At 33.0% G+C, this 144179-nt stretch overlaps 12 protein-coding genes and 1 pseudogene across 15 annotated transcripts; 5 read left to right on the plus strand and 8 right to left on the minus strand.

Moving 5' to 3' along the window:
• The first annotated feature begins 301 nt into the window (after positions 1-301).
• On the plus strand, positions 302-2306 carry LOC122610126 (benzoate carboxyl methyltransferase-like). The gene is made up of 4 exons (XM_043783121.1): positions 302-461; positions 619-1032; positions 1136-1393; positions 1865-2306. The coding sequence occupies exons 1-4, from the start codon at positions 393-395 to the stop codon at positions 2231-2233; spliced, it is 1110 nt and encodes a 369-aa protein (XP_043639056.1). The 5' UTR covers positions 302-392; the 3' UTR covers positions 2234-2306.
• Positions 2307-3812: 1506 nt separating this feature from the next.
• On the plus strand, positions 3813-9561 carry LOC122578303 (mitochondrial outer membrane protein porin 2-like). Of its 2 annotated transcripts, none has more exons than XM_043750235.1 (6): positions 3813-3927; positions 4214-4281; positions 8357-8467; positions 8551-8640; positions 8720-8928; positions 9008-9561. In XM_043750235.1, the coding sequence occupies exons 1-6, from the start codon at positions 3879-3881 to the stop codon at positions 9312-9314; spliced, it is 834 nt and encodes a 277-aa protein (XP_043606170.1). In that variant the 5' UTR covers positions 3813-3878; the 3' UTR covers positions 9315-9561. The 2 variants fall into 2 exon arrangements, with proteins under 2 accessions (XP_043606170.1, XP_043606171.1); XM_043750236.1 differs by having other exon boundaries at positions 3814-3927; positions 8554-8640.
• A 1789-nt stretch (positions 9562-11350) lies between these two features.
• On the minus strand, positions 11351-20777 carry LOC122611306 (methionine aminopeptidase 2B-like). 2 transcript variants are annotated; one of them, XM_043784315.1, is made up of 11 exons: positions 20559-20777; positions 19938-19989; positions 19728-19832; positions 19526-19625; positions 19057-19202; positions 18828-18919; positions 18613-18707; positions 17945-18041; positions 17118-17261; positions 16808-17025; positions 11351-11755 (listed from the first exon to the last, which is right to left on the minus strand). In XM_043784315.1, exons 1-11 carry the CDS (start codon positions 20677-20679, stop codon positions 11645-11647), a joined length of 1281 nt encoding a protein of 426 aa, XP_043640250.1. In that variant the 5' UTR covers positions 20680-20777; the 3' UTR covers positions 11351-11644. The 2 variants fall into 2 exon arrangements, with proteins under 2 accessions (XP_043640250.1, XP_043640249.1); XM_043784314.1 differs by having other exon boundaries at positions 19938-19992.
• Positions 20778-27303: 6526 nt separating this feature from the next.
• Positions 27304-30050, minus strand: LOC122610127 (F-box/FBD/LRR-repeat protein At1g80470-like). The gene is made up of 3 exons (XM_043783122.1): positions 29054-30050; positions 28247-28426; positions 27304-27914 (listed from the first exon to the last, which is right to left on the minus strand). Exons 1-3 carry the CDS (start codon positions 30026-30028, stop codon positions 27516-27518), a joined length of 1554 nt encoding a protein of 517 aa, XP_043639057.1. The 5' UTR covers positions 30029-30050; the 3' UTR covers positions 27304-27515.
• A 12118-nt stretch (positions 30051-42168) lies between these two features.
• On the minus strand, positions 42169-47052 carry LOC122610128 (putative F-box/FBD/LRR-repeat protein At4g00315). The gene is made up of 4 exons (XM_043783123.1): positions 46767-47052; positions 45472-46484; positions 44371-44550; positions 42169-42801 (listed from the first exon to the last, which is right to left on the minus strand). Exons 2-4 carry the CDS (start codon positions 46444-46446, stop codon positions 42169-42171), a joined length of 1788 nt encoding a protein of 595 aa, XP_043639058.1. The 5' UTR covers positions 46447-46484; positions 46767-47052.
• A 2946-nt stretch (positions 47053-49998) lies between these two features.
• On the minus strand, positions 49999-54558 carry LOC122579343 (F-box/FBD/LRR-repeat protein At1g80470-like). Of its 2 annotated transcripts, none has more exons than XM_043751502.1 (6): positions 54373-54558; positions 52696-53717; positions 51564-51743; positions 50609-51217; positions 50453-50516; positions 49999-50199 (listed from the first exon to the last, which is right to left on the minus strand). In XM_043751502.1, the coding sequence occupies exons 2-5, from the start codon at positions 53668-53670 to the stop codon at positions 50466-50468; spliced, it is 1815 nt and encodes a 604-aa protein (XP_043607437.1). In that variant the 5' UTR covers positions 53671-53717; positions 54373-54558; the 3' UTR covers positions 49999-50199; positions 50453-50465. The 2 variants fall into 2 exon arrangements, with proteins under 2 accessions (XP_043607437.1, XP_043607436.1); XM_043751501.1 differs by having other exon boundaries at positions 49999-50242.
• Positions 54559-60210: 5652 nt separating this feature from the next.
• LOC122610129 lies at positions 60211-62286 on the plus strand. Its single transcript, XM_043783124.1, has one exon. The coding sequence runs from the start codon at positions 60211-60213 to the stop codon at positions 62284-62286; it is 2076 nt and encodes a 691-aa protein (XP_043639059.1).
• Positions 62287-68332: 6046 nt separating this feature from the next.
• LOC122610130 lies at positions 68333-70607 on the minus strand. Its single transcript, XM_043783125.1, has 4 exons — positions 70292-70607; positions 69609-69769; positions 68891-69122; positions 68333-68799 (listed from the first exon to the last, which is right to left on the minus strand). The coding sequence occupies exons 1-4, from the start codon at positions 70605-70607 to the stop codon at positions 68333-68335; spliced, it is 1176 nt and encodes a 391-aa protein (XP_043639060.1).
• Positions 70608-81480: 10873 nt separating this feature from the next.
• On the minus strand, positions 81481-86228 carry LOC122610132 (annotated as a pseudogene).
• A 5576-nt stretch (positions 86229-91804) lies between these two features.
• LOC122578661 (adenylyl-sulfate kinase 3) lies at positions 91805-94975 on the plus strand. Its single transcript, XM_043750674.1, has 7 exons — positions 91805-92341; positions 92454-92573; positions 93448-93597; positions 93692-93810; positions 93892-93976; positions 94198-94244; positions 94612-94975. The coding sequence occupies exons 1-7, from the start codon at positions 92143-92145 to the stop codon at positions 94708-94710; spliced, it is 819 nt and encodes a 272-aa protein (XP_043606609.1). The 5' UTR covers positions 91805-92142; the 3' UTR covers positions 94711-94975.
• Positions 94976-95098: 123 nt separating this feature from the next.
• On the minus strand, positions 95099-96755 carry LOC122579888. The gene is made up of 4 exons (XM_043752147.1): positions 96511-96755; positions 96200-96350; positions 95613-95683; positions 95099-95525 (listed from the first exon to the last, which is right to left on the minus strand). The coding sequence occupies exons 1-4, from the start codon at positions 96691-96693 to the stop codon at positions 95313-95315; spliced, it is 618 nt and encodes a 205-aa protein (XP_043608082.1). The 5' UTR covers positions 96694-96755; the 3' UTR covers positions 95099-95312.
• A 1230-nt stretch (positions 96756-97985) lies between these two features.
• On the plus strand, positions 97986-102850 carry LOC122579216 (peptidyl-prolyl cis-trans isomerase CYP65). The gene is made up of 11 exons (XM_043751335.1): positions 97986-98296; positions 98383-98445; positions 98690-98793; positions 99308-99399; positions 99497-99586; positions 99662-99737; positions 99816-100183; positions 100273-100529; positions 100609-100897; positions 102146-102259; positions 102356-102850. Exons 1-11 carry the CDS (start codon positions 98169-98171, stop codon positions 102548-102550), a joined length of 1776 nt encoding a protein of 591 aa, XP_043607270.1. The 5' UTR covers positions 97986-98168; the 3' UTR covers positions 102551-102850.
• A 7374-nt stretch (positions 102851-110224) lies between these two features.
• LOC122580285 (protein SHORT-ROOT) lies at positions 110225-112322 on the minus strand. The gene has a single exon (XM_043752562.1). The coding sequence runs from the start codon at positions 112143-112145 to the stop codon at positions 110526-110528; it is 1620 nt and encodes a 539-aa protein (XP_043608497.1). The 5' UTR covers positions 112146-112322; the 3' UTR covers positions 110225-110525.
• Between the last annotated feature and the right edge of the window lie 31857 nt (positions 112323-144179).

Below are 144179 nucleotides of genomic sequence, written 5' to 3' on the forward strand. Positions count from 1 at the left end.
TAATTCTTAAATAGTAAATTTCTAATCCTACAAGGGTTATTGGTATAAATTTTATTATAAGTGATATATATTTTCGAACTTTTCTAGCCGAGCTCGAGTTATGCTTATAGACACAAGCCAAACATGAGGCTTTTTCAAGCTTTTCGAGCCGAGCTCAAGCCATATGTAGGTACAAGTGTACAACGAGTCAAGCTCGAGCCTATACACTGAAAGCTCGTCGAGCTCGAGCGAATATTTGTTCGAGTCATGCTAAGCTCGAGTTCGTCTCGACTTGTAACACCCCTAATAAAGCCCACTTAATACCTGAAGGCCTATTTAAAGTAACTAAAAGGCCATGCTATATATGCAATAATAGAAGGGCAAAAGAAAATACTTCAATTAGAGCCAACGTGATGGAAAAGATCTTATACATGAATATTGGTGATGGAGAATCAAGTTATGGCAACAACTCATTTCTTCAGGTTTCTCATTCCCTCCTTTATGTTAGTACATGCATGTGTTCTACTATATTAAACTCAGCTCGATTACACCTTTTTACGTAGGAATCAGCTACCAGCTAACTTTGTCAAGCACACCATTATGGTGTCTCTCAAGTGCCTTATTTTTACTTATGTGCAGGAAATCGTGATACAAAAAACACTACCGATTCTAAAACATACGACGATTAAGGCTATCTCTAATAATGATACCATCTTGGGTCAGTGTTTTAAGATCGCAGACATGGGATGCTCTTCTAGCAAAAATACTCTATTGGTAGTATCTAATATTATTGATATAGTCCAAGAGGGATGTAAAGAAAATAACCATAAAGCACCACAGTTTCAAGTCTTCTTAAATGACCTTTTTGGAAATGATTTTGGTAACATTTTCAAAATGCTACCGGATTTTTATGCAACGATTAACAATGAGAAGGGAACACGTTATGGCCGTTGTTTTGTTTCAGTTGCTCCTGGTTCGTTTTATGATAGAGTTTTTCCGGACCAAAGTTTGCACCTAATTCACTCCTCTTATTCAAATCATTGGCTTTCTCGGGTAACTATTGACCAATTAATATATATAACACTCTATATATATGTAGTCATTTAAATATTAATTCAAACGATTTTTAATAACTATAGTTCCCGCAATATTATAGGTACCTGAAGGTCTTGAAAACAATGCACTGAATATATACATGGCGAAAACAAGTCCTCCAAATGTGTTTTACACATATGCAAAGCAATTTCATTTTGACTTCACAAAGTTTCTGCAAATGCGATCTGAGGAATTAGTATCTCGTGGATGTATGGTTTTAGTATTTATCGGTCGAAGTAGTCCCGATCCTACTAGCGATGATTGTTGCAGTTTACTTGGGCTATTAGCGCAATCACTTGTCGACATGGTCAAAGAGGTATAAGGTGCTTTCATATCAAAATTCAAATTATCTTTTTTTTAGTATATCGTTCAGAGATTTAGCGTACTTTTCGTTGCTGAAAACTTTTTTAATTTTCAGAAAATGTGAAGAGTTTATAATCCTTGAATATCCTTGAGAAAATTCAAAAACACTCTTACACCGTTTGAAGACGGTATTTGAGACCCAAAACCAGTGAAAGGCGGCATTGGGAGTTACTTTTCTACTCTTAGTTACAAGTTTGGAAAACACAAAATTTCCATTTCTGAAGTAGTTATAAAAAAAACTATAAAAAAAAGTTTTCAATATGTAAAACAAGTTGGAAAACAAGGTTTTCTGTTTTCAAAAAAATGATTTTAGAAATATATCTTCTGAGTTCTATGTTTCCATTGAAATATTTTCTAGGAAAAAAAACCCTGATTTGTTTCAACGAGTAACCATATATTTAGCTAATTTTACATATCCCACGTACAGGGGCTGGTTCGAGAATCAGATGTTAACTCATTCAATATGCCGGTATATTTTCCATGCGAGGATGAAGTTAGAAATGTTATTCAAGATGAGGGCTCCTTTTCTGTTGATAAATTGACTGATTTCCATGTCAATTGGGATCCACATGACACAAATTATACAAATAATGATCAGCCAATTATCACCCAATATAGCCACGGGACAAACACAGCCAAAGTGTTGAGAGCTGTTTTAGAACCGTTGTTGACTTCTCATTTCGGAAGTTTTAACATTGACGATTTATTTACAAGGTATGGGAAGCATGTGGCCAAACATCTATCTACCAAGAAAACAAGATACTTTAATTTAGCCATTTCATTGATCAAACGGTGAACAGAACAAATACATGATATCTGTTGCCTAGTTTTAGGTTTTTAACCTTGATATATGCAATGGATGTACTCTTCTCGCTATAAATTAATTTCAATTATATATTCATCATGAACCTTTATTATGGAAGTATAATAGTATTTTTTTTGGTTAATGTGAACATCAAGCCAATATGAGGCTAAGACATTTGGCATTTGGTATAGGCTTTTGTTTCTTGAGAAAAAATCATGGTTCAGTGAACCCTAATACTAGTTGATTCTTGGTATTTGTTAGTACATAACTTTTGCCGTTAAAAAGTGATATCTAGTGATACTTGTCATTTTAAACCATAGAGCTTACTAACATATATAATTAGTTTTTTGGATAATCATCTGCCCATTTTTAACATAAAACCAATACCTTTAGCACTCTGAAATTTATAAAATGCACACCATAAATCCTTCACACGTGAGAGCAACAATATCCATAATGGATACAGATACTAAGCCCTGTGTGACGGCATTATTCTAGTACAGATACTAAGCCCTTTCTGTGTGACAATATTCTATTGAACCATATATATAAGGGCTTATATTCCCTGTTGTTAACTGCAGCTGACAGCAGCAGCATGAAAACCAAAGGGATTTTGTATCATTTATAAATTGAGAAGGTTAATATGTAAAAATTTGTTCTTTCTATAGCCTATAGCTTGTTGCAGATTTGATGTTCCCTATATATAATTCCATATTAAAAACATATAACAATTATGTAATAGTTACCGTACATATATATAATCCCTTTCCGTTTAGGCAATATTCTAGCCAATTCTGTGTAGCTATATCTTTACTACATAGTAAACCATATATATAAGTCTAAATTAAAACATCAATAAAATTGAAATAAAGTCAGAAAGAAAATAAATAAATCCAAACTATTAAAGGTAATTTATTCATTGAACGTGTAAAATAAACTGAAGAAGAAATATGAATTGAAAGCTAATATATATAAAAAAAAATGGATGAAAATTGAATTCATTTCTAATTGATTAGTCACGAAATAAGCTAGAACTTATTTATTTAAGACAATTTGTTTATCTACCAATAATCCAATATACACTAAAATAAAATTGAAACATTCTTTGGTGGACGCATCACATCCCCAACTTCTAATTCATGGAGGGCTAATCTCTATCACCTTCAATGGACTACTCTATTTTTCCATCACTATCACATGTTAGATACGTGTTGGTTCCGTGTTTAAAATCTCACCAAAGATGATATCAAGTGGTGATGGTCGAGGCAATGGGGTTAGTAGCTTATTGATAAGATTTTTAACCTTCAAGCATTACGACCAGCGAGAGATCACTGATACGAAAATGTAAAAGGTTGAACCGTGGGCTGCAAATACTGAAAAACCACATGGACCATTTATACAATTTTGAAAAGAAAGCAAAAGGGAGGGGTTGGTGTGAGGTTGGGTGGGAATCATAAAACGTGCTGCTGCTTTCGAATCGCGGACCATATGTTTAACCCTTGACCCGAACCCATCTGTTTCTGTAATCGCAATAGAAGATATCACTATATATACCCCCACGGCCCACCCCACCCCACCCCACCCCCATTCTCTCTCCCTCTCTCTCTACAATCTCTCTAATTCATCGTCAACGACAATGAACAGTGGACCAGGACTCTTTTCCGATATCGGCAAGAAAGCCAAAGGTTCCTCTCTCTCTCTCTCTCTCTCTCTATATATATATATATATACACACACTCATCAATTTTGATATATATATATACACACACTCACACACATAGAAGCTTAGATTCTGTATGAAATTTCACAAGTTCTGTTGATTAATTGTAATATATATAATTATGTATATATATATACGCGCACACACAATTGATATATACACACAGCTAGGAGCTAGATTTTGTATGAAATATTTCAAGTGCTTTTGATTAATCGATATATATATGTATGTATATGTATATATATATACAGATCTGCTTACCAGAGACTACATATCGGATCAGAAGTTCTCGCTTTCGACCAGCACCGCTAACGGACTAGTACCTATCTTATCCTATCTTCTTCAATTTCATTTTCTACTCTCGTGTTTATGATATTATTAGCTGCATAGTGATATATATAGTTTATATGTTATATAGGTTTGTAATGTAACGTAATCAGATCGATTTTCTAGATAGATTCGTAGAAAATGTTTTTGGATTATTGATTATAGATATGTTCGTTTTGATGTATCCATGTGGTTGATGGTAGACATTTAGTTTAGGTTAGAATGAGTAGAGAAAAGTGAGTTCTAGTTACTTGCTACTTTTTAGTATACGCGTAGGTTCGTTGCCAAGTGTGATTGGAACTCGATTTGTTTCTGTTGTGAAGTTATAATAATATGTACTTATACTCCACTCTTCTTTTTTATCGGTTTTTCCGTTTTTCATTTTTGTGATGGTAATGGATATGCTTATTGTTGTTATCTAACTAAACACTCGTTGGTTGAGATTATTTCTTTGGTAAAGGACACTTGTAGTTTAGATAGTTGTGAAATATGGAGTTAGTTTTGAAAGTATTGCGATGGAGTCACGGAGTGTGGAACTGGATAGAGATGGTATATTTTTATTATATTGACTAATAGATGGAACTTTATCTTACGGGGGAAATATTTTCATTTTGTTTAGTACTGATAATAGATCATATAATGTTAACCAATCTATCTAGGAAAAGGTTACAACACATTGCTAATCTCGCTAGAAGAAACTGCAGTTTAGCTCTCATTATGTTTTCTTTTGTGCTACTAGTAAAATAAGAGAGGCACTCTTTTATGGACTTCCCATAGCTGTTTTATTAGATCAATGATTGAATGAAATGCAAACGTGCGGATGATCACATTACCTTGAGATGCCGACATTAGTTTGGGCAGAGGTGTGTGATACCGTCATCTGGAAGTAGGAAATAGTAAATCGTTATTTAACTTGGTCAACACCAATATATGTATAGTAGCACTCCTTTTTTACCTGGACTTTTATTCTAATCACCCTACTGAGAGTATAAACTCTTCAAACTAGGTGGCATACAAACCTTTTGTGGATACATCTACTACTTGATTCTCCACGTCAACATCATGATTCAACTCAAATTCATTATGTGTTTTTCTGGCTAGATTGATAATGCACCACTACATTTTTTGTTCTTGCTTGAATAGTTGGTGTTTTTTCTGCTTACAGTTGTTTAATTGGTAATTGCTTAGAAATTTAGTAAATTAATCATTTATGCATGTTCTTCAGTTATCTAGCCAACTGTTCTTGTCACCATAGTTGTGGTTTTGTACTAGCTTCTGTTGTTGCAAAAGACGCTCTTTGCTGTCGCTTTCAACATCAAGAGATTGCTACTATTCCAAGCTTATAAACGGACGTGGTAGTAGATACATAAGTTCTGTCATTTTCTCATGCATGGCCATCATCACAATAATTAATTGATTTGAATCTTTATCTTTTTTATTCAGATCGCTATAGTTTGATCATAGTCTTCATATATCTCAGTTTATCGTTTAATTTCTTACTAGTTGTTCTGTTGCATATACTATCACACTGGTTGCATGAGAAATAGCAGATTTAGCTTAATTTAGGTCAATGAGGTTAGCCATCACTTTTAAGTACATTGTGGCAGCTTTTGTATCCTTATGTTCATGAACCACTTATAAGCATTGGGTCATATTGACATTGAAACTGGCTTTGCATTTATGCAATATGCAATCCAAGTTTGTTCAGTATATCTTAGGAATACTTATATGGATGGAGAAATATTTATCTTTAGGCATTATTGATTTGTAGGCCAAAAAATAAATTGTTTGAGTTCTTTCATCCAAAAGTGAATTCCAAAGTTCTTTTATGGCTTAATAGATTTGTCATTTTCTGCGTAGTACAACAGATAAGAGTAATGATAAACAAACTAGAATTCACATGTACCATTAAAAAATCACTTTGAGTCGGAATTCTTCAATTTTACCATTAATCTAAGAGTTCCTTTCATCACTTACTCCTTATTAAGACGGTCTGGGTATTTGGTTCTGAATGAGTTTTGTTGAAATCTTGATCCAACTTACTATATAGAGATATATGTTCATTACCTTTATACATCGAGGTACTGATAGTTTCTAGGTGTAAGTGAGATTGATTCACAGTGTTCTTTACTTTGTCATTGGACTAAATGTCTCATCATGGTTTAGACCGTATACTTTAACTAGCATCTGAGATGTGTGCCTTCTAGTGGATCTATCTGGATGGATATGCAAGAGACTGGTTTTACTTCTTTTTTGTTTTGGCATGAGCTCCCCAGCCTGATTTCTTTTTAATGCAGCGATTTCCTTCATCTGCTATCTTAGCACACTTTAGATCCTAAGTTGCCTCCTCATTTCCTCAAACATTGTACATTATTTTGTTTTAGCAAAATGTATATACTTTGGTATTTGCCTTTGGATTCTCGCTAACTTTTCATGTTAAGATTTACTGAAACTTTACTGCGACATTTCTCCTAAAACCTGAGTAGTTAGATTCTTTTTATAAAGCATATGTACTTTGTGGGCAAACTTCTTTATTATATATGTTTTTTTTCTTTGTTATGGCTATTTTGTTGCTTTTTTGGCACATCTAAAGGAATGCAATATTAGCCATTCTTGAAGAGTCATAGGTACCAATCGACCTTATATGACTATGTGAGCTATATTCTCACTGATTGTCAATGTTAACTGATAAGTTCACATATGGAGTGTCACTCCAATCATTTCTTGTAACTTTCAGAGTTGAAATGGAAACTTTGATTTTCTAGATAGAAACTTGTATGTATATTTGCATTGACGCCATGTAAGCTATATTTCCACTGATTGTCAATGTTTAAGCAATAATTTCATATGTGGATTTTGGTTCCAATCATTTCTTGTAACTTTTAGAGTTGAAATGGAAGCTTTGATTTTTCTTGATACAAACTTGTGTGTATATTTGCATTGGCACTGTGTAAAAATGTGTGAGGTCTCACTTCAAGTTAGAAACTCAATTGCATATTGAACTTCTTCATCTTTATATTTAGCTTGGAATTGTTAAATTTGAGTATTTGAATCAAATTTGCCTGCCACAAATCACTGAATTAGCCATTTCTGTTTATACCTAGTTTTGTCTGCATATGCAGACTACTGACATCATATAGCCAGACTATATTTAGGCGACCATATTCCTATGCATGCATTAGGAAGCAATCGATAAGTAAAATCTTGAATAGTTTCTTATGATTCTTATCTTTCTCGTCATTGGATTTTAGTTTAGCTTTGTTTGAATTTTAGACTAGCTTCTCGACATCACATGAATTACATTAATCAGCCATTTTTATTTATATAATGTATTAGTGTGTTATTTTTTTATTGGATCTTAGAGTGGATTTTTTTTTTAACTTTATCGTCTAACTAATGTGAAATGACCGCAGTAGTTACTGTTGTCTATTGATATGAATATTTTTATAATGTTAGACTGTCACAATGCTTTGTTGTGGACTTGTGGCTATATCACCTAAATGTTTCTTTCTTAATATCTGAAAGTATAAATTGGTCTGGAGATTGATATGATCAACTACTTTTATTTCTGCAAGGAATTGAGATCACAAATAAGTCACTGTTCTCTGATGTGAAAGCTTTTCCGTGGGTTTTTTTTTTTTTTTTCCGAAATGGCAGAAACCAAATAGGGTTAATGAAGTATCTGGTGTTTTTCTCCACCTTATCGATAAAAATAACATAAATTATAAGGGTTTCTTCTTCTGGTATATATGAAAGTGTTATTGATTGAGGTTATAAATTTCGTATTCAAAATTTGAAGCATAAAACTTATCATGAAATGCATCCTATAATTCTGGGTAACTGAAAACTATACAAATAAATACGAGATAAAAAACAATGCCTTTTTTCTGTTGAAAAGTTTGAATTACTATATACAATGACTCTACTCTAAGGTTGACCTGATCCATAGTCTTGTCTTGTTTATACATGGAAGCTATTTAACCACTAAGGGGTTAGTGATTGTATTGGTACATGGGTTGACTTGTCATCTCTATGTTATATTAATCTTGTGTTTCCTTATATTGCAGGCCCTTACATCGAGTGCAACAAAGAAAGGTGGTCTGTCATCTGGAGATGTGGGAGCAGTGTACAAATATAAGAACACTTTAGTTGACGTCAAACTAGACACAGATTCAAATGTCTGCTTCTTGCTATCTTCATTTTTTAATCACTTGAGTAGTTTGTTTTCATGTATATCCCTCCTGATACCACTGTCTTATAGCAGATCGCTACCACATTCACAGTCACTGATATTGTGCCTTCAACAAAAACTATTGCCTCGATCAAGTTCCCGGATCTCAAATCTGGAAAGGTACATATCATTACTTTCATTTACATTAGTTGTATATTCTATTTCTTTTGGGTAAGTCATAGATTGTGTTGTTTTGCAGCTTGAAGTTCAATACTCTCATTACCATGCTTCTCTGACATCAGCAGTAGCCTTGAGCCAGACCCCAACAGTCGATGTTTCAGCTACCATTGGTACGCCAACATTTGTTATTGGTGCAGAGGCAGGTTATGAGACCTCGTCCGGCAATTTAACCAAATACACTGCCGGCATCAGTGTCAATAAACCAGATTCTAGTGCTTCTATAGTCTTGTAAGTAGTTTCGCATAATTACATTTTTAGATAATGTTTAGTAAATATCATTATGTGAAATTGACAGTAACTTTTATAGGGGTGACAAAGGAGATACGATAAGGGCATCATATATACACCATCTGGATGCATCAAAAAAGAGTGGTGTTGTTGGTGAGATCACCAGAAGGTTCTCAACGAATGAGAACACTTTCACAGTTGGAGGATCATATGCAGTTGACAGTCTCACTATGGTCAAAGCTAAGCTCAACAACCACGGGAAGCTTGCTGCAGTGTTGCAACATGAGATCATTCCCAAGTCACTTGTGACCATGTCTAGTGAGTTTGACACCAGAACCTTGGACAGAACCCCCAAATTCGGTTTGGCTCTTGCACTCAAACCTTGAGCACTTGTGGGATAATATGGCTTGTTGATTCTTTTGAAGGTTTTTCACGAATAGATAGTCCTATGAAGGGAGCATTTAATCAATAAGTAGTCCCTCAGGATACATTACTGGGTCTTCCCGGTGAACTACTTTAACACTGAGGTCTTTCTATCATCTATTCTTTAAGACATTCTTCTGATTTCCGTTCAGAAATGTGTAAAATCATATTTCGTTGTCTGGAGCGCGAGCATGGCTTCGTTTTTGCTAAGTTGATTTTGTCCTGGTATTATCTTTAATTGTCTACTACCAAATGTTATTTTTGAATGATTTGAAGTTGGAAGAACCAACATAATACACAATTAAGAAACAAAATCAACTTGAACTTCTTATCTGATTGATTGGAAAGTATAATTTAGTACGCTTCATCAAATTTCATCCAAATTAATTTTATAACTATGTAGGTATTATCTGATTTATGTTGATTTATTTTGTCTATTGTCTAGACATATTAGTCGGAGCAACAGTTTACTACTATTAGTAGAATTAAGTATTGAATATTGAATATTCTTATATCCGGGGATAAGTGGACAACATTTCCAAAATTGTTTTTAGTAGTTTTCACTTGTATTATTGCATTATACTGGACTTGAGTATGTTATATTTATACTGGTACTGGTCATGTATGCAATATTAATAATAGTAAAACCGCCCAGTTGATGTTTTTATGTTTGCATTTTTGATCCGATACATAGGGTCGCTCTAACCCATTTCATTCTTTTTCCTGCCTTAACTTGATTTGCCAAAGTCAAAGACGTAGGTAAGTGGGAATCTTAGATTTGCCTTGATATGCATTTGAAAGATAAATGTTTGCTAAGTTTCGATCTTTGTTCAATGTCATTTTGACCGAAGCTGCTTCAATGAGAACATGTGCATAGTTGCCTCTAGCTGAGTACATCATACTTGTATGCATGTCTAATTGAAATGGGGTTTGCATCATGACCGGACCGGTTTCAAACCGATCAAACTGGTTGACTTTTTACTTTAAGTTTTAAAACTCTTGGGGTATCTAACAAAAGTTACCTAACTGATTGATCATGAAGCATATAGTAACTGCATAACATCATTTGTTTACTCAACAACCTAAACTTGATAAACTGGCAAAACACTATAGAAAACAGTAAAAAGAAAGGAAAAAAAAAAACTTGAAAATCGAAAGGTAAAATGAAGGTGAAGTTAAAGGTTTCGATACAATGTAGAATATCTTCAAAAATTGTATAAACAAAAAAGAGAACACACACCATATTTACATATCAAAAACACGTACAATATAGTTCATCAAGTAAAAACCCACCTATTTATGAAAATCTAAAAAAGGAAATATATTAAAACACGACTAACACATATCTGAAAGTCGAACCATCTTAATTTCATACTCAAACATGACCTATTAGTTAAATTACTATTCTATTGTTATTGTTTCTTTTACAACTACTCAGGAACAAAGGCGTAGATGTTTTCAGATGACACTTCGGTTTCTAATCAGGAACAAAGGCATAGATGTTTTCAGATGACACTTCGGTTTCTAATCAGGAACAAAGGCATAGATGTTTTCAGATGACACTTAGGTATTTAACTGGGGGAGTTTAAACCAAACTCAAACCAAAGTGACTACGATTTAGGGATTAATTTCCTGAAATGTAACTATCTTTGACCGAATGTCTATAAAAAAAAGTTAAAGTTATGTGTATTGTATGTAAGCAACTTGAAAAAATATTTATTGTATGTAAGAAAACATACGTGGCAATCATATACAGGTGTCACTTGTCAGATTGTAATTGGTTGAAACGAAATTCTTACATACAATAAACATTATTTCAAAGTTGTTTACATACAATACACACAGCTTTAGTTATTTCCTACTATAGACATTCGTTCAAGGTTTCTTATATTCGGGGGAACTAATCCCTTTAACAATAGTCTCTTTGTTAAGAAACCATACCAACATGGTTTTTAATTTCCTTGAACAGATATATTTTTCAATGTCAAAACATCCATACTTGCAATTTTCAAAGTGGAAAAGCATTTGTGGTTATATTGTGACATCTGGAGATCCATAGAGTCTGCAGTTACTGTATTCTGAGGGGATCACTATGATCATTCGTCCATACATTCCGATCATCTAGCAATATAATTATGGTACTTGATCTCACATCACTATAGAAAATACATATGTCATCAACCCACAAAAATATATAGAAAAATCAAAGAGAATATGGAATGAAACAAAATGCTTATATTTTTAGAGGGGCATTCCGAGAATCTGAGAGTAATTGTTACATTCCCAATAGTAACTAATAGTCACTGCCTCGTGATACAACCTCTTTGCATGTCGGACGAAGCAATATAGTGTGCTCGAACTGAGAAACGTAACTACCCTTTGTGTCACACAAGGGGGGGTAAGGCTGCAGAATGGGAGCATGTTAGCATTGGCAACCAAAGGAAAAATTAGTGAGTACAATATACTGCTGCAATGTAGATGTGAAAATTACAACATTTTATCATATAAATGGGTCAACGTCAATCATTATGCAATTTAGCCACGAACAGCGAAGATTAATCTAAAAAATCTAGCTAAAATGTAAACATCAGCCAGGCATTGGTTAGAAAGCTGAGAGCCAGATCATTTACTTATGGGATGATTATCCTTAGATTTGCAAATGCAATCCCATCCGTCAACATTAGACTAAAAAATATGGTGAGTTTAAGAAATGCTAAGCTGTTGGATCCTCTAGAAAATTTCTAACAGACCCATCAAACTTTGTAAATCATGCAGTCAAGTAAAAAAGTACAAATTCCAATTATGTTCCAACCGCAACATGAAAGATTAAATTGGAAAAGAGCTCTTGCACCAGTAATAATTCAAGCAATGATAACGACAAATGACAATGAGGTAACATATAAATCCAAGTACGTCTTTTTGGCATTCAATATTATGGCAGTAAAATGAAGTGGCCTTACTGTATTCCATGGTTGTACAGCTCCTTAGTGCAAGTCTAGGCCCTTATAAGGCCGGTTAGGGTATGTTATGGGCTTTTTGTGTGTAGACTATTTGACTTGATAGAACACCTCTGATTTTAACTAACCTCGTAATACTAGTCATCAAAATACAATTTAAAGCAAAAATCCTATAACCATACATTAAATCTGAACTATGGATACTCAGTCAACCTTCGACATCTTCATCAAGACTTGTTAGTCAAGTTTTAAAGCTTAACTTTATCTGGATAGCTTATCCTATTCTACTTGATTATTCATGGACTAAATTGATAATTGTAAACTGTGAAATCTACAAAGTAAAATTTATACCTGGAAGATCAAGTCTTACGCTTTAAGCTGACGTCTAAAGTAAAGAATATAACTCTTTTTGATAATATTTTAAAGTACTATAACGTGATCCGAGTTTCATATAATTGATATTGATAGTATAACATATTGATAAATTTAACTTTTACTATTATATATGATGTGCCTTGCATTCACGAGTCCCGAGCATTTAGCCTTTCACAGCTTGGTGTGTTCATGGATTTATGAGTCCCAAGCGCCAAGCCTCTCACACCTTTGGTATGTTCAGCTTAGTATACTTGTTTCTCATCTTATCCGATCTGTTGGCGTTATGTTGTCTTAGGCCCACTAAACGCTATTAAGTTCTAGACTTCCAGAATAATCTAAAGGCAGCAGGGCTTACTTAATTAAGGCAGCAGGTCCGGTTCTGTTTTGAGCAGACTTGGGGAGCAAGTTTAGCAACCCTAGCCTATATATATCTCTTATCTCTTGTTCATGTATTTGTGTGGAAAATCAATAAGAAAATCTCTTTCCCCCCGTAGATTAGTTCACACATAGTTTAGTGTGAGATACCACGTTAAATCTCTCGTGTCCTTCTTTCTTTGTTATTTTCTGGTTCTTGTGTTTGTGTGTGTGTGCAGTTTATTCCTAACAAGTGGTATCAGAGCTAGGTTGCATAGAGATCACAGTCACCCAGCTGTCACCCAGATTAGGGTTGCAGCCAAGTCCAGCCGTCACCCAGTTTAGGGTTCCGGCCAAAACCAGCCATCACCGTCACCCAGAACAGCCTCAATTAGGTCTGATTTAGGCAGAATTAGGTCTAATCAGGTCTGATTTTGGCAGATTAGGGTTCAATTGGGCGAATTAGGGCTTGATTTGGCAGATTGGGGTTTTTTGGGGGTTCGTGAATTAGCAGAGGAAGAACTAGGTTCCAGGACAGCAAGGGCTGTTTCGGGAGTGTGTTTACAGCAGAAAACCGGAGACTTTGAGGGTGTTCAAGTCTGTTTGTGGCTGTTTTTGCGGGACTGTTTTCATCAGGTATCTTCAAACCAAGTTTTGTTCTTTCTTTTGTGCCTAGGATAAGAACGGAAAAGCAAGACTTGTTCTTAAGGCATAAGTTATTCCAACCAGAGCTGAATAAGCAGACAGAAAAAAATCATCAAGCAAGAGGCTTTAAACTAGGTCACGCTTAGCTAGAACAAAAAGGGACAGAAGCAGAAGGCTCAGTTGCTGTTTCTTTCTTATTTGGTTGGTGGTTGTTGAGAAAAAAATTTGGGTAGTGAAGATCAGATCAAAAATTTCAGCACACCGTCCTGATGTTGAGTTCTTTGCGGACCTTGATTGGCTTGTTCATGATAAGAAGAAACCGCCGTGTTGCATGAAAAACAGGTTGTAAGGATCCGTCAAAGCAGGTAGCTTTGGATTCGTCTTGTTTAGCAAGGGGAAAGAAAACATGTGGCTTGTTTTCTTGGTCGGTGGAGATGTTTGCTTGAACAAGCATGATCAGAAGAGGTTGGACATTTTAGGAATCAATGTCCCGAAAAATAACAAAGAACTAAAAACTACAAAAGACTAGCGCTCAGAAGAGGCGCTAATTGCAGAGTAGAGAGTAGTGTGGATTCCTAGGACGTGGATTTCAGTAAAGCAATACGGAATCTAAAAGTTGGATTTTGGAATGGTAAGACTGGCGAACGATGAAGTTCTTGATATGACGAGTAGGGTGACAGGTTTGAAGACTCCAGTTCATGGACTTTGAAGGATGTCCAGGTAATTCCATGTCAGAAAAAGCAGTCGGTTTTCTCGGGCAGTTGGATGTAGCAGGGGCATGAGGTCAAGTTTGGGAACGGGTAATGGAAGGTTCTCAAGGGAAATCTAGTCATGGCTCGAGGTAAGCAAGGTTCGATTAATATGGCCAGTTTATCGTCTAAGGGAGTGACCATCCCAGTTCAGAAGAAAAACAAAATCCGTTTCATAGAATCTCGTGGGCAGAAGAAGGTTTGTTTTGCAGATGGCAAACCCAGAGCTACAGGTCAAATTCAGGTTGAACGTGCTAGGAAAGGTTCAGAGAAACCAATCAGGGATTCTTTTGACAGTGGGAGCATGGGTGTTGTGCTTTAGTCAGAGCTTCCATACAGTTGGTTAAGTGAGCCAGTATTCCAGCTGTTAAAGTCTCTCCAGTTTATTATCTGCTTTAAAGGAGAGTGTTTGTTCTCGGGATTTCTCACGCTCCGGCAGTGCGTTTCAGTGGGAGCCGATAGAGATAGAGAACGAGTAGGGGCAGATTTAGCCATGACTGAGGAGCTGAAACTAGTTTCAGCAGGCCTAGGCCTTCACGTGTACTGATAAGAAGGCCCGGGGGCAAATAGGGCGCATTGAAGAACAAGATTTGACTCTTGTACAGATGTATAGAAGAGATAGATATGGTGCAGTTCGAGGTCCGAAGACACCAAGTGGAAGATTGTTGGCGTTATGTTGTCTTAGGCCCACTAAAGGCTATTAAGTTCTCGACTTCCAGAATAATCTAAAGGCAGCAGGCCTTACTTAATTAGGGCAGCAGGTCCGGTTCTGATTTGAGAAGACTTAGGGAGCAAGTTTAGCAACCCTAGCCTATATATATCTCTTACGTCTTGTTCATGTATTTGTGTGGAAAATCAATAAGAAAACCTCTTTCCCTCCGTGGATTAGTTCACACAGTTTAGTGTGAGATACCACGTTAAATCTCTCGTGCCATTTCTTTGTTATTTTCTGGTTCTTGTGTTTGTGTGTGTGCAGTTTATTCCTAACACGATCAAGTTCACAATATGAAAGAAATTTCTAAAATCTACGCTATGTATCTTTCATCTGTGGTTTAGAACCAGAAATTAGGGAACTTTTTGCTGAATGGCATCAATATAGTTGCTCTAAGGTGAAAGATATGATTGCATTAGCTTTAAAATTTGATTTTCATGGCTTGCAAGATTCTCTCTCATGTTGATTCTATTTCTCTTTATAACTAAAGATTTGGAGTTTGATATGAAAAAAGAGAACAAGTTGTTTTAATGTTGGTGTTATAGACATAGATGTCATTAAAGGTACATAATCAAATAGTCAAGAAATCGGTAAGGAGCTCAAGGAAGAAACAGTGGTTGTTAAACCAGCGGTGATCGATGAGGATCAGTTTAATGTTGATCCTATCAAACCTACGGCTATCAGGGTGATGTTAAAAGAATTAGGTAATCAGTTCACTGAAAACAGTGAGGCTACTTGGGTGCTAGGTGAGAGTACCTTGTGAAAGTTTTTACCTAATCAATATGCTATCGGGAAAATATTTGCTCAGCAAGACAGACCTGATATGAAACTGACGTGGCAGTTTAATGATTTTATTGAGCAGTCTTCAAGACTCTACATGTTATGGGCTTAAGGTATGGTTGGAAGACAAATCCATGATCGAGTCTGCGTTACATCAATACAATCAACAAGCTTTGAAATTTCAAGTCATTCTATGGGATCCAGTAATCACCTGAAGCAATTTTTTGAAGCCACAACTTGAGGACAAGGTGTTTTGGGGGATGTGGGAGTAATATTATGGATCAGAAGTTACAACAGAAAGAAAGTTAGGGGGTCAATTGTCATTTTTAGTAATTAGTTAATTAATTATATAAATGTCTTGGTGGATAAGTTAGTTCTTGTCTGGTAGTCCTTTAAATAAGGCTGACAGCCAATTGTTTAGGTCGTGGAAGTCTTGATCATTGCTCTAAGGAACTAGGGCTACTGGGCTTTAATCGAGAATAGGGAGCAACTGGAGCTATATCCAGCACTATCTTTTATCATACAACTTCTTTTCTTTGTGTTATCACTGTTTTATCATTCTTTTCTGTTATAGTCGGCTTAATACATATCAACCTCAGACTTCAACCTCTTCCCAAGCTTGTTCCGAGTACATTTGATATACCTAGAACCTGCTAGAAAGTTAGGTCTACTGATTTCTTTGGACCTCACCAGTGTTGCAGCTAAAAGCCAATTTTTTTTTCTTTTATCCTAGAAAAGGTATCACCAAATGCAAGTACTAAGTAGTTACATAGAATATTCGATCTACAAGGGTATCTAATAGTGTTGACTGAGTCATCAAATCCATAATATATATTCAGATGATAGTTAACAAAATTTAGATTTGAAAATAGGGTTGGCCATACCTGAATAACACCGGCATCACACAAATTCTTGAGAGCCATTAGATACTTGCTCTCCCCTAGTCGATCTAAATAACGTCGACAGAAGGCTAGTGTAGAAAAATTCCTATCAATCGTGGCAAGAAGTTGTTTTGCTCTTGGCAACCGTAATGGAACATGACCAACGTCAAAGTTTTTCATGTAATGGCTGCACTCCAGATCTTCTCTCACATAACCCTTGCCTAAAGATGATAAATGGTTTAAAAAATGCAGCCATCAATCTTCTTTCCCAATTTAAAAATCAATATATAACAAGTACAAGCGGGTTATTTACCAGTGGATCCAAAAGTTTCAATTGCATAAAATTCTCCCTCTTCCATCTTTGTCTGTTCTCCTCCTTTCACAATTGGAACTGATTTCCCAGCATGAATTTGGTAAGGTCCGATGCTGTGTCCATTCAAGTTCCGGATACTTTTCACTGCAAACGTTTAAACTAAAATTATTCAGATTCCAGTATGAATATCCTGTCTTCCAAACATAGGTTCTGATAACACGCAGCCTGTAAAGTTAGAAGTGTGACCCTCTTTTCCAAACTTTCTTTTGACCACTAGCAAAGTCACCAAGTTCACAATAATATAGAAGTGAACCCATTTATTAAGAGCTGATTAGGCTATGCTGGGCATCAAATAATTGATGCATAAGAAATGAGTCGAACTATTGAAAGTCGCCAAAAATGTATTTTAACTGGAAACAACCCCAAACTCACATAGTGACCGTAAAATTAAAGTTATACGACGTAGCTTTTTAAATCATATTTAACATACACATATCTCTATGAAAAATAAAAAAGCTGATTATATAGTCATAAAATTGGTTTTTTTTTGTCTAGATAGGTATAGTTTGCGCTTAAAACCGGCTTAGTGGTTTGTTGCACTTTATGCGCGTGTGAGGGATAGCCTATTTGCCACCTCTGAAGAAGACTTATGGAAAACTTCAAAATACTACTAAACAATAGCAAAATCTCTCGAAGGTAATGATTACATATTGTCATATCCTATGGTATAACAGAACTTTGTATCAATACACCACTATCGGTGTTGAAAACAGGAAATTAAAGAACTCGCAAAGCAAGTTTTGGTCTTTGTAAAGTCAATATTATACCTTGGAATACCTTCCCATTGATCTCTACTTCATACGATTCCATGACCTCTTGGATTGCAGCACCTACATCACATAGACGTACATCTATCCCTGCTTCCTACATTCCACAAAATTAAAACTTCATGATATATAAGAATGCCAACATACTTAATATTGGCATTCAGCACAAGAGTTTATAATCAAATATCATTTTTTCGATAAGATTAATTTATTTCATGTTTATTGTTACTCTTTCAGAACAATAGATGCTATGTTTGATCCAAACCATAGTTACACAGAGGGTTTACTGATAGTTTGACATCTAAAACTCCCTTCTAGAAAGACAAAAGACCATCACCAAAAGGACCGATTATTGCCGGCATTAAATAGCTTTATGGACGCGTTTGGAGTTGGAGATAGTCTAACGAAACTTGGTAAAGAACCAATGTTATAAGAACCTTATAATAGCTACTAGTGGACAAAAAGTAAACTTGTATCAGAAATTAGTCGGGAACGGAATGTTGCAATTATTCTAAAACCAAATAGGGTGACGGATGAACTTAAAGAAGGGAGTAATAAAGCTGCTTTTTTTTCCAGATGAAACTATAACTTGTTACTTATTAAGTAATACTTTTAGCGTGTTTAATTTGGATGATGTGCATAATTACTCCTCATTTCACAATTCTTACCTTGATACCAGTGTTTGTGGCTTCACGGGAAGCCTCCAGTAAGGGATCAAACATTGGATTGAATGCAACTGTGAATGCACAGTCAATTATGTGTCCTGAAACATGATAAACTATTTAAATAATAATAATTGAAACTAAGTAAATAACTGCACAAAATTAAAGAAATGACTACTGATAAGTATGACAAATTAGCCAAAAGCAATCTGATTTCTGACCATTTATATGAGTTCCAAAATCCAATTTCATCACATCATCATATTGAAGCACAGTTTTATCTCCAGAGTTAGGAGTCCAATGGGCTGCGACCCTGCATGGTAAAACTGTCAAGAATCATTTTCTTTTATACAATGTAGAGCAAACGTAATACGAGAAAACAACAAAGGACCAAAAGAAAAAATTATACAGATGATAAGGCTGATTGCCATAATATTGCAAAACAATTACCAGTTTAACGAGCATCCTGTAGGAAATGCAATGCCAGCTTGTAGACCATTCTCTGATATTAACTTCCGAACATTGTTCTCCAAGGTTTCACACAAGTCAACCATCAGCATCCCAGGCTTTATGACACTCCTCATATATTTGCGAACCTGGCATATCAACATGTCAGGACACAAACACTAATAAATATACTATGTGTCGTTTTCTAAAGAAATGCAGTAGCATGGGGGGTGAACAGGTTAGATTGAGCTGAATCATTTTTAATCCCAATATTATAAGTTTTTAACAAAGACAGCTTACTTAGGTAACTTTCTACTAACCCATTTGTCTCGTTTCCATTTAAAGCTAATTTTTGATTTTATAATTTGACCCAATTAATGGTAAAGCATTTATAATATTGGCCAGATGCGTCAAAACCTTTACTCAAACACCAAATATTAGTTCTAAAGAATATGAATAAATGTAAATAAACCTGGCGATGAACTTCTGCAGCCTGTCGTATTGAGTCATACATGGGCTTCTCTAAGCGTTCTAAATCTCTCTTTTCCTCGGATGTAGTCCTCCAGAGGTTGCTACGTAAACGAAGTTGGAAATATAAATTTATGTCGAATATACTAAATGCATATAGCGTAGATCATTACAAACATTTAAAATATAAACATATATGAACATACTCATCCTTATATTGCTGAATTTCACCCTCGGGGAAGTTTCCTTGAGGGAAAAGTTCTGCAACGGGAATAGTCGGAGGATCGGTTTGCTCCTTTTCCTTCTTCCTCCTGTAAATAACAATGTAGTGTATTACTTAACAACGCTCGAGATATTACGATCAAGCTCTCGATTTCGCAGATTATTATTATTATAATTCTACAAAAAAATCTTACTTGCTTTTGTTCTTCTTCTTTTTCTTTTTTGCAGCTTCCTGATTCCCCCCAGCTTCTAAATAACGATAGAAGTTCAATTGTCACATATATATCTTTCCTCTATATATATATATATGAAAAAGTGAATATAAGGTTGTCCGACACCTAAGCTTAGGTGTGGAATTAGGTGTGGAACCCCTCCCATACAAATTTTTTAATATTCCTTGATTAATGAATAAATGCTTGGGCCCCATGAATTTTATGGATTAAAAAAAAAACAGTGAGTGCTCCACACCTAAAGCTTAGGTACCCTTATATTCACATCCCATATATATTATCAAGAAACAAAAAATAAAAATCAAATACATGCTACAAATTTATTTATTTTTTTACTCCAAATATATATATATATATTTCGTTTCCAATATACATACTTTTTACAGACCGACCAGTCAATTCATTATATATTCTACAAAAAAATAAAAATAAAAATAAAACCTTTTCATGATTAACTTAAATAGTACTAACTGTTTCTTTCTGTAAGAATATAGAGATAACAAATACGAAAAATTAATTAATTAAAATCCAAATAAAATAAACAAGAAAAAAATTTGATTAAAAAAAGAAAAGAAAGAAAGAAACCTGATGAATCTAAAGCCAAGTCATCAATTTGTTGTTCAAGCGATAAATCAGCTTCTTTTCCATTGGATGGTGATGGTGTTGTTTCTTCTGCAACGCCGCCATGGCCATTCATGTCTTCCATCTCTTTTTTTTTTCTTTTTTTTTTTTTTTAATAATTAGTATTAACACAGGAGGTTATAATTTAGGGAGGGAGGGTTTCTATTCTAACTTGTCAGTCTTGATACACTCCTCCTTAGTTTGTTTATATAACTTTTGTTTTGTACTTTACAAGTCCTTGCACTTACAACTTCTCTTAATTTTATCCCCGTTTTCCATTTCTAACTCAAACTCGACTTGAAAATTTTATGTCATGTGACTCATGTTCAAACTCCGTACCTTACTACTCCCCTAGCTCGACAAACATCATTATACAAGATCGAACTAGCAATGAAAATGAGGAGGATATTATGTGTATTTTAATTCTCATTCTCATATCGAGTTAAATTATATTCTCATACTCATCAGAAAATAAATATTAATTCATCATGGTAGAATATAAGCAAGAGAATGTGTAAAGATATTAAATAAAAGGGAAAAAATCCATAAAAAGGGTAATGTTTTTACACAAATTTTCTAATAAAAAAAATCTATTTAGTTTTCGTCTATTTAAAGGAGTTCATTTCTAAAACTTTCGCAATAAAAGGAATATCGTTAGTTTTTAACGTCAGCTCTCCATTAAATATCATGTCATCGTGCCATATCATCAAAAATTTCTGACGTAGACTAATTGACTGATAATGAAAATACTTGGTGAGATTCTATACTTATTCATATACACCATATTTGCATTGTAATGCCACTCGAGTCGCAACACTACTCTCACACCTACCCTGTTTCTTAACAAGAATGAATTTAATTCTTTATTGACCTTTAAGATCGAATAAAGTCCACAACAACAACTGGTGAAATTCTTTTCATTTGGACAATAGATGATATTTGTTCAAGTACATGTGTGCATGCGCCACTTGAGGCCCAATAAGAAAAACTAATGGCGAAAATTAAATTACATGGGTTTTGTAAAATATACAATGTAAAATATGTCGTTAGTTAATAAAGGATTTCATTTAATTCTTTTCATTGTACAAAACACATCGTAGTGGTGGTGGTGGATATTACAACAACAAAAACGATTTTCCCCCTCCTAATTTTTCTTCAATGTTTTTGTAAAATACACAAACCCCGATTAGGTTGTGGAACATTGACCCCATAATAGATTTATTATGATTTACTTGAAAAAGAAGTTGGAACACATGTCCACGTAAGCTTGTCTGATGACGTGGCACGTTAACGAAACACTTTACAGGTAATTAACGACGAAAACTAAAGGCATTACCTTTATTGAGAATTTTTTTAAAAATGAAATCCTTTTAATAGACGAAACCTAAATAGGTTTCCCTTATTAGCAATTTTGTGTAAAAAGATTATTTTCTTATGTATTTTCCCTATATAAAAAGCTCTAAACTTGAATGATTCTATTAGATAGAAAAACTTAAAAAATGATTTTAATAAATATATATAGTATTTTCGGGTTTCGTTATAGGGATCGAGAATTTATAATTTCTTATCCCCGTCTCAATGAACAAAATGAATCCATTTAAGTTCAAAAGTGATAGACCACCAACTTCAATGGTTTTCCTGTTTTAAATAACTCTCTTCATATATTATTTTACTATTTTCATATATATATTTTTGTTTTTATAATTATTGCCCTAGGTTACATTTATTATTGCAATACATTATGTTAGTAATGTCATTGTTTATTTTATTATTATTATTACATGTGTTCAACTTGTAAAATATTTTATTTGGTTATTTGTTTTATAACTTATTGTCATTTTTATTGTTGTCACACATTATCATTATTATTGATACATGTTATACTCGATTTTATTATTATTATTGTCACTATTATATCATTGTTAACGATATAATGGTTCTCGAAACACATTATAATATTACAATACAAATTATTATATACAATAAATATAATGCCTTGTGGACAACATCGACGAAACTCGATAATTATTAGCATACTTTCACATATATATATTTTGTTTAAGTTTCAAATAAACTAACTAATATTCATTTGATAAATAATTACTAGCATACTTTCACATATAATATATTTCCCATCATAGAGAAAGGTTAATTTAAAAACCCTTAAAAAAGCAGAAACTTTTAAGAACCTTTTTATAAAAGGTATAAAAGTAAATTATTTAAGTTTCGCTCATTTGACTAAAACCGATTGTTTTTTTGCATTTCCATGTTTTTAGCAGTTACGTTTAATTTGTTTTTTTTAAACTAAAATCTTATAGTCTATAATAGTTCTTTATTCGTAGCAAATTTTTTAAATTGATTAATAACATTCCACAACATTAACCAGATATCAATTTGGTAACACTAAACTACTTGAATTTTTAAATTTTGTACCAACGTTGTTTGTGCGATTTCTATAATTGAAATTAAGTTTACATCTTTATTATATATATATATATATTTTTATCCTTGCTTATATATCTTCATACCATTAAATACATATGATCATAACATTACATACATATGATCATAGTGTTGCACACGAATGCTCATACCATTGCATACATATGATTATAGTATTATACACATATGCTCATACCATTGCATACATATGATCATAGTATCGCATACATATGCACATACTTTGTACACATATATGTACATATAAAAAAACACAAAGAATTATAATTGTGTTGTTCACATATCACAATATAATCAATAATTTAAGATGTAGAGGCATTGAAAACAATTATTTGAAAGAAAAAAAAAACACGCCCATAAATATGTTACTGGAATTCAAGAAACACAAATCCAAATGGAAGTGTAAATTACCTACCCACTATATTTTCGATCAAATTAAAAAGATTAATCTCAAAGAAATGTTATGGCCACAAAGACAAATCGTATAAAACTCTTGTCGCACGTCACTAATCAAAAGCTTAAACCAAAAATATCAAACGTAAAACATATGGATGTAAATTGTAAAGATTGGTTGAATTAAAAAATAGATATGAAAGATGGGAAGAGAGAAAGTAGGAAGGAGATGGTTTTGTTTTGATTTTTAAACAAACTTCCTATAATACCCTTTTTTATTTATTTTAAATTAATAGTATTTTATTTAATTAGAATAATGCCATGAAAAATATTAGTAATTGATCAAATAATCTAAGGGTTAAGATTGAAACTAAAAGGTTTTTAAAGGTTCTTATCTTTTTTAAGGTTCTCAAAATAACTTTTCACCCCAATTATATATATATATATATATATATATAGGTTAGAGATCCAGAGAGAAGGTTTTTAAGTAGAGATGGTTCGTTATTATTTTTTTTTAAGCTTGTTGTTTTGATTTTTTTTTTCACCTTTTTCTTTTTTTAAAAAAAATTAATTCAATGTATAAAAAAATTTACAAAAATAAATAAAATTAAAAAAATTCTAATCCGAGTTAGTAAGTCATAAATGTAAGGGAACGGTACGGGCTTCGTCCTTAAGGATATTAATAAGGGGTAGCTGGTGGGAGTGATAGGTCATAGATGGTGATAGGTTATAGGGGATGATCGGTGATGGGGTGATCTACCTAACGGGCTTCGCGTTTAGCTATTATGGCTCCGCCATAAACCGAGAGGCTTCACCTATAGCTTACGGGCTACGCCCATTGAAAAAAATATATTTTTAAATTTTTTATATGGAATAAGTTAATTAAAGAGAGAATGAAAAAAGTTCAAAAGAGAAAAAAGTTCAAAAAACAAGTTAAAAAAATAAAAAATGATCCTTCTCACCCATCTCCTTAAGGTGTCTTCTCATTTGATCTTTATCATATATATATATATATATATATAGGTTTTAGGTAAAATAAAACAAGTATTAAGGTAAAACAAATAAAACAATATCTTCGTGCATCAATTTAACCATTATCTAAGGGTCAAGATCTTGTCTTATTTGTTTTATGTTAATACTCGTTTTACAATACACACACACACACACACACATATATATATATATATCATAAAGGCATGAGAATATGTTACTGTAGATATCTAAGCTTATGTATAAACCACTAACATTTTACAGCAATATTTTAAGAAGCATGAAGGTCCCAATCATTTATCCACTATACAACAAATATAAAAAAAATTAGTATGTGGGAAATCTCATATCCAAGTTTAGGTGTATAACAACCACATTATCATTCTTCATATATGTTGATGATTTCTTATTTCGAGATTTTTTTTTGTAAAAACCTATAAAAATAATTTATTATTTTTTTAAAATTATATTAAATTTTTTTTTTTAATCACTAAAATTTATTCACGTGTCACATGTAAGTTATAAATGTATACTGTAAATTTTAATTTCTTCTTTCTTGGTCAACAACTATTGGCAAATTTTAAACTCACCAAAAGTGTTCTATATGTTGGAATCTTACTCAAACATGGTAGGAATGTAGTGGTTTTGGACTTTTGGTGCGTGTTGTGGCGGTGACAAAGAAAGTATATCCACTTTCTCATCTCAGATCGAGAACATGAGTATCCCCAGTTTTTCTAATACTATGAACACTACTAAACGATTTATGGTCTTCATGCTTGGGCTCAATATTAAAAGCACTAGGGGAAAACGAAATCAAGTTTTGCACAAACATAAGTCCAAATGCCACCTTTGTTAGCCAAGGAACATATACTCCATTATAATCGTAACGCAGATCCAAATCACCCAACTAGAAATAGCTAATAGCAAAATACATAACTGAAAGAACTATATTTTCGTTTCGCCATTGAGCTTTTATAATTAAACAGCTAACTTAAGTTGATACAAATTAAACATAGAGTACAATGCCTGGAGATATTTCCAATGAATTATGATTCTTAAAGAAATCTGCCAATCCACGAGACTACCCAAAAAGCATGGAAGACATCCTACAAATTGAATAAAACTCGTTAGATACAAATCACATATGTTGTTCCTTTTTAAAACAAACATGACCTAAACTAAAAGTTCTAGTGACAATAACAAAAAAGTGCAGAAATGCTACTCTAACTGTGTTTTGGCAAGCTACAAGCTTTTTATTTACAATATGGTATCTCGTAAACACTTCTTTGTCAATAACAATCAACAAGTAAGTTCACTGGATGGGCTTGACTCATGTCAATTCTAGTAAAACAATACAAAGATATAACACGGGAAGTTTTCAATGCGTAATATATATATAGAGTAAGAACTTGACAAATACAATAATTGATAGAACACAATATAATTTTCAAACGTATTTTATATATTAACTTTAAACAAAATGCAATGTTGTAAATAAGCTACCTATGAAATACAAGTGATCTATACTTAGAAATAATTCTAAGATCTATACTCGGGACAAATCTCAACCACACATTTTCCTTTTTTCTTCTTGTACTCTTCTAGCCATCCGCTGTTGCGGCACCACCATTCGCTACCACCATCATCCGTCGCCACCCCTACTATACGTTGGTCAATTCATGGCGGAGCCATGAGCCCATGACCACTAAGGGCAGAGCTCGCAAGTCCATCACTCATAACCCCTTATGACCTATCACCCCCACAAGCTATACCCTTTACCCTTAATGGTTGAGCCCGCTTTGAATCACAATTTCTGACGGTGATGGTGGCGGGCGATAGGAAAGAAAACCGGTGGACGGTGGTGATACTGGTAGTGGTACTGGTGGCAATTGAACAGTAGTAGCAGTGGTGGCGGAGGAAGAAGAGATGGAGATATGTGGCTTAGATTTGTCCCGTAAATTTTATATGTTTTTTCTAGTTTTCATTTGATTACAACATGTTTGCCTATCATGAGTTATTGAGTACCCACAACTAAAGAATTAACGAATCACCCGACAAACTGGCTATTGATTATTTCTACTTCTCTAAGACGTGATTTCTGATTAATATATTAAATAAAGCTGCAAAAAACTGATACAATAAGATTACAAGGCTTAAATTCGTATTAAACTTTGAGTTAGATAAGAAGATGGTGAACATACTAGATATTAAGATACTTCAAGTTTCATAAAGAAAGGATTACCTTGGACCAAAAAGTGCTTAAAAGTTATAACCATCGAAGTAAAGGCATATAGTAATCAACATTTAAGAGAAACCAACAAAAGTATAATCAAGAGAAGGTCCAAGAAAGCCCAATTCCAAATTTCCAACTTGAACCTTTGAATTAGAATTTTATTACACAAACCTCTTTATGCTGGCATAGTCTTTGGCAGTGACAAAAGTTTGTCATCTTTCAAACAAGGTCTCCCGATCAAATATTTAAACCCAAAAAAACAATTTCACAAAAGCTACACAATTGGGTAAAACTAAGAAAATGGATTGACCAGTTAGGTTTCACACAAACAAAGCAACGAATACACAAAATTGAATAGTGAGACTGGAATTCAGTACCCATTATATTGGAAGACCATGTAGGAAAGTATCACATCATTCGTTTTGTGTTGCACATGTTAAAAACTGAAGTTTGTAAATCAACTAACATAAGTTAAAAGCAACGAATGATTACCTGGGCAGGTGGTTCATGGCAGAGGGTTTATACTCGAGGAGGACGAAGCAGGAATCTGACATAAAAAATGTTAGGAAGGCATAAGCACACAAAGATATAAGCTTTATAGTCAAATATAAAATCACAAACTTACAGTGGCTGAAGAAGAAGATAGTTGTGATGTCAAAGGAAGTTTGCTACTGGATACATCTTGACGTGTTGAATTGCCATCAGATATAGATTCAGTAACACCATCAATCATTTCATTCAGATATTTATATATATCTTCAAATGTTGAGTGCAGACGAACAGATAGACTTTCTGCTTCTTCGAGTTGACTAGCATAGCGTGTTTCCATCTCCATCCTCTGTCTCTTAGGCACCTTTTTTATTAATAATAGAACCCATCTCTTCTTTGAACGAATGATCTTGAGATCTGTAACAATTCGGCTTAGCCAGATCCTGCAAATCTGTCAGACGGGCCCGAAACTGTGTCATCAGTCCAGCCCCTACCTCCCGACTCTCGGCAGATTCCTTTGGTTGCTCAGGTTCACTTCGCATTATCTTTTTCTTTGCCCATACCTTTACTTCTGAAATAATGTTCTCAAGAGCTACCTTTTTCTTTACCTCTGCTTCCTTTCTCTTCACAAGCGTCGTATTTTCCTGTTCTAGTAATGCTTGCAATTCTGTCATACATCTTTCAATATCTGCAATTAGATTGGCTCTTTTCATCTCCCTAGCCTGTTTTGCAATCATAGCTTTTGAAGGCGGTTCCTGAAAAATGAAGGAAAACGGTTTCAAAGTAAAAACACAACATCAATCTCATATCCTTTGTGACTATCAAGATATTCTTTCACAGTAACAAATAAATAATTTAGACCATTCCTGCTATTGTTCATAAGTTGTGAAGTCAGATTAGCATCATTTGTGACAAGATAAGAGCCAAACCAGAAGTTCCAAATTTCCATAAAAAACCATATGCAATCAATATTGACCTCATATGAACTTTGTCGGTAAACCTACTTACCAAGATCATTACGTAGGTTATGAATTATGATCCACTGAACCAATAACGGGATTGCATGAAAAGTACTTCATGAAAATACCTCTGGTATATCCATGATGAACGTGGCACTTGGAGAGTTCTCAAGCAAGAAATTTCTAGCTTCAGTAGACACGTTTATTTTATATGCATCCTTCCTCCTGTTGGGGTCTATATCTAAGCAAATCAAGTTACTAAAAGGTGAAGGAAGATGTGACAGCAAATCTGGATATGCGGAAAGGCACTGCACAGGAATCACAAGAAAAAATATATAGATCAAACATACATATAAATACATAACCCGTGTATACCTTCTCAAATAAGAAATTTTGATTAACACAATAGAAATATGTGTTAGCCCCTCACTAAATCAAGTAATTAACCCTGGCATCTGCATACAATTTTGTATCATATCAGCTGGCTTCTTTTCTGATTAATATCAACCATCATGTATAACCTTTTCTGATTAATAGATATGAACAAGTTTGAAGAAGATCTTCGACGTCTTGAAAAACTTAATTTTCAGCCAATCACTCCCAGGGAAATAAACACTAGCGCCTTTGAATACTATACTTCATCAAATAAGCATTATCCTAATCAACACTTGTCCCCAGGTTTTCCCCCACCTTACCACATATAAGAGCATAACTGTGTATATGGGATGAATGGTGCATGCGTGATTAGATATGCTAAGAATAATTTATTTCCTTATGTGATGTCATATATAGATTCCAAATATTCACCGCTACAAGTTTTTTTCTTTGTTTTTTGACAGGGAACGACGATACTGATTTTCTGAAGACCAATGGCATGTTTAAGTCCCTAATTTCTCCAAAACATGTCATAAACGACAGATAAGATATCAACATACCTCAACAATGTCAAAGTTAAGCGTAAGAATTTTGGCACTCTTGAGTTCTTGAAGCATGCTGATAGTCTCACGAGCATCTTCCTCGTCATAAAGCATGTTTGAGCGACGGAAGGACAAACAGACACTCACCTTGTTTAAAGAATGGAAACGACCTTTAAGCCACTTAGGAGGACCGTAACCTGTGTAAGCAAAAGATGAAAGCCCAGGTGCCGCATCCAAGTGATTGATTTCGCAACCACATATAGTGAGATTTTCTAGTTGAGGTGCAATCACATTGATAACAGGTGAACGCAAGTCTTTGATAAGCACAAGACTGGAAAGTCGAGGGGTAATGATGTCAAATACCTTAGCCTCGACAATGACAGTATTCAAAGAAAGGTTCTTCAAGTTCACACACTTGGAGAAAAGATCAAGGTACTCACGGTTATCCTCACACAATGTGATTTCACTGAGATTCAAAGAAGTTAAGGCAGGAAAGTTCCAAGGTGTCTTAGGTATTTTAGGTGTTAAGTCGGATCTAAGTAGCTCACTGCTAAAAGTGAAATGTTTAAGAGAGGTTGAGTTAAAAAGGCAAGGAGGGTATTCATAGTGGTTTTTGGGCCTACTGATAACGATTAATTCCTGGACATTGTGAGAAAACGCATACTTTGCGATCTTTTTAACAAACGCTTGACTGGCTGCTCCACTGTAATTTAGCTTAACAGTAGACACTTCCACGTGATTGTTGCGGCGAGAAAGAACATTTGTCACAAACTTGGAGAATTTATGTACAGTAGGGAAACCACGACGAGAAAAGCTGAGACAAGGCACCGACTTCCAGAGAACCTTCCATCTTGGAGACAGCAGCAAACATGTTTGAACAACAAACTCGGTGTCATCAATACAAGAGAGAATTTTATGAATAAGTTCATCAGGCAAACTGCTCAATCTATCTTCACTCACAACTAATCTAACATTCTCATGATCAAAGTCCATTTTCTCTGATACACCTTTTCGTCTTTCAGCTTCATAAACTACAATTAAAAAATTGGTATATCAGTTAAATAAAAAATTACAGAAACGAAAAATGTTATTTTAGATAATTAACCTCATTACCAATTTGATTATGCTAAACACAGTCCACAAACACATAAAAACTACTTCTTTATAGGAAGTAAGCAACGCAAGATCCATTTTAATTGAGTTGATTTAAAAGGTGATTGAATAAATAACAGCAACAACAATGATAATAATTAACAAATAATTAAATAACTAATAAAGTGATTAATAAGAGTATCAGTTTAAAGCGCATACCTGAAAGGAATAGGGGTTTGTGTGAACCCTAAATCTGATATGTGCATCTCGATATTAATATAAAACTCTATAGAATAAACTAGGTGGTTCTTTGCCGCTCCTCTGTTAGTGCGAGTTTATGCAGTAATGGCTACGTCGTTTTGTAATTCCTAGCTGTGCTTCCAAGTTTCTGAGTTTCAGGCCTGTTTAAAAATATTATATAATTAGTGCTTGTAAAGCTTGTGATAAAAGTAAAAAGATGAGTATAAAGCACATGATAATTCTGTAGATACATCCTCAAAAATTTCATAAAGGAGCACTGATACGAACAACTTCTGTAGAGTGATGCACTAATGCCCAAATCTTTACAAACCATGCATAGACTTATTAATATACATGCAAAACATGTAGAATACGTTACACTTAATACTGTTCTCGGCCAAATCAAAGTGCAATGCATCCTGCTATAAAGAAAATACAAATCTAAATGTGATTTCTCACACATCTTTCTCTGAAGTGTAACTAAGTACATTATATGGATAAGGAAACTTCTTGTTGGGCAGAAGTTAAAAAGTGTCAGGAGTAAAAGCTAACTGCCTCCTAGTGCATATTTGATCTATCCGTTGAAGGGAAAGTTAGTTGCTAATATATACGTTTTGTTTGGATCGCTCACTCGTTGAAACATGGCTACATTGACATTATGCACTTTGGAAATAATTGCAGGTGTTTGTTGACTGTATCCGCAAAAAAACTGAATCTTTTCTCACTCCTTTTCCTTTTTGCCGATAAAATTAGCCGACTACACCCTTGTCCCTAAAAAGCATGGTTTCCGCCACTTTTACCCAAGCCAATTTTGTTTTGATTTGTACCATTGAGACCTACATCTATATCTACTTCTTTCAAAAATGAACTTCACAAACTCAAATTATCCCTCCTAGCCTCCTAGGTGTTTTATACCGCCCAATGAACGGTTTATGCGTTGATGGGTCGGCTAAAAAAACCACAAACTTTTTAAAAGAAACGAGCCGCGCAATGCGACGGTGGTAACGGGAACAGCGGTATAGTGGTGATGTTGACGTGTGGTGATAACATCGACAATTAGTGTCGAGTGGTGTAAATTGATGTTATGATAATAAAAATATTTTATAAGATAGGGACTTAAAATGTAAATTAGCAAGATAAGGTTTAAGATGTAAATTAATTCATTAAAAGCAAATTTGGTAATTTATAAGAACCCTTCCATAGTGAGGTTTTTATTAAGGGCAGTTCAGTAATTTTGCATGTAACTTTTTTGCAACATTTTTCATTTTGACGGGGTGGATAATTTATAATAAAAAAAGTATAGATATGTAGCTTTCAATTGGTTCAATATAAAACAATTTTAAAACATGAGAAAGTGAAATGTAAAACCAAGGAAAATGATTAATCAACGTAACTTATATGTCTAAATTTCAACTTAAAATTCTAAGAATTTGACATGTTGATTTCACTAATTCTCTTTTTTAATCTTGGCCCCTGATTTTTCCACATGTTATCATCATACTATTAGGCATATCTTTAGTCACACCAATTAAATTGATTTATCATTATCAAACCTCCCTAAACAATGAAATAAAAAAATGACAAAGGAAAAAAAAAGCATGTTTCAAACTACCGACCCTTTTCATTAAAAGTAGCAAACAAACCACTCCATTGATCCATTCAAAATATCTTTTTTTTAATTAATTTTACTAAAACAAATATATATTTAAAAATTTCAAATAAAGAAAAAAGTTGTTGTTCAAATCAAATTGCTAAAAGAAAATAAACTTATAATTTTTTCAACAAATCATTTACAATATACATACTCCGACCATTAAAATAATTACATTATCCCTTTAGATTAAGGATGGGCATGGGACCAGTCCCGGTGCAATGGTACCGAGTCTCGAATTTTCCAAAAACTTGGTATTGGTACCGGTTTCATTTCTCATTCGGTACCATTTCCAGGTACTGTGGTACCAAGTCCCACGAACTAAGAAAACTGGGTACCTGATGTGTAAAATCTAGTCTTAAATTTATAAACAAGAAAATACTAATAGTTAGACTTCTACACACAGGCAGTGTACCTCATCATGTATAATAAAGCTATCAGTAAGTCCAAGATCGAACACAGGGACTGATTTAGAGTAAGCGAGTTTAATGCAGTTTAAAAAGAGTTTTGGATTTAAGGACTCCCGTCACCTTGGATTTTGAAAAGTTAGTTTAAAATTAAAAAGAGCTAGAAATTCCGTAGAATTTATTGAAAAGAGAATTTGTATATCAAGATTAATTAAAAGATCATCTACTTCGACTCCATGACACTACAAATTCAAGTTGCACTTAAATGAAGAACCAATTCAAATATGTTAATTAATAACCGAGAACTAAACAAAGACTCACCCCGTACCCGTCAAGTTCGTTACTTTATTCAATTCCCTTAATTAACTAGTTCCATTACTAAGACCGGTACCCCGAGACGCCTTACATAACTTTCCTAATCAACTAATTGTTTTGGTTATTTAGATAATAATTGTGTCTATTGATTGTACCCAACCATTAACCCGTTAATTCTTATTAACTATTAATTACTTTCTACCGTACCCGTCATAGAAACAATCGCTTCTAACCAAGCAATCAAAATAACTTTTACACAACCTAAGTTACCACTAAGATCATGCAAAAACTATCTACAATTAAGAGTTAAATAACAAAGTATTAATAAGCTAAGATTACGACACAACGTTAAATCAAATCAACTTGAATTATAAAAATAGTGCAACCATCATTATTTATCGTATCACTTCATTTTAGTAGATGATAAAAACAATTAGCTACTCATAGTAAGACAAATAAAATTAACAATCATCGTAAATAGAATCTATAATAAAATTGTATAGTAATATAGTCTTGTAATTAAGCATCTAATTATAATTAAAGAGCAGTAAAAGAATCAAATGAGAATTGGGCTGTTGATGTTTGACAGAAGCAAGAAAACCTCCCTTGTTACGGCTGCTCCTTCGAAAAAACCAAAGAGAATAATCTCTTTTTTTCTGTTTTCTGCGCCTCCTCACGACTCAATACGCACGTCCCCTTTTTTTTTTTTGCAAAACTCAAAAAAAAAATATATATATATATATATATATAGCACTCCATGTCCAAGTTGGACTTCGCCATCTGCCAATTCACGTTATTTAGCCACAAGTGGGCCGAGCCCCACTTTGAACTTATTAATCATGAGTCCATGACCCACATAACACCATTACTTTTTTTACTTATATTAATAAGTCCATATTATTTGTTGCAGCCACTCCTTATCTAGTCGAGTCCAAAATACGCCATTTTATGTGAACATTTTAGCCTCATCTTGTCATCTTTTGTCTTGTAACTCTATTTAACCGAATCATCTTCTATGAACATTTTTAGTCTTTCCAGCTCCAATCTTCATTTTTTCCGTAAATGATCTTTATTTAACATACTTTCGTCAACTTTCATCTTGTAGACCTATAATCATATAAAATCACATATTAAGTATAAAAGTCTATAAAAGTGACCATAATACAAACTTAAAATAAATAAAAGAAACGATATCGCGTAAAATAACTATGTATAAAATAGGCGATATCAGTTCGGTCCCGGTCCCAAGTCCCATTCGGTACCACTTTACGGGATCGGTATCGGGACTTGAGAATATCTGCTCATCCCTACTTTAGATCAATTACGTTTACATTAATAACCACACCACCACCTCCGCCTAGAGGTGCAAGAAGCAGTTAACCGATTTCAGTTATTAGTTTTAATATTCGGTTTCATTTTTTTTTAAAGTAATAACCGGTTACGGTTAACTTGTACCAGTTAATAATTGGTTTCTTGGTTTTAAAACTGGAACCTATCTAACCGATTTCGATTAATAATAACCGGTTAACCGATACCGGTTAACCTATTCGGTTTTTTTTAACTACCCATTATAATATTGAGAAAGTAGTGAACAATGGATTCTAATATGAGATGGATGTCATCAAACCATACGAGAAAATGATATTGCTTTTTTATTTTATTTTATTTTGTTTTGTATCAATAGGGTTCTATTAAAAACAATAAATCATAAAAATAAAATATAATAATATAAAAATGAAAATTTTAGTGGTTTTTATAATTCTCATCCTTGTTATATTCACTATACACGTATAACAAAATAATAATGACATATATAATAATAAACTAGATTTTAGACTCGTGTCAAATATACGAGTTTACATTGTTATAAAGATTAGATAATATTACAATTAGTTTTAAAAAACTTATATCAATTATTATTCATTATCTACTATATTGGATTTAATGGTTAAAAAGTATAAATTTGTGATTGAAAACAAAAAAGTTTAGATTAAAATAATTATAAATTAAGTATTTACTGAGGGTAAAAAGTGCAAATTATTGAAAACAAAAAAGTGTAAATTAGTGATATTTTTTCTACAAATATTAAAATGTAAAATATAATATTTTAATATATCTGGATAATGATTATTAGAATTTTTAATTTATAACTAGATTAATAATGACATCATCAATTTCCAATTTGATAAAATCGAGAGCTATGATTGGTTAATAAGTTATTAGGTCAGTTGTCTTTTAGTATAGATAAAGATGCATTCTTGCATCAACTATTTTTCTCGATATATTTTTCATTAAAAAAACTAATTTTCTTTTCATAATAAATTTCATATTTACCAAACTTAATAATTGAAGTATAAATAAAACTCTAAAGTTCTTAATAATTATTTTTATGATGAATTACAAGGATAATACCTGAAGTATGCACGAAATTACGGTTTTCATACCTCACATGCATGGCACGTGACTTCACTTAACGGTGAAATAGACGACCGTCGTGGTCGATGGGTATGTTTCGCGTGATTTTTAAATTGTAGGTATGACTAGTGTAGTTTTAAACAAACCTCAGGTATGATTTTTGTAATTTACCCTTTAATATATTTAACTAACCGGGTTATGTACTTTTACTTTGATTTAATAGTATCATGGTTAGCGTTGAATTTCCTTGTAGTTACTAACCTATTAGACGATAAAATGCGAGAAAAAATGCACCTGACAAAAGTGGAAAACCGAGTTGGCCCATAAGGTTGCAAAACTGAAATAAAGAAAAAGAAATTGCAGCCCAATTAAAATAGCAACACTGACTGAAAGAGAATGTAAAGGAATCTAAGGTCGCGTTTGGTTCACAGAATCTGATGGAATTAGAATTGAATTTCATTCCTTAGTGTGTTTGGTTGCATAAAGAAGAGGGAATCTCATTCCATAGGAATGTAAACATTCCATCATTTGATGGAATCTCCATTCCTTGGGGATGGAGGAAGGAATTTCATTCCTTCCATCCCTTGAATTTTCAAAAAATCAAAAACATTCCGTCAAATTCCATTCCTTCAAATTCCAATTCCTTCAAATTCCAATTCCTTTGAAAGATTCCATTCCTTCCCAAAACATTCTGTGAACCAAACGCGCCCTAAGGCGTTAGAGATAAGAAACAAAATTCTAAAAAAGGACAAAATGAAGATTGGGGTTTAGGCATGCAAAAAGGCTGAACAAAAAGAATGGTGCATTTCAACTATATCGGTTTTTTTTTTCTTTTTACGTGAGTTTACATAAAAATGTATTTTATTATTACATCCAATAATTTCTAGGTGTGTAATAGCGAAAGGTTTTTGTCTGGAGACCTAAATCTCTTCAAGGACAATTTCTGGTGAATTAATGTCGACAGTGTTAGAAAAAAGGTAAATCAGAGAGAACCTCTTCATATCCGATATCACATTGCTACCAACATGCACAACCCATACAATACATTTTCTTGTTAGACACCTCCATCCAATACCCTAAACTTGAGCAAATACCTAAATATTTCTCAATCATGTTTGTAAGAGGGACCCCCTGCATCACTTAAAAGACATCACATGGTGAGGGCTAGACTATGTAGGTGGTGGTTATTTACTTGAGCTAACTCAAGTGGTCAATGCTCGTAATGTTCATTATAGTAAAACTAACGTGTTAAATTTTTGATTGGTTAATGTATCTTGCAACTTCATTTGAGTCGAGAATAATCACCAAGAAAGGCATGTCGTAATTATTAACGGTTAATGTATATAAACGCCTAGTATTCAACCTTTCCGGTTAATGCTAACTATATATATCTATTGTCTATTTATCTTATGTCATTTATAATGATAACTAGATTATTATCCCGCGTAATACGCGAGAGATCATATTTAATTAATGGCATATTATCGTTTCATACTATCGTAAATTGACAAACATAGATAAAAGAGTTTGAAATGGACTAATTAATAATATGATGCAAAAATTGTAAATTAGTATCTTGTTAAAATGAGTTAATTTACAAATAAACAAAGTTTCATTAAACACTATTGCATTTACAATCAAAGTTGAAATTCAAGTGATAGTTTGAAATTCAAGATAACCAAATTTTTAGCAAGATACTAATTTACAAATATACATAGAAAAAAAACATAAAATTTCAATGATTTTATATTTATATAAACATTAAGTAAAACTTAAAATTAATGTATCAAGTGATAGTTTGAAATTCAAGATAACCAAATTTTTTTAACAGAATATAATTAAGAACTGAATATAGATTTGACTTCTTTTTAAGTCTTGTAACTATATTAGCCATTTTTACAATCTTTCATATAGTTTAATGCGTATATATATATACACATGTACAGAGAAATTAACAAAATAAAATATAATCTTAACTAAAATATCAATGCATTATAGCAAAAAATACACTTACATTTAATATTTATTTGATTACTGCTCAAGCGAGCTTATAAATACTATCTTTTTTTAACAGATAAATATCACTTTTTTTAAAAGGTAATTTTTTTTGAACGGCTAAATTATATAAAATTAATATTTTGGCAAGATGCCGAAAACTATAAAGACTACCTCAAATATTCAAATGACTCGGGCTAACTTGCCACATAGGTATTAAATGTATATCAATTTTCCAATTAGAATTATTAGTATTTTTTGACCTCTACTTAAAAACTCACTCTTTTTTAAGATTTTAGCCTTACAAAGTCTACCATTTGTGTTCATAGTCAACTTTTAAAGAATTTTTAAAAGTAATTTTACATCAATATATTTAGATTTTTAGACTATGAATTTATAGTTAAATTTTTAGAATTTTCAATGATACAATATAAAATATCATTAACCTCCCATGTATTTGATAAAACATGTATTAATAAAAACCTTGAAAACTATAAATAAATTTTTACTATAAATAAACTTTTAAAGCTCCAAGAATGAAAAATGAACAAAACTTTAGAGTAAGTATAATAATGTGCATTGTAAGAAGCATAAGCACTACCATGAATAATTGAATAAGAATCGACTCTCGACGGTATTAGATCAACCAATTATTGTAATTGTAATCGTGGCTAATGATGATAAGGATTAGGATTTGGGGTTGTTGGGTAAAAAGAAAAATACTCCGGGAGACGATGATGACCGTATACATCAGCATGATTTGGTGGTTGCATTTCCGAAATTTATGGAACTCGCAGTGGTTTGTGGTGGTTTTAGAACGATAGAAGAAGGAAATACATAGCTTTTTTCTTGAAATTTGTGGATGGGTTTTTGTTATAACATAATTCTGAATTGGTTAGAAAGTTAATAAAAGGAAATGGTTGACACCATTGACAGATTTACTCCTTAAACTTCTTCGTTTATACAATAGTTGTTTATTTTTTGCAATTTTTATTATTGACGGGTTACTAACTCATCCGATCATATCCACTTTCCATGATCTCATCTCAACCATTTCACCATCTGGACCGAGAGTTATTGTCTACTTTATTGCTCGTATTGTTTAAGACATTATTTCAACTAATTATTTTGAGTCGGTTTGATTTAGATTAACTAACATTTTAGAAGAATTTCTCTTTAAATTAGTGACTTGATGTTTAAATATGATCGGGTGGTATTATCAATAACATGATGATCTAAATGTTTTGTTTTAAAAAAAATATTGTACTTATTTTAAATTTTATCACTCAATCACAATCATCATTTATTTTAGCTAACTACACAAAAAAAAAAAAAAAAAAGTTAAAGTGTCATAAAAATGTTTAAGAAAACAAAAACATAATAAACATGAAAAAATCGATTTTACAATACCGGAAGTATCAGAAAAAACCGACGGTAATGAGTAGTAAAAATACTTACCAGGTTATAAATTAATTTTATCAATAAATTAATATTTTTTTTGGTATATTCATAAGTCATAAAGTGATTTTATCAATAAATCAGTAAAAGAATTTTTTTTTTTTGAAGAAGATTCATACATAAATCTAGTATTAATTATTTGATCACATTAGATTAATAAAATATTATGCTAGTATTTATGGAAACATAACTTATCACAGATGGTATGGAAAAAATATTAACATACGCATATTATTATTATATATTAATATTATTTAACTAATATCTAATACATAAAGTTATATTTTATATAAATATATGAAGTAGAAGGATTAATTTTATGTTTATTTAATAATAAATTTGGTAATAATACAATTATTTTGATCTAATGGTTGTAACTAAAAGTTTGAGTTTATCTAACGGTTCTTGTTTGTTTATAAAAAAATTTAGGACATTGTTATATATATATATATATATATAGGTAGATTGATAAGGACTAAATACATTCGAAAAGATATAATTCTTTGAGTGGGTTGGCTAATGGGTTAAAATAGAAGGTTGGTGTGTAAAAGTTAATCCATCCCCGTCAATTCTGTTGTCAAACACTCAATCCAATCTATAACAAATCTGATTTAGTCTGGTGGCGTAATGTAAGTGCGCACCTTTCAAAAGCTGGAACAGCCCAAGTTCAAATCCTTCTTTCATAGGCTTTGATTTGTCATTTAAAATAAATAAATAAATAAATAAAAAGCTATAACAACTCAAGTTCAGGCTTTGATCTGTTCGTTCAAAATAAATAAATAAATAAATAAAAAGCTAAAACAGCCCAAGTTCGTATCCTTCTTTTGCTAGGCTTTGATTTGCCATTTAAAATAGATAAATAAATAAATAAATATACCAAATTAGCCAGTTAAATATGGTTGCAAAAATGATACTTTCAGTAATAATCTAACTTTTCAATAAGATGTTTTGAAAAGTTTTATGCATTTATAGATACAACAAACAATTCTCGACTCATTTGAAATGTTTCCCGTTAAAGTGTCTTAAACTCTTAATAAGGAAAAGAAGAAACCAGGTGATTGAAGCATCAATGTCGAGAAACCTGTAACAGTTCAAAAAGTTTAATTTTTTTTAATTAATTGTAAGATTGGTCCCTGTGGTTTGTAGATTTTAGCATGGGGGGTCCCTTTTCAAAATCGTTGCAATGGGGGTCCTTATTTTGAGAAATTTTTGCAAAATTGGTCCAATTTTGACGGATCCATTAAAGATGGCCGTCAAGTGTGCACGTTTGGGGGTATTTATGTACTTTCCACCCCACAGGGACCCCCATTGCTAAAATGAAAAAACCATAGGTATCAATCTTGCAACTTTTTTAAAAATCCATCACTAAATATACCTTTTAACTTGTCCATAAAAGAACAAATCTTATTAAATAATTAATTATAACTTTTAACACTTTTTAACCTTTCATATTTTTTATTGTTAAAAAACTAAAACCATAGTACCACTAAAACTCTAAAACTTATAAATATTTCAATTTATGATTAAACTCTAATTCACATAATAACGTATATCTACTTTCTAAGAATATATCAAAGATTTTGTTTTTTAAGAAAAATATTAAATCACTAGTTGATTTTTCTTATGTTTGTAAGTTAGAATTTATAAGTTTTTTATTTGCATTTATTTAGTAATATATTTTATTTCAAAAAATGTTGTTAACTTCCTATGTGTTTGACATGAGAATAGATAATTAAAATACCATATATGACAATTATATTATTCGAACCGGTTTTTTTTTTATAATAAATATCAATCCGAACATGCAATCTTTTATTTATTTAAGCTTATATAATAACAAAAATTATATATAAATCAGTTTTCAAAAATTTAAAAGTATACATAGATTTATTATTAAGGACCTAACGAGCAGATAATTGTATGTTACAATCTTTTGAATTAAGTTAATTATTAATTATATTAATAGTTGTAGAAACAGTTTTATAAAATTACAATATTTAAAAATCCATCACTAAATAATACCTTTTAACTTTTTAAAAAGTTTTATAAACTTACAATTTTTATAAATCCATCACTAAATAATACCTTTTAACTTTTTAAAAAGTTTTATAAACTTCTAATTTTAAAATCCTTCACTAAACAGTACCTTTTAGTTTTTAGTGGTAGTATGTTTTTAATTTTTTAACAACAAATAATCATAAAAAGTTAAAAAGTGTTAAAAATTATATTTAAGTTGATTATTTAATAAGATTTATTTTTTTTTAATGGAAAAGTTATAAGGTACTTAATTAATAATGGATTTTTAAAAAAGTTGTAAGATTAGTCCCTGTGGTTTTTTTATTTTAACAATGGGGTCCCTGTGGGGTAGAAAGTATATAAATACCCCCACACGTGTGGCACACGTGCACAATTGACGGCCACCTTTAACGGATCCATCAAAATTGGACCAAATTTGCAAAATATTTTTAAAATAGGGACCCCTATTGTAATGATTCTCGAAAAGAGATCCCTTTTGCTAAAATGTACAAACCACATGCACCAATCTTACAATTAGTTTTTTTTTTTTTTTTTTGAAAGGTCAAAAAGTTTAAATGGGGCTTCCTTTGGAACATCTCTCAATTTTTTACACGTTTATCAAGTAGATTGGATTTGAAAATTGAAAGGAGGTGTTCATTATTATTACTATTTTTTTTGCCTTTTTGGTTTTGTCTTTTCAATTCTAACTAAGTAGTTTATTATGGAATATGGATTATGTTTTATAAAAACTCAGATCTTTCTAAAGTACCTTGTTTCTTTTTTTTTTTCCTCTTTAAATCTGGAACTAAATTTGCATGTAAGTTTGGAGGGGAGGGATCTGAAAGCAAGTATAGAGGATTTCAACATAAAACAAATGAAGTGAATACGGATTATTAAGCAATTCCATCAAGATGGTTATGAAGTAAAAATGGTTTACATACTGTATTAGTGCTCATGTAACCATCAAAATTCAAAAGTCACATAGTAACATTAAGCTCTAAAATAACCCGCAAAAAGAAGTAGGCTTCACGAGAAGTCGAATAAACGCAAAATTAGACAATCGATCACTCCAACCTTTCAATGAAGAGTTTATGAACTCGACGAGGGCCCACATCTTCAGGTCGGCACAAACTTTAACATCCCTGAAATTTATGATAGTTGTTTAAAATTTGGTTCTGACAATGACTATAGAGGAATACGACAAAAAAGAATAATTTTGCAAAAAATGCATGAAATTGACACAAATGAGTTGACAGAAAGCAGTTAGGTTAACCACAAACGGTTCAATCACACAAGCAACTAATTTGATGACACCATAAAATCATAATACATTAAAAGCTAAAGGGCATTGTATTAAAGTTAAATATATTTCCAACACAAATGTGTAAAACGCGATGAAGACCAAAGAGTGTTTACCTGGGTGGGAGCTTCAGTGTGGTGTAGGTTGGATACTTGAGGGGTGGAGGACATAGGCTAAGCACCCAAAAAAGATACGAGTGTTAGATTCTGAAATACAACTGTAGTAAGCAAGGTCAAGTATTCAATCAGAAACTTACACTTGTTGAAGAAGAGGACAACTGTGATACCAGGGGAAGTGCCCTACTAGAAATGATGTGAAATGTTGAGTTGTAATCAGACGCAACTTCTTTAAAAACATCCATGGTTTTCTGTAAATAGGAACACATGTCACGATACTTTGAGGTAAGACGATTACACATTGATTCTGTTTCTTCGAGCTGGTGAGAGTAGCGTGCTTCTATTTCTGCTTTTTGTCGCTTAGGCATAGCTTCCAACAATGATCTGACCCGCACTTTTTTTGAGCTGATGACGTGAGCGTTGTCATAATCTTGCTCAATCAAACGAGTTATCTCTTCCAAACAAGCTATAATTTGTGCCATCATTCTAGCCGCTAACTTATAAATCTCAACAGATTCCATTTCTTTCCCAGGCTCATTCTCCATCAGCCTTTTCCTGACCAATATTTCTTGAAGTTCTGCCATCAGTTTCTCAACACCTAGTTTGGCCTTTTCTTTTGCCACTTCTCTCTCAGCAGGCAGCATATTCTGCTGTTCTAGTTCCGTTTGCAATTCTTTCATACAATTATCAATGTCAGCAATCAATTTGGCCCTTTTCGTCTCCCTAGCCTGTTTTGCAATCATTGCTTTTGTAGGTGGTTCCTGATAATGAGGGGAACAGGGTTTCATAGTAGAAACATGGCATCAATTTCATATCCTTCGCGATTATTATTAAATCGATATTATATTCTTTTACAGTGCCACAGAATAAAATTTCTGACGATTCTTGCTATTGTTCACATAAGTTGTGAGGTCAGATTGGCATCATCTAAGAGCCAAACAGAAGTTTCAAATTGCCATAAAAAACCAAGACAATCAAATATTATTGGGCTAATAGGCTCTAAAGGTATCATACTCGTCGACTTTTGCTATGTAAAGTATCATTCCTAAAAACCGACTAATGTAAGCCCACTGTGTGTAAACGCGATTTATTTCGGGCATCCAAACCACTATCCGGTTTTCCAAAAGCTGTTTTGTGTGTGTTTACGCACAGTTTTTTCCGGCGACCTTTTTATTCAATTTCTGTTGCTGAAAGTTTGTTCACGGTGTGATTATGAGTATTTTGGTGAAATGTTCGTGTTCTAATTCGAAGTATTGAAGCCGTAATCTGCATTTGAAGTTTTCCGGCGAATTTTCCGACGAATCACCATTATTTCGGGCAACCATTCTATTCGAATTCTGTTGCTGAGGGTTTGTTTACGGTGTGATTATGAGTATTTTGGTGAAACGTTCGTGTTCTAATTCGAAGTAATGAAGCCGTAATCTGCATTTGAAGTTTCCGGAGAATCACCATTTTTTCCGGCGACCTTTTTATTCTATTTCTGTTGCTGAGGGTTTGTTCACGGTATGATTCTGAGTATTTTGGTGAAACGTCCGTCTTCTAATTCGAAGTATTGAAGCCGTAATCTGCATTTGAAGTGTTCTAATTCGAAGTGTTTGTATGTTCTGGGTTCGTAATCAAACAGGTTAATAATTCAAAGCATTTGATATTGAATTATTTTATTCTTCATTATATTATAGCTTCAATCAATATTTACTATTCATTTCCTGGATCGTGAAAATTAATTGTTTCACATATATATCGAGCTAAATAATCAAAAGCTAGGTATTTTGGTGGACAAAACCGCTTAAAATTTTAAGTGGTATTCGTAATCCCCTAATTAAGAATTAATTACACCGTTGGTAATTGAACTTCGGTGTTCTAATTCGAAGTGTTTGTATGTTCTGGGTTCGTAATCAAACAGGTTAATTATTCAAAGCATTTGATATTGAATTATTTTATTCTTCATTATATTATAGCTTCAATCAATATTTACTATTCATTTCCTGGATCGTGAAAATTAATTGTTTCACATATATATCGATCTAAATAATCAAACAGCTAGGTCTTTTGGTGGACAAAACCGCTTTAAATTTTAAATGGTATTCGTAATCCCCTAATTAAGAATTAATTACACCGTTGGTAATTGTATTAGGAGGTTTTTAGGGATGATACCTTACATAGTAAAAGTCGACGAGTATGGTACCTTTAGAACCTATTAGCCTAATATTATTAGAACTACCTCAGATGAACCTTAAGATCATTAAGCAGGTGATTCATTATGACCCGCTAAATCAATAACGGGATTGCATAGAAAGTATATAAGATACATATCATCTTGATGAAAATACCTCGGGTATATCCATGATGAAAGTGGCACTTGGAGAGTTCTCAAGCAAGAAGTTTCTAGCTTCGGTAGACACGTTTACTTTGTATGCATCCGACCTCATCTTGGAGTCTATATTTAAGCAAATCAAGTTGCTAAAAGGTGAAGGAAGATGTGACAGCAAATGTGGATATGCGGAAAGGCACTGCACAGGAGTCACACGAAAAACATACATCATACATGCGTATAAATACGTAAGCTGTATAACCCTTCTCTAATAAAAAAAATTCTTAATATAACAATGCGGCGACAATAGTGGTAACGACGACGGTGTGGCGGCGGCGGCGGCTGTGGTGTCGGAAGCGATGATGGTGCGGGTGGTGGGGTCGGTGGTGGGAGCGGCAATGATGATGAATGTTAAAGTAATTGATGTTAAAGATGGTAGTGTAGTTATTCTAGGGGTTAAGGGGTTTATGTTGTAAATTATTTCATTAAGGGTATTATAGGTATATTAGGTAAGGAGTTTAAATTAGTGAATAAAAAAAAGGGATAATTTATGTATTTCAAAGTTGTAATTTGACAAAATGAGGGAGGTATTGATGCTTTATATAATAGTATAGATAGAATTATGTGTTGACCCCTCACTAAATTTACTCTGGCATCTACATATAGTTTTGTGGCATATCAGTCAACTACTTTTCTGATATATAACAACCATCATATATAATCTTATATGCCAAAGATGGGGTGTTAAGTAATAACTAATAGACAAGAAACAAATTTAAAGATCTTCTACATGTTGAACAAATATTCAAAATTACTAGACTTCATCAAATACCCAAAAGCATTATCCTAATGAACACTTGTGCCCAGCTTCTCCCACAACCTTACCACAGATTAGAGGATAACTGTGTACATTTGATAAATGGTGCACATGTGATTAGTTATGCTAAGAATAATTCCTTTTGACGTCATAAATTCCAGATATTTTCCATTAAAAGTTTTTTTCTTTGTTCTTTGACAGAGAAGTACGATATTGATTTTCTGAAGACCAATGGTGTGTTTTGTTTTAATTCCCGAATTTCTCAAAAACATGTCATAAAAGATAGATAAGATATCAACATACCTCAACAATGTCAAAGTTAAGCATAAGAAATTTGGCACTTTGGAGTTCTTGAAGCATGCTAATAGTCTCACGAGCATCTCCCTCATCATACAACTTGTTTGAACGATGGAAGGACAAACAGACACTCACCTTGTTTACAGAACGGAAACGACCTTTAAACCACTTAGGAGGACCGTAACCTGTGTAAGCAAAAGATGAAAGTCCGGGTGCCGCATCCAAGTGATTGATTGAGCAACCACTTATAGTGAGATTTTCTAGTTGAGGTGCAATCACATTGATAACAGGTGAACGCCTGACGTCCATAAGCACAAGACTGGAAAGTCGAGGGGTAATGATGTCAAATACCTTAGCCTCGACAATGACAGTATTCAAAGAAAGGTTCTTCAAGTTCACACACTTGGAGAAAAGATCAAGGTATTCACGCTCATCCTCACACAATGTGATTTCACTGAGATTCAAAGTAGTTAAGGCGGGAAAGTTCCAAGGTGTCTTAGGTATTTTAGGTGTAAAGTCAGATCTAAGTAGTTTGCTGCTAAAAGTGAAATGCTTTAGAGATGTAGAGCTAAAGAGGCAAGGAGGGTATTCATAGTAGTTTTTGGGCCAGCTAATGACAATTAATTCTTGGACATTGTGAGAAAAAGCATAATTTGCAATCTTTTTCACAAAAGCTTGACTGGCTGCTCCATCATAATCTAGCTTTACCGAAGACACTTCCACGTGATTGTTGCGACGAGAAAGAGCATTTGTCACAAACTTGGAGAATTTACGTATAGTAGGGAAACGACGACTAACAAAGCTGAGACAAGGCAATGACTTCCAGAGAAGCTTCCATCTTGGAGACAGCAGCAAACATGTTTGAACAACAAACTTGGTGTCATCAATACAAGAGAGGATTTTATGAATAAGTTCATCAGGCAAACTGCTCAATCTATCTTCACTCACAACCAGTCTAACATTCTCGTGATCAAAGTCCATTTTCTCTATACACCTTTTTCGTCTTTCAGCTTCATAAACTACAATTAAAAAATGAAAAAAAAAGGTAAATTGGTTAAATAAAAAGTTACAGAAAATAAAAATGTTATTTTAGATTATTAACCTCATTACCAATTTGATTACGCTAAACGCAGTCCACAAACACATAAGAACTACTTCTTTATAGAAAGTAAGCAACGCAAGATCCATTATAATTATAAGAGTTGATTTAAAAGGTAATTAAATAAATAACAACAACAATGATAATAATTATTAAATAAATGATGAAGTGATTAACAAGAGTAGCAGTTGAAAGCGCATACCTGAAAGGGATAGGGGTTTATATTAATATAAAACTCTATAGAATACTAGAATAGACTAGGTGGTTCTTTGCCGCTCGAATGTTAGTGCGAGTTAATGGCTTTATGCAGTAATGGATACGTCGTTTTGTAATTCCTAGCTGGTGCTTCCAGATTTCTGAGTTTCAAGCCTGTTTAAAAATATTATATAATTAGTGCTTGTAAAGGTTGTGATAAAAGTAAAAAGATATGAGTCCAGGGCACATGATTAATTTGTAGATACATCCTCAAATATTTCAATAAAGGAGCACTGATACGAACAACTTCGGTGGACTGATGCACTAATGCCCAAATCTTTACAAACCTTACATAGACTTATAAAATACATGCAAAACATGTAGAATAAGTTACATGTAATACTGTCCCTGGCCAAATCAAAGTGCAATGCATCCTGTTAAAAAGAAAATACAAATCTGAATTTGATTTTTCATATATCTTACTCTAAAGTGTAACTAAGTACATTATATGCATAAGGAAACTTCTTGTTGGGCAGAATTTAAAAAATGTCAGGAGTAAAAGCTAACTGCCTCCTTCACTCAAGCATTTATTCATTCCTCTCATCAATTAAATACGATCTGCTCGAATCCTTATACATACGTGCATGTCCCTTCACCCTTCAGTGTTGCATTATTAGATTTTTATTATACACAAACCATCTCTCCAAGTGTCTCTCATTTAAAGACACCATTTTGGATCATCTTATTTATATTTCCTTGAATTAAAAAAAAAAACCATTTAACTTACTCTATTAACATTTATTGATGCTAAATAGTGAAATCCCTTCGTCAAATAAACATACCATTAGGCATTAGCTACTCGACCTTTTCCATGTAAAAATTGATTTATACCCAATTATGCGTATAATGTTTCTACATCCATTGACTTAGCCCACCAAAACAACAAAAATTAACTTGCCTGGATTCCATGGGCTTTGGCAACATAAGTCAGCCCAACATTTAGAGAAGAGAAGCCCACTAAAGCAAATAAACATTGCCAACCTTTATCCTGAACCATTGTCCGAAAATACAAAAACGCTAATTAGCCTAATAACCAGCTCTCCTACAACCATACCACAACACTCGAAAATAGACGTTAATCCCGGCCACTTACCAAGCCATGCAACGTACGAGTCTTCACTCTATATTAAATTAAAATTAATCAACTAACAATGTAATTATTAAGCCTCAAAAAACATAGGTTAAGCTATATGTATATCTATACTATATTATAAAAAGAATAGCTTTTTTATATTTTCACTTAACACCCCTTAAAATACTTTCATATACACTATCCTCTTAACATTAATGATTAAATTACACTGTCAGTCCTTTATCATTTAAAATATGTCCATTAACCTTTTACATCAATTATATACACAACTCACCGCCACTCCGCCACCAACAGTCGTCCAACCATCATACCGTCGCCGTCACGACCATCACCGCATAGCGTGGGTACCGTGCTAGTATCACATATTTCTATCCAATTGTTTATGTCACTAGTAACTTAATAATGTAATGATTCAATATTTATATCATCAATGGAAAAGTCATTTTTCATTCTTTTATTCTTTTACAATATCTTATTCCAATAATATATGTTACTCCGTATTATAATTATTTCACAACATATTATTCATATCTCTAATACATTATAAAACATTTGTTCCCTCCATTTTTTTCAACTTTAACTAAGTGAAAACCCCAAAATAGTTCTATCACTTATTCATAATACTCTTAGAAGAAATCTCAAGCACGCATTTTTTTCTCTCTATTCAAATCTCAACCACTTATTTTTTTTCCCTCCCCCATAAATCATTTTATTTCTCTAATTCATTTAAAATCTTTTATCTCAAAAACCGTACATCGATAAAATATAAAAATTATACGGACGTTCTTAAAATTTTATGCTCTTTCATAAGAGATGTCATTTGATATATACTTTAGACGAATTTTTAAATCTGAGGCGGAACCCGGGCGACTAAGGCATTTGGTTATCACACTCATAACCGATCGCCCCGCCATCTCACCGCCATAACGCGCGGGTATTTTGTCTCGTGTATTTTATATTTATGTTTGTTTCATATATGTTTTTTTTAGTTGATGTAATGGTTTTAAATATACAGTTTTGTATATTAATAATTTTTTTCTTAGCATTCCAATTTCATTTACCTCAAAAACACTAGTAACTTAGTAAGTGGCTAGCAAAACAAGTAATAGTATAGAGCTGGGAGTACAGGAATATTTATATTACAAAAATGAAAATACTAAAAAGTAAAAGAGTTCCATTTCTGCTAGAGTCGAAGTTTGGTAAATGGGTTGGCTAATGGGTTAAATTGGGCGGTTGGTATGTACAAGTTGATCTGTTCTAGTCAAGGCTTATGTCAAACACTCTATGTTTATTGTTTTTTTTTTTTTAAAACTTTACTTAATTTGCCAGTCAAATATGATTGCAAAAATGACAGTTACGGTAATCATCTAAAATGATAGTTTTATAGATACAATGAACAACACTTAACTCATTTGAGTTGATATGTGATTGGAAGAATTAATGGAGAAGAACCTGCGACAGTTCACAAAGTTTAAATAAGGCTTCCTTGAAATATCTCTCGTATATATATAAACTTATAAGTTATAACTTTGGTTATGTAGGTAGCGTAACCATGATATATTTTGTAACTATTGTCAAACAATACCTACAATTTCGCATCTACGAATGAAGTCTCTTAAGTTCATTCTTTATTAACATGTCAAGCAACGTGGATACGTTACCTAGTTTAGTTAAGTCCAAACAGATCATAACATATTTACTTGGAGTGGAGGGGCCTGAAAGCAAGTAGCGAGAATTTTCAACATAAACCAAATAAGATGAATACAGATTATCAAGATACTTGCAATTCCATTAAGATGGCTATGGAGTAAAATGGTTTACATATTTGTGCTCTTGTGACCATCAAAATTCAAAAGTAGAGTCAGGGTAACAGTTGATGGTGTTTTTTCTCATGTCTTGGTTTTCCATTAACGGCATGGGCTTTTTTGCGATCTTTGCCGTTAAAGCCCTGAGTTGTAGTGACTTTTCCTATTAGTTGTAATTTTCGTTTGTATCATGACATTTGGTTTGTGATCTCTAGTATCTTACTAGTTTGATCACCTTTAAATATAATTACTTTATTATCATTAAAAAAAAAAAGTCAGAGTAACATAAAGCTCTAAGTAAATGGCAAAAAGAAGTAGGATTCACAAGAAGTTGAATAAAAGCAAATTCGAAACCGTTCAAAATAAAAAATAAATAAAAAAAAGAAGCAAATTCTGACAATCGATCATCCCGATCTTTCAATGAAGAATTTGTGAACTCGATGAGGGCCCACATCATCAGGTAGGCAAAAACTTTAGCATCCCTGAAATTTATGCTGACTGTTTAGGATTTGGTTCTGACAAGGACTACAGAGGAATACGAGAAATAAGAATTATTTAGCATAAAAATGCATGGAATTGACAGAAATAAGTTGACAGAAACCAGTTAGGCTAAAATTCAAAAACACCATAAAAGTATCATATACTAAAGGTTGAAGGGCATTGCATTTAAGCTAAATATATTTCCAACACAAAAATGTGTAAAACGAAACTAGATGAAGACCAACGAGTGGTTACCTGGGTGGGAGCTTCAACGCAGTGTGGGTTGGATACTTGAGGGGCCGAGGGGCGAGGGCATAGACTAAGCACCCAAAAAAGGGACGAGCATTAAATTCTGAAAATCTGAAATACAGCTATGAATATGCAAATTCAAATATCAAATCAGAAACTTACAATTGCTGAAGAAGAGGATAGCTGGGATGCCAGGGGAAGGTTGGTACTAGAAATGTTTGGAAATGTTGAGTTGTAATCAGACTTGACTTCTTTAAAAGCATCAAGGGTTTTCTGTAAATAGGTAAACATGTAACGATATTTTGAGGTAAAACGATCTGTTTCTTCAAGCTGGTGAGAATAGCGTGCTTCCATTTCTGCCTTATGTCGCTTAGGCATAGCTTCCAACAATGATCTGACTCGCTCTCTTTTTGAACTGATGACGTGAGCATTCTTATAAGCTTGCTCAATCAGACCAAGTATCTCTTGCATACAGTCTACAATTTGTGCCATCGTTCTAGCTGCTAACACATAAATCTCAACAGATTCCATTGCTTTCCCAGGCTCACTTCGCATCAACTTTTTCCTGACCAATATTTCTTGTATTTCTGACATCAGTTTCTCAACACCTAGTTTGGCCTTTTCTTCTGCCACTTCTCTCTCAGCAGGCAGCATATTTTGCTGTTCTAGTTCTGCTTGCAATTCTTTCAGATAATTCTTGACTTCAGCAATCAATTTAGCTCTTTTCGCCTCCCTAGCCTGTTTCGCAATCATTGCTTTGGTAGGGGGTTCCTGAAAAATGAGGGGAAATGGTTTGAAAGTAGAAACACGCCATCAATTTCATATCCTTCGTGATTATTATTATATCAATATATTCTTTCACAGTACCACACAATAAAAATTCTAGACGATTCTTGCTATTGTTCATGAGTTGTTAGGTCAGATTGGCATCATAAGTTGTGAAAAGCCAAACGGAAGTTCCAAATTGCCATAAAAAACCAGGACAATCAAATTTATTAGAACTGCTTCAGATGAACCTACTTAAGATTATTAAGCAGGTTATAAATTATGACCCAGTGAATCAATAACGGGAATGCATGGAAAGTATATAAAATACACATCATCTTGATGAAAATACCTCGGGTATATCCATGATGAATGTGGCACTTGGAGAATTCTCAAGCAAGAAGTTTCTAGCTTCAGTAGACACGTTTACTTTGTATGCGTCTGACCTCATCTTAGGGTCTATATTTAAGCAAATCAAGTTGCTAAAAGGTGAAGGAACGTGTGACAGCAAATCTGGATATGCGGAAAGGCACTGTACGAGAATCACAAGAAAAACTTACATCAAACATGCATATAAATACACAACCTGTATATCCCTTCATTAACTAGTTTAATACCTGGTCGGTGACACGGTAAAAAACAACGAAATTATTAATAACTTTACTAAATATTTTTCGTATATGTATGGGAATATGTACATTACCCTCTTTAAAAATGTTGTAAATGCATGATTAAGTAGTTTATGGACAATAGCCAACACTGTCAATACTCAGCCCAACTTGAAACCCGACTTAAAATCGTCAGAGATTTTCAACCAGCCAACCTACTAACATGATTTTTCAAATCAGGGCAGGTTGGGTTCTTAGGTCGACCCGCCAACCCGAACAATTTTTTTAATTAAGTTAATTATGTATATTGTCGACCCATTATGACCCAAACCAGCCAACCTACTAACATGATTTTTCAAAGGCTGAAAGTTTAAAGAAAAAACGCGGTCATTTGCTTTATTAGGAAGTATAGAAGTATTGATAACCACCATCATGTATAACCTTTTATGCTAATGATGGGGTGTCAAGTAATAACTAATAGACAATGAAAGTTTAACGAAGATCTTCGGCGTGTTAAACAACTTAACTTTGAGGTTATCTCTCCCAGGGAAATAAACAATAGCACCTCAAAATTACTAGACTTCATCAAATACCCCAAAGCATTATCCTAATGAACACCTGTCCCCAGCTTCTCCCCCCACCTTACCACATACTAAAGCATAATTGTGCACATGTGATAAATGGTGCATATGTGATTAGTTACGCTAGGTATAATTCATTATCTTTGATGTCATAGATTCCAGATATTCACCACTACAAGTTTTTTCCTTGTGTTTTGACAGAAGTATGATATTGTTTTCTGAAGACCAATGGCATGTCTTAAGTCCCAAATTTCTCCAAAACATTTCATAACTGACAGATAAGTTAACAACATACCTCAACAATGTCAAAATTAAGCGTAAGGAATTTGGCACTCTTGAGCTCTTGAAGCATGCTAATAGTCTCACGGGCTTCTTCCTCATCATACATCTTGTTTGAACGATGGAAAGACAAACAGACACTCACCTTGTTTAGAGAAGAGAAAGAACCTTTAAACCACTTTGGAGGACCGTAACCTTTGTAGACAAAAGATGATAGTCTGGGTGCTGTATCCAAGTGATTGATTGTGCAATCAATTATAGAGAGATTTTCAAGTTGAGGTGCAATCACATTGATAACAGTTTGACGCCTGAAGTTGTTAAGCACAAGACTGGAAAGTCGAGGGGTAATGATGTCAAATACCTTAGCTTCGATAATGACGGTATTCAAAGCAAGGTCCTTCAAATTCACACACCTGGAGAAAAGTTCAAAGTACTCACGGTTATCCTCACACAATGTGATGTCACTGAGGTTCAAAGTCGTTAAGGCGGGAAAGTTCCAAGGTGTCTTAGGAAGTTTAGGTGTAAGGTCAGCTCTAAGTAACATGCTGCTAAAAGTGAAATGCTTAAGAGAGGTGGAGGTAAAGAGGCAAGGAGGGTAATCATAGTGGTTTTTGGGCCTGCTCAGGACGACTAATTCCTGGACATTGTGAGAACACGCATAATTTGCAATCTTTTTCACAAAGGCTTGACTGGCTGCTCCACTGTAACTTAGCTTTACGGTAGACACTTCCACGTGATTGTTGCGACGAGAAAGAACATTTGTCACAAACTTGGAAAATTTATGTACAGTAGGAAAACGACGACTATAAAAGTTGAGACAAGGCACCGACTTCCAGACAAGTTTCCATCTTGGAGATAGCAACAAACATGTTTGAATAACAAACTTGGTGTCATCAATACAAGAGAGGATGTAATGAATAAGTTCATCAGGCAAACTGCTCAACCTATCTTCATTCACAACTAGTCTAACATTCTCGTGATCAAAGTCCATTTTTCAGCTTCATAAACTACAATAGACCTACCATATCAAAGAATGGCCTGCAACTCATAATGTATTAAAAAAAACATATCAATTGCTCGGATAATACTTACTTTATCAAAGAATGGCCTGCAACTCAAAATGTAATAACATGCGAGCGTTTTACATCCGGCGTGGCTTCTTAATATTTTTTAATATCGATGGTTAAAAAGAGACAAACAAGCCAAAAATCGAAAATAACAATATCATTTTCATTTAGTCTTTTTTTTTTTTTTCTAAAATGACATACTATTCTACTTCTACTATCAAATTACATGAATATCGAACCCAGGACTTTTCATTTTGTCTAAATAGATATTTTCATAATTTTTGTTTCCTAAAAAGCCATATTGTATGTCTTTACCGGCTGAGCCGACCAACATGTCACAATTGTTACAAAAGATACCACATTTTGAAAATTTATAGTTACTTGAAACAAAAAAAAAATACAGAAAAGAAAGATGTTAATTAGACTCATTTTCAACTTGATTTTGCTAAACACAGTCTACACACACATACAGAAATGGTTAAAAACCTAACCCCTAATTTAACAAAAGAGGTGATTGAATTAATATAAATCAATACATAAGTAAATAACAATAACAAAAATAAATAATAATAATAATAATAATAATAATAAAGTGATTAATAAGAGTAGCAGTTGAAAGCGCATACCTGAATAATATGGGGGTTGTTTGAACCCTAAATTTGATTTGTGTACATTTTGTTATTCGGCTACAAACATTTCCCTCTAAAAGTAAATTTTAACCGCCATGTTAAATTGCATTATATACAAACACAACAACAACAACGGTACCGATCAAAGCTACCGACCGGGTAAGAGGAGGTATGATGAGATATTCTTACCCAGAGGCTGCTTATAAGGATCTCCGATCTAGGACTTGCCCTTTAAAAAATAATCTCAACGGCTTCCCCGAACAAAAAAAGCTGGAGTATCTAGAGAGAGAAACTAGAGAGAAACACATTTTAACCAATTAATTTAAATTATGCCCTTTTTTGTTTATCTTTTATCTTTTTTTTTTTTTAATTGATCTATATTACACTAAATTATTAAATTATTAACCCGTATAATACGCGAAAGAACATATTAAAAGTAATCAAATTAGAAAATTATTCCTATTATTATTATTATTATTATTATTATTATTATTATTATTATTATTATTTTTTGATCAAATCTAGTTAGTTTAGAGCGAACAATTGACACCAATAATCCACCCGTACATATTCAAATAGAAAAACACGTTATAAGAAATCTCATAAACCTAAGAAAAAACCTTTCTTGATGAGAGTTGAAGACTTTTAAATAATTCGATTATTAATTTTATTTTAATCTTAATCTTATCTTAATATATACTAAAAGACAGTTAACTTAATAGTTATTGACCAATCGTAGCTCTTAATTTTTTAAAGTTAATTAAATGAGCATATGTCTAAATTAATTTATACTTTTTTTGTTTTTTTTCACTAATTTACACTTTAACTCAATGTCAAAATAGTTAATATATTGTTGCATAATGTTTATCTTAGAACAAAATCTATCTCTATGCTATATTATAAAGCAAAAATTCTCTAAATTTTCAACATTGAACTTAAATTTCAATATTGGTTTTAAGTACTTTTCCAAAATGTCCCTTCCATCTATTATATATTTATCAAAATAACTATAATACCCTTTCTCTCTCTTCAAATCTCAATCAATCATTTTTTTTCTTTTTCCTCCATATATCATTTTATTTCTCTAACTCTTTGAAAATCTTTTATCTCAAAAGCCGTACATCGATAAATTATAAAATTTATATGGGTGTTCTTAAAATTTCATTTTCTTTCATTAGAGATGTCATTCGATATACTTTCGATAAATTTTTAGATCCGAGGGCGGAGCCCGTACGGCTAAGGCATTTGGCTATGACACTCTATGACATATCACCTCCTATGACTTATCACACTCTATGACCTATCACCCTTACCATCTCACCGCCGCAACGTGTGGGTACTTGCTGTAACAACCGTCTTAGAAATGTTCTAAATAAGTTCCTTGAAACGTGCTTTCGTTATTAGAACGGCTAGACAGTTCAATTTATTTAAGTTATTGACGTACTCTAGACTTAAATTACGCACTTATATGAAGGTCAATTTGATCTAAAATCCTGATTTATTAAACGAGTTCATGATTAAGTACGATGAAATATAAAGCTCGGTTCGTAAACGTTCGTGTTCATAAAAGTTCTAGTTCAAAAAGTTCGCAAATGGTCATTGCATTTATTGAGTTCATTTAATATGGGAAAGGTATATATAGAATCAGATGGAAACCTTTCAGAGAGAAACCTCTATTCACTCATCTTCTTCATCTTTCTTCTTCCTCTCACTAAAACACATAGTGCAACCACCTTTCACACACACAAAATTCATCTTTTGATTTTGGATTGTTAAACCAAAATCATTTATACTTTTAGCATCCTTGTGGTAATTAAAACATATTTATGGAATCAAATCTCAGGTAACAACAACAAATTATGAGTTTTTGATCAAAATAAAAGTGTACTTTTTCAAGTTTATGTTCTTGATGATTTGGTCCGATTTTTGAATGAAAACCGTGTTAATGGCTAATAGGTTTGTGTCTAAATGTGTTTAGTAACATGTTTGTGAACAAATTTGGGTTGTAACATGCTTTAATCTACAAAACCCATTTTTTGAAAATGAAGGAAGACTTGTTCTTGATGTGCCACGCGTTATTCATGTTATAGATGGTCTTGAAATCGTTAAAAGTGTTATTGGTTAGTGTTAGTATGCATATATGTACTAGTTCTATGTTCTAACACGTCCTAAAATCGATCTAGATCATCGAAATGTGTTCTGTTCTTGTTCAGCTTGTCTAGGTTAATGGGACGGTCTTGGAATGGGACGATCTTGGTCCCCAAGATCGTCCTAGGCAACTTATTTGGTTCATGGTTCTTGCTCGTTCGATCTTGTGTGGTGTTGTGATGTTGATGGTACGTTCAATGGGTAACTGATCCTTTGGATTGGTTTAGCTCAAACACTTGTTCAATTCAAACGATCATATGCCTTGTTTTTGTCCATTGGATCATTAGAACGATCTTGATCAAAGTCCACTAGGACGATCTTGATGCTTGTCTCCTTAAGACGATCTTGAGCCATCCACTTGAAACGATCTTGATGCATTTAACTTAAAACGATCTTGGATTTGATCTTGTGAAACGATCTTGTACTTAGAACTACTAGGACGACCTTGTACTTGAAGTAACTGGAACGATCTTGCGCTTGAATACTAGGACGATCTTGAGCATTTGTCAGCTAGGACGATCTTGCCTCTGTCCAGTGGGACGATCTTGGATTCCCAAAGCCCTAGGACGATCCTGAGCTCACCCAGAGGGACGATCTTGAAACCCTAACCCTAAAATGACTTTGTGCAATTCACAAAACAACATGTACTTGTTCTATAACACACCATACTTGATCATTGATCATCAAACCAGTTCATAACATCATTATCACTTGATTCAATCACACCAAAGGCTACTTCCTAACATCAAAGCTAGTTAATTAATCGATCAAAAACAACGAATAGTGTGCAAACCCTAATTGAGTTCTTAAAGCTAAAATTTATTAATAAAGATAAGAAACAACTAATTTACATTTCAAAGTATATATGTGTGAGTTCATAAACGTCCAAATTGAGTCCAGTTTGAGTACTTAAAAGTTCAATCAAACTCTTTTCGAGTCAAAACATTTAAAGATATTCATAGGACCAAATCATCAGTTCATCAAGAACATTTCAATGATTAAATAATCACATGAATTAATACGTGTGTTCATTTATGATCAATGATCTATATCTAGGTTTTCTTCAAGGTGTGCTTGGAATTCGATAGATATAACTTATCTATCTCGGTGATTGTTCTTTGTGCTTATAACCCGTGCTCGTTCCAGATCACTGTGAGTTTCATAGCCCCTTTTTACTTATATATGCTTTAGGGTGAAAGGATACTCGTGCCTTTGTGTCTATCATCATTTATGGCTATTTGACTGTACTGTATGATGTGCACTATGATACTTGATACTTGATGCTTGATACTTATGTTGGAGTTTGAGATGCTTGATACTTGATACTTATGGTGGAGTTGGAGGCACCAGATGAGATACTTGATACTTGCACCGTTAGGCCTGGTATACCGTAAGTGCTGGTTGCATAGAGATACTTGATTCTTGCTATCATAAGTAAGTTGATAGCCATATTGTTGTGTGGATCTTGATGACATTTCGACCTGACACCATACTCGATACCTGTTTACAAAATCTACGAACTCACCAACCTTTGTGTTGACACTTTTGAGTATTTCCTTTCAGGTGAACATGTGAATCGCATTAGAGGAGGTTAAGGAGCTTAACATGATGTCCTGTAGCAGACCAGACTAGGATTTTGGTGTTGCATGTGTACTTATGTGTTTGATGGCACAATGCCTGACTTCTTCCCCTGCGTGGGAGCTTATCTCGTACTTTATTTGATTGCATCTTAAACTTGGGTTTGTAAGCTATGTTTACTTGTTTGAACTATGTGTTTGTTTATCTCTCTTTAATCTATGCATACATTTAGTTATTCCTATGTAACATCCATGTGCGCGTGTACTTTATCTTGCATCCCGAGTTTTCCGCCTTAGTCGGGATGTGACAGATTGGTATCAGAGTCGTGGTTATAGAGAATTATGTGGTTTTGCCTAGACTATAACCTAAGAACCTCAAGTAGCATGCATAATAGGAATTATGTGTGCATCTTGTTCAAGTAAACCTATTGTGATTTCTTTATGTGACGTATGATGTGATGATTCATGTATTGAGTTGTATGATCTTGTGCATATTTGTACCATGCTACTTAGTCACTTAGGAATCATGGAATGCATTGCTATTTGTGGGAGTTCGTAGGTGCCCTTGTGTCGGTCGAAATCGTGGTTGGATCTTGAGGAGGAGATGTTGGAGACGGTTGCTTATTTATTTATTATTCTTGTGTCCCCAACGAAATGAAGAGTTGTTAGTAACAAAGTATGGCAATATATCATCACAGAAAAGCCTGATCAACTTTTCGCGTGTGGTATATGGCCTATGGAGTTGTTGGCAACATTGATCGCGCCCCGATGGTTAGAGTGTGGTAGCAATCCTGGGCTGCTTAATAGGTGTTGGAAGGGTGGAGGGTTAGCCGCTGGTACACCCTGTATACATACCTAACTATTACCTAGAGAGCATACCAGTACCGTGATCCGACCTTGCATTAGATGTACTAGGGGTGCGGAGGGTTAGCCGCTGGTACACCCTGTATACATACACCGCTAGAGCAACGGATGTAGGTGTTAGATTCGGACCACACTTTAGCTGTTGTAATTTGATCAATGCATCTGATTTACCGAACATGTGGAGGATTAGCCGCTGGTACACCTTGTATACATACATGAATGGTGGGTTGGATGTAGAGATTAGATTCGACTTGCCCCTTTTTGGCTGCGATGATTGAATGTTTAGTTGTGATGTTACCTTGTACTACATGATTGACTTTGATGATATTGTTTAAATTGGATTGTGATAATTGAATTGCCTGCGGTAATGAATACATAAATGTATAGAATTCTAGAAAACTAACACGAGTGTATTGAGAGTGCGTAAATGACGTCACGAACGACTATTTCCTCATTCTAACGCCGAACACGTCTTTTCCTAATATAGGAAAAATGGTGCGAACGAGGGCGAACCCGAATGATGAGGCTCAAGGAGAACAGGGAGGCCGTGGTAATCCAAGAGGCGGTCGAGGAGGAAATCAAGGAAGAGGCCGTGGGAGGGGCCGTGGTGGCCGTGGTGGTCGAGGAGGTGCTGCGGGTCATGTTGAGATCCCCGACATAGCTACTATCTTTGCTGAGTAGTTGACCGCTTCCATGCCAACTATTGTGGCACAAGTCACTGCTGCCATGGGTAGACCTCAGGACCGGCCTCAGGGAGGAGCACCAGAAGCTGTACAAGAACCAGTGGCGGTTGAACCAGAGGGAGCTAATCCAGAGCAGGTAGTTCATGAACAAGAGGATTACGACCCAAAGGTTGAGTTTGTTGGAGATGGTGTGTATGTTGGTCCGAGACCAAGGAGGGTTGCTCGAGTTCATGTTGATAATGATGATGAGACAGTGAAGGGGTGTACTTATAGAGAATTTCGCCATTGTGGAATACAAGACTATGATGGAAAGGGCGGTGCTGTGAAGTTCATTCAGTGGTTGGAGAAAATGGAGTATGTGATTGATATGAGTGAGTGTGCGCCACATCAGAGGGTCAAGTATGTAGTTGGGTCCCTCACTGATAAAGCCTTGACTTGGTGGAACACTCAATTGCAAGCTAGAGGAAGGACGACTGCTGTAGCTATGCCATGGGAAGATGTTGAAGAAGTTTTGTTCGGAAGTGGAAGTTAGTAGGTTGGAAAGAGAATTCGGAGAACTCAAGATGACTGGAGCTGAGCACGCCAAGTACACTAGTCGATTTGAAGAACTGTCCAGGCTTGTCCCGCATCTAGTGACACCGGACTCCAAGGGTATCCAGAAGTACATCTCGGGCTTGATTCCTCAGATTAGACTGACTATGGTAGGGACAACTCTTGCTACTATGAATGAAGCAGTGTTGAGATCAGAGGCTATTACTGACGAGTTGGTTCAAAGTGGAGTCTTAAGTAAGTCAAGTGAGAAAAGGAAAGATTGGGGGGAGACCAGCAAATGGAGGGGTGACAAGAAGGATAAGAGGGCCAAGACGGGGAAAGTGTATGCCGCGACTGAGATGGTTCAGAAGGGTTATGTGGGCCCGCACCCCCTATGTGGCAAGTGTAATCTGCATCATTTGCCAAAATCACCATGTAAGACTTGTTTCAACTGTCAGAGGTTTGGTCATCTTGCTAGAGATTGTAGAGCACCACGAGTACAAGCAGCCCCACTGAATGTTGCACCGTTGAATGCCATCCCACCTAATGCCAGAAATCTTCAAGGTAACCGAGGAAGTTGTTATGAATGTGGGAGAACTGACCACTACCGTAACACATGCCCCCGACTTAACCGACAGCCAGCCCCAGGAACAGTGAACCGTAACCAGCTACAGATTACCGGTCCACCTCAACCAAGAGCAAACCAAGGTCAGCAAGCCAGAGGTCGAGTCTTTGCCCTAAATTCTGTGGAAGCTGCAAATGATCCCAACGTCGTCACTGGTACATTTCTTCTGAACGATCATGTTGCTACTGTGTTATTCGATTCTGGAGCCGACTATAGCTTTATGTCCACTAACTTTCTGGGTATCTTAAATGCGCCAACCTGTTACTTGCATGCTTGTTACGAGATTGAGGTAGCTAGTGGTAAACTAGCTAGGCTAGACAGGGTAGTGCCTAAGTGTGTACTTACTTTAGAGGGCTACTCGTTCTATATTGATCTGATTCCTTTCGGAATGGGTAGTTTTGACGTTATCGTTGGGATGGATTGGTTGTCCCGTGTGGATGCATCCATCGTATGCCGCGCTAAAATCCTTAGGATACATATGAGCGACGGTCATGTGTTAGAAATTCATGGCGAACGAACAGAAACTATTGGCCGACACCTTAAGAGTGCTACCGATAAGGTAGCCAAGATTACTGACATTCCTATCGTATGTGACTTTCCCGATGTTTTTCCCGATGATGTAGTGGGATTACCCCTACCTAGACAAGTCGACTTTCGCATTAATCTAGTACCTGACGCTATGCCAATAGCGAAAACACCGTACCATTTGGCTCCTTCCGAATTGCAAGAATTAGCAACACAATTGCAAGAATTACAAGATAAGGGATTCATTCGACCGAGTTCTTCGCCTTGGGGTGCACCGATATTATTTGTTAAAAAGAAGGATGGGTCGTTTCATATGTGCGTTGATTACCGCGAGCTGAACAAATTAACCGTTAAGAACCGTTATCCTTTGCCACGTATTGATGATTTGTTCGATCAGTTTCAAGGCACCAAGTACTTCTCTAAGATCGATCTTCGTTCGGGCTATCATCAGTTAAGAGTACGCGAAGAGGACATACCAAAGACGGCCTTCAGCACAAGATATGGGCATTTTGAGTTTTTGGTAATGCCATTTGGATTGACAAATGCGCCTGCTGTTTTCATGGATCTCATGAACCGCGTATGTAAGCCGTACCTAGATGATTTCATCATTGTATTCATCGACGACATCCTTATATACTCAAAGACTAAGAAAGAGCACGAAGTGCATCTGAGACAAGCCTTGGAGCTTCTAAGAACTGAAAAGTTGTATGGAAAATTCTCAAAATCTGAATTTTGGTTGGAAGAGGTGAAGTTTTTGGGTCATGTAGTTAACAAGGATGGGATAAAGGTTGATCCCAACAAAATAGAAGCGGTGGAGAAATGGAGAAGGCCGGAGACACCGACAGAGATCAGACAGTTCCTTGGATTAACAGGATACTATCGACGGTTCATAGAAAACTTCTCAAGGATCGCACAACCCCTAACGTTGTTGACACACAAGGATAGGAGTTTTGTTTAGGGCGAGAAACAAGAAGAAGCATTTAGACTACTGAAGGAGAAGTTATGTAACGCGCCGATTTTAAGTCTTCCAGACGGATCTGATGACTTTATCGTTTATTGTGACGCATCGGGTCAAGGCTTAGGATGTGTACTGATGCAGAGAGGCAAGGTTATTGCGTATGCATCCCGACAGTTGAAGATCCACGAGAAGAATTATACGACTCACGATTTGGAGTTAGGAGCTATTGATTTCGCGCTGAAGTTTTGGAGACACTACCTGTATGGGACGAAGAGTGTGATATACACAGATCATAAGAGCCTTCAACACATCTTTAATCAAAAAGATCTTAATATGCGCCAAAGACGATGGTTGGAGCTGTTTAGCGATTATGACTGCGAAATCCGTTATCATCCCGGGGTGGCAAACATGGTAGCTGACGCCTTAAGTAGGAAGGAAAGAGTTAGACCAAGACGAGTCAGAGCTATGAGCATTACTGTGCACAACAGTCTGAAGGATAGAGTGATTGGAGCACAAGTAGAAGCCAACAAGAAAGAAAACATTGATAAAGAAGGTCTGGGAGGTATGATAAAGCAATTTACTCAAAGAGAAGATGGAGGGTTGTATTTTTGTGACCGATTGTGGATACCAATATGTGGGGGACTGAGGGAGCTGATAATGGACGAAGCACATCAAGCAAGATATTCTATTCATCCCGGGATAGATAAGATGTACCAAGACTTGCGAGACCTATTTTGGTGGCCGGGAATGAAGAACGATGTGGCGGCCTATGTGAGCAAGTGTCTAACATGTCTGAAGGTTAAGGCAGAACATAAGAAACCAGGAGGACTACTGACGCAGCCAGAGCTTCCCTCGTGGAAGTGGGAAAAGATTACCATGGACTTTGTCACGAAGTTACCCAGAACAAGTAGTGGTAAGGACGCAATATGGGTGGTAGTAGATCAACTAACCATGTCTCTTATATCTATTTTATGTTTACTTAAAATAACTATAATACCATTTCTCTCCCTTCAAATCTAACCAATCATTTTTTTTCTCTCTCCTTCATAAATCATTTTACTCTTCTTTATTCAAAATCTTTTATCTCAAAAATAGTACATCGATAAATTATAAAAATTATATGAGTGTTTTTAAAATTTCATGCTCTTTCATTAGAGTGGTCATTTGTAAGTCCACCTAACAAGATGTACACGAGATCAAGATATAACAAGATATATAAGGTTAGACAATAATAATCACAAGTTATATCAAGTAACCCGACTGACAAGTAAATCGAAACTAGATAGGACTAGTTAGAATTACGATCCAGATAATGGATAAGAGTAATAAAGTATAATTGCTTGAAACTATATAAGTTACTAAATATAATCAAGTATTATGGCAATGAGTCGAGATGTACTTTTCAATGTATTTCATTTATTGTTTATAAACAAAATACAAGGGTTGTTGCGGAACAAAGATAATCACACTTGTGAAAGTATCTAAACAACCCAGAAATACAAATGATCTATGTAACGAAGAATTACTCGTAAGAATACTTAGAGTAATATCACACGTTGCAATTGCCAAAGTTCCAAGCTATATTGCAAGTGTGAGAAGTCTTATATTTATAGGCAAACATGTCCTGATGACATGGCAATATGCCGTACTAAATATGGTTGGATGGATTCGTGGGACAAATCCATAACATGCTTGTTTAAGGTAAAGTATGTAAGTTTCTTGATGTGACTTGACATACTTTATTCCCAACCTTTTTGCTAAAACTTTCCCAATCCCAGGTTGATAGTAATTAACCGGGTAAAGGTAGTTAAAGCTGCAAAAAGACTTTTCTCGTAATCAGTGAAAAAGTGTTGTAAGTACTTTTTCACTGAGCCTCTTTAGATTCAACTTCAGGTAAGATCTTCTCTGAGCTCTGCTTCTGAGATGATCTTCTTCCTCAGTCTTCAGTCTTTGACTTCCGTCTGAACGTCTTTAGTGTTGGTTGATTCTGAATCTGAAGTGAAGCTTCAGTGAGCTATATTCTGAATGACTTCAGAATCCTGAGCAAGCTTTCTTTACTGAGCTTCAACTATTTTGAACAAACTATACTTAGTCGATTTTCGACCTAACATCATTCGATATAATTTCGACGAACTTTAAATTCGAGGGCGGAACCCGTACGGCTAAGGGCGGAGCCCGTCAAGTAAATCACCCATCACCGCCACCGCCACCATTACATCACCACCCCGCCATCACCTCCATCACTGCCGCAACGCACGGGTACCGTTCTCGTATACTTAAAAGTTAAAGACGTTATAACATTTAATCAATATTTCATATTATATATTATATTTATTGTAAGACTTATTTACAAATAGTAATGTATATCCATGAACATATATATTAAACATATATACCTTTACGAGTTTATGACAATCACGACATATATTATTAATATCTAATTATTCAACCCGTGCTAGACATATATTAAGCATTTCTTTTATATAAACACAATTGCATCATCAAATCTTGATATGGCATTAATAGTCGAAGATGTAAAACACTTTCTTCAATAGTATTACATTTTTTTAACTTTGATTATAATTAAATTTTTTGAATTTAAGTTTACCAGTTTGTTTTTCATTTGCTTTTACATTTGAATTCATAATATTCTTGGAATTTACATATACATAAATTTTATTTTGAATATATTGTAAACGATTAGTATATTTAAACAACTTTACGCAAATTATCATAATGTGTATTGAACTTTAATCTTGTATATATTGTATGCAATGAACTTTAAATCCAAGTTATTGTACAAGCTAAAACATATTTGATTTTGATTGTTCATACAAAACTAAACACTAAAAAAGAATACTTCTAATCACGTCGCATATCGAAAAAAATTCTAAAATTGATTCGTCCACAATGGCTTCAAAAAATTTTCAATCATTTAACAATAAGCGAATATTCTAATATTCTATTTTGTCCATCTTTTAAAATAACCAATCTTTTAAAATAAATTTAAAATATTATATGTTGTATTATATTTATTGCCTTTTAATTTACATATTAAAAGTGATATATATATATATAATTTCATATAACTTATAGTATAATTATATTTTGTATATCATATTACTTTTATAATATTTTTATTTAAAAATTGAAGCAATGAACTTCTAAAAAGTTGACGTAGCTGGTTTATACAAAGATATTTGAAAAAAGATTATTAGTACATAATACCATTTTCTTTCTTAACATGTAATTTAGTTAAGTTTAACATGGTTTAATTATTTTTGGGAAATGACATCATTAGAAAATTAATGGTTAGATCATCATTGGACTAAACCATCTAAGGGGTCTTATTTTTTCATTTTAAAATTTAGGTGGCTCTTTTATATTTATTGGTAGATGTTACATATATTTATAAGCTTTTGTTAACCGAAGGTGAGTTTTCCCCTAGGTTTCGGGTTTGAGTCTTGGGTTTCTCATCTCAAAATATTTTTCATGGGGAGGGGGTTGGAGGTCCAGAGATTTGTTGGTTAAAATTGTCCCCAGCACGTCTGAATCGAAGCTAACTTTACATAAAAAAAAAGAAGAAAATTTTCAATAAAAATCTAGCATTGCTTGTAAGGGTAGCCGCGTGACGCGATGATATAACAACGGTAGTGATACTAGCGGTCATGGGTGATGGTGTCGTACAGAGGTAGCAACGGTAGTAGCAATGTAATGAGGCGGCAGAGACGATAGTGACGAATGATGATGGTGCACAATGGTAGCTATGACGGTGGCATAAGTGGCGACGACGATTGATGTGCCATATTTTATACAATTTCCCACGTGACTTTATGACCAATTATTCGTACTTTTTATAGCTTTCTATCCAACTTTCGATGCTTTGAGGTAGTGTTAAGTGTTTTCAGGTTGGAAAATGATTATACGATGGAATTGGTTGATTTTGATAATTTATGGAAGAAACGGGAGAAGGATTCAGACGAAATCGAGTGAAAGACGAAGAAAACAGAATATGGAGTGTATAACGCCCGTTACTATTGTAACGGCCGTCATGTAGAAAAGTTGGAGAATTCTTGTAACGGGCTTGTAACAGTCGTTAGGGTTGCTTAAAAAAAATCCCTTGTAATGGGTGTTACACTCAAAATCCCTTGTGACGTGTGTTACACTTGTAAGAGGCGTTACGCGGGTATTTAGTATATAAACTCGATTAGGGTTCTGCATTATGATGACTTTTGCTAGGGATTTTCTTAGCACACTCTTTGTTTTAGTATTCTTAAAGCAAACAAGCTATTAGGGTTTTCATCTTTTTAGCCTTGGATCAGAATCATTATTGCTACCGGATTTTCTTCAATTCATTGGTATAATATGATTTCTTCCATTATTGTTTGTTTTATTTATTTTAATATGAGTAGCTAAATACTTATTCATCCGTCTTGATGGAGTGATACAATATGTAAGATTGCACTATTTTAATAATTCAAAGTTGATTTCAATTATCGTTGTGTCGAGATCTTGATGATTTAGTTCCTTATTAATTATTATTTGATATTGGTGGCATATGTGTTCTTCGTTAGTAGTACTAGTTGAATACGTGTGTGATTTTCTATTAATTGTTTGTCTATAAATAGTTATCACTAATTCATGATATAATAGTGAATGTCATTTAATAAAAGGAGTTATTTTGTCAACGTGTTGAATAACGTGTGATGGTACCACGTTATCTTGACACAGGTACAATTGTTAATTTGATAATCAAATAAAGTAGTTGGTTAGGGAAATTTTTTTAAGCATTGGCGGTACCGGCTTTTACAATGGAACGGATTAATTAAGTGATTTAAATGATTTTATAAACATTGGTGGTACTAGTTTGTGTTTTTGTTTTGTCACGATTATCTTTATCAACTTAACTTAACTTGAACTTCATTAATGTGCAATCCGAATATGTTGTTGAGCGAGATCAAGACATATGACTTTTAAATCTCTTTTGTCATAAAAAGAAATTCTCTTTTCGATTAATCCTTAGGGATTACTAACTGATTCTACTAACTTTTGCAACGTGGCAACTCGGCTATAAAAACCACCTTTTAATCAGAATTACTTTATTATAACAATTGCTTTCAAAGTCCTTGTGATGGACCTCGGATTTACCGGTTTACTATACTGCATACGAACGGGTACACTGTCTGTAAGTGTGTTGTAGTCAGTTTTCTAGAAGATCGTGTTTTATAAATTTTATTACTCAATTAAACACATCAACGATCGGTGGTGGTGGTGGTAGTGGTGGTTGGTGGCGATGGTGGTGTTTAACGGTTGTGACGGTGACGACGAGTAGTGTGTTCCAAAAATAACTTATGATATAAATTAATGTTGTAGAAAAATTATATCCTTAATCTATATTTTAAGTTTCAACATTTACTTTCCCAAAATGTCCCATTTATATATTCTATGAGTATGTTTGGCAAAAGTAGTTGGAGCTAGGAGCTGGGGTTAAAATTAAGGGTTGGAGCTGAGGCTGGAGCTTGCTGAGTTGCTGGAGCTTCAATCTAGGGTTGTAAAATTAAAGCTTTTATCTATATACTTATGTTTGGTAAACAAGCTTTAAGATGTGGCTAAAAAACATATAATTACCTTAATGGCCTTGTAATTTATTATAGAAATACATAAAATGAACAAGAGCTTGGTCCCTCACAATTCTTGACTTACGAAATTAGTAGTGCTTTTGAGCTTTCTTTATTATCCTTTTTTATTTAACAAAAGCAAAAATAATGAAATTATTTCAGTTCTAAGCGTAAATCATCACATAAAGCAATGTATTATAGGTTGTGCAATTTCCATATGTAAGACATCAAATAATATGCACCAGGATGATTACATATTGCACAATAACTTTTTGCATCTTAGACACTTAGTAGCAACATACATCAACTTAGGGATACAAAGAGCTAAGACTATCTAAAACATACATACATACATACACATTAATGTCTTTGTAATATGTAACATTACATAAGTTAAAGAAAAAGTAGGATAATATGCTCGTAATAATTTATCGAGCACGTGCATTCCATATTAAAGTTGCGATATCATTACGTATTTGCTTCATCACATTCGATGTTCCTTCAAAAGATTCTCCGTTGTTTGTGTAATGACCACGAACATCATGAAGTTCATCTTGCGGTATGAAATTCGGGTGTTGCTCTAATCTCGTAAACAACATATCATCTTTAGAATTATTACGAATGTAGTTATGCAAAGCAAATGTTGCAATAATAACATCAATTTGAGTTTTCACACTAAATTGTGGCATTCCTTGGAGTATTTTCCATCGTTTCTTCAAGACTCCAAATGATCTTTTAATACAACTTCCAAGAGATGAATGAGAACGATTGAAAGCTTCTTGCATGTTATTTGGGGGTTCATTTTCAAATTGAGATAGATGGTATCTTGTCTTGGAATATGAAACCAAATAACCTTGTCTAAATGGATACCTCTTATCAACCAAATAATATCTACCTATTAAATAATAAAGAAAAATATATGCGGGTTGTAACATACCAAAATAATCATGGTAAAATGGTAAAATGATATAGTAAGACGTAGTTACCTTTGGTAGGGTTTGGAAAGTTCATTGAAGGCGTGTTGATAGCATGAAGAAAAACACGTGTGTCATGAGCGGATTCTTCCCATCCAACTGATACAAAGGTAAAACACATGTCGAAATCACAAGTTGCCATTACATTAAAAGTAGGCACGCCCTTTCTACCTATGTAAGGGATTTGTTTACTCTCGGGTATACATGCTTGGATATGTGTACCATCAATACTTCCGATGCAATCCTACAAGTAATGTAAAGTTATTAATTGACATATAAACTTTGTTAATGCAAAGTTATTAATTGACATATAAACTTTGTTAATGCAAACTTAATAGATAATTGGTTACTGTAAGTTTGAAATTTCATTTTTATACTACTTAATAATGTGTTAACAATGTATTACATTGAAACTAAAAATAGCACAGTTAGTGCAAAAGTTGTAGAGCTTCATGCTTTAGATATACTTAAAAAAATAAGTAGATCATCTGATCGCTAGAATGGATCATTTGAAAGCAACACAGTAAAACTAAAAATAAGTAACATATTACCCTTTAATATGTTAACCAATATAGTACGACATTTCTAATCTAATAAAAAACTGGAAAATAAATAGCTCATTACCTTAAAATATGGATATTTGAGGCGGTATAGACTGAAAAGTCGAATCCTTTGGCTTTATTACATCATGTGTTAGACCATTGAAACATTTTCCTCTAGCTATTATCACCTCTAAAACCTCATGAAATACTCTACTAATAGTCTCCCCCGACCTTTGAAAACGCTCACCAGCATCCCTATTCGATTTACCTAACGCAAGTGTATATAAGAATACCCCTAACTTTTCAATGCCTGGCATTTTATCACTTGACTTCAATCCATATTTTGATACTAGTTTATCACATAATTTCATAAATACATCTAATGCATTTAAACAGATCGAATAGGGTGACAGTTCAAAATTTCCTTTATCCAAAGTTCACCTGTTTGTAAAGATGTCATGCATGGCTCATTGTGCATATACTTATAAAAATACCAAGCTGCTATCGCTCTTTTAGTTCGTGAAACCGTTAGCAAATATAAACAACAAAGTCTTTTTCTTTTCCTTCTTCTTTCGATATCCATGGTATCATATGCACCTATAACCTTTCACAATTTATTAAAACATCAAAGAATTAAATCATATCCCATAATTTAATTAAACGCAAAGACTTGAAAAATATAAAAGAGAAACACAATCGATTTACTACAAATTCACTGAATCAAAATAAAACACTTAAGTCAAAATACAATAAAGATTCAAATGAAGTTCACATAACTACATGCATAAACCATACTCTAATTTTGCTAAATGACAAAGGACATAAAATAGACTTCAGTTTTCATATTTATATTGTAACCATTGCAGCCTACTAGCATCATCAGAAAGACTCATAAAAATTTCTCTTTTTAACGCATCTTCAAGTAAGCTAATTTCAAAACACCATAACTCATCTTTTGTCATTAACCCGTTGTTTACCATGTCGTCAATGACACTTATAGTTGCACCAACAGTAAAAGTACTAGGTTGATTCACATGAGCAGCTTGATCATTGACACTAGGAGCTTGATTAACTTTACAAATATCCGATGTAAGTATCTCTAGAATTTTTTCTTCTGTAGTTTCTTGTTTAGTCATATATTCTTTAAACTTGACAGCTCCCGATGACTCTCTCAATTTGCGTTTCATTTTAGCATGTTTGGATTTACCATTCACTTTGCTAGACTTGTGAGGCTCTTTAGACTCCCCTGCATGATTTGGGTAACTTATAGAATCGTGTTCCGTCTCACTTAAGAAAAACGGGAAGAATCCTTCTTGTTGTTATTCTAGATAATCTAAACGAGAGACATGATTATTGTGTACTCCATCAATAATTTCATCATTATCGGTCGCTATATCATCATCTTCAACATTCGTAAAGGGCACCTGATTTGTAGTGCTAGGGTCTACAGAAGGAGCAACACAATTTTCCCCATTGGCAACTACATCCCCATATAGTTGATTCCATGCTTCCTGTACTTCAACAAAAGGTTGCTTTTTTGAAAACCTTTTATAATGAGAATTTTCCTACATAATACAAAACACTAAGTATCATTTAAAAAGTTTGTATTATATTTAAATATGTCAAAAAAAACCCATTAAAATTATCTTAATTTTATTTTTCTACCACTCACTTGAACCAACGATTTTTTTCGAACTTTCATCCCGTCCTAGACCAGTTTCACTATGCTTTAATGACTTCCAAAGCTTGTAGTCTTGTCTCATGCCATTATACTTGTTCTTTAATGCTTTGTCACTTCGAAACTTGTGCTTAGTAATTTTTTCAAATTGTGGCTGAAGTTCGGTCCATTTAAAATAGGCAGTTCGACCATTCTTTTCAAGGTAGTTATTTAAGAAAGAATACAAAGTAATGACAAGTATGTCCGTCCAAGTGAAATCGTTGTCTGTTTTTGATGCATCATTGTTTGGGTCCATTTATAAAGATCATATCAATTAAACAAGGCAAAAACGACAACAAGAGCGAAACAAACAAATGATGAACATCTTTATAATGGATTAAATAGCATCAATACTAGTTTCGTCAGCCATACAGAAGTGTTACTTAACCTAAATAAGTTACTTTTTCAACTAATATTCACAATGAATTAAAAAAATATAAGAATCGGATCTCCACATCTAATTAAATGAAGCCATAGTTAATACATAACCATATAAAAAGCATTATAATATACATAATTAACATGCCAACGAAATCGTTTTTTAATCTCAAGTATATTGCGCTACAACTTAGCATACTAATCAAGGCTATTTTTTATTAAAAATAAAAAGCCATTGAACGTATGGTAAAACATACATATTGCTACTTATCAAGGCTTATATCTATGAGAATTCTATATATTACATATGAAATAATAAATATAAGGTTCACATAGATATAGCAAGCAACTCAGATATGAGAAGGGTATGTACGTACTGTGGACTAGACAACACACAACTTCAGAGAGATTAATTTTTTAAGAAGAAATATGTATGGAATAGTTTATTTATAGAACATGCATAAAAACTGGGTATTGGGAGAAGAACGTGGCAAGTGGTTGAGGCTATTTGGGTATTTAATTGATTAGGGGATGGTTTTTTTTTTCAATGCTCCTTGGATAGGAATTTTTTTTAAGCTCCTTGGGGATTTTTGTTCAAAATAAAAAGCCCAAACCCTTTACATCCAAACAAGGTTGACAACCATTGTTGGAGTTTTTTTTTTCAAAGCTCAATCTTTAGCCCTTAAAAAACCAATAAAATCCCCTTACCAAACATACCCTATATTTACCTAAAATAACTATATTACTCTTTCTCTCTCTTCAAATCTCAACCATTTTTTCTTTCTCCTCCATAAATCATTTATTCCTCCAATTCATTCAAAAAATTTTATCTCAAAAACCGCACATCGATAAATCATAAAAATTATATGGGTGTTCTTAAGTTTTCATGCTCTTTCATTAGAGATGTCATTCGATATACTTTTGACGAATTTTTAAATCCAAAGGTGGAGCCCGTACGGCTAAGGCATTTGACTATCACACTATATGACCTATCACCTCCTATGACCGAACCTCCTATGATCTATCACACTCTATGACCTATCACCCTGCAACGCGTGGGTACTTGCTCTCGGATATATTAAAACAAAACCCTTAATTCTAAATTGAAAAAGTATTAACCATTGGATGAATTTCATTTCTTATTTTTTTACCATTAGATCATTTTAATGATATTATCATTGACTAAAGATTTAATCAATAACACCTTTGGTCCTCACATTTTTATATAAATGTCTTATAAAGTCATTTGGTTTTATTTATTTTAGACTAATAAATAGCTTAATTGAATATCACTCTATAAGTTTGTTAACCATATATTTAAAATAATAGTATTTCATAATCATTAATGTATATAACTTATAAATAAATAAAATCATGTATATAGTATAGAGTTTTGTTCATTTGAAGCTTGAATTTTCCTTGGAAACTAGGGGACAAATCCTGGCCATTGGATTATCTCCTTAAAACTAAATCCCAACCCTTGATATCTCTCCCTTCCCGTCGTCTCCTTAGATTCCCCCCACCACACACACACACACACACACACACAAAAATCTGACTCTCTGGCAACGTCTCTCCGATTTAAAAATTAGAGTTTAATACCCAAATGCCTTAGCCGTACGGGCTCCACCCTCGGATTTAAAAATTCGTCGAAATATATCGAATGACATCTCTAAAAAAAGAGCATGAAATTTTAAGAACACCCACACAATTTTTAAAATTTATCGATATACGGTTTTTGAGATAAAAGATTTTTAATGAATTAAAGGAATAAAATAATTTATGGAGGAAAGAGGAAAAATGAGTGGTTGAGATTTGAGGAGAGAAAGAAAAATGAATGGTTGAGATTTAAGGGTATTATAGGTATATTAAGTAAAGATGTTTATATTAGTGAATAAAGAATATGGGTAATTTAGGTAGTTTAATTACTTAATTGAGATTTTAAAAAAGGGCAAAATGCTTTATAAAATAGTATTAGATAATGAAATAACTTATTCAAAGATATTTTTGTATCAAATATGATTAGTACCCGCTGAAAAATGATGATGTTATTCTCAAAAAATGGTTTATTGTATTATTTGTTGGATATGTTTGTTACGTATTTATTTTGATTCAAAATTAAATATAGATAAAACGTATTTATCTAGTGTAATAATAATTATCTTATATATATATAAAAGTTGTAAAATAGAATCAATGCTGGAGGATTAAAGATTAATTGAGGATTAAAATCATTTACTGGTAATTTTTTACTTATTAGTCTTCTGTTAATGTTAGGGTTTTATTGTGTGGTAATTAGGTTGTGTGGTTATTATGTACGAAGTGTATGTATATATGAATGAATTCATTAGTATGTGAATGGATTGGTTAAGGACCTTTGAGTTTCCTCATTTATTATTAGTTTAAGAAAAAGAAGATGCATTTGATATATCATCCAATTGATTTCTTTTTGTCATTAAATTATGTTACCATCTGATGAAGTTTTGCTTTCTCTATGCGTTTCTCACCCCCTCCTGATTTTCCTGAGTTGATATATTTGGTTGTTAATGTTGATTAATTCATATGGAGGTATAGAATTCTAACGGGTTTCAATCTCCTCATTCTTACTAGCGATATATCTTGCACATCATATATACACTCTATATAAATTTTTTCAATCCGAATTCCATGGGAAAGGCAACCGATGATACCGCCAACAAATCTGATCATATATTCATTGATGATCTTCATGAAGGAATTGATGGACTACTTACTGTGTTGGTGTGTAGAAAATGGGATGTGCTTAGCATCAATAAGAAGGACATGAGTACAAACTACATAATGTCTGACAAGAAGGTAAGTAACTATAAATTATGCCTTTTAACATATGTTATGAACCGTTTCTTACTGCCAAATAATTAATCTGTTTGCAAGGAAGCGTTATTCACTGTTATGCAAAAAGCTTCATTGCACATCGCTTCCAGAAGATTCTTGAGGAAGGGTGTTTGTATTCAATTAAGGGTTTTGCTGTTGTTCCCAATCTTGAAAAATATAGGGTTCTGAAGGACACTGATTACATGCTTGAGTTGCAGGGGTCGACTGTTGTGCGAAAGGCGACTGATGAAATTGAAAAGTTCAATCGATACCCTTTCCAGCTGGTTCCTTTTGAGCAACTCACCCCGACCGGTAACAAGCACTTTGTTGGTATGTTTTTATATATTTACGCTTATGTTATCGTCTTCTTTTGTTAAGATTTGTTATGATAGTCGGTTTTTTTTATATGAGTATATATGGTCTTAAATTTGTCCCTTTGCTGGTCCTATATGGGTTGTAAAAAGATGAAATTTTGCAACATGTGATGCTATAATGCTATAATGTAATTTTGGGTAAAATAATCTCAGACTTTTTGCACTGGTTATGTGATGGGACCTTTTTTGTTGGATATTCTGGTTTCTGCTGCTAATACACCAATGATTGATGTTGAGTCTGGTTTTAATGATGAAGTGTGGGCTGATTCTTGGTTGGTAAAAGAGTTAGATTTGAAATTTTTGATGGTCGTTGAACTTTGAGAGTTTGAAGGGTTTTTTTGGTAAATAGTTCACTCTGGTTTTTTTTAACTTTGATTTTCTTAATGTTTCTTAATTTTTATGAATGTGACACTTACCTGAATATGCTATCTGTTGTGTAATTACATAAGCTAATACACGAGATAATGGTATCTATGTGTTTGATCTTTATGCATATCATGTTTATGAATTGTTCTAAATGTGTTACATTAATTTTATTCTTAGGTAAGACTATGAGATGGGAATAGATGTTGATCATTAGCCTTCATTGTATGTTATTTGGTCATCATGGAAGGATCCAACCTTTGAAATGGCAGTGCACGGGCATGGTGAGGAAATATAAATGATATTGTTACAAAAAAATAATTATTTGTATATGTCGCAGAATCACAATTATGCTACTGACTCGAAGTCACTTCCCAATGGGGTGGATGTAAAACATGTTAATCTGTATGATGGAAGTTGTGTGGGTCTTTCCTTCCATCAACAGAAGTCATGTTTCTTCATTACCACCAGAAAGCCTCTCATAGGCCTCATGATTTAGATCTTGGTAAGTAATAACCGTGATTCCTTTATGCTTATAATCTTTATGCCTATCCAGGAAAACGTAATTTTCCTATCACATATTCACATCATCCCCACTTACATAAGGATGCACCCCTCCCAGTCTTTTTAAGGATTTTCCTTTTAAAGCTTCAACAATTCCCTTTCTGGAAACTTTTCTTTAAAAATTTTGTTTGCTACTTTTGTCCTGCCAATAAATTGATAAAATATTCAGTCTTAGTTCTTTTGGGATGAAAGAAAATATAAAATTTTGTAATCCTATCAGGAAACTTCTGAAGCAGAGGAAGGTCAGAGCCAACATAGAACAAAGAAGCGAAGTTCATACATATTTAGCTTAATGGCTGAGTTCACCAGATGGTTATAGATTTATAGTCGAAAGTTAAATTGTGCAGGCAGGTTTGGCAATACTCATTGGACTTGCTGTGAAGACCAATGTCCAGACAAGTTAGACGAATCACACCTTCTCTAATTATATATGTTGGAATTTTTGGTCCTTCAACTTTATCGTGTGATTGTTCTGGTTGCAGGGAGAAGAGCAGAGAAATTGGATGTTCTGTCAAATGAAGCTTTTGTGAAGGCTTTGGTCAACAGTGGCAGAACGGTGAGTGTTTCGTTCTCGGGTTTACATATTTGTACTGTTTTTTTTAATGTGGCACATTTGACCGTTTTATATATGGGTGAAAATGAATATCTAAGTGAAAAGGGAACTGGCCATATGGTTCGGAAGTTGGCCAAAGTGCATTACTAATGCGTATTACTTCATTTGAAAGTTTAGATTCTTAATTTATAGTAGTTTAATTAAACCGTTTGATTACTTATAAAGAAGCTGAAGTGTATAGTAGCGCCTGCACAGTGAGAATGATCTATGCTTTTAGGCGGCCCTTTTAATGACAACTGGGTAGATGTGAATTGTATTTTAAACTATAACTCAAGTAAAAAAAGAAGTCGAACTCCAAGTTTTCTAAAATCCATGTAATAGTAGATGTAAAAAAAAGGTTTCCAGAGACAGAACTTTCAAAAATTTATCCCCTCATCAGCTTGATGCCTTAATATCGAAACTTTAAAGGACTAGAACAATATGGCAATGGCCGCTTTTAACGGGCTGGAGGGTTCAATAAATATCTATAGTCATGTGGTCATGAACCCAAAGGGAAAGTTCCGACACTTTTGTGGACTGTAAATAAATAATAATACCTGGCCCCAACGAGGTATGCGAATTCCTTGTGCGACCGTTCAATGTATGTTTCAAATAAATATGTTTGCTCCATGTTTGTTTATTTTTGCCTAGAGTTTTTATAACTTTCACCCGCTTTCTATATACACCCCATACCGAAAATGGTCATTCGATTATTAGGTGAACCGACCAACATAGACATACCACCCAGCCTTCCAAATGAGTCGATTGGCATTCACACACACACATGGCTAACGGAAAGATAGAGACGTATTGTGGATTGAGCGTGACAAACAGTGACATGGGTAAATGTGTTGGTGTCATTCAAAGCTCAATAGGTATCAATACGAAACATACTATTAGTAGAGATGGAAATATGATAAAAATAAAAATTAAGCTTCAAAAGATTTTAATGTTTTCCTATAACATTATATGATACCAAGCATCCTGAATCATGGATCTCTTTGTGTATAAATTTGGTATTCTTTTATATGCTCGGGGTGTAAGAATAAAGATCCCAAGGAAAAACGTCGTAAAAGGCGTTATGGCAAGTTTCGAGGTAAACGTGACCTCATCATGTGACTATCATTGTATGTCTTGATATGATACAGGTCCCTCGGTAGGGGTGTGCTTCAAGCACCTAACGCTGTATACATACATCTCAATTATATGCCTTATGATGTTTACTTTCATGGTCAGGCGAGTCGTCATCAATGACGAATACATTATCGACCATACATGTGCCGCCGAACAAGGCATCCACTTCCCATCAATGGGTTATCCGGAACAAGAACACAGAAGGTGACATTTAACTGAGTAACCATTATGTTGTTGTCACCAACCGTACAATCGCATATATCCCTGAATATTAAATATTTGATACAGTATTCACGTTTGGCAAACTTTTCATGTACCTATACCAGGACTCATAAACTGGCAGCTTTCTCCTCTAAAGGTGAGTCGGCCTTTTTAAACACGTTTTTATACATTCGTTGACTATATCACACCTATATCGCCTAAATATTTGTGGCGTTTCTACGGGATTCATTTTGTGATACATTGCTTTTATGATTAGCAACTACTAACTATGTTTGTTTCACATGTGCATGCACTTTACATGATAACAGTTATGCCATCCCTCCGTTTTTGAAAACCTGGTGGGTAACAGCTACACTTTTGAAATCAAGAGCAACACATATATATACTACCCCTATAAGGACTATGAGAATTTTAAGTGCGCCATAGTGTGATTTTGTACTTAGACATTTAAGCAATATCTTTTAAGTGCAGGAAAGCAGTTTCTCGCATGGACGACAATTTTTGGTGTCGGGCGTGTGACGCTGGTGTAACCTTCCCATCAACAAGGTACCTGTCTCATGTTACATATTACCTGGCATGAACATCTTTTACAAAATATTTGTGCTTTGAGAAAATAAGATGGAGACAAGTTGTGTGTGCCAAAGTAGATGCTTCTCCTTGCTGTAAGATATCCTAATTATGTGTTGCTTATATATACTGGACCAAATTTATCACAGATTTTATTACATTAATAATAAAAACCTATATGACTAAGGAATTAATAGGCTGTATGTAGATTATTTCACCACCATTTCAAGTCATTTGACTCATTGCTTTTCATTCATGTATATATATGAGATTAAAATACGTCAAATTGGCCCATTCATAAGTAAATTGGTCGGATTTTTAATTGATGTATCCAACACTAACTTTAACTGGTTTTATGCTTATGCAAAATGTACAAACAAGCGGACCATCATACCCGGTTTCATAGGAAGAAGAGACGGTCTCAAATTAGATGCTTTGTGGGTTTACATCCCTATACCCTCCATCTCAATGGAAACTGCTTTGGTGTACTTCACTTCTGAGATATAAATATGTCGAAAGTGGGACGACAACGTCCATGGTAGATACATGAGCACTGAATTTGTGCTTTCTAATGAAAAGGAAAGATTTACTTATCATGGTTTAAATGAAAGACGTGTTACTTTTGGCTATATTTTCCTGCTTACATTCTGGTTTATTGCATTTTATTTTTATTTCTTTTGCTGTTTTTAGAGCTTTATTCCTTTTTTTTGTGTGTTTTGCCGTTCTTTTGGTATTGTCCAGGAGTATTTGCTTTTTCGTTTGAGAACTGTTTTGCAGCTCTTTAGGTGTTCTTTGGGAGCCGTTTTTGCATATGTTTTGGTGATGTTTGGAGCTGAATGTGGGTGTTATTGTTGCAATTTATGCTGTTTTTAAGCCATTTATGGTGTTGTTTGGAACCTGTTTTGTGGTATTGATACAGTTTCGATCCATTTTGCAGTCGTTTTTGCTATTGTTTGGACGTTGTCATACTTGATTTATTGTTTTGCCCTGTGTAACTCAAATCTCTGGATCCGCCTGTGAGGGTATTCCAAATATAGATGTTACTAAATGGGTGGGATGGGTAACAACCCAAAACATGCAAATCATTTTGTTGTGTTGGTTGTATATATACCTTTAGTAAACTACGTAATTGTAATAATATATTAATTGTTTAAAAGCACTTACTGAACACATATTTGGTGACTTTCAATCCATTTTCATTTTGTTTTGGTTTGTGAATGTTTCCACTTTACAAGTTTGACAACAAAATGACATGTGGGCTGGTGCTTTAAGGTATAACATTCTTCTCGAAGATGTGCTCCACTATTCAAAGCTGTTATAAGGAGCTTTCAAAGCAGGTCAAGGCTAAGCTCGAGAAGGTTGATGACTCCTTCAACAAGTTGGCTGATGTCATGGTCACTTGGATTGAAGCATGAGACTCGAATGGGTTAAACGTCGCCCTAAGTGTACATGAATCCTCGAAGCATCCTAATTCATTGTATTTAATGACCTAAATTGTTCATGAAATGAAATGAGTTTGTTGATAATAAATACCAGACTAATTATCAAGATATGAGTATGTTTTTTTAAATATTAGACTTCTAAATTCCAATTTCTTCAAATTTTAATTCCTTTAACGAATTTCAATTCTTTCAAAAACATTCAGCGACCAAACGCCCCTAAAGTTTACCATATTACACCCCTTTTGAATGAACACTTATACTGCCCCTCTTGCCACTCCACATAGAAGAATGACCAAAATTTCATGAACACATATTCCCTTAACCATTTGCCCCATTTGGTACATTCTCATATCAATAACTCAGCCTTTGAGTTGCATTACCGATTTGAATAACATACAATATTATACATGCAACAAATATATTTCAAACACGACGTGCGTAGCACGGGTATTTAAACCCTCGTATATTAAATAATGGGGAAAATTAATCATACATCTAAGTTTGGGTGTGAAATCTCTCATCCCACATTATTTTAATCAAAATAAATAATCATTTATCAATCTTGATTCATAATGAAAATAATAATAATAATAATAATAATAATAATAATAATAATAATAATAATAATAAAATTATTTGCTTATGAATATTAAGAGATAAACAAATACTCTGTAATGACAATAAATACCACATATTCTCCATAGTGATGACAACCTTCATATGATGTTAAGAATATCTTAGATGTCGATATGATATATTTTTGAGTAACCAACGCGCATCTAATGTAGCTATATAATTGAAATCATATGATGTTGATGTATAATTATTGTTTGTATTGTATGGTATACAATGTAATTAAGTATTTAGTAATTTAGTGATGCAATATACTTGAAATCATCATCATCATGTGCAATAAGTTAGAACAACTATTGGATACATAATATTTTTATATATCTAATGGTAAGTGTAATGTAAATCGATGAACTTATTTAGTCATTAGTGTTTATTTTTGTGATTTAGCATAGACATAGTAAAAGTATAATGATAATATTAGTAAAATAATAGTAATAATGAATATATAGTAAATAAATAAATCTAAAAAAAAAATATGAGCTAAGCGAAACAATCAAAGGGTTAGATGTTAATTTAACTTTTCATCCATGACTTTTTAATAAGGAATTTAGGGTGTTAGTTTATAATTATTGGGAGATTGTGTATTATTTTTTATTATAAACATCATATTGGAATAATTACGGATTTTGGGTTTCAATACCATGTATATACCTAACAAAAGAAGTCGCCCAACTTTCATAGCTATCTTCAAAGTCGCCCAAATTTTATACCCAACAAAAGTCTCCCAATTTTTATAGTTATAGCTATCTTCAAAGTTTCGGTCTTTCTTTTTTTAAACATAAACATAAATTATAGGTTGAGATTTTATAGAAATTTGGTGAGGAGTCATAATATATTTCTTTCAGCTTGTGAATAAAATGTAGAAAAAAACCAAGGTTGGCTAAAGAATGAAAAACACTACAACTCAAGGAATGTGATTCATCTGGGATTTGAGCATTCCATTCCGAAAGACAATATCAAATTCATTTCATCAGAATAACTTATTCGAGTCCTCTTTCGCATCCGTCAGTATTTAAATTGACTGAAAAATCCTCAAATACAAGTAACAAGATAGTATATGCACAGAAACTTTAAATAATCATGAATGTCACGTTTCTATGAACTCCAACTTTAATACCCATACATTTAAATCTTAACACACATAGTAGTAAATGATACAAAATCCATTTTGCAAAGAATATAAGTGGAATCTGAGACCTAACATAGGGGCTTGCAAGCAAATTATAGGTGTCCCTTCATGAGCTGAAGCTTGGAAACAGGTGCATCCTGGTTGTCTTCGAGCCACTTTGTTGTGTTAGCAATATTAGCTTCAGGGTATGGGTGTTCACCTTCTACTTGATCTTATCATCGTTGATCTTCTTTTTCATATGGTAGAGACAGTCTTCTAAAGCATTATGTGCATCTGGTTTCTTCTTGAATTCTTGGTCCTCAAACTTGAACCTCTGAGCATCGGTCACCATCTTCTCAATCTGGTCCTTGGAGAGATGTCCATTCTGGTTGGTTATGGTGAGTTTCTTCATCTTACCAGTAGATATTTGCCCGGTAGTAACTGTAAGTATACCATTAACATCTATTTCAAAGCATACCATAATTGATTGGACTCCTTTGGGGGCAGATGGTATTCCAGATATTTTGAAACTTCCTAAGAAATAGTTATCCGTAGATTTGGCTCTGTGACCTTGATATACCTTGACTTCTATGGTAGTTTGGTTATCAGTGGATGTATCATATTTTCTGGAATTACTTGTAGGTATTGAAGTGTTACGTGGTATCACAACATTCATTACGCCTCCCTTTACATTGATACCTGTAACACCCGTCATTTAAAAATCTGGATTTTCAAAATCTTTCACCTAACAGCGTTTAATAATAGCGGAAAAGGATCTCATATAAATCTGCCCATCCGTAACCGAATGAAACATTTGAAAACATTTGGTGTTACTATATGCATCATCGAAATGTAAAAGAAAATCCAAGTCTTGGCACCAACATAAATGCCAAGCACTATTACACAGTCTTTAATCATAATATCGTAAATGAAGTAGCCAAACAAAAGGCTAAGGGTAGTTTAAGCGTCAAGAACATAAATGTTATCGTCTTTAATGTCTCTACCCATCCTCACCAAGCTATCCTTTCTCTAGATCCAAAATCATCTAATCTGATGGCACAACATTTGCAAAGAGCAAGTGTTAACTAATAAATTAACTAAGTAAGAATAACATATTTGAAAACATTTGCCGATTAGATATATTAACAAAATCATATCATCGTTATATGTTAATATCACATGAGCTTCATAAACATCATAAACATAAGAAACATCATGAACATCATATAGCATAACACATTAGGAATTCATCGTAGTCCTAAATGTGTCTATCATCATAAAACTTTACTTTTCATCTTTCTTTACTTTCTTTATTTCTTTACTTTTCTTTTGCCTAGACGTAGGCTATGTGACATAATCCACACATACTTAGGGATGTGGGGTTGTGTGTAGGCGGTCAAAGACCATACAGGGAGTCCTCACACCCGACATGATGGGTAACCAATAAGGGGTCCATCGGCGTCGTTAAGGAAAGACAAAGTCATTTCCAACCGAATAAACCGTTTATGGCTTTACGAATTGGTGGTTATTTACTCCACCCGGAATAAACAAACATAACTATGCCACAAGGAGCAACTCAAGTGACAACATACGCACTAGCTTTACAACTAGCACGGGTTAAGCTTAACACAACTTTAAATATGCTCGAGACTTCTTTATTACATTAGTTTAGGCTACATTTTCACCTAAACTAATCACTTTTATCTTTATTTTATGTTAACGTAGGCTACACTTTCACCTAAGTTAATCACATATCATCTTTACTTTAGGGCCCTTAATTTGATTGTGAACATGGCAATCCTAATCATAGGATTAGTGACTAGGTGATCAAGCCACACATATAATCATATCATAAACATATCATCACTTCATGATCATATAACATAATCATAACATCAATCCATAATCACCTATCATAATCATGTCATCATTACATATTCACTTTACATAAGCATATCATTACATCATGATTATTTAGCTTAAGCATAACATAAACATGGCATCATATCATATTCACATTTCATAAGCATATCATCATTCCATAATATGAGAACTTACCTTATGCCTTTGCAACCTGCATATACATGTTATTCATCATAGAAAGGTAAGCATCATATCCCATATCAACCTCCCATATCCCCCTTTACTTTACTTTTAATCATACAAAAATGTTTGGAAAGTTTTACTTATGAAAAACGTGTTTTGTTGTACCACCAGGTGACAAAAGATGTTATCTTACCTCGGTATAGCTTACCAACCAGTTATGAGTATCTTACGGTGCTTGCTCTGACTACCTAGAATGGGTACAAGATCGACATATAAGCTAAACGAAGTGTTTTGTGCAAACTGGGCATCAGGTGCGTCGTACCCTTAACTGGTGCGTCACACTAGTCAACTAAAAACTCAGATCAGGTACAGGTGTGCCGCACCAGCCCTTGGTGCGTCGCATATCGGGCTCCATCGAAAATCCAAAATCCCAATCTGGGCAGTGGTGCGTCGCACCACCCATTTGGTGCGTCGCACCTGGGGTGCCGACCAGCAACTCAATTTTTAAACTTGCTCTAAATGATTCCCATTTGATCTCAAACCCTTAGCCCGACCTGGGGACATAACATTGACCTTTTTAATGATACTTTTGATGACTCAAATCAATCAATTGATCCTTTAATCATTGGCTTACATATAGCAATTATTTGATCACTCGAAAACATGAAATCGACGATCAATCAACTATTTAACCCAACCCAAACCCTATGGCCTGGATCAAAATCACTTGCATAACATATATGATCAGATTTCAAAGGGAATTTACATATATTACATGTAGATGACTTAGGGGATTCAAGATCTTAACAAAACTTGATCAATACAGCACGAAACAATGAAATCTTGAACGGAACTTTGCTTTGGAGAGGGAGGGAGGAAAGGCTGGAGGTTTTCTCACGTATGGGACTGAATTTTGTGACAATTAGGGATACCTAATTGCACCTTAACCCCTGGTCATCAACTTCTAATCTTGCACTTTGGGTCCCTCAACTTCTAAACTTGACTTTCTTAACTTAAACCTCTATCGGGAGTCTTAACATTCTAACAAGAACTTAATTACTTAACTTTACTTCAATTACTTTCATTAATCAACATATCGATCATATCATATTAAACACATAAGCATTTAATCACGTAATCCCATATAGGGCACATAAACTTAAGGAAACTTAATGTTGACTAACAGAAGGTCAAATAGTCAAACATAAAAAGTTTGGGATGTTACAATACCCACTAAGAAAGGAGTTACATCCAAGAGCACCAAGTTTTGAACAGTCTTATCATTGCTACCACTTAAGTTTGCAGCTATCACGGCTACACCATACGCAACAGCTTCATCAGGGTTCACGCTCTTGCATAACTCCTTGCCATCAAAATACTCCTGCAGCATATGTTGGACCTTCGGTATCCTTGTTGAGCCACTAACAAGAATCACCTTTTTTACACGTGATTTATCCATCTTAGCATCACTTAAACATGTCTCCACAGTCTTAATGCATTTAGTGAAAAAGTCAATGTTGAGCTCTTCAAATTTAGCCCGACTGAATTTCATATAAAAATCAACCCCATCGTGCAAGCAATCTAATTCGATTGAAGTCTGAGTAGTGGATGAAAGAACCCGTTTTGCTTTCTCACAAGCACGTCTCAACCTCCCCAATGCTCTTTGATTCCCTGACAAGTCCTTATTCCACTTCCTTTTAAACTCCCTGACACAATGATCCACCATGCGGTTATCAAAATCCTCACCTCCCAAATGGGTGTCACCGACAACAGCTTTCACCTTAAAGATGCCCTTTTTAGCAATGGTCATTATAGAGACATCGAAGGTTCCACCACCAAGATCAAAGATGAGCACATTCATCTTGCTGATTATATCAGACTTATTGTCTACACCATATGCCATTACAGTTGTTGTAGGCTCGCTTAGTATGCGTATAACGTTTAACCCTACAATAGCACCAGCATCCTTTGTTGCTTGACGTTGTGAGTCGTTAAAGTAAGCTGGGACCGTTACCACAACATTCTTCACGATTTTCCCAAGATATGCCTCTGCAGTTTCTTTCATCTTGCCAAGAAACGTAGATGAAATTTCTTCGGCCAAAAACTCCTTCTCTTGACCTCTGTAGGTGACAACAATCTTTGGTTCGTCTGCAGATCCTTTTATGAATCTAAAAGGCCAAAGCTTCATGTCTTCTTGGACTTGAGAATCATTAAAATTTCTTCCAATTAGCCTCTTAGCATCTGTAAATCCAACTTTAATTAAAACAATATCCATAATAATAAACAGTCCATTTGAAAACAAAATTATAAAACACGTTAAAGAATTAAATTATTAGCCACCAAACAATTTACGACATGTGAACTTCGATTATGAGATTCTTTTGAATACAAGACCATTGATTAAGTCCTAACCCGATGTTTCATGTTGGGTTTCGGGTTGAGTAGACTGATCATAATAAAAAACATTCGATATACAAAGGATCCAATTTTTATCAACTACCATAAATATAATAACCAACATTCAATATAAACTAACTATACGAAATATATATCTATTAGGTAAAATAATATATGTTTAAGAATACAGACCAAATATAGTGTTTGCAGGGTTCATAGCTAGATGGTTCTTGGCACCATCATCAATGAAACGTTCTAAGTCGTCAAGGAAAGCAACACAAGAAGGCGTGGTTCTGTTGCCTTGATCATTGGCTATGATTTCAATGCGACCATCCTTCCATACACCAACACACGAATACGTTGTTCCTAGATCAATGTCGATCGCTACCTCTCCCTTCTTTTGTTTTCCGTCGCCCATTATTATTACTTTTTGGGTTTGTGTTTCAATTCGTACTTTCGTTATTTACTTTCCCGACTAAACTATTTGACTATATATATAAATCTTTGATTAACCTTGTTATAAAAGGATACTGGAAAGAAAAATGATATCAATATTAGATTATAATTCAAATTAATGCTTTCGTTATTTACTTTCCAGGACTTTTCTTTTACTATATACTCATATAAAACTTTTGATTAACCTTGTTATATAAAGATACATATATATAAAAAAAAATGGTACTAGTACTAGATTATGATTTATATTCAAATACAAAAAACTCATAATACATAAATTTTTCAAAATAGTATTTTAAGATTTGACAAGAAAAGAGATTAATATATTTTACGTATCAACTTGAATCGTATTTATGTAAGAGGTAAACGTTAAAAACTTTTTCCTCTTTTAAAATATAAAATAGATCTTGATTTTCAGTGAAAAGATGCAATTGACGGTGGCGATGTAATGACGACGGCGGAGGCAGGGTGACGGCAACGATTGTTGTTGGTGGCAGCGACAATTGGTGGTGGTGGTGCCGGTGGCAGTGGGGGCGATAGGTGGCGTTGGCGGTGGTAGCTGCGTCGATCGACTCTCACAATTTCACATAACTTTTTACCTGTAGGGGGGAGGTAGTTCGTAGTATAGATGTTCTACCAAAAGAAAAAGAACTGTTTAATAAACTAATTAAGGTCAACATAATAAAATAAACATAGGGGTTTGTCCTTTAAGGATAGTGCAAAACAGGAATGTGTTGGGGTTCCTTTGATACAGAAGTAAAACGAAAAATGAATAATTAGTTAGGAGGATTAGTGTAATTTTAAATTTTCAATATTTTGTAAAAAGTGTTAATGTTGTAATTGTGTCGTTCTCTTTTTTTCCCCAAACATTGAAAGTGGGGATTTTTGCTAATATGATATAGTTAACGAGGATAAAACCTAAAAAGGAGCTAGGAATTATATATGAGCATACAAAAGAGAAATAAACAATAAAAAAAGGAAATCTTTGGTTGTCTGCAATATTTTCACGACTAGACCGGACCGGCCAGTTGGACCAGTCGGACCGGAATCCGGTAAGCATAACAGTCCGGTTATGATGTAAAAACGGTCCCGCACTCAAACCAGTGGTCGAACCAGAAAACCAGTCGAATCGGTCGTTGACTTTTAGTTGACTTTGGCTAAAAAGAGATTCTAACTTGCGGTGATGTCTACGGAATTGCACCACGTTACTTGTAACCTTTGAAGGATATGGAACACGTTGCGGGTGATGTATTTATATTTATATATTATAAATTTTTTATATGTAGTATAGCTTTATTAGACTTAAAGTGTTATACGGTTCTCTAATCCGGTCCAACTGATCCAACCGACCAGTAACTAGTAAGGAGACCGGTTCGCCTTCCGGTCCGGTTCTGAAAACATTGGTTGTCTGCAAGCTTTTTATAACCTTGAAAGGCCACAGCTAACAGCTTCTTGTGTTCTTGAACTTGAGAATTACTCACTTTTTGTCCATTAGCCTTTTAGCATCTGTAAATCCAATGTTAAGTAAAACAATAACCATGGAAAGTTAAGAGCCAGACAAAATTATTTTAACTCCTTAAAGAAATCGTTAGCCACCCAACTGGTCAAGTCCTTTAAATGTATGCTACATTTTTGATACGGAATTTTTAATGAATCCTAATTAACGAAAATTTACCGTGGTTTGAAGAAAGTAATTCCTCTTCTACATAACTACAACTATTGAAACATTAGCTATGGACTACTCCAAACAACTAGATATAATTTGACTTGAAATCTACGACATATGAACTGGGCGATAAGATCTTTTGAATGCAAGATCATGGATTAACGTGTTTGTTGTTGCTTTTGTTAGCAATTGTAATGTCAATGCTTTGTGCCTTTGTTGAATAAAAAATACACCAAAATCCCTAAGAGCTAAAGCACCACGAGTAGTGAGATCTTTACACGAGTTATCTTCAAAAACTTCACGTTGAACTAAGGATGGCAATGTCGGGTTCCAGGTAGGTTGTTAATACCCAACTCGAGCCCAACCTGAATAATCAAGTTGGTAAACTAACCTTAACCTGCAACCTGGACCAACAAGATGAATTAACACTAGTTGTTGGGCTGGTGGGTTGCTTTCAGCCTTAGAGGGCAAATCAGTCAAACGGGTTGAAAGGTTGGTGGATGGGTTTTGCACTAGAAAACTTGTGGCGAACCTGTTGGGTAATGTTGTAGACAAAGTGTGTTATAAAATCTGTATATACCGTGTTAGATGGGTTGAGAAAACATAACAAAAATTGGAGTTTACTGTTGTGTTTGTCAATTTTATGTCTAAATTATGCTCTGTTGTACTTTAGGTTTCAGGTACTTGATTAAACATGTCAAGTGGGTTGGCTAGTTTGTGGACATATGGTTAGCAGGTTTGCAGGTTTTTGGGTCGAGCTATATTTTCAATATGGATGGCCAACCTGTTAACCCAAATGGCCAACCCGGATCCAACAAATGAAATGATGCGTTGGTAATCCAATTTTTTAGGGTAGGATTTCAGACTTTTGGGTGAGTCGAGCGAACATAATAAACAACATTCAATATAATGGATCCATCTTCTACTACTACGGTAACCAACATTCAATATAAACTATTAAATAAAGTTGTATACATATATATTATATATATTATACTGACCAAAAATAGTGTTACATATTTCGTGACGTTGCCTTTGTAATGTGTCATGTAACTTTATTATATAATAAATACATTATTATGGTTTAAAGGTAATTATTTAATATCTGATTTTATATAATAAGGGATAATATGATGTTTATCTCGCATATTACGCAAAAACATAACCTACTTGTTAAAAAGTTACACATTTCAATATTGGAAGTTAATACTTTACCATTACCCATAAAAATAACCATCCATTTACCTTATGTACATACTTGTTTGTGTTTGATTGGACCTCATTGGAATGATTGAACACTAAATGTTGAATCGGTAAGCATTCAGTGCGTTTGATTTGACTTCTGAACGTTGAATGAAATAAAAAAAAGGAGAAAATTACATTTTTCGTCCGTGAACTTGACAAGTTTTGCACTTTTCGTCCTTAAAGTGAAAAAATAGCAAAAAAAACCCATAAACTTGGCGTTTTGTTTCATAGAGTTTAATCGCGGGGTAGAAAAGTGAAAAAAAAACGTCAAGTTTAAGGGTTTTTTTTTCTACTTTTTTTTAAATTTAAGGACGAAAAGTGTAAAACTTGACAAGTCAAAGACGAAAAATGTAATTTTCTCTAAACAAATGTGTTGAATGATTCCACCTCAAAATCTTATATTAATCATTCAATCTATAAGGTTTTACCCCATTACCAATAAAAGGTTTAAACTCATGCACTTGTTGCTTATTTTTCCATAAACTTTATGTATCCCTTCAACTTCTGTTCATCCAACTACCTTCATTACTGTCACTTTATCTCCCCTAGCCCCCTCCCTTCATATTCAGCCTATCCATCCGCCTTCATTACAGTCACTCTATCTCCCCTAGTCCCCTCCATCAGTTCCACACACATATTAATTGATGGTTGTTTTATGAAAGAACAAGAATAAATACATAATATATGAAAGGACAATAAATATTGTCTTTTTAAATAAAAATTAAAATAAAAGACAATAATAACTGACTAACTGTCTTCACCAACGTTTTGGTTAGGCAATTCCACTTTCATTTATTTATTTAGTTTTTCTTTTCTCTTTTTTTCTTTTTATAATTTATTATTTTTTGCTACATACACATACCTTTTATGCTAATTTTTTCACATAGAAGCAGATAATAAGTGATACGAGCATCTGCCTATTGTACATATATTATATTGTTTTCCAAATGTAATATTCTTATTATTTTTCTTATGTATTATTATCGTAAATAATCATACTGAAGATCAAATGGTCATTTTTATCCTTCAAAATAATCATTCAAAACGGATACTAAACATACTATTTTCGTTCAATATTATAATTATTCAGATTACATGAACCATTCAGCACTAAATGATTCTATTTTATCAAACATAACCTTAGTGAACTTTACTTTTTATAATATTGGTTAATACATATCTGCCATCACCATTTTGATGGAGGTAGTATAGACCTTGTCTCTTCATGTGAAAGACCAAGGTTCAATCCTTGGCAATGAGGCTAATTCATAATTATTTGGGGTATATATAGTTGCAATGTTTGCTGCATTTTGTTCCTACGAATCTATTATCTAAATAAAGCAAGATTTTGATTACATCATTATTTTTAAGAAAAACCTTAGTTGGCATATCTTGGATTTTTCTTATCAATTACTAAATTTTATATATAAATGTATTTATGACATCATATTAATTTTTGATTTTGAATTCATCACTAAGAAGTTTTTCAAAAATAATAATCAAATTTAATGTAAAATAACATATTATTGAAGATCTAATCATATCAACCTTTTAGAATAATATATCATTATTTTTATTTTCATTATTCTTTTAACTTGATCATTATCATTTCTTGCAATTAAAATTTGATTTTGAAAAACACGTGTTACGTTACTTAATTTAGTTTTATTTTATTAATTATGTTTTGTTATTATTAGTATAAGTTCAATAATGATAGTTAGACATTCGTATTATCGTAGAGTAAAAGAAGTACGAGTAAGATGTATAATTATTATCTATTTGATCAACACTTTAACGTTTTTGTTTTACGTAAAAACATTTTAGCCTGAGTATTGTTAGTAACCTATTTTAGAATTTCCAGTTGTATCATGATAACAGTTCTATGGTTCTTTATTTTTATCGTCAACTTATATAAAGATGTAAGTAATGTTGTATTTTATGCTCATCACCTAAATATCTATGATATGACCGGGTATTACCCGAGATGATAAGCTAGCATATCTTCTAAGTTCTAACAATAGAACTAAAAACAACTTCTTCACGACATATCTGAAGTCACCGAATTACATATATACCCCTCTTTTATTTGTTTGTTATGGAGATATCGAATCTAAATTTTCATTCTTATAAAAATTTGTAACCATTATCTAATAAATTATAGTACAGTATATGATAATAGTATGAAATGTATAACTTTTGAACATGCTATGATATGATAGTATGTAAATTATAGTACAGGATATGATACTTGTGAAATGGCAAAATATTTGAGTGATAGGATTATTTTTACTAGAGGTTATAACCTATGAATATAACTAACTATATCTAAATGTTTATTTTATGTAAATATTTTATAAAATATCTATGTCATGTAATATGTTTTCAAATCATGATTATTAGACGAACCTGAATCATAAACTTACATGTCGAAGATTATATGGTTGTCACATATATCCGAGTACATGTAATAATTAGCATTTAAAGTTTTACATTATACAGACATTTTTACGAGAATCTTACATAAATAAATTATAAACATTTTATTATAGTTATAGTTACTTACATCTGGTTAATAATTTTTTTTTTTTTTGTTATATCTAAATGTTTTTTAATAGAAAATAGAAGGGAGTGAGTGAGTGGAGTCTGTCATGAAAAAAACATGGCGACAACACAACTGAAAGACAAGATTTGAAGATCTGAATACACAAACAATGGAAATCCGCTTCATTTTCAATTAAAACCCCCACTGTTTCAATTAGATTTCATCTCTCTCTACATTTTGTTTTCATTGATTTTATATAAGAATAGCATTAGTAGTTATCAATCACACCTTCATCCCCTTTTTGGCGTCTACTACAAAATATACATCTTATACGTAATTACACGATTTAATATTCTTTATTTCATTGACTTGTACTTACTATTCTATATCTATATATTATATATACAAAATACATGATATGAGATGATTGGTGTTGGAAGTCGATCATTTTGGGTGCTAAACAAACCGAAATCCACCACCACCCGTCCAAATTTGACATCTTCTTCAACCAGCAGCTTTGTTGCAATCAAATCGAAACAAGTTTCACGAATGTCACGTATCGAAAAGGAACCGGGTTTTGTAAATACTACTGCTCATTCAGATGATTCATCTGATAATAATGGTATGACCAAATTTTAAATTTATATACATCTAATGTTTGATACTTTGATTGATTTGATTCTATATATATGTAAAGAGAATATTATTCTGTTTAAAAAAAAAAAAAAAAACAGGTTTGATTCGACAAACTAGGAATATAGTTTGGCATAAATGTTCTGTTGAGAAAAGTGACAGACAGGAATTGCTTCATCAAAAAGGTTGTGTTATTTGGATTACCGGTCTCAGTGGTTCAGGTTATAACCTTTTTCCTTTTTCTAATTATTTCTTTAACTATCGTTTTTTTTTTGATACAGTTAGTTAAGCTAGATTAAAATGTAATGTAGAATATGGTTGTTAGGGTTGTAACGTGGACTTCGATGGTCCTCTCTTATATAAAGTATGTCATAATCATAAACTATGGTCCTTCCAACATGAAAAATAGTTTGTATAACTTACAAGTATTAAAAAAACGACACTTTACTAATTCAAATTTACACCGTAAGTGATCAAGTCTAACACATTTCTCTATTGATTTATATCAGTTGGGAATCGGCAATGTTGAGGGCCCCCATGTTTGTCAAAACTAGCTGGTAGTTTTAGTTTTAGTTTTAGCTTTCGTTTGTTTAAATGTGTTTGGTAATTTAGCTGAAAGCGAAGCCTGTAAATGTAAAAGACAGTGAACTATAGAAGTTCAAACATATAAAACCTGAATTGTGATACAGATTATTTCAGGGTATTTAACTATGTAAGTAATTTTAACCTCGGATCTTTATCTAAAAGCTACTTCAAGTAACTTATCACACAGTAATTGGGATCTTAAGTTTACCGAAAGCACAAAATTTGTGTGCCATATATAAATATAACGAGTTTGAACTTATAAAAACCATAAATATAAGCTCCGTGAAGCTATCCCACAAACATATCATATGTGTCTTACTCTTACTTATGAATAATTAAAAGATGCAAAAGCTGTTAGAGTGGATATCAGTTTGTGAATTTGACATTCTGTGTCTTCCACTTTGAGTATGTAATCTTAGATGCGTATAACAAGTTAAAGTATGAAGATGCATTATCGAATGTTATATGATTAACCTGTTATCAAAAGTTTAATTATATATACGAATTCAGGAAAGAGCACATTAGCTTGTGCATTAACACGAGCTTTGCATTCTCGAGGGAAGCTGACATACGTCCTTGATGGTGATAATGTCAGGCATGGTCTTAATAGTGATCTAACTTTTAAAGCAGAAGATCGTGCTGAGAATATACGAAGGATTGGTCAGTTCAATTTTTCATTTTATAATTTTTTGTAATAATTGGGTTTTGCCCTGTTGATTGTATTTTTTGATTATGTTGTGTTATGGGTTATTAGGAGAAGTTGCAAAGCTGTTTGCTGATGCTGGAATTATCTGCATTGCTAGTGTGATATCACCTTACAGAAAAGATCGTGATACATGTCGATCCAAACTTCCAGATGGAGCTTTCATCGAGGTTGGTTTATATACCTCTAAGTTTGAGCTTTTGATGATTTTGTTTGCACTTTCATAGTGATTCGTATGTCCTGAATGAAAGGTTTTCATGGATATGCCATTAAGGGTTTGTGAGGCCAGGGATCCAAAGGGTTTATACAAGCTTGCACGTGCCGGAAAGATTAAAGGTAATTTGTATAATTGATCGAGTGTAACTGCATTTTAAAACTACAAGTCACAGCCACTTATCAAGTTTATTTTGGTTAAGCTTTTGTTCAAGTATATTTATATAAGCTAACTTGAGGTTGTCACTTCGTTTAATTAGCATAGTTCTTATTTCTGTTTTTTAGGGTTATCTGTTTCTTTAAACTAAACTACTGGAATCCATTTTACAATGCCATCATGACAGGTTTTACTGGGGTTGATGACCCGTATGAGGCGCCATTAAATTCTGAGGTAAGCTTGCCTTTAACATAATGTATTATCAATTTGCAGTACCTGATGAACTTGAGAAATCTCATTGAGCCTCTTGTGGTCCAATAAACATAGACTTCAAGGAGAAAATATGCGTCAACAAACATGTTTTTATTACAAAAAGATACCACAGTAGCCTCTAGTTTGCTGTTACTCTTTTCTAATGCACAACTAAAGAAACTAACTAGTTCGTGTACTTGATTTCTCCATACCCATATAAGTTACATCATTTTTTGATCAATTTACGTAAACAGTCGTTGAGAACTCAGATGGAAATAACCATACGAGCAAGTAAATTTGAAGTATGTGATTGTAAAGTGAGTATAATTGGGTCTATTTGAATGTGCAGATAGTGATACAACAGGAAGGAGATGTTTGTCCTCCACCTGAGGTTATGGCCGAGAAAGTGATCTCTTACCTGGATGAAAAAGGTTATCTGCAGGCATAATCTTTGAAGCACGTACCGTGATGTGTATATGTAAACACAAAATTTCTAAATAAATTGTCATTTCTCCAGGAAATTACTCGTTTCCTGGTTCTTTTTCGTTGATAGTCTCTCAGTTAACCAATCGGTTAATTGAAGTCAAATATGCAATGTATGTTCAATTGAATTAGTCAGTGTGGGTTATTATTATGTGTCATTCATTATTCTGTATGAGCAAATGAAAATTTTAATGTTATAAAAGATGGATCATATTTGATCTTCTTCTGTATGATACGATCGTTTGTGCATCTTCATGTTCATGCCTCTTAATCCCATTACGCTTCTTTTTTTTTATTGGTAATTAGACATAATGAGGTTAAGAAAGCATACTTTAAACTGCAAACAGAACTAGTTTTCATGGAGAAAGATAATTTGCATAAAGGGGCTCTTTTCTAGCCTAAAGAAATACAACTCTTGATCTCACAAGTAATCAAATACCTAGGATACGTTCTAATAAAACATACAGAAAAAAAAAATCAGAATTTCAAGCCTACGCATTTGCTAAAACTGTAAGGCCTTCAAACAAAATGTTTACTGAAACAACTAGCAGGAAAAATGTTAAACGTTTACTTGGAACACATTTGTCTAGCAATAGCAGGCAACCATCTTTCCCCTCGAATCTTTTTCAACTCAGCAACTCTCTCTTCCTCTTTTTTGGCCTTGGCTTTTGCAGCTGCATCTCTTGCTTCTTGTTTAGCTAGAGTCCTTTGGCGTGTTCTTTTGGCCGAAACTATTATATCATTCCCATCAACAGCAACCGACTTTACTTGCTGCTTAAACTGGAGAAAAAAAAACTTATTGTTACTTATTAGCAGAACAGACGCACGATCACATATTGCAGATTTTACAGCAACAACTCAACTAACCTTTTTTGATTTTTCATCAATCTCAGTATTAGGAACAATACGTGGTCTCTTTAATGGCCCTTGAAGTTCATCTAACAACAAAAAGGAGCACATATTATCAGATAGATAGAAAAGAAAGAAACTCAAACAAAGATGGTGTTTGGGATTTGGTAATGCATATTTTTAAGTGCATATATGTTCAAAATGCGATTTTCCCTTAAAAGGACGGTAAAATTTACCTAAGAGCATTCACAATGGTAGTTTATAAAAAGGTTTACAAACTAAATTCCCATAGTGTGATAAGTTTAATGATGATATGGCTTGATAAAGGTCTATGCATATGAACCTCTTCATAATTTAATGTGTATTATGTTTATAAAGCTTCTAAGGTTTTATAAAACGGCGGATATAAGTTCATAAACTGAATACGTTCATAAGTCCGTGAGATGTCATAGTTATAAATGTATAGAGAGGTTTCGCATTGGAGACGCTCTAATAATCAAACAACTCAAACTGCATTTTCACTTTTTAAAAAAATGCAACAAGCTATACACATTCCCTAAACACCCTGAAAATACCAATTAGCAAACTAAATTAATAAAAATTACCAACTTGATCAAACAAAATGCCAGGAGGAGCATCTCGAAAGAGTCGAACGCCACCACAATCTCCATTAGAATGATTTTCAACAACTTTTGTAGGTTGTATTTGTACTATATGTAAGCTTTTTTCTAATATGTCATCCAATAGCTTTTGTGCCTATTTTTAAGTATATTCAAACCAAATATAATAATCATTAGTTAATTCAGATATATAAACACAAATATTTATATATATGACAGACTAAAGTTATCAAAAAAAATAAATAAATAGAATTTTTGTGTATATATACTATTTATACTGTATACAAGAATAATACCTTGATTTGGTAGTGTTTGAGGGGCTTGTTGACGGATTTAATATCTCGATTGGAAGAAGTGGTGGTGGTGGTGGTGGTGGTGGTTCCATTGTTAGAAGGAGCGGTGGACGAGACGGAGTTTATGGCGGCTCTCCACTCAGCGTCGCCGTCTTCTTCCCCACTGCTGCTAGAATCGCCACCCATTTCGGCCGACCAAATGTTTTTCCGCTCTTATGGGCTCAATCATATTTCTATTGGTTAAAGACTGTCCATCCGGCCCAGTCGGCCAGGTTAGGGGCCCAAAAAGATCAAGTATCCACTTCAATAGAATTAAAAATCAAACCTAGATTAAAATCTAAGGCTAAATACTTTATTAGAGATAAAAATTAATAAATAAATATAAATAATATATATAAATATAAGTGATAATAATTCAGAAATAAATATAAAATTAAAAGTAATGGGGTGATTCTAAGTAAGTACTTTTTGCTAAATACTTTATTAATGAGAATCACCCCATTACTTTTAATTTTATATTTATTTCTGAATTATTATCACTTTTATATATATATATTATTTATATTTATTTACTAATTTTTATATCTAAAAAACAACATTTTATAAGGCGCAACTTTTATGGGGTATTTGGTTAATATAATGTTTTGAAAAAATGAAATCAGTGAAGGGAATTATAATTTGAAAAAATGAGATTTGATAAAATGATTTTTATTTTTTAAAGATTTTAGTGGCGGACTAAATAAATTTTTTTCCCCATCCCGTTGAAAGGAGATTTCTATTTTTTGAAAATTTTAGTGGTGTACTAAATAAATATTTTTTCCTCATCCCGTTGAATGTAGATTCCATCAAATGAGCTAATATTTTAACATTTTAACGGAATGAGATACCTCCATATCTGAACAAATCAAACATGATAAAAAATGAAATTCAATTCAAGTTCTATCAAATTCCATCGGAACCTATGAACCAGAGCAACTTTATATTCATTTTAGATTTGAAAACACAATTGTTGCAATAGGGTGCAATGTACCATCGTACACTTTAACTTAAACTTGTGTTCATCCCCAAAATTTAAAAGTTTTCTCTATGGTTTGTCCTCTAAATTTATCAACCCGACTATTGTGTACTTAAGTTTTTGTTTCTCTCATTCGGTTAGCACAAAAGTCTGGTTTTACTCAACCCGAAGTGGGTTTGGTCTACGGGACTAGATACCGAGATTGATCAAACTCAAACCAGAAAAACCGATTTTTGATGAACCGAGTTTTTGCCCAAAATCAAACCCAATTCAAGTTTGAAAACCGAATCTACTTTTAAACTGTTGGGTTTTCTAAAAACTGAACTGGTTCCGGGTTTAAGGCTTTTAAAATAACCGGTCATTTTTGTTCAAGCCTACCCTCGGGTAATCATATTTTTGTCCTCTAATTCTATTTACTTTGTTTTTTTTGTCTTTTTAAATTGCGCACAAAACGGGCCTAATGAGGTTGGTCATATGGGCTTGATATTAGTTTGGGTCTTGATGATGTCGGTCGTATCGGCTTAGATGCCTACCACCACCGGTGAATGAAGGCGGCTGGACGGAATATTATTAGCGACCATAACTCAAGGGACCCAACAAGAGCTGCAAATCCAAGATTTTCAAAAAACCCTAAAATTAGGTCAAGATGGGGAAGAAACAGCACAGTAAAGATCGTATGTTCATAACGACTACCGAATGGGCCACCGAGTGGGGCGGCGCTAAATCCAAAGACCTCCGTACCCCTTTCAAACGCCTTCCCTTCTATTGCTGCGCGTACTCCCCCTCTCTCACTTTATCTTGTTTTTTCCCTTATATATATATATATATAAATATATGATAATTTGTAATTGATTATGCAGGCTAACATTTACTCCCTTTGAGGATGCAGTCTGCACTCAAGATGGCAGTGTTTTTGATATCATGTACATCTCTCTCTTTGCTTTTATTCTGACGAGTTCATGGAGAAATCTATACTTTGATTTTTATAAGTTCCCCAAAAGTTAATTTTTCCAATAATTGAACTATTATTGTTGCGAGCTTTTGGCAACAAGGAACAAAATTTCATGTTAAGCTTAGGTTAAATGCCAGTAAAATACCCTGATCATTCCGTGCTTTCTTTTCTAGATGTTTAGTTGTATAAGCGTATTTCTGAATTTTTTGTTGTAGGCACATAATTCCTTACATAAGGAAGTACGGAAAGCATCCTGTTTCTGGAGCTCCTCTCAAACAACAAGATCTCATCCCACTAACGTTTCACAAGAATTCTGAAGGTATATCATTGCTTCTTCCCACTTCCCTCATGTTTTAACATGTATATTTTTCCTGAATTACTAGATACCTTAGCCAAATAGCTGTACTGATCTTTTGCTTAATTGTAAACTAAGGAATGCATTTATCATACGAGTACAATTTGTCCAATGATTTTTGACTAAGTTAAGATGAGCTGTGACTTACGAGTTACAATACCACAACTTATTTATCAGAATGACTGGTTAACGGTATACATATTTATAGGGACTATATATAATATTGGCTGACAATTTTTTTGGGATTTTTTCTCACTTTTTGTATATTACTAGATAGATACATATCTTTTCTACAAGCTTCGCCTTCCATTCACGCATAGAGATAGCATTTTAGCTATTATATGATATGATGTGTATTCGATTTTATATACGTTACTTTTGGTATTAACTGTATGTCTCTACTATGTATAAAATATATTGGTGCCAATACTTCTGTAGGCATCTCTTACATTTTGAGAATTTCTTTACTATTTTGTAGGGGAGTATCATTGCCCTGTGCTGAACAAAGTTTTTACGGAGTTCACTCACATAGTTGCAATTAAGACAACTGGAAATGTGTTCTCTTATGAGGTTTATTTCTATATCTATATAGTCATCAATAATTTTTATTTTCTTATAAAAAGTTTATATGTCTGAACAAAAGCATCCAACTTCGTATCTTCCATAGGCAATTAAAGAATTGAATCTTAAAACCAAGAATTGGAAAGAGCTTTTAACTGATGAACCCTTCAAAAGAGAAGACATCATTACAATCCAGGTAATGCATTTAGTATGTCACGTAATGCATTAATTTATATGTCACAGTGGCCTCACTATACATATTCAATGGCAGAATCCAAATGCACTTGATAGCAAAACTCTGGTGGATTTTGACCATGTCAAGAAAAGCTTGAAAGTTGATGATGAAGGTAATTTTAGTAGTCTTTTTTATATGACCAATTTAAATAGGCATCATGACAGTGAACATTTTAAAATTCCCTTTTCAGAACTTACAAAAATGGAGTCAGATCCAACCTACAACATCAATGTGATCGGTGATATTAAGCAGATGCTAAAGGAGCTTAAGACAGAAAAGGGACGAGAACTTGCATTACATGGAGGTGGTGGAGACAAGGCACAAAATGAAAGGGCTGCTGCACTCGCTACCATCTTGGCCGCTCGAGAACGTATAAAAGATAACCCAAAATCAGATGGTGAAGTAAAAGCTCAACAGGCTTTTAGTATTGTTGATGCTGCATCTGCTTCTGTGCATGGAAGAAGTGCTGCTGCTGCCAAAGCTGCTTCAAGTGATAAAACTGCTGCTCGAATAGCCATGCATATGTCTGGTGACAGGACACCAGTAAATGCTAAGATGGTCAGTATTCTTTTCTTCGATCATTCTACATATAACATATAATGGTAAATCCCATGAACATGGTACAAACCATTCTCATTTGTTTTCAGGTAAAGAGTCGTTACACAAGTGGAGCAACATCTAGATCTTTCACATCTACTTCATATGATCCAGTCACAAAGAATGAGTATGAATATGTAAAAGTTGAAAAAAACCCAAAGAAAAAGGGTTATGTTCAGCTGCATACTACCCATGGTGATCTAAACATCGAACTACATTGCGATATAGCTCCTAGAGCATGCGAGAACTTCATCACTCTCTGTGAACGAGGTTATTACAATGGAGTAGTTTTCCACAGAAATATAAGGTATCTTATTTTCTGTGTTGCTGTGTTTCATGACTTTCATCCTAAGCGTCAACTTATATTTTCTGACATAATTTTGCAGAAACTTTATGATACAAGGTGGTGATCCAACTGGGACCGGGAAAGGAGGTGAATCTATATGGGGAAAGCCCTTTAAAGATGAAGTAAATTCGAAATTGCTTCATTCTGGAAGGGGTGTGGTGAGCATGGCAAACAGTGGGGCCCACTCCAATGGCTCACAGTTTTTCATCCTTTACAAGTCCGCAACCCATTTGAATTTCAAGCATACGGTTTTTGGTGGAGTTGTAGGAGGCTTGCCAACTTTGTCAGTAATGGAGAAGGTCCCTGTTGATGATGACGATCGACCTCTGGTCAGTCTAACCTTCTAATCTTTCTCAACTCACCTTGTTAATATGTGGTTGACTAGTGGTTACCCTCTTGTGCCATTTGCCATCTTTTAATAGGTAAACCCAAGAGATCCCGATTCAACACCCCTGGCCGAAGGAAATCGGCTAGTCCAATAACCTCCAATTTAACTTAGAACCTTGATGAATGTTTTTAATGTTCCACTATAACCTGTGTTTATTCTTCCGTTATCTGTTAATGTATATTACTTTCAAAAGGAAAAAAAATTATCTGTTACTGTAAATGGGTTGTTGGTATGTTACCAACTCACCGACTCCTTTGCTTACCTTCCATTCTTTCATCAATTTGTGATGGTTTAGAATCCCTTAACCAAGTTTTTAACATCTTTGTCAAGCGAATACACATACAGTAATTACCCAAGGAGATGGGCAAGTCATCACCTTGAGGGGCTACTGCTCTGATATTGCTCTGAAATATCCCAGCCCAATGCAATAGGCTAATGTAATAACCTTTAGATCAACATAAAACTATGGTAGAAGTTATTAGTAGCCCAATACTCTATGTGGGACAAGTTGCTACGAACTCCCTCACTTGAAGTCCATCTCACTCTTCAGTAGTTCAATCCATGTGGAATGAGTTGTTACACCTGGTAATTAGTTAATTAATAGTTTGGGCTTTGGACTGGGAGTAAGGTCAAGATTATTCGTGTGTTCTTGGTCTGATCAGTTGTTGGGAGGATCTGTGTTAGAATGACACATTGACACGTATTTGGTAGATTGATCTACAAAATGAAATTACAGAGAAGACAACAATAAAAAAACATTGTCGTTCTAGTCATTTGCCTCTCCTTATTAAATGATTCTCTGGCTATCTGCCATAAAAATTATTGTTATCAGTACATAAAGCTTTCATTTTATGTACCCTATCAATTAGTAGCTTGTTTAGTTCTGAGTTAATGCACATATATGTGTAGTTTTTGTTCTATGAGCTCTTGCGTACCTTAACATTTTTGTTATATTTCTGTGCCAAGCCTTAAATACTCTACTTTACTGTTTCATATACGAAGTTCCAATTTTATTATATTTCCTGGATCTTGAAATATGCCTCATTTAAAAATCTTATGCATCGACAACAAAACAAAATCAGAGAAGAAACTTAATACTGATTTCTTATCATGTTGTCTTTTCTGTTTTTTCTGGTATAAGAATTATTTGTAATTATGAGTTGTGACATATTTTTTTGGCACTTTTCAGGAAGAGATAAAGATAATTAGTGTATCAGTATTTGTGAATCCTTACTCAGAACCAGATGAAGAAGAAGAGGAAAAGAAGACTGAGGAGGAAAAGACCATTGAGGATGAAGAAAATGTAAGCGTCTTGATTAACTTAATGTGATCGTTTTCTCTATTTATATTGCAAGTTTTATTTTATAAATATTTATACCTGTTTTTGGTCTATGTTCAGGAAAAGATTGGATCATGGTATAGCAATCCTGGCACGGGAGCTGATGCAGAAGGTTCTGGTGGCGGTGTTGCTAAATACCTAAAAGCAAAGACCACCAAGGTGGACTCGACCTCTGCATCTGATGGTAATGCCATCGTAAAGAAAAGGAAAGTAGTTGTCTCAAAAGAACAACTTAATAATTTTTCTGATTGGTAAGAATTACAACTTTTACGCATTATCGTCTAAGCAGTTGGTGTGCCGTGAAGAAGGTACACAAACATAGGATTGGATTATTTGTTACCGAGTAATCGAGTAGTAGAGTTACCCTCTGTCATTTGTCCTGAAGGCATTCCAGGGTAACTGGCTCGGGAAACCAAACCCAATTCCAAGAGCATTGGATTATTTTGATCCAGAATGTAGTTGTATTTTATGTACCGTTGTGCATTTAATGAGGAAGAAAAATGTAACAATATTTGCATGGATCGGTAAAGCTACAATTCTTTGGTTTTAACCATACATCACCATATGGTCCAAGTATGAATGAGTATTGGCCCCTAAGTGGATGCAAGAGATCTATAATGGTTGTCGTACTTAGTCGCTCATCTGTCATCTTTGTTCGATGACAATCTGACTAATCTGTACTTGGAGGCCCACCAAAATAAAATCTATAACAATGTCAGTCGTATTTTATGGGAGAGGATTCCCAAAAGTTATTCCAACTATTAAGTTGGGAAAATCTTGACCCTTGGATGAAAATCAAGGGTTAAAATTCAAAGATAAGTTTTAAATCTTAACCCTTGATTTTCATTCAATGGTCAAGATCTTCCTAACTTGAATAGTAAAGTTGGGATAACTCTAGGGAATCTTTTCCCGTATTTTATCCCTTAATGGTTGTGATTAAGTTTCAAAGTGGTGTATGATTTTTGATATTATTTTTTGAAATGGTTATTATTATGCCTGAATGTTGATACGTACCATCCAATTCATAATAATCCATCGACAAGCCTAGTGAGATGAGGGAGTTCACAATGGCTGTAGTCGTAACTAACATAATTGATGGGTCTTAAGTCGGTTTTTAATGGAGGCTTCACATCTGGTAACGTCGGCTGCAAGATGGATACAGGTCTGTTTTGGGCATGAACACTTTAGTCTTGGTGGTTTTGGCATTTTACATCAATTTAGCAGGCCTTTTAGGTTTTTATCCTTAATTGTATGGACATTGGTCTATAAATTAGTGTGAGTTTTTGATTAGCAGGGATAGTGTTGGTTTCGATCATTAGCTTGGTCAATCCATTGACACCCCAACATCTCATCATTGGTGTAACAATGAACTTTACTGCTTACGTGCGTATGACATATCTCACCGGAGGGAACAACCAATGGCAAGAGTACTGGGGGAGGGCATGGCAAGAGAGGTGCAAGAATATCAACTGTTGTCCAACTTAGCAAATCTTGTTTTGATGTATATTATTCTCAATTATAATTCACTTTAAAACAAACATGATAAGATATCTACTTTATTTTTTAATCATGACGGACCTTTTTTAATAGCCTTTTGGTAAAGTTTATCCAAGACGATATTGTTTCGAGTGGCCGACAATGAATTGAACTATATGTACCTGTCAAAAAAACTTGAAAGTTAGCAACATGATGCGCTATAAGTAACATTGTGTACGATTGCTGTATCAAATGTATCTCCATTTAGAATCAAATCCAAAATATGCAATCGATAAAAGCATTTAGAAAGTAAATTGCATCTACTGAGGTCTGAAGTTAAGATATTTATCATTATTGACTAAAAATTGTGCCTATTCATACTCAGATATATTGAAGTTTAAGTACATTATATTTTTTTTAACAACAAATTGTAAACTACTATTACCCTATTTAAATACACCAAGAAATACTACTGTCAGAGTTTGAACCTTGGTCATAGCACCTTGGAATCCCTTTCTAGCATTATAGTTCCTCACAGCTGATAGTGGGATGTTTGGATGAGTTTTGGATTGTTTGGGATAGTTTTTGTGTATCTAATTAACTCGTCTATGGTGGTATTCTACTTATGATTTTCCAATTGAGGCTGCTTGGTGAATTGGTATATGCGAGTCAAACGCTTTGACAGAAGATTTAGGCCAAATTAGAATAGTGCTTTGGGGTATTCTGGGTTTATGATAGCTATTGTAATAAATTTAAATACTAATGGTTCATATTCTAATCATTTTGACATTGCAAAATATGGATAAAAAGACTAACATAACAATTTGAGTTGAAAATTTTTGTTGTTAGCATGCTAATTTATAGAATTTGGTGTTATGATAGCTTTTTAGTGAAAAGTGAAAAATTTGATGTTTATATTAGATATCTTATTTTATACCAATTACCAAATTTGTTGTTTTAATATAAATATGGTCTTATTGAAATTTATAGACGTTAATGAATATATAAATAGGGGCCATGCTTTATAATGGGGTCATCTACGTAGAGTTTTTTTGAAAAAGGATTCAAAAGATGAAGAAAAGTAAAGGTTTATGGGCCAGCACATGCAGAGTAAGGCAGAAGCAATTGAAAAAATATAAGGGTCTAAAGTGGCGTATTGTTGAAGTTTGAGGGAGTCAGCTTTCATTAAAAATCAGGTTAAATTTTAAATGGGTCCTTTAGTACAACTAAAATTTCAAAGTTAAAAATGAAGTACCTAGTAGCGCATGTCTATGAAAATGATCGAATTAATTGTAAAAATGTATAAATGTATGAATTATATTGGCTTTCTTTAGATATAAGATAATAAACATACAATATAATACTATATTATATGAAGAAAAAATGGAGCAACTTTAAGCCAATATCTAATTTTTAGATATAGACAGAAGTGATATTAGAAAAAAAATTAAAAGGACATAATAAAAGATTTATAAAAAACAAATACAGAAAGTGACAAAATTTAAAACTTTATAGAAAAAGTCTAAGGTTATCTCCAATATTAAGGACGCTCTTAGACGTCCTTGAGCTGTCACATCATATTCTTACAAATCTTTATACATCCATATAAATTTTTTAAATCCTATAATTTTATTTCTGACCATACAAATATTCTTACATATCATTTTACCTCTAACTAAATACAAAAATATATTAGCTAAAGACAAGTAAGAGCATGCTCTTAATCCTTCAAAAAATCTTTAATTTTAGACAAGCTTTAATGGCAAAGGATATTTAAGAGCGCCTAATGGCGCCTAAAGACGCCATTGAAGATAGCCTAAAAATCCATGATTAAATTTCATTTCCAAGAGAATCTCTCTTGTCCTTTTTGGTTCCACTTCTGCGTATGAGTGTCAAAAATAGGAATTATTGATTCACAGACCAAATTTATCCTATTCATGATGAATATGAAATCACCTCACTAATGAATACACGTTTTAATTAATCCATGTCCCATGCAAATGAAATGTTAACAAATTTATCGACCCACGATGTGGATGTACGTTCAAAATTATTTTATTTTTGTTTCTTTACATTGCTATCCATTAACGGAACGTGATCATTGTATTTGGGGACCAAGCTCATAATTGATGTGTAAAACATAACTATATCGTATCCATATAAGGCCCCTTCTTATAGGAACTTACTTTTAACCCACGTCTAACACTATTCATCAGTTTCTTTCTCTTCTAGACACACCAAGAACACCTCCTCCTTATAACCTCACTTCTTCCACTCACATCATCTATTCGGGCCCCACTTTCCTTCACAAAACGCGTGTCTAAAAATGGAACAAACGGAAAAGACGCAACATAGGACACACTAGTGCTAATAGTGTCCAAAATCTTGGTGGCGTCGGACGTGGCCTAGACGTCTTATAAGGACAGGCCTAAACGTTCATGTTATGTAAAAAAATGATTTTTTTTTGAACGACGACAACGACCACTAACAAATTGCTAATGATCACTTTTATAGGGTACAATTACAATTACAATAATCTAGATAAATAACAAACACTGTATTTCTGAAAACTTTAAGGGTTAAGATTGCAAAAAGGTTGAAAATAACTTGTGTCAATTACAGTAACCCGAAACACAAGAAAAATTCTTATTAATAAAGACCAAACCACTTGTTTTCATTTCGTGATTTTTTTGATGTAATCTCATACAAGTTTCGGGAAATACACGACTTCCAAACATGGACCAGAACATAAAGCATAAACAAAGTGATAACACCATCGAAGCGGCCAGCTAACCAGCTAAATAGCATATTGCTAGTATCTAGCTATGATACATTCTAAATAATAAGATATATAAAATGTGCATATAAACAAATTAAAATCTGGAGGTTTAGCACCCACCCGGTCGATCTCTTCATAGTTTCAGGCTTGTTGTTATCTCTATTTTGTAATCATATGTACATGGTCTGTTTTTTTTATACCACAGAAACTTGGAGAGAAGTTCCCACGAACAGTTCTTTTACTTTTCTTCTATATATATGTCTCTTTGTTTGGCTTGCTTTTAGTGGCCCTACAACTAAAGGAACATCATAAGTTCGTCTTATTATGAACGTCATAACTAACTTAAAAGAACTCATGAGGATTGGGTGAGATTAAAAGAAGCACTAAGCTTTTGGGCAAGTGAAACTAAATTGAGACTAGCTGTAGATCCATTCATATTTTCATGTATAATTGATCGAGACTTGAGGTTGGATATTGTAAAACAAGTATTAAAGTAAAACAAATAAGACAAGATCTTGACCCTTAGATCATGATTAAATTGATGCATAGAGATTCATGAAGCAATTGATGCACGATGATCTTCAGTGAAAAAAAACCTATTGTTTTATTTATTTTACTTTAATACTTGTTTTAATTTACCTAAAACCTTATAAAATAACTAAAAGGTGTCAAATATATATGAGTACTGAGTATAAACTTAAAAGGTATTATTAAAATCTTTTTATAAAATGATATGGTGGCTATGCAAACTTATACATGATAACTTGACTATGCTTATCTGCTTACTGATATACAAACTTAGACATAATAACGTCATTACTTTTCAGATAACTTTTAAAAATTTCGTTACCCTTTTAGCTAAATTTCTAGTATGCATATGAATTATAAATAACAAAATCTTTTTTATTATTTTTTATTTTTATCTCTATCAATTAAAGGAAAAATGTTTTTTCTTTCAATTTGTTGTCCATTTTGTCTTTAATTTCCCGATACAAATTAAAAATTATGATACAAAAGGAAATTTTCTTTCATTTTATCTTCCCTTTCTCTATATATTATTTCCAACACAAGTGGCAATTGAGATTTGAAATGGAGGGAAGTTTAAGGTAAAGGTGTAAATACCAGTTAACCGGTTCCGATTATTTTTTTTAGTAATCGATTCCGGTTTTTTTTTTATAATAAAAAAAAAACCGATTACGGTTAACCGATTACGGTTAACCGGTACCGGTTAATAACCGGTTTGGGTTTTAAAAAACTATAACCGGTGTAATCAGTTTCGGTTAATAATAACCGGTTAACCGATACTGGTTAACCTAATAGGTTATTTTTTTAACCGCCCACTATCAATAATATATAAGCCAAAAGGGGTTTTCTTTTTCAACATAAAACAAGTTGTTCCGTCCGAATCTACCCACAAACACCACTTCTCTTCATCATCATCTACCCGTCATGGCCGCCACATATATCGATGTATATATATATGACTGGGCGGTTAGTGGAACACACATACACACACAGGCACACAGTACGCAATATTTTTGATGATCTTGAAGAGGTGATTCAGTGGAGGATCTTGAAGAGGTGATCAGTTGGTTCTTTCTCCGGTCTCCGATGCTTTTTTCTTTCTTTCCAGATGTATTTGACTTCATTTTTCTTTTTATATCTCGATGTATATATATACCACCCAGTAAGTGGTGAGTGGTAAGTATAAAATAGAAAACAATCCCAATTATATATAATTAATCGATTAAGCGGTTACAACTAAAAATAAAAACCGATTATCGGTTAACCGATTAGGAATCGGTTTTTGGTTTTGAAAGTGCAAATCGATTACTAACCGGCGGTTTTTCCTAACCTATAATCGGTTTGTACTGTATCGGTTACTAACCAGTTACGATTATAGGTTAACTTTCGAATCGGTTCGATTAACCGGTTTTTTTTTACACCTCTAGTTTAAGGTAATGAAAAGGAAAGAATCATGACTTCACAAACGTGTAATGACCACGCCATCATAACATAGAAGAACGCTTTCAAAATAATCCAGAACAAAGAGTTGAAGGGGTGGGGACCCATATACTTTTATGGGCCAAATGGGCCTTTTTTCTTCATTATTTAAACAAGGCCGGATTTGTTCCAACATAGAAAATTAAAAAGACTAAGGGCTTGATTGCTACAAATGAACAAACAACTTTATGTCAAGATTCCATGGCCCCTCTTGTGTATTATTGTTGGCATTTTATTTTAAATTTTATATGCATTGTATTTTATTTTAAAATAAAAATGTGTATCTTTTGAGTGAGTTTACTACTCGTAATTAATAAGTGGATTAGCTAAGTCTTGAAGGAGTCTTTATTGGATGATCTCACAAGATACCAACTCCATTTTAGTTCTAAACCCCCACCTTGGACCTATTCCATCTCTTTTAACAAAAATAAAAAAATACCCATAATAATAATAATGATATATAAACGTAAGGATTATTGTTATCTAGTGGTCCTCTTGAAAACTTGATTGCCAACTATAATTTTTGTAACTTTTTAAATCAAGAAAATGATGTATCTTGTGTGTGACATATGAAACACGAGCCTATACTAGATAGAACTATAGAAGTCGTATAAATTACCTCAACATGCAATGTGTTTGTTTAATGCATACACATGATCGTATATATATAGACTTAAAGAATTGATCCGTAAGTGATATTACTTTTAGCCAACTCGATTGTATTTAACACTTAATGTGTCATACTTAAGTTTTTTACCAAACCCGATTAGGCATTATGACTTGGTTAATTTGTTATGATTCCTATGTTATGGTGATGTTATGTTGATCACCACATAAGTAGGATCCGGATCGGATTAGGTTTGTTGAATCGAGTTGTTATCTTTTGAAATATTTTTGATAAACCAATCCATGAGTGATAAGGGAGAATGATGGAATGGATTGGTTGACTACATGTCACCGATTCAAACTTGAGCCACTATGGGTTTTACCGCAGTGAACATTTAAACGGTGAGTTTTCGTGACCGTTAGTACTCTTTCAAAGTCAAATATTCATCACCTGACTATTATTATTAATATGATTAGCTAGAACTCTTAGCCTTTAATCTGTTTTCAAGAGACTAATTAAACTTTTTTATACATATGAAATTGAAATTGAATATCAAGTATAAGGTTTACAAAGTACGTACGCGTAATTTCATATTTACAATATATTAGCTTTAACTTATAATCACAAATAAAAAGAAGTTGGAGTAACAAATTAGAATTCTTCTAGACATTTTAGTTTTTCTATTTGGCATTGCTCGAAGTCAAATTATTATCATACCTACTAATGTAAGGAGCGTTCATTTGAAACAGTAAATGGATTATATTACGGGTAAGAATAATGACTACCTTTGTTAACGAAAAATGTTTTTTTTTTCTTACCATGACCACAAACCAACTATATTTGCTTATAGTGGGGCAGTTGGGCACTCGGGCCCATCAAATACGAAATCCTGGCTCCATCCCTACATCTAGCTACATTGTTCTTTCAACAAATATAGTAAATTCTATCTTACTTCATGCATATTACAATAGTGCACATTTTTAATAGATATTTTATAAAGAAAAAAAAAAAGAGACTAAACTAAAGAGGTATTCTAAATGAATTATAGCTATAACTACCTTACTTCACATCAACAAAAGGGTGATATAACAAACAATGAGTAATTGGTAAACAAATATTAATCAGAATATGTTACCTTAAGTAATGCTATTCAATCCAAGTCAAACCCCTCATTCTTCAATTAAACCTCTAACTTAAATAAAAAAAAAAAAATTAACAACAAAAATCCCAATTTTCCTTTCTTCCAAAAAAGTGGAAAATAAAAGTAAAAGTCATACAATACCCACTCACACCATCCCATCCACGTGCCACAATCACTTTTTCTTTTTCCTTTTTCTTTTTGTTACTTTGGGTGGAAGTCACAATCATATCATTTTCCATGCACTAGCCCACACTACCGGCGTTTCTTTCCAACTTAAGAACATCCCAGCCGATGAATCTGGCGTCGGATTCATCGACCACCCTTCCCTATACCTCCGCAACAACGCACGAACATCGTCACAAACTTCATCGCTATACGAAACCGGACTAAAACCACTTGCATGAAACCTACTAGACCATCTGGCCGCGCTCTCTCGCCTCTCCATTGACTCGACAGGTGTACACGCCACTAAGTCCATAATAGCCCGACCCGCACCACGCTCCAACATCAACCTTTCATTACTAGTTTTCGGAAAACTTTCATCAAGCGTCTCAAAATAAACCCTAAACCATCTCAAACACTCTTGAAACCCTCTAACAAACTCAAATCCATCACTCCCAATATCCAAATCAGCCTCTTCATCAACAACCGTAATTATCTTAGGATTCAAGCTACGAAAAGTCGACATTAAATAGTCCCTACGTTGACTATTGACCGAACGTAACGTGCCATTCAAGTTAATAGCAAGTGCTTCATCATCTTGAATACCTAATTCCCTAAAATTTAAATCCGATAAATCACCCAAATGATGTATAACATTGAATTTAAAAGGAACACCCATTAATCTAGCAAACTTTTCCATACGATTTCCTATTTCTCTCATAACCTTTTGGACTCCATTGCCCGATAATCCATCTCCGCCGCCTAACTTGGATGTGACGATTGTGGTGATACGTAGATGTGGTGTTTCATCCGTACGTGTTGCAATAGCTTCAAGTAAAGTAGGCCATTGTGTACAAAAAGTGTTACTTACATCAATTATATGTAACTTACTTTCACCATCAAAGGCTTCCATAATGGCACCATTACTAGCAACGTGACCAAAAGTTGTCCAAGGACTGACTTCTTGGAATTTTAGTACAAGTTTTCTTGTAGATTCAAATGAACACATTTTATCAGAAGCTGATGACAGAGTCCGGTAAGATCTCTCACCGGACTCTGTCATACGAGCAAAGAGTGCTTGAAGGAAATAAGATGATAATTTTTGGTCAGTGTCACCATAAGGAGAGCTAAGCTCATTTAGCATCCACATTAACTGTTGCAAGCGTGCACTATTTTTATCAGCCACGGCTCGTGCGGCATCAAGAAGGATGTCGTAAGCCCAAGAGTTGGTAGTGAATGAGTTTGAGTACTCCATGGTGACGTCATGAACCGGTGAGTATGAGTAATTGATGTGCGGATCGGATGATTGTTGATGTTCGGAGGACGAAAAGGCGGCATAGTGGGAGGACAAGGGTGGTGGGGTGTTTGTGGTGCTAGTTGTTGGAGTTGGTGTGTTGGATGATTGGTGGTGTTCATAAGATGGTTGAGGGTGTGATGAAGAATAGTATTGGTTATGGTGATGTTGGTGTCTTGAAGAAGAAGAGAAATCATCTTCATCCATGAAAAAGTTGAAGCATTCTTCTTGATCTTGATTTTGTTGGTAATTGTTGGTAAAGTGGGATGATTTGGAACTACTTGAATTGGTTGTATTAGTGAAATTACTAGTGGAGTTGAAAGAGTGAGGTTGTTGGTGGTGTGAGGGTTGTTTTTGGAGGGTGACAAGCCTAAAGAGAGTATCCATAACAACTAGACATAACAAAAATTCATGAGGGATCTATAAATGGCATACAAGTGTTTGTGTTGTTTTGTTGGCCAGTTTTTAATGAGATTGGAAGAATTTGAGATAGAGAGAAAAAAGAATGTTTTCTTTTTTCTAGGCTATGTGTTTCGTTTCAGGCGAAGATGCTAGTCAAAATTTTGAATGGGTTTTTGTGCTTTTGAATCAGAATTCAGGAGTTCGCTTTGTACGTATTTTAAGAAAAGGGATGTCTAACATTATTAATTAGTTAGTGTGAGTAAAGCAAGTTTTAGATTCTTTTACTTATTATTATTATTTTTTTTATGATTCTTTTAATTGTTTATCATTAGACATAAATCAAACTTCAAATCTTAAATGATCAATATACATAAGAAATATAGTACCCTTATATAATAAAAGAAGAAAAATGATTAATCCCCTAATGAACTTAAAAATCATCCTAATTCATAAGATGGTGATAAGTGGAATCTATTTAATCTCTTTCCTAATCTTACCCTTTAAATTTTCACATATCATCATCTTATAAATTAGTAGTATTTTTGAGCTAATGAACTAAAAGGATTAATCATTTCAAAAAAAAAATATACAAATCCTCTATTAAATTTTCATAACGACAAATACATGACATGGTGGAAGGTTGAAATGAGTAAACGAGGAATATGCCTGGAAAATTGAGGATTGTGATTGGGAAGTGATTCTTGTACCACATATATTAATTAATCTTATTACATGTATGCTTTAATGGTTTGTACGGTATGTTTTAACAGTTGTATTGTGTGATAGATATATCAATATTTGTGGTACGAAAATTATTTTTCATTGTGATTAGGTCAGCTAATTTTTAAATACATCTATAACCCTTTATAAAGAGAACTAGGATTAAGAGATTAAGTATTTTTTTTTCTTCCCAAAATACCCTCAATATTTACATTACTTTCAAACATCTTGTCACTAAAATTCTAAAATTACCTTAAAAAACCTACAACCTTATCCCAAAACATACATGTTGGACTTAAAATACACTATGTTATTATTTTGGACTATTCTAATTAATAAACTTTCATGGTTTTTTTTTGTTTGTTGTTGATAAATCATGGTTACCCCCCCCCCCCGGTCCCCCCGGTCTCATATTAAGTGTCCTATATCTTTTTCTTTCAATTTTGACTAAATATATATTTGTCTGTGTTATATAACACTTGATATAACATATATGAATTGATTGAGTTTTAAATGTACTTTTTCATTGATATAACTTTCATCAACTAATATATAACACAAATAAAGATATTTATGGTTAAAGTTGGAAGAAAAGACTTGACCAGTAAAAATAAGACAACTAAAATGCGACGGAGGGAGTAATATTTACGATTTAGTACAAGTGGTTGGTTTGCAATCATCGTCATCATCTCATCTCGTTTATGTTTTATATTGTCCTCACCTTCAAGCCGCCGCAACGCGTGAGCACTAAGCTCGTATATTAAGATAAGATAAAATTAAGATTAAGATTAAATTTTGATTTGTTATTGTTTTGGATAAATTGAGGAATAGTGTGTATTTAAGTCATTTATTTGTTACAATTTTAAAATGGAATTTTATTTGGGATAAGTTAGAAAATTAAACATATTAGTATTTTAATTAAGTGTATCTTTAGATATGTAAAGGTGTATTACGATTTCTTGATATGTAAATTTCATATTTAATATTAATAATAATAATGAAATCTTTAAGTAATTAATAGGATTAAATAACGACAAAATCAAACTTTAATTTTATTAAATTGATCAATATGATTGATTAATAAGCTATTAGATCAGTTGTGTTTTAAAATAAATACATGTTGAAATTTGATAATATTATTCATTTTAAAAAATATTTTGTATCAAAAGTTAGTTGGATATATATGTTAATTATATCTTTTGTGACTAAAGTTAAATGTAGATAATACCTGTTAATATTTTTATATATTAGAGATACTTAATGACATGCTAAATGTTTATAATATCTTAATTAAACAAACATAGATAAATGATGTTGAAAATGGCGACGTTGTCATTTTTACAATCTTTTATTTTTTGATTATTCTAGACAGTGTATACGTATCTGAAAAATGGTGACATAACCTATGGGCCTTTTCTTTCGCGATCGGTCAAAATATAAAATAAAAAAAATTGGCTAGGCATAAGAATCTCCGACGAAAGTAGAAAGATAGAATGAGAAGATACAAAATTGGCTAGGCATAAAGAATGTGCCTGGACAAATACGAAGATAAAATGAGCGGAAGAAATAAAAAGCGATTCAAATTGTTAGTTTTACTAATAACAACCCAAATTAACATGCAAATGGGATGTGAGATTATGAGAACACATGACCAAAAATACAATTTACTCTAATAATAATTTATGGATAAATGATAAATTTCACACTTCTCAATTTATATAGATGACGTCAAACATATAAAAAGCAATGCAAGCGTGAGAAAGATAAAGCTACCTGCTACCTACCGGCGTGAAGTTCGATCTAGTGTGTGATGATAAAGCCCACCATATATATATATATACACATACACACTTACATACACCATGGCCACCACCATCATCACCACACCCACTGCACCTCCTTCAACCAGACATTTCCATTATTTCACATTTCTTTGCCTCCTCAAACATCTCCAAACTCTCCTTTTTAAACATTTCTGCAACTTTTTCCAACACACCAAGACTACCTTTTTTCATTTTTATTATACTTAACAAAACAACATCATATAATATATATATATATATATATTTATGGATGTTGACAATATTATCATGTAATAAAAGATTTATGGATGTTGACAAAAAAATCTGAATTCCTATTTATAAATTTTAAGAAAATATTATCATGGTTTTATATATTAATATATATTTTAAGACTTGTATAAATTACAATTAAATTAACGTAACATATGTATCGTGACAAAACTATTGTGAAAATAGCTTTTATATATGTTAACAAAGTTTCAAGATGTTGGTTGGCACTCGTATCGGGAATGACTTCTAATAAAAACTTTAAAATTCATATACAAGTACCTGCTTTTCGGATAACTACATGTTTCAAGTAAAAATCAAACATTATATTCGATAACAAAGTAAACTTCATGTATACGTTGATGATTCTTGTAGAAATGCTTGTAAGACTATTACAATATGATGTGTTCGCTTTAAATTTGAGTACGTATATATTGTCATTATCTTGTGTGGATTGTGTATATTAAATGGATTAAGATCCTCTAAAGTTATGATAACTTTATAGGTAAAACTGAGAGGATCTCAACCTTTGAATTGAAATCAAGCGTTAAGATTCAAAAATCAAGTTTGAATCTTGACCTTTGATTTTAATCCAAAAGTTAAAATCCTTTCAACTTTACCTATAAAGTTGTCATAACTTTAGAGGATCTTAATCCATATTAGATAATGAGACAACATGAAATTTTTATATTGAAACGGAGTTTTTGTTTTACATGGTACCCATCATAATGTTATTCCATATTTTCTCCCAATAAAGAATATTATATAAGAATTTTGTCTATTCAAGGTATAGAAGCATGGAAATGGAATGAGCATGCCTCCTTTATATGCTTTAATCCCCAATCATCATATGCTCTGCTCCAGAGTTTTCATATTTATACTCTAGTCTATTTGCTCCCCATTATAACTTTTTGCAGTTTGAACCCAACCTAGCTACCCCATTATTTCATATATATATATATATATATATATCAGTAACCCGGATGACTACATCAAGTCACATGTTTGCTATCCATTGCTTATTGTCATATGCATCTTTAGTAGTTCATTACAAGCATCTTTATTCCTTCAAATAAACCTATAAAATATGAACAAATTATCCGGAAATGACAAATTATTTACTTAGATGTACATACCCTACCCTAACCTAACTAGGACAATTATGTGGTTGTTAACAATTTATGTGGTTGTTAACAATTTTTATCCAGGGCCCAACATGTTTACCTTAAAGAAGATTCGAACTTGAGAATTCTCGTGATGTGGCAAAACTATCGACCAGTAGGTCATATTGGTGATTGCATTTGGTGATTGTCGAAAATTGTTCATATTCATTTATCTAAACTTAATTGATATGTTAACTAATACAAACACAAACATGAATCGACTTTCGCATTTATTCTTGTGGAAGTTTAAGCAACTTCTTATTAAACATCCGGTCTTTTTTTGGTTAGACTATGGTCTACTCGAACCAAATTTAACTTTTAGAGAACTCCTTTATTAAAATTCTTAGAGTTTGGATTCGTTGAACAAGACTTCCTGCTAATGTAAGTCATCAGCAAGCAATCAACGGGTTCATATCAACAATGAATGTCATCCTTATCATATTTAAGTCAAAGGGGGAAGAAAGGATTCAAGCCACCACGAGACAAATGGTCACATGACTGAGCCATAACAGTCATGTTATCCATATTATCCATTGTGGGTTAAAACACAAGAATGCCTAAGTCTACATCAACTACTAACTTTACACGAATTAAAAAAACAATAGGAAGACAAGTTAGACGCATTAAATGCTTAGTTCTTAGTCAATAAAACATCAACAACCAACTTGATGTCAACATCCATGTTTATAAAGAAACACAAGTGATAAAAATTGTTCTTGTTGGTTTGTGCCATAGAAAACTTAGAAGACATTAATTAAAGCTCGGTAAACGGACAAGATTTTTCTTTTTCAAGTTATCCGAAAATTACAAATTATTTACATAGATGTACATAACCTAACATAACTGAGACAATTATGTGGTTGTTAACAATTTTTATCCAGGTCACCCCGACATGTTTAACTTAATAAGGATTCGAAATTGGGAATTCCTGTGATGTGACAAAACTACTGACCATTAGGCTATCTTAGTGATTGCATTTGGTGATGGTCGAAATTTGTTCACATTCGTTTGTTTAAATTTAATTGTGTTAGGTCCAGTTTAAGCTAAACTGGAGCTCTCCAGCGACATCTGGAGAGCATGAGGAATTATCCGAAATATTAGAAGTCCAGTTGCATTGTACAGGTTTAGCAACTGATGACTTACTCCAGTTGAGATCAGAAGACTAGAATCTGAAGACCTTCCAGTTGAAATCAAAGACAACAAATGAAAGATAGAGATTGGCAATGGCAGCGAAGCCCAGTTGACAATCTACCAGATTAATCAACTGGAGAATCCTCCAGTGTAAATGCTCTTACAAAGCTTTACACTGATTACGAAGAAGACCTTTTTACTCTACATCCTTTTAACCGGACAATGATATTGTCTTTGGATAAAGGTGCAAATATGTAGAGTGGTTGAATAAAGTAACCTTTTGTCTTACTTTATTTAGCACACACAAAGGATTATTTAAACAATACTTTTGTGTGCTGTCAACCATATTTGTACGTCGAAGTTGAGATCCCCATGCTCAATCTTCGACTATAAATAAAGGTCCTTGCACAAGCATTTTTAACAACTTTGCAAATACATATATTCTGCAATATTGGTGAACTTGTGCAATATCCTCTCAATCGCAAAAAGGAACATTTCACAACTCTAAGTGTTTCGATTGTTTAGGAGATTTTCCAAGTTTAGATCAATTGTAATTCATGGGTTGTTAGGATATTTACATTCATGTATTATCTTGGTTCCGCAACAACCTTGTATTTTATTTAAACAAGTAATAAATAAAATACACTTGAAAATTACATATTGTCTCACCAGTTTACATACTTGTCATTTATATTATTGCAGTGTGTTAATTTACATATTCTGTCATCTTTATACATTAACTCCAGTTAACCTGGTACACGATCAATCTAAACTGGTCACATCCAGATTAATTGATCGTGTTGCTAAGTTCTCTCACCATCGACATAGAGGTGTCTTCAGCACCCATCTAGTAATAGTTGGGACTTAGAAATTGATATGTTAATACAAATTAACATGAATGGACTTTTACATTCATTCTTGTGGAAGTTTAAGAACTTCTTATTGAACATTCGGTTCTTTTATTAATAGACTATGGTATATTCGAACTAATCTTAATTTTTAGAGAACTTCTTTATTAAAATTGTTAGAGTTTAGATTCGGTGAATAAAATTGCCTGTTGATGTAAGTCATTAGTGAGCAATTAGAGGGTCGATATCAACAATGAAGTATCATCTTTATCCTTGTAAGTCAAAGGTGGGAAATAGGATTCAATCACTAAGAGACAAATGGTCACATGACTGAGCCATAACAGTCATGTGATCCATATTATCCGATATAGGTTAAAACACAAGGATATGTAAGTCTACATCGACAACAAACTTTAAACGAATTGAAAAAACAACAAGAAGACAACTTAGAAGCATATATGCTTAGTTCTCAGTCAATCAGAGATCAACAACCAACTTCATGTCAATATCCATGTTTAGATTCATGCACCTATATAAAGAGACACAAGTGATGAAATTGTTCTTATTGGTTTGTGCCATGGTAAATTAGTAAGTGCAGTTTTTTTATTGGATAAGTTATAAATTGTTAAGTTCTTTATATGTCAAAAACTCAAGAAGTAGTTAGTTAGTTTTTATATGTTAAGACGTGGTTTGTGTTTGAATCTATTGATATATTACATTGAGAATATAACATACAATTGTTTAAAATCTTGTCTATTTACTGTCCTTTAAGTTTGTATCAACTGTTGTACTACAGTGAGAATATAACATACAAACAATTGTTATCTATTTACTTTTATATAATTTACTTTATGTTAATAATTAATTAATTATTAAAATGAGAATTCTTGATTCACAGGTTGAATTTATGCATGATGAATATGAAATCACCTTACTAATGAATACACGTTTTAATTATTCCATATACCATGCAAATGAAATGTTAAAAAAATTTTCCTTCCACGACGTGGGTATATGCACATTGTGGATTATATTATTCTTTTACTTCACATTGCATACCATTAGCGGAACGTGATTATTTTTGTAACATCCCGAACTTTTTAATTAACGGTTGTCTTGAGTCGTTAAGTCAACACTACGTGTTCGTTAAGTCTCCAGGAGATTTAATGGCTATGTGTGTTTAATGTGTTATATGTGTGAGGCTTTAATGCCTTAATGATTTATATGTCAATGTGTTTAAGATGCTTAAGATGTGCTTAATGTGTTGTAAGTATTCCCAATGAATGATTTTAGCCTAATATGAGCCATAAGGAAGTCTAGGGACTAGTTTTGACATAGGGTGAAACTTAAAAAACGGGATTAGGGGTTCATTAGACCCTAATTACCATCACAAATCAGTTTCTTCTCCTTCTTATTCAAACCTTAGGTTCCCCTTTGGTCTCTTGAGCAATCCTAGTTCGATTCATCCATTCTTTTAATGTTTTGAGTGAGATTTGGTTCATATATTTTGTTCCCTTCGTTATCTACAGGTATATATGATGTTTCCCATATGATTTAACATTCTTTTGATCTTATTATGTCAATCATTTCTGGTCAAAAGGTTTCAGGTTGGATTCGATTATGATTGTGAGTCGATTTAGGTCAAATCGGGTGTCACATCAATTGTAAAATGTGTTTAATGAATCCATGAATCGATATATGATTTCATAGTGTCAATCGAATCATATTTTTGGTGTATATGAATGGTAGGTGTCATGGTTAATTTCTATGGATTTTGATGGTTGAGATCTTTTGTAAAACAAAGAGTTTATAAGGTCTGAAAAATCAGTCATATTGCAAAAATTGTATCTCTTTTATAATAATGAGATATGAGATGAATCTTACATTTTTGAAAAGCTCTTTGATTCCTATACATTTGTTAAGAACCGAGTTTTCTCTCATTTGGTCGTCTTGTATGTCAAAAGTTGTCTACAAAACTGAAAGTGGTCAAAATATGAAAGTAGTTTATAAAAAGAGTCAAGTAGTTTACATAAGAGTATAGTAGTCTACAATAGATGAAAGTAGTCAACAGAGACTATTATACGACACATATATAGACTATAGGTCGGTTTAGCTTCATTCATGCTCGTTAATTGGTCCTATGTTTATTATAGGTAGTCGGAAATACTTGCTTTGCACGATAGCTTTAGTTATCGTTTGTGTGCGCTTCTACGAGGTAAGATACACAACTTTGACACGCTGAGGGGTCAACAAAAACATAGTTTTTCATATAATAACTTCCCCTAATGATATCTTGGTTGCTTATGGGTATTCAGGATTATACGGGAGGTGATATGGACTATGTATATGCATATTCAAGCCTGAAATGATACCCCAAATATATGTGATGCTATTATATGATATGATATGCTATGAGATGTTATGCAATGATATGAGATATAATGATATGCTATGAAATGATATATAATGTTTTGAGATAAATTGAAATGTGATATATGTTGATGATATGTGAAACGTGCATGACTACATGGCTTGATCATCTAGTTCACTAGACTTATTAAGTTGTCATGACACGTGCACGTTTAAGGACCTACACGTAAAAGATGATATGTGATGATGTTTAGGTAACGTGGACACCTAAACTATATATGATGTAAACCGAGCTCGTATATGATATGAAAGTGTTAAGCTTAACCCGTACTTGCCCTATGTAGTTGCTTGGGTGGCTACTTGCAACATAATTACATGGTTTGAGTATCTCCGGGTGGAGTGATTACCCACCAATGTCTTTGAACATATGGACTACTCCTGGATTGCCTTGTCATTCCTTAACAACATTGATGAACCGCCATAAAGCTTATCCATCTAGTCGGGTGTGAGGTTCCCTGTTAGGTCTTACGACCGCCTACACACAAACTTACACCTTATATGTGATGAGTGACTTATGTCACGCCTAATGAAAATGACTTATGTCACACTATACGATGATGTTTATATGTTAAATGTAAAGTAAAAGATGATTAGGCACAGTTAGGTGATTCAACTTGTTATGATGATGTTTGATGTGATGACATGTTATGGATGATGTGATGCATTGATGTGATATGTGCCTTGACGATGTAATTATGACTTTTATATAATGTTTTAAATGGACAAACGTTTTATAAACTTTTTGTTATCTTACTTAGCTAATTCGTGAGCTAACACTTGCTCTTTTAAAATGTGTTGTTCCCTCAGGTCCAATATTAGTGAGCAGGTTGATGTGAGAAGATGTGAGGCATGGTAGATGATCTTGAAGCTGACTATAGTTTACACATAGTGGCTGCTTGCTTTAGATATTTGCTTTATGTTTAGATAATAATGACTTGCATTGATAATGTGGTCGGTTGTTTAATGTTGGGCAACCGATGAGTTTCTATTTTAACTTATTTTGATGATATGGCTAGTAACACAATTCAATGCATAAACCAAACAGATTTTGCTGATTTGGACTTTTAAAGTTTACTTCCGCTTTTTTTTACGCCGTTAGGCGAAAGTTTTTTGAAAATTCATATTTTTAAACGACAAGTGTTACAATTTTATTTGGGGACCAAGCTCAAAATCGATGTGTAAAACATAACTTTTTATAGTATAAATATAAATATTCATGTTATTTGTAAAAAAAAAAATTGGTAACCATTGCACAATTAAAATGCTAATTATGATGCCTTTAATGAACTTCAAATTTTCTTAATAATCATAAATTATAAAATGTATATATAAACGAAAACTTTGAGGGTTCGGGACCACCCTGGTCTCATCATAGTTCCACCCTTGTTACTATCCCCATTAGACTATTAGGAGTAGAACATTAAGCGAATGCCCCTCATCTTATCAAATATTGACATGTGGTATTCAATCATCAAGAGGGCATTCCCCCCGGCCCATTCCCTTAAGAAAAAAAAAACAAAAACTAACACAACGTTCAAAACTACACAAACAAACAAACAAAACGTAAGACGCGTTAGGAATGGGACTGGACATGAAAACTAAAGAAGTGGAACGCCCCCCAGGGCTGAGGTAGGATGGTTCCGGGTGAAAAAAAAGGAAAAAAAAACGGGCTACTCTGGTAGTCTTATGTACTCATTTGTACATGGTCTATTTTTTTTAATATCATAGAAACTTGAAGAGAAGTTCCCACCAACAATTTTCTATGTCTCTTATTTGGCTTGTTTTTAGTGGCCCTACAACTAAAGGAACATCATAAGTTCGTCTTATTATGAACGTCATAACTAACTAAAAGAACTCATAAAGTGATTAAATAAAAGAAGCGCTAAGCTTTGGCGCAAGTCAAAATATATTGAATTATGATGTAACATACCTTTCAATTGGTAATACTAGTAAATTGACAAACAATTTTTTTTTAAATTATCGCATATAAATTCTATAAAAAAAAAGTAAAAATTCACTAAAAATTCACTAAAAATGAACTTTTTTCAACGTTGTATTCGCCGCACCTTTTAAAAAGGTACGACATCTTTTACACCGAGCCTATTCTTCTCCATTCGACATCTTACACAACTCAAAGTATTGAAATATTTTGGGTTTTTATTTGTTGGTATTATTGCTGCCTATGTTGACGAATTCGAAAAATCAACATTATTAAATTGTGATTTTGAAGTGCAAAAATAATCCATGTTATGAGAGTTTTGATAACTTTAGTGATTTTATAGTTTTTTTTTATATAGCTTTTGTGTGTTGTAAATACACCAAACCGATGTTATCTATTTATAAGACTGTTAGAATGATAAAATGGTAAAGAAAATGGTAATTAACGGTAAAAAATGGACACTTTTAGTCCTTCTAACGGTCAAATCAAAACTAACGGTCGAACCAAACCGGTTTAGAGATGCCGGTATTCGAATAGGTCCTAATGGCTATATCATAAACCAATTGTAAAAACCGAACCGGTTTTAACCAAACCAATTTTTTTTGTAGTTTCGGTTTTTCGAGATTAGTTTGGGCTGAACCAGTTAAAATGGGCACGATTATATATATACACACACACACACATATATATATATATATATATATATTGGAGTTAAATACTCATCGTAACCAAATGCCTTGAACATGGAAATCATCTACGTTTATTTGTTTATAGTTATATAAAAACATAAAAAGTTGATTGTTCTTTATATAAATTTTGAAAGTTTTGTCTCCCTCTAGTTAAGGATGTTTTTAGTTGGAGAAAATAGACATTGTTTTCATTTTTGTTTTCCAAGAAAACATGCAAAATAGAAAATGCGTTTAAATCATAGTTTTCCAAAAATGTTTTCCATAAAAACAAAAAACATTGTTTCTCATTTTTATATCGAAAACTTGAAAACACTATTGTTATTCTTTTCCAATTTTCAATTTCCATTTTCTAATTTTGAGAACCTCAAATTATTTCCATTTCTAACTTTGAACGCGTTTTCAAAATTTCATTTGTTTCTTACTAATGGAAAACTTCTTCAATTTTTTAGAAAATTAGAAATAAAAAACTAAAACCCATTTTCCACAACTAAATGCGTCTTAAGTTTCTCGTATGCATATATGATTTATAAATAACATATCCTTGTCCTTACCAAAGGAAAAGAGTCTTGTTTTCTAACTTCTTGGCCATTTGTTTTTTATTTTCGATACAAATTAAGAATCTTATCAAGTTGAGTTTCAAATTCCAAAAAAAAACAAAAATAAAAACTAAGAATGTAAAAATCTCATGTTACAAGAAGTTAACAAATCCTACGTAATATAAATTGCTTCATATCTTAAAAAAATCTTCAACAATATTTCTTAGTAATTTATTCATATACTAGGTGAAACTCGTGCGTTGCACCAGTCTATTTTATATTCTACATAATTTATTGCAAATGACATGCAATAAAAATCATGTAATAAAAGTACTTGAGCAGTTTACTCTTTAACTTAAAATTAGATATTGATGATGAGACATACCGGAAAAAAAATATATAATTATCCTATATAGTATAACCATTTATAATTTACGTCAAAAATTAAACTGGAGTAAATATGCAACCTCTTTGATATATAAAAAAAGTACATAAACAATTAACACATGACCAATACTATTATTACAAAATGATTAATCTTAGGTATAAAGGTTTTTTATGCAAGCTTGAAAAAAATAGCAAGTAAATAATATATAAAAATAAATGTATATGATCTAAAGATGTCTCATGTATAATCAGGTAGAATGTATATGATCAAAACACAAACACGATTTACTGAATTTAAACGAAATAATAAAAATAAATAAATACACTATTACAATATTGTTCAACTAACAGCTTTATACCTTTTATATCAAAATCTCATCTTTAAATTATAACTTTAAAAGCGCAACTAATTTATGAACGTAGTAGCAAGAACATTTATATTATAAAAAATATATATTTTAGATAAGCAAGTAAAATATATATTATTAAAGTGGATGAGAATATGTGGCTAACATGTATCTAAATTTAGATATAGAAAACTTCTTACATATTAATATTTTTAATTATAAAAAATATAAAGGACCAACCATTTGTTCATTATACATTAACTTAAAACTTAATAAAAAAAATTAATATAAACTTACGTAAATGACGCCATTCTCTTTTTCCATTATATAAACACATATTGATATAAATGTTTACATAGTTTTTGATGTATGTCATCAACATTTCATAAGACTCAATGATCTTCTTTTAATATATTAAAAGATAGTTGATTTAATAACTTATCGACCAACTATAGTGTGACATCCGTCACCAAAAACCGGTACTTTATTATAGTCACTAACTTGAATTCCTAATTTCTTGACTAGGCTATAGTACTAATATAAAAAAAAACCAATCATAATGTTTATAATAATAATAATACCTAAAGCTATTAAGGTGTTGAATGTTAAATTAATCTGACTAAAAAGATCCCATATTAAAATGTATGATACATCACAAATTGGATAAGCCTCCTAATTAGCTAAATTAGTTCGGCCATAAAGGGATTTACATCCCATTCAAATTCAGTTTCTCATAACATCAAGTCATAATTTTAGATAACCACTTAATAAACTCCAATTGAAAATATAAAACTCTTTTGTTCCATGTAGTCTTACGGCTAAACAAATAAAAAAAAAAAAAATCAAAAGAAGCTCAAACAACAAAACTCTTTTCTTCTCCTTGCCATTCGATTCAAGCATCACCACCAAGAGTCAAATTTTAATCATCTCATTGTCAAAGCAAACTTTGGTAAGTTTAATTATAATTCTATTGAATCTTGATTTAAATTATAATTAATAATAAAATTCTTAAGATTATATTCTATTCTTTTTTTTAAGGTATCTAAGAAGAAGATCATCAATCTTGGGGTAAAATCACTTATATTCTCTTTTCATATATATTAGTCTTTTTATTTATTAAATATATATATATATATGTATATATAAGCATATATTTTCTTTTATTTATTAATTTTTATTTATAAGTAACCTATTTGATTAATATATATTATGGCAAATTTATAATAATGAATGAAAGGGTTTTTTTTAAGGTTAAATCAAAAGCTTGAAGTATAAATCATATTAATGTTAAAAGTTTATGTATTTATTGTATTATAATAATTAATGTGATTAGAGAAATTCAATTATGAAGGCATGGAAATCATAATAACAGATGTAAATAGGTGTTGGAAAGATTTGAAAGTTTATATATGAATATTAGTTGTAGTAGTCTTTAAAACAGTAAGTTTGGGTTATTTCAGAATCTGGACAGATTCTGTTTGTTAACTTTGAAATGTCGTATCTTGGTCATGGAAGATGGTTAAGTCACGTTTTTGGTGTCTAAAATTTAATTTCAGGAAGTCTACTGTCTGGTGGAAGTGGTTTCGTGTCAAAATATGAAGTTTAAGGTTGTCAAACGGATTTTATAACAAAACTGCACAAAGCTGAGTTTTCAGAACTGATTTTGGTCGACTTCAAATAGTCATATCTTGGTCGATTTTATGAACTGGAAGATTATTTTTTTCCAGAAACATTTTTAAGATGTTAAGAGTGTACAGTAAAAATTTGGATTTTTTTTGAAACTTCGAAGGCCCTTAACTTTTATAAAACTTTTCTGTGCGCAAACAGTGAATTTATTAACTAGTCTGTAATTATCGAATTTTTAAAAATAGTTCAAGAACAAAATAAATTCTGTAAAAATTCATTTAAGTATCTAACACATAAAAGTTACTGTGGTAAAAATTTAAGGACTTGGTTAGTTCGGGTGATCTTGAATAAAAATTGATAAAGTTACCAAAAATTTCAGCGAATAAGAGCTTGTAGAACTAAATCATAAATCATTAAAACAAATACTCTATATTAAGTTATGTAACTTGTAACTTAATAATAGATGACAAATCAGTTGGGAATATTTTGAAAGTAGCCATATATGTATATATCATCAAATACGGGTTACAATGGATGGTTCTTGACCATGTCTATAATTGTAACTTGTTCATATATATGTTGTGTAGATTCTAGCGACCTTGTTGGACTTTGCATAACTACTTGCTTGTTGAGGTGAGTTTCGTGGCCCCTTTTTATATTATTTCTTTGGGGGAAAATGATGCTCAAAACACTTTTCATTTCTTTACTAGTTGTGTCAAAACTTGTTTGTTTTCATGGACAAATACATGTAATTATGAAATGTGTATGTTAGCTTGCTTGTATTGATTTCTTTGATGCAATAGATGTCTTTTGGTATCTATTGAAGACTAGATTGCATGTGAAACATTGAACACTATTTGCAATTGTTACTTCTTTGCTATTTGAGGCGTGTTGCCTAGACTTTCCGTTTGTGAAAATTACATTTATTTGAATTTCATTTAGTATGACTCTATTATAAAGTCCATGTGCTATAACTATATCTTTTCGTCATATCCTACGATTCCGCCTAAGGTGGGGTGTGACATATAGTTTTTGATTTTTTATACTTTTACTTTTGTTTTTAGTTTTCATTTTAATTTATAGTTTTTTGTTTTCTATCATAAACTTACACTTTTAACCAATAAATCTATTATAACAAATAAAGAATAAATAATATATATTCAATAAAACCATAGCTAATATATATTCCATATAGTGGGTGTTTGTTATTGCGATTCCAAAACAGATTTTACGTTTTCAAAATAAATGTAAAATCTGCGTTTTAATAGCAGATAATCACTTTTTTAGATTATTTGCGTTTTACAAACGTGATAATCAGATAATCACTTCAAAACGTAATCCATAACACCCTCTAATAGCTAATATATATCTTAATAGTACATTCAATCATAAGAATGTAAAAATAATTAATTTAAAATAAATAAAGTTTAATGTAAATATATTAATATAATAAAAATAACTGTACTGTTAATTTTTATATATTTTTTTACTAATTTTCATTAAACATATATGAAAAATAAAAGATGTAAAAATATAATCTTTTATAGAATACAAATTTAACATTGTCATATTTTTGTTGAAATATTTAAGATATGTTTTCTTTTAAAATAACGTTTTATATTTTATAATATAAATTAAGAATGTAATACACTATGTGTAACAATATAAGTAAATAAACTGATAGTGACCTATGATTTTTAATATTAAAATTTTGTAATATTTAAATATCACTAAGTATGTCACAATTTACAACTTTGATTAACATTTTATGATTTTGTAATATACAAATATCGCTAAGCATGTTATAGTAACAACTTCGATATATGTATTTTATAAAATATTTCAAAATTTTAAAATTTTAATATATAGATCAATACTTTATTATTGAAAATAGTAAAGAAAATTTTAAACCATAATATAATCATCTAATATTGATAATGGCGTAAGTCTTGTGTCAATACACGTAACTGTATTAGGTTTATTGCTTAAACCAAAGTAAACTACACGTACAACGAAATAGAACTAAATGATTACTATAATATGTGTTATAGGTATGAATTAATGGAAGCTTGTGGCAAACGAAGTTGGAAGAATAGTCAACATCAATTTCACACTAAAAACTTTGCTATGTAAAAAAGATGATGAGCTGTAGTATTAAAAAATGAATATGTATTAAAAAAAATAAAAAGTAATAACCAACATACTAATGGTGTGTTGGCAAAAGACTATACCTATCATAATTCACATGCGGGTTCAAATCCTCATATCCACATTTGCATTTAATTTTTCGGTACTTGCTTTAAATAAGCAGGATGCCTCTGAACGTTACACTGATCCGACATGTATGTTGATGTAGGCGTACGCGATGCTCATGTGGAAGCTGATGTGGCGAGCAGAACAATATTGTGATGCCACGTAGGAAAATGCTGACGTGGCGGGCTCAGAGATCGCCACGTGAGCGCTTTTCGATAGGCTTTTATATAGATATAGATATAGACTAGCAGTGGCGAAGCTAGAAATTTTTGAGTAGGGGTCGGGATCTAAATTTTTTTTTCCTAACGCTATTTTTCGGGTAATATGTTTGGTTCGGGTCAAAAATTAAATACTGTTATTATAAGAAAAAATGGTTCAATTACTAAAAAACTAAACACTTGTCAAAGACAAAGTAAACATTAAAAAGGAGACAACGTTTGGTATCTGGTTCGATCTAATGAAGTTATGGTTTTGTTCTTCATTCTTTCTTTTAAAATCTGTCTACAACCACAAAAATTACAAATAATAATTAAAAGAAAGAATGAACAAAAACACTATCTCAAATTGGGCGCCCCTCCCCGCCCTATGGTTGCTACGCCTTTGTATACTAGATTATTGACCAACGTAATACGCGAGGAACACATTAAAATATACATTAAAAGTGATCCTTGCGTTGGTAGAAACGATAGTTAGGTTGTCGATCATTTTGATAATCTTGGGTGCATTTTTTTTGGAGATGGTTAATCCAGTGGGTTGGGTAACAGGTATAAAACTGATGATCTCTTTACTAAGGATTGGAACTTAAAAGAAACGAAATACATTTACTTCAAGTTTATCTAATTCTGCAACCGTACGTAAGAGTAAATGTGTTGAAACCCAGAAGCTTAAATTATTTCAAAAAATGATATACTTAATCTATAAATGGGTTTATGGAGGTCTTAAGCAGAATAAAATCACTGTAGGCTAATTTCCAATACATTTTCAAGTCAAGTGCTAAATTAAAATCCAAAATCCGAATGATGAAATCCACAAAACATATTTAGTTCAATAGGAAATTTTATTCATTAACATGTAAACATACTACGTTAGAATATCAGTTAGACTACAATATATCTGACCAAATTTAAAAATTGAAGTATGTAATATAATAATATAAAAATTAAAAATACTAAACCTTAGCTATCTTATCCATTAGCCAAGCATCGCTGCGATTGATCAGTCTCTGAATACGACAACCAATAAGACAAATGATGACGAGCCAGTTGAATCTTGCACTCAAATGACAACTCTCGCCCTAATCTCCCAATAAATATAAAAGAGCAACCTAAATTCTTTTATAAAAAAATTACAACCCTTGGATGAAAAAAAGATTGAATTAGAACCTTTGATTGCTTTGTTGACATCATTTTCCTTTTTTTGACTTTTACTAAATGATATTTATCATTTTCATTAATTACATACCTTGTAAAAAAGATGATAAATAATTAAAACAATAAATTTGAGTTGTCATTTAACTTTGTGAAAAAGCCATTTAGGGATCAGGTAATAAAAATCGTATGTCGACGTCTTTATTTGAGATTAATTGAATAATTACTTTGATTTTGAGATCTGTTAAATTGTATGTAAGTACAATGGATAATGTTATAGGATGTCACCTATTTATCTAACTTTTTGTTCTTTTGGGTTATCTGTTTAATAAAACTTTCTTAAATGCCATCAAAATTTTTATTATGTATGATTTTTATCAATGTCGACTAAAAATTACATCAAAGTTTTGTCAAATTATAAAAGTGTCTCTACTTGTAAACAATTTAAAATCTTAAAATACTCAACTACATATTTTTCATTATTATTAAAATAATAAACGAGAAGAGGTTCGCTAATGAAAAGATTAATATGGAGAAGATTTTTCAATCAAACAGGGCACCAGACTTGCTAATGAAAAGCTTAATATTGAGAAGATTTTTCAAAAAATTAAGACAATAGGCTTATTGTAGTATAAAAATTGGTGTAAATTCAATATATCGTAATTTTGTTGTTGTATAGTTAGCCTCTCCACTGATTTGGTGGTAGTCAAGGGCTGTTGTGAATAAAAGTAACTTTCTATTTAAAAAAAAAACTATTTGTAATTTTACATTGTCATAAATATAGCAAAATTATCTTATTAAAAATCTATAACAACAAACAATTTTTAAAAAATAATATACTTTCAACATGATTATCTATATTTAACTTTACATTATCATCATCATCATACAAAGATATAACATACATATCATACTAAGCGTCGTAAAAAGGTCGATACAATTTTCGAGTAATAATATCAATAAATTTCAACATATTTTTCTATAACTACTAATTTTGTTATTGTAAACGCTTAATATGTTTATTCCGCGTATTACGCGGGAAAATAATCTAGTATATAATATGCCAAACGAATGCAATAAGTTATGTCCGTTGAATGGATCAGTATTTTTAATCAATGACATGATCGAAAGTATACATGATACTTTCTTTCCAAGAACATATGAAACATCACCACATTTTCCACAATTAAAAGGATGACCATCAACAACCATATCATTCTCTGTAACAATCTTGCCACAAGGACGAGATGCCCAGTGCTACCAGCCTTTCTCAACTTGAATATCTTCCAATGATAGTTAAATTAATTTCCTAATCCACGCGCATACAAAAATAAAAATCATTAAAACTAAAAGAGAGTGCATACCAAAAATATAAGACAAAAACTTTATTAACTGTAATTGTTTTTAATCAGAGAAAATAGTTTAAAGTTCACTTAACACGAATAGATAAGGCTTAGCTAACCTTCTTATGGTCAAAAATCTCATCAATGGTAGCACTTTAGTAGTGAAGATAGCAATCAACTGGTTTTGCCACAACAGTGGTGGCATGAAGTTTAGTTGTCAGAATGATTTTCTGATATGTCTTTGCTCATTTTAAGAGTAAGAGTCCCATAAAACACATGAAATTTTCTGACCGCTACACATTAAATAAAAACCTTTAAATTTAACCCAAAAATATTATTAAAAATATGTTTGCTTATATTGTGTAGATGGATGAAAAAAAAATATTTTTTTTACATGGGTCAATAACAGAAGATACCATGAATTTTTCAGCACCATATGATCTTGACACATATCCTGGTATTTATTTAAATATCATCGAAGAATATGCTGAATACCTTTATTTCGATTTGAGTAACTTGATCGTCAACTTAATGAATAAGATATGATGGATTATTGTTTTTATTACTAAGTTTTTCTAGGGCTAATATTGTTTTCATAAGGAGGTATAATTAATAAAATTGGAAGTCATCTCAAGAACGTAAATATAATATACAATTAATAATTAATACTCGTATACAATTAATAATTTAGCGCGTGCAACTTAGAAGTGAATCTTACGGACAATAATCAATTTTTTTTTCATCTAACGGTTCTGACTTATAAAAACAGAATTCAAGTGGTTGGTTTATAATTATTGGGAAATAAATTTTCATCCTATAATAGTTGTATGTCTACACGGATTAAAAAGACCAACTATAATTTGTAATACAAAAGAAAACTTTCAGGGTAAGTCTTAAGTTCGAGTCTTGTTAAAAGCAAACTTGAGATAAATAGTGATTAAGAATCACCTCGACGCTAGCCTAGTTGGAGGATTAGTGGGTACCAAATGGTACATGGGATCAAGGGATTTACATCTAGTTATTTTTTTTTTTACAAAAGGAAACTTTCTTTCATTTTGGTTTTCCTTTGTATATAACTAATATTATATCCGGACGTTGACCGAGGATTACAACCAGACATCAATTTGAATTTTAATACAAGTCATAAATTTTAGGAAAATGATAATGACAGCCCTACACTAACAACATATTACATGTTTAAAAACTTGTACGTTATATATTAAAAACCGCCCCCTGATTTTTCTAACAGCAAGGTACAAATTTTAATGCACCCAATTAGTTTTTACTAACAACCCTAAGGGTTGTCACTAACAAAACCCTAAATTTTAACATGCAATATTTGGTTAAACAATACACTGAAATCTTAAACACAAGTTTTTGTTAAAATTTATGGTTACAACATATAAAATTGCCAATTTTTTTAGATGATAATAATAAAAAACTAAAAACTTTTGGGGAAATGGAGCTGCACTTAACGTGTATAAAAAAATTGTACTTTCCATATCAAAAAATCTTCCCTGAATTTTATGGTTGATGTATAACTATTTAATGCTTAACTGCAGCTTTTAGGATCTTGTTTTTAGCAAAACCCAAAACTTTAATGGTGGTAAAAAAAACTATACTATTATTGTTACCAAGTGGTCCTTTTGAAAACTCGATTGCCAATTGAAAATTTATGTAACTTTTAAATTAAGAAAATGATGTGTCTTGGATGACATATCAAATACGAGCCTATACCAGATAGAAGTCGTATAAATTACCTCAACATGCAATGTACACATGATCGTGTGTATATATATATATACACTTGATTCTTGAAGATTGATTCCTACGCGATATTTCTTTTAGCTAACTCAATCGTAATTAGCACTCGACGTGCCAATTATATTGGATGATGCTTTAAGTTATTGACCAAACCCGCGACTACGCACTGTGACTTGGTTCGTTATGATTCCTATGTTGTTCATGGTGATATTATGCTGATCATCACATAAGGGTATCGGATTAGTTTTATACGTTGAATCGAGATGTTATCTTTTGAAATATTTTTGATAAACCACTCCATAAGTGAATTTACTTTGGTTAAAATATTTGATTTTATTGAGTTTTAGTGGTATGGGAGCAACAATGGATAATTAGCTACCTTTAATTGGTTTTCAAGAAGCTAAACTTTTATATGGCGTGGAAAAAAGTATTGCCACTCTAAATACATTGTTGTTTCAACAAATATAGTAAATCTTAGAGTAGTTTAAACTCTATCCAATTTCATGCATGCTACAATAATTGTGCACATTTATAATAGATATTTTATAAAGAAAAAAAGGACTAAAATTCAAGAGGTACTCTATAGAATTATGAGTTTTGATTAGGAGGCCTAATAAATAAGCCTACTAATTAGCCTAACAATAAAATATTAGCATGTGTACATATCATTATTACTTTAAAATTTAAATAAATATCTTCCCACTATACCCCTCATACTAAGGGGGAGGGAGTCGAAAGAGAATTGGGAGGGAGATGGAGGCGAGCTGGCGGGAGTTGAGCGGGCTTCGGCTGCAAGCGGAAGGAGATGAAGGTGAGCTCGGTCGGGCGAGTTCCTATCTCGCTGAAGGTTGAAGAAGAAAGGGGGCGGAAGTGACAAGTTGGTGAAAATGGTGTGGACCGTTGGAGGACTAGAAGGGGAAGAAAGAAAGAGCCAGGGATGAAAGTTGCCAAGTTGATAAAAGTTTTTTTTTTATATTTATTTTCTTATATATATTACCCATTTAAACTTCCAATAACACAACAAACACTCCATATTAATTCCTAAAATGACAATTTATTATTTAAAAGAGTACATTACAACGTAATTAAAAGTACTTAACATTACAACATATTAAACACTCATTTTTTTTTCGTAAACTGCTTCGGCATTTATGATCAAATGGTTCAAGTGAATGACCGCATCAGAAGTTCTTCCATAGTTTTTTCAATCTTGTCGATCTTACCCTGCAAATAAGTAAAGTATTGACACTCAAGATTAGTACAATGCCTGGTTTGTATATAATCGATTACTTTTTTACACCATTGCCTCTTCGCCTTTAGTTTTCGACCAACGGCAACAAGTTCCTCTTTGAACATTCGGTGGTCGAGGATATCAGCCATGATACTGTCATTCACTTGATCGACAGTCATTGGTGGTTTTCGGTTAGGGGCATTTGATGAAGAAGCTATTTCAGATATATAGAAGATTGAGTTTTGATCTGAAGTCTTTTATAAGGTCTCAGTATTTATAGGTAGATTACAAAGACGCTCCTTCAACGTTCAAAATTCAAAAACATTTACACTTATAGTCTCTGAACGGCTACCTGGATTGTCACTCTATAAATAGAAACTTACACAATTTAGATTCATCAACAACTCTAAATTTCATTCTTTTACAAAGTCACTCACTCATTCTAACCAAATGGCGTCCTCATCATCAAAACACAATGGTCACCGACCTCATCTGACCGAAGATGAGATGAAAACACGAATCATGCCAATATCAAAGAGGACACCCTCCTTCAAACTGATCTCTCCAGGGTCCTGGGTTACCTACACAAGAAAAGACGACAATGCGAGCAACATGTTGCTATTATAGAAGCACCAGGCCGCAATGTCTCGAAGCACGAAGAGACATATTCTTTCTTTCTGCAGGATGAGATCAAGAGGGTCAGGGGGGTGGTCGATGATGTTTTTCAGGCGGGTCACACGTTGGGTGACCAATGCACTTTGGGTGAATCGTACCACGACAAGTGCGGGGAAGACAAAACAACGGATGAAGTCAAATACCCGCAACACGACAAGTGGTGGCTCAACGAACGCACTTACCGTGGATTAGGAAATATGTCAATCAACGATCATGAGAATGAAGAGTAGTTATGTTTTTTTTAAGTTATGCATTGTGTGTTTTTATTACGTACGTGTGTGTTTTTACTTTTAAAATGTAATGTTTTTAAGTGTTATGTAATATTTGGTTATTAATAAAAGATACTCCCTCCGTCTCACTAAACTTGTCCACTTTTTGATTTTCAAAGTCAAACTTTACGAACTTTGACCATAAATATTTTTATTTGTGTTATATAATAGTTGATGAAAGTTATACCAATGAAACACACATCTAAAACACAATCAATTCATATAACTTTCATCAAATGTTATATAATACAAACAAAAATATTTATGGTCAAAGTTCATAAAGTTTGACTTTGAAAATATAAAAGTGGACAAGTTTAGTGGGACGGATGGAGTATAAATTAAAAAGGGTTAGTTATGTAAAGTTTATAATGTTAGGATAAATTATTAAAATGTGAAAAAAAAGGTTGGGAGTTTCGGATGCCACTAAAAAAAGGTTGAAAAAAGGTTGGAATGTTAAAATGAGGTGGAGTAATTTGATTGGATAAACTTGAAGGTTGAAAGAAATGAGCTCACCCCTCCCTCCCCCTATTTACGGAGTCACATGTTTTTATTGTTTTTTAATTCAAAAGATTGACCCGTAGCAACCTCACGGCTAACAAACATAAATATAAATTTGTTCTGGTTGCATACATACACATACACTGAACTGTCACTTTTTTATTTTTATTTACAAAATACATATACATAATAATATAATAATATAATACTATATTATAAAGGAGGACCTCTTTTTTTGAAATTCTCAAAAGATGAATTGAAGTACCTAAATTGCCCCTCTTTTTTATTCACTAATTTAAACAACTCTACTTAATATACCTATAATAGCCTTAAATCTTAACTACTCATTTTTCTCTCTCTTCTCAAATCTCAACAACTCATTTTTCTCTCTCTCCTCCATAACTCAGTTTATTCCTCTAATTTATTCAAGATCTTTTATCTCAAAAACCGTATATCGATAAATTATAAAAAATGTGTGGGTGTTCTTAAAATTTTGTACTCTTTCATTAGAGATGTCATTCGATATACTTTCGAAGAATTTTCAAATTCGAGGGCGTACGACTAAGGTATTTGGCTATCACACTTTATGCCTTATCACCTCCTGTTACCTACAACCCCACCATCTTACCGCTGCAACGCGCGAGTACTATCACTCGTAATATTAACATAGTATCTTTAACGTTGACCACGCATAATATTATGTCGAACACAACACCACATTATTAATCATATATATAGTTAATTTGATATTACACAAATAATAATAATAATAACTAATAAAACAAGCTCATTATAGTGATTATCTCTACTACATTATAAAGCATTTTCTCCCTCCAAAATTTCAACTTTCAACAAGTAAAAACCCTAAAATACCCTTATCATTTATTCATAATACCCTTAAAATAAATCTCAACCACTAATTTTGGTCTCTCTCTCAAATCTCAACCACTCATTTTTCTTTCTCCTCCATAAATTTCTCTAATTCATTCAAAAAAAATTATCTCAAAAACCGTAAATCGATAAATTATAAAAATTATATGGGTGTTCTTAAAATTCCATGCTCTTTCATTAGAGATGTCATTCGATATAATTTCGACGAACTTTTAAATCCGAGGGTGGAGCCCGTACGGTTAAGGCATTTGGCTATCACACTCTATGACATATCACAACCTATGACCTATCACAACTATGACCTGCCACCCTACCATCTTACCGCCGTAACGCGCAGGTACTTACTCTCGTACATTATAATTGGTCTAGAAGCGTAGCAAAATCAACAAAAATTGAATTGGTTTAGAATTTATAAAATGACACTAAGTACTACAATTATTCTGAAAAAAAATTAGATATTCGTCTCCATAATGTTCTCAAAATAATTATTTTAGCCATATAACCTCACCTTTATGTATAACATAAAAAAAAAAAACAAAAGATTAATAATATACACAAAATGCAATAGATTACGAAAAGCAATACCAAATCCTATAACAACTAAAATTTAATTTAGGGTAAAAAAAATCGGACAAAAAGAGACTTACATGATAGATCACCAGCTTTAATATAATCGCTTGAAATAAATTAAGGTTAAAAAAAACTTATATGAAAAATAATCTAAATACGTAGAAAGGCTTTTAATATAGTGGCAAGTTATGTGTTTGGCATTCAAGAATAAAGATTGAGGATATGATAGTCATAAAACAACGTAATTCCATAAATAAAGATATAGGTGGCATTAGGCAAAATTTTAGGCCTTAATTAGGTCTCTAAATCATTTCTAGAATTATAGCCATAACTACATTTCTTCACATCAACAGAAGGGTGATATAGCAAACGAGTAATTGGTAAACAAATATTAATCAGAATATGTTACCTTAGTTAATGCTATTCAATCCAAGTCAAACCCCTCATTCTTCAATTTAACATCTAATTTTTTTTTATAAAAATGTAAGTAAGTAAGTAATTGCTCAGTGCCGCCTTCCGCGGGTTTTAAGCCCCAATACCTCGACGATGTATGGGGGAGGTTAAGATGTAGCCAGACCTTACCTCTATCTAAGTAGAGAGGCTGCTTCCAGTTTCTACCTAAATGGTAGAAAATGCTCTCCAATCTTTACATGGGATAAGGATTGAACACATTACATCTGTTTTCAGAGGCAAGGGTGTTAAATGTAACAACGAAAATCCCAATTTTCCTTTCTTCAAAAAAAAGTGGAAAAGAAAAGCAAAAGTCATAAAATACCCACTCACACCATCCCATACGCATGCCACAATCATTTTTTATTTTTCATCCCATGCGCGTATCATATCATTTTCCATGCACTAGCCCACACTACCGGCATTTTCTTTCCAACACAAGAACAAAAATTCATGAGCGATCTATAAATGCAATACAAGTGTTTGTGTTGTTTTGTTGGTTCTTAATGAGATTGGAAGAATTTGGATATGGAGAGAGAGATAGAGAGATAGAGAGAAAGAGAATAGCTAGCTATGAAAAGAATGTTTAGGCTATGTGTTTGGTTTCATGTTAAGATGTTATAATATATTAGTCAATTTTTGTGAATAGGTTTTTATTGTGCTTTTTGGGTTATCAATCAGAATTCGGGAGTTCACTTCGTATTTTTAAGAAAAGGGATGCCTATTTAATTAGTGTGATTAAAGCAAGTTTTAGATTATTTTAAGTAGAGAAATTTTCATTAACATTACACATAAGAGGTTATATATGATAAAACTATAAAAGAAACTTATACAAATCCCCGTATTCATATCATTATATGACACATACATGTCATGGTTATAGGATGAAATGAGTTAAAAGAAATGTACATAGACATATGTTGTTTCTCTTATGTCAGAAGATAAAATGAGCCTTAAGACTAATTAAAAACTAGAATAAATTACATTTTTCGTCTCTAAAGTTGGCACGTTTTCCACTTTTCGTCCTTTAAGTGAAAAAATTACATTTTTGACCTTAAAATTGGCAGATTTTTTCAATCATCATCCCTCGTCAAACGTCGTTAAGTTTCAGCCATTAAGTCGGACACGTGCAACACACGTGAGGGACTGAAACTGCAAAAAATACAAATTCAGGGACGAAAACTGAAATTTACTTTTCTGTTGTCATCATCTTCATTTTCTCCGGCTGACTTTCGTTGGAAAATTCGCCGGAAAACTTAAAATGTTGATATCTCACTCGTTTCTTCGAATTAGACCACAAAATCACCACCAAACTTCTCAAAATTAATTTCCGCACGAATCCTAACCATAAGATTTCAGATTCAACACTTGCCGGAAAAACTCAAAATACCCATAACATGGATTTTGAGCAACATTTCTGTATGATTTAGCTTGTTCTAAGAATGCAATATTTCTGTTTTCGTAAATAAGTCCATGTTCGATTGGGTGTACGTGCTCCTCACTAAAACACCAATGGTGTGCCTCATTTATTATTCCATAAGCTCTGCACCAAAAAGAAAAGTACAAAATGGGGAGAGACCTTCATGTGGGTTCGGTTTTTGTCAATGAGGCAAAGACATAAGATCAAAAAATTAAAAATATATATAAAGAGGAAGCAAAGAGGGACGAAAGGACCAGGAGGCCTGACAAGCCCCTGCATCAAAAATTCCGATCATCGTCACCTGATTGTTAGTATATATAATAGAAGTTCAAAGCAATCTACAGTTCGTCATTTGGTTGATTATAGCTCTTGTTCTATATTTTGTATAGAAACTTTAAATCCGTTGTCCGTGAAATCCTTACGTCGAAATCTCATTCTGAAAGTTTTTACAAGTTTACCATTGATTCATCTAGTATTGTGTTAAGTTTCATAGCGATTCGTTACCTTTCATTTTTGGTGATTTAGTTAGATGTTAGTTTCATCGTAAGGTTTTCGATATAGTTTACAGATCAATTGTTAAGGTTATTAAGTTGTTACAATAGTTAGATTAGTAGATTGAGGTACAACGAACTTGGGTGTGACAACTGATTCATTGGATCTCGTTTCGGTTATAAGTTATTCGCACTCAAAGTTGCCAGTTTGTACAAGTTTCATGCTAGTTTGTTGATTTTTTTGGTCAACTGGGTCTTGGTTACAATTTCATTTACGATGCTTTTCATTTACATTTCATGAAATATTTGCATTTTAAGATTTTTTTTTGGTTAGGATTCATGCGTAAATTAACTTTGAGAAGTTTGGTGGTGGTTTCGTGGTTTGATTCGAAGAAACGAGTGAGATATCGACATTTTAAGTTTTCTGGCGAATTTTTCGACGAAAGTCAGGTAGAGAATATGAAGATGATGACAACAGAAAAGTAAATTTCAGTTTTCGTCCTTGAACTTGTCATTTCTTGCAGTTTCAGTCCCTCACCGTGTGTTGCACGTGTCCGACATAACGGCTAAAACTTAACGACGTTTGGTGATGGACGATGATTGAAAAAATATGCCAACTTTAAGGTCAAAATTGTAATAATTTCACTTAAAGGACGAAAAGTGAAAAACGTGTCAACTTCAAGAACGAAAAGTGTAATTTACTCTAAAAACTAATACTCTGTACAAAATAAGGTGCTTGGTTTAGCTTATTTTGGCTTCATTATCTAAACTTATTTAATCTTTGATAAGTTCAAATTTTTATAGTTTATTTTTGTATTTTGTAAACTTATATGTCATTATAAAATCATAATATATAAACTAAGCCCCTGTATAACTTCAACTTAAAGAACTCTATATATTAATGAATAAATTGCCACAATGATTTTATTTATATGTAACCAGGAGAGGCTTGAAGAGGGGTTAACCCGATCTACGACTTAGGCACACTTTAAAAGGGGTGCAGAAATTTTTTAAAAATGCTGTATATATATATTAGGTGTAGGGATAATAATAATGTGTTATATAGACTTATATATTAAATTTCAATAACTAGTTAACGACTAAATTATAAATATATGATTTTGTTATTGTTATAAAGTCTTATTTATTTGAAAAAATTCATTTATATATTATATATATTAATGGCTACCATAGCCAAGAGAAAAAAACAATTTTAAGTTTTCATCTAGACCATTGAAAATATAACAAAAATCAATCTAAACCATTAAAATACAAAGTCAAAGTTAAAGTCAAAGTTTTATAAATAAGGAAATTTAGAAATAATATACAAAAATGTTAAGCATGATTGCAAAGTTACACGTGACTGAGCCATTTACAACATAACAGTCAAATGCCTTTTCATTAATATAAGGCAAGTATAATTTTAGTTACAACTATTAATGGTTAAACGTGTACCCAACCCATATATGCTTATCTATTAAACAAAAAGTAAGTAAGTAAGTAATGCCCAATGCCGTCTTCTACGGGTTTTGGGTCCCAATACCTCGACGGTGTATGGAGGAGGTTAAGATGTAGACAGTCTTACCCCTACCACGACGGTGTAGAAAGACTGCTTCCAGGTTCTATCTAAAGATAGAAAAGGACCTCCAGCCTTGCAAGGGATGAAGATAGAACCCATGACCTCTGTCTCAAGAGGCAAATCATTAGAAATCTTAAAAATCTTAATTGTCAATAGCTTTTTTGATAAAAAGAATAATCAAGAATGTTTTTGTGTAATTATTTCCCATTATAATTAATGTTATTTTACACTATAAAAAGCACCTTTCTTCTTCTCATTCGCATGCAACACATTTTTGCGGCATACTTTTTAACCAAAAGAAAGATGAAGAATTTTCCAACCAACAAAACGACGAATGTAATGAATTTTTACATTTATGTTTTCCAACCAACAAAGTGACAAGAAAATTAAAAATGCATTTGACTTTAATGATTAAATCTTGAACGATGACAGCAACTTTTTGAAGAATGACGATTCTAAACAAGAAAGCGAAGGTTCACTCTCAAGGAGGAGAGAGCTGATGAGCGTCCATTTTGTGATATAAAACCCCTAAAGAAAGGCTTCATTTATATGCTTAAATGAGTTATTATTCCGAAACTATTGGTACTTAATGAATGATGTGATTATGTAGGTTCCCGGAAGATGCGAGAGAGGGTAAATGACATCATGTGACTCAAGAAGGAAGCCTATGAAGTTACAAGACAGAAGGAAGTGGTTCGGGAGCCAAACGAAGACACAAGTGCAAGACAGCAGCCACCAGCGGCCACTGGCCACCTAACCAGCGCCGCTGGTACTCACCAACGTCCACTCCCTAGCCAACCAGCGCCACTACTTGTTCACCAGCGACTGTGAGTGTCGTGGAGTGAGTTACTGAATTTCCTGTTTCCTTAATTTCGGTAATAAAGTCTGCTAGTATCTGCCCATTGACTGCATGCCTTGCCCTATACTCGATGTCATATGCTCCTAGCTCGATTGCCCATTTTGCCATCCTTCCAGATTTTTCCGTTTTTTTTTTAATTTGTCTTAGCGGTTTGTCTGAGAGTACCACAATTGGATGCCCTTGGAAGTACCTGCGTAGTCTTCTTGCTACGTGAACAAGTGCTAACACAAGCTTCTCCATCTCTGGGTAGTTTGCTTCTGCTCCTTACAGTATTCTGCTCACAAAGTAGATTGGCATTTGTTTCCTATTCCTTTCTGTTAATAGAACTACGCTGACACATTCAGCGGAGGCTGCGAGGTATATGTACAGGGTTTCTCTTTTCTTTGGGGATGTCAAGGTGGGGAGTTCTGCTATATGCTTTTTCATTTGTTTGAATGCTTCGTCAACCTCCTTTGTCCATTCGAATCCTTTTTTCGCCCCGCAGCTCTTTAGCGTCTTGAAAAATGGTAATTGCCTATCCGCTCCTTTCGAGAGAAAACGACTTAATGCTGCGAGTTTGCCGTTTAGGCTTTGCACTTCTTTTACTGTATTTGGAGCTGGTAGTTCGAGTATCTTGTTTACCTTGGAGCTGGTAGTTCGAGTATCTTGTTTACCCGTGTTTTTTTAGGGTTTTCTCGTATTGAGTATATTATTAATGATTTAGGGTTTTCCCCCTTTTATAGTAGTTTTTCGTGGAGAATAAGTCTCCTACGCGTTTCTTATCTTTGGCAACGATCTCCCTTATTTAAGGAAGTGATATGATCGTATCTTTTCATGTTTATCCTCTTTAACCGGGTTACGTGATATCCTGGGTGACCTCTTAGCTTTCCTAGGGTAAGGCTTTGTCCTGGGTGACCTCTTAACTTTCCTAGGATAAGGCTTTATCCTGGGTGGCGGTGGCTACACCATCAACTACTTCTTATTATGGATGAACTCTCCTTTTCATTTTTTGTCAACGAAACGCATTATTATATATACATGCATGAAAGAATGAGGCTTATTCATATTCATTTATCTAATTGATGGATAACGGAACTAACATGAACATGTACTTAAATGAAACGGATTTTGGTACGTACTCAATCTTTGTGAAGCAAAAAAAATTGAACACTAATTTGAAAGTATACGAATGAATGAATGAGAATACAAGTTTGACCTATATTGCGGTTCGCTTATGTAGCTACAAGTTTGATCCGTTCACTTAACTAGTTAAACGAATTTTTTGTGGAAAGTTCAAGCAACTGCTTATCAAAGCTTTCGTTCCTTTTTTTGGTAACTATGAGTATATAGTTAATGGGAAATGATATATCTACAACAATTATTTGTCATCCACAACTATTTATGTTTTACGTAACTGTAAACTGTGCAGTAAAATATGTACATTTGTTATATATAGCTAATAGTTGTATATGGTATCGGAGATCAAGCGATTCCATTTGATCGGATTTAACATATATTTTTTTTAATGAATGAAACTTAAAAGTAAAACAATTCGTTCAATAATATTAATATAATAATAGATAATTATTACGAGTACAACACTTTATCTAGTGTAGCATGTGTATTAGTTAAAGATCTTCAAAGGATAAAGTGCATACTTTAAAATCTTATGTTACTTACCTTTATTCCATCATGTTTACCATGCATATTCCACTACAATAACACAACACCATCACGATTATCGTTGATATGATTAAGAACATATCCATAAATGCTGAATGCATCAAGTAATCTATCTTCGAATCATCACATTAAATGGATCATCACATGAACAATGTTTACCTTAAATTATTTTACCTTAAATAAGAATGATTTTAATCGTTAGATTAAAATCAAGATTTAAGTTTGAAAAATGATTATAGAATTTTAAACATCGATTGTAATCTAATGGTCGATATATCCCAACTTTACCCCTCAGGCTATTCCAACTTGAGGGGTATATACTTGATTACTTGTCATGGACGACTTTAACTACATTAATACGATTAAGTCTAATGATATTTAGAGAGCGATACAATGTAATTATCGAAACTATGGCAATGCAAACAATTCATTCGAATTATAGATGTAATTGCAATGTTTTAATTTGTTGTATATATATAGATTTAATGTATAGTAGATAATCTCCAACGTACGTTTCTAATTGATGTGTATATCTTGTACATGCACCATATAGAATGAGAAATGATATTTCTATAATCACATTTAACCGTTCATTACGATATACGAGTATGTTTTATACAATCATATATTGTTCGGTAAAAAAAAATACATTTATTATGTATGACTAGCTAGTGTTGTGAGAATCTCACTACATATAAATACATGACTATAAAGTTACCAAAAGCATATCATAAAAAAGACATTATTTAAAGCTAGGGAGAGATACTTCAATCGGTATGCTTTATAGATTCTCTGCATATATATTTTGTGCA

This window comes from Erigeron canadensis, chromosome 8 (assembly GCF_010389155.1).
Source record: "Erigeron canadensis isolate Cc75 chromosome 8, C_canadensis_v1, whole genome shotgun sequence".
Classification (NCBI taxonomy): domain Eukaryota; kingdom Viridiplantae; phylum Streptophyta; class Magnoliopsida; order Asterales; family Asteraceae; genus Erigeron; species Erigeron canadensis.

Excerpts from the sequence above, each read along its gene's own strand:
- LOC122579216 (XM_043751335.1), top strand. The coding sequence starts at position 98,169 with ATGGGGAAGAAACAGCACAGTAAAGATCGTATGTTCATAACGACTACC. Across the intron at positions 98,794-99,307 it reads GTTTCACAAGAATTCTGAAG|GGGAGTATCATTGCCCTGTG; the intron begins GTATATCATTGC and ends ACTATTTTGTAG. Across the intron at positions 99,738-99,815 it reads CTTGAAAGTTGATGATGAAG|AACTTACAAAAATGGAGTCA; the intron begins GTAATTTTAGTA and ends TTCCCTTTTCAG.
- LOC122610130 (XM_043783125.1), bottom strand. The coding sequence starts at position 70,607 with ATGAAACGCAAATTGAGAGAGTCATCGGGAGCTGTCAAGTTTAAAGAA. Across the intron at positions 69,770-70,291 it reads GAGTCTTTCTGATGATGCTA|TATCAAAATATGGATTGAAG; the intron begins GTAGGCTGCAAT and ends GTGATAAACTAG. Across the intron at positions 69,123-69,608 it reads TATTTCATGAGGTTTTAGAG|GATTGCATCGGAAGTATTGA; the intron begins GTGATAATAGCT and ends CATTACTTGTAG.
- LOC122610128 (XM_043783123.1), bottom strand. The coding sequence starts at position 46,446 with ATGGACTTTGATCACGAGAATGTTAGACTGGTTGTGAGTGAAGATAGA. Across the intron at positions 44,551-45,471 it reads TTAACTTTGACATTGTTGAG|TGCCTTTCCGCATATCCACA; the intron begins GTATGTTGATAT and ends ACTCCTGTGCAG. Across the intron at positions 42,802-44,370 it reads TCATCATGGATATACCCGAG|GAACCACCTACAAAAGCAAT; the intron begins GTATTTTCATCA and ends CCTCATTATCAG.
- LOC122611306 (XM_043784314.1), bottom strand. The coding sequence starts at position 20,679 with ATGGAAGACATGAATGGCCATGGCGGCGTTGCAGAAGAAACAACACCA. Across the intron at positions 19,203-19,525 it reads CTGCAGAAGTTCATCGCCAG|GTTCGCAAATATATGAGGAG; the intron begins GTTTATTTACAT and ends TTGATATGCCAG. Across the intron at positions 17,026-17,117 it reads TGAAACTTTTGGATCCACTG|GCAAGGGTTATGTGAGAGAA; the intron begins GTAAATAACCCG and ends TATCATCTTTAG.
- LOC122610129 (XM_043783124.1), top strand. The coding sequence starts at position 60,211 with ATGACTGGAGCTGAGCACGCCAAGTACACTAGTCGATTTGAAGAACTG.
- LOC122610126 (XM_043783121.1), top strand. The coding sequence starts at position 393 with ATGGAAAAGATCTTATACATGAATATTGGTGATGGAGAATCAAGTTAT. Across the intron at positions 1,033-1,135 it reads CAAATCATTGGCTTTCTCGG|GTACCTGAAGGTCTTGAAAA; the intron begins GTAACTATTGAC and ends GCAATATTATAG. Across the intron at positions 1,394-1,864 it reads TCGACATGGTCAAAGAGGTA|GGGCTGGTTCGAGAATCAGA; the intron begins TAAGGTGCTTTC and ends TCCCACGTACAG.
- LOC122579888 (XM_043752147.1), bottom strand. The coding sequence starts at position 96,693 with ATGGGTGGCGATTCTAGCAGCAGTGGGGAAGAAGACGGCGACGCTGAG. Across the intron at positions 96,351-96,510 it reads TCAAACACTACCAAATCAAG|GCACAAAAGCTATTGGATGA; the intron begins GTATTATTCTTG and ends ACTTAAAAATAG. Across the intron at positions 95,526-95,612 it reads TTGATGAAAAATCAAAAAAG|TTTAAGCAGCAAGTAAAGTC; the intron begins GTTAGTTGAGTT and ends TTTTTTCTCCAG.
- LOC122610127 (XM_043783122.1), bottom strand. The coding sequence starts at position 30,028 with ATGGACTTTGATCATGAGAATGTTAGATTAGTTGTGAGTGAAGATAGA. Across the intron at positions 28,427-29,053 it reads TTAACTTTGACATTGTTGAG|TGCCTTTCCGCATATCCAGA; the intron begins GTATGTTGATAT and ends ATTCCTGTGCAG. Across the intron at positions 27,915-28,246 it reads TCATCATGGATATACCAGAG|GAACCGCCTTCAAAAGCTAT; the intron begins GTATTTTCATGA and ends TTCATTTTTCAG.
- LOC122579343 (XM_043751502.1), bottom strand. The coding sequence starts at position 53,670 with ATGGACTTTGATCACGAGAATGTTAGACTAGTTGTGAATGAAGATAGG. Across the intron at positions 51,218-51,563 it reads TCATCATGGATATACCCGAG|GAACCCCCTACCAAAGCAAT; the intron begins GTATTTTCATCA and ends CTCATTTTTCAG. Across the intron at positions 50,517-50,608 it reads TATCCTCTTCTTCAGCAATT|TCTATGCCCTCGCCCCTCGG; the intron begins GTAAGTTTCTGA and ends TTGGGTGCTTAG.
- LOC122580285 (XM_043752562.1), bottom strand. The coding sequence starts at position 112,145 with ATGGATACTCTCTTTAGGCTTGTCACCCTCCAAAAACAACCCTCACAC.
- LOC122578303 (XM_043750235.1), top strand. The coding sequence starts at position 3,879 with ATGAACAGTGGACCAGGACTCTTTTCCGATATCGGCAAGAAAGCCAAA. Across the intron at positions 4,282-8,356 it reads CCAGCACCGCTAACGGACTA|GCCCTTACATCGAGTGCAAC; the intron begins GTACCTATCTTA and ends CTTATATTGCAG. Across the intron at positions 8,468-8,550 it reads AACTAGACACAGATTCAAAT|CAGATCGCTACCACATTCAC; the intron begins GTCTGCTTCTTG and ends ACTGTCTTATAG.
- LOC122578661 (XM_043750674.1), top strand. The coding sequence starts at position 92,143 with ATGATTGGTGTTGGAAGTCGATCATTTTGGGTGCTAAACAAACCGAAA. Across the intron at positions 93,977-94,197 it reads ACGTGCCGGAAAGATTAAAG|GTTTTACTGGGGTTGATGAC; the intron begins GTAATTTGTATA and ends CCATCATGACAG. Across the intron at positions 94,245-94,611 it reads AGGCGCCATTAAATTCTGAG|ATAGTGATACAACAGGAAGG; the intron begins GTAAGCTTGCCT and ends TTGAATGTGCAG.